We start from the raw sequence: 144179 nt of genomic DNA, 5'->3' as shown, positions 1-144179 counted from the left end.
TCCGGTTTAAAATCAGACGCAAAATCTTAAGGGGTGAATTTGATAAACGGGTAGTACTTTTATGTTAGCTAACATGTTTCATAATTCGTTTGTTATAGAAAAAGTGTTTTCTACTAAAAATCTTGTTTTTATTTGGTAAAAAAAGGTTAATTTTAGTGTTTTTACGCATTGCAATAACAAGTAAAACAATACCGGAAAAGGTTTCATTCCATAAGTAGGATTAAATTATCATATTATTTCGATGAATATTCATTCTTATTTAAAATCTTTTTATAACGAAACCTACAATACTTTCTCAATGGACAATTGCTGTAAATCGCGACACATTCAAATCATGATTTAATTTGTAATGATCACTTTTTAGAACAGGATATACAAATTGTAAATGGCAAAAGGTGGGTCACACCAAAAGCCATTCCAACTCTGGTTTGGTTTCCATAGAATTAAAACAAGTAAAAATAGACAAAATAATTTTTTTATTTAATTTAAAGAAATTACGTCCAGTGAAATAGAAAAAACCGGTGATGTTAACTTCTCACCTTTAAATTCTGACCAAGGATCATTTCGTGTAGGTTTAATTATGTTATTATAATTTGAGTAAGATCTCCTTGGTTTTTAGCCAATTTTGTTTAGTTGTTATGAAGAGATATTCCTCTCCCTATAAAAGAAATGTAGTCTAAGAACTAAAACTGTATTACAAAATATTGTTGGCATGGACCTCTTACCAGATCACCACGAACATGTTTGATGCTGAAGTTGGAATCGAACATCATCATTAAGAAAGTTATTAATCTATATTGCAAGCTCAGACTCCACAAATTAGCGAGGGACAAAAATCTAGAAATGTAGGGTCAAGCCATCAGACTTAAATTGTCAAAACTTGTTTTATTTCAAGGACAATAGCTACATACCTTTAGTAGAATCATTATTAATCCAAGGTAGAATCATCCATTTCATCAAAATTCCATTTACTTTTGTTTACAATTTAGAATCTCAGAATATTCCCATAACAAGCCATAACCACAACAAGCGGGATACTCGGATAGTAGTACAGGAGTTACTTAAGCCTTTGACAAAATATCATTTCGCAATTAGAATTATAATAAAAATGTATCTTATTTTAAATTCTCACAGGCAAAATATTCGCGAATCACGTCAGAGTACCTAAAAGATTACAAACACGAACATGTGTGACGTGTCACGTGATGATTTTTTATTTTCTCGCCTAATCGACAGGCGTCGCTTAAACGTGGTACCACAGGAATACGGAACAAATACCGGTTGTCTGCTAGCTATCGCTCCCGTATTAACCCTCCGTAGAATCTTGGGTCTATTTCTTTATTATGTCTATGCTTAAAACAGCACAAGTTAAGCCCTTTTAAGGCTCGATAACGCAGGTCGTCAGACTGAAAAGCTTGCTGCGAGTAATCAAGTTCTCTTATGAAGATCTAAAATCTCCCCCTCTCAAGTGTTCAGCAGCGACAGAGCGATTACCTTGATCATTTACCAGCGTCCGTCAATGTGGTCAGCGAAGCTGACCTTGTTTATATTTTTTGAAATAATGTTTAAATTAAGTCAAAAATGAGAACCGTTTTGCTTCTAAAAACTAAAAAACTTAAACCATTTCTGAGTGATGGTGTCTAATATCTTAAATAAAAACTATTGGGGAATGCCACTAGAAACGTTAAGAAAATAAAATGGCTAACCATTTGCAACTGAAAACTATTTTGCTAACGGATATTGTAAGAAAGGGCGTGTTTCCTGTTACAAAATTTCAATTTTGCCAACAGCTTAACCAAAATCGATCTGTGTCATACTTATGTTAATTATGTTACTGATTATGTTCAGGCAAGTGCAACCGGTGCAAAAGCACATGGCCTCGCGCCTATAGGGGCCTCGGTTATCTCTCCAATCTAATTGAAATTCACCAAATTAATCCGCTTTAGGTATATTGTTTTCGCACAATATAGTCCATTTTGAAAATTTCATTTCCTTTTAATTTATACTATGATGAAAATTATAAGGTCCAAACTTTATAATGCTAGGTAGTATTAATCGTAAGAATCTTTTCGTTTTCATAGCTTCGTGTACCATAGCTCACATAAAATGTACCCTGACTCAAACAAGGTTAATATTTGGTTTTGACTAAGAATTCAATCACGAGACAGCGACTTTTGAAGTAACGTAAATCCAATCAAATTATTGGTAGTAAAATATCGAAATATCTCGTGATATATAATATGAAAAAAATAAAATAAATACAACACTCGCTCGGCCGCTGGCACGGATTTAACACAAATTTCCACTCTATCGTTGCCCTTTGTATTTTGGACGGGTCTAAGTAACGAAGATGGCTATGAATGCTTAGATCGCCGGGAAGGTGCTTCCATCTAATTCGACTTTCTAAAACGTTTTGTTATTAATTTGAAACTAGACGATTACGTGTTCGCCGATAAGCCAATCCTTGCGAGGTTGACTGAGCTTATGTGATTATGAAAAGCCAATCAGAGGAAAGAGAACCTCGAGGCACCTACTTTGAGGGACTAATTTGATTGCTCAGCTTGTTTTGGTTTCGATGTTAGTGACATCTCTCGCCTGCCATGATACTTAAAATATGAGCTGAAACTTGCTTTAAACGCTGAATAAACACAGGTTTTGAAATTTAGAGGTCATACTGTACCATTGAAGGCCAAGCACCATCGGACAAGAAATTATGCGCGGTCAAAGACATTTCTTTTTAGGTATTAGCTTTCTCGTTATCGAATATAGTTGGTGATCTACAAAGCTATTTAAGTTTCAAGATGGGCGCCATTTTGAAATGGCGGCCATCTTAGATCTTAAAGGGAATAGCTTTATATATATTGTAGAACATGTGTGGAAAGTCCCGTGTTTGTATCACTAACAACGTAAGTGCAGTGTAATTTTGTACACCACCCGACAACAAAATTGCTAAATAGTCGTTACTAGCATTTTAAATCGTTGGTTTAATGAACTAAAACACAATTTATAGTGCTTAAACCTAAATATTCGTGATCAGCGTCTTCAGTTATAGTAGAAACGACACAAAATTCTGTGCCCCTAAGTATCTTCACGAAAATTCAGCGCAATTTCGGAAAACGCGCGTGCAATTCAATTTACTGGGTGGGGTGTTACAAAATTAGTCTTATACACCGTTTGCCCCCACTTATGTCGTAAGACTGATATGTTTCGGAAAGAACAAGTTCAGAGCTATCGAATGGTGCTTTTTTCAGCTTTGTACCTTATAGGTCGCTTATTAGTCGTTTTCGGTGATGACGTCATCAGTCTTATATGACGTATTCCCCCACTTTCTTTATAAGACTTGATGCTTTCTCCTTGTATACCCAAATGGCTAATAGATAGGCCAAGTTTTGATCGTGTACCTTATAGGTTGCTTAATGGGTCTCCGAATGTGACGTCACGTAGCTTATAATTCCCAAAAGCCCCCACTCCGGCCCGTAAGACTTGCAGATATTGGGTACACGTCAGAAGGGTTTTTCAAAAAAGTAATTACCCACCGTGTACCTTATCACTTGCTTATTTTGGCATGGGCTCTTGGACTAAAATTCATATGAAGTAATTGAAGATGGAGTCCAATTTTCGCGATTTACCGCTAAAACCCATTTTCCTAGTAATTCAGCATTTCTCAAAGGAAATCTTAGTGTAAAAAAAATATCTTATTCCGAGATTAACTATATAAAATATTTACTATAATATGAAATGATAATTTTATTTCTTTCCCAGATCTCTCTTTACAATGTGAAAAAGCGCAGTTTTTAACCATTTTTGCGGATATGCTTTTAGACGCAAAAATTTAAACACGAAAAGACCACCGCTGCGCACGACGTGATGCGCAATGGATCGCCTTTTTTTCCCTCTTCGAAATTCGCGTCGTAGCCATGGCGACAATGTTTAATGCGTTTGTCAGATGGCGCGTACATCGCGATTCCACAGTAATGTCAACCTTCTAGCTCGCCTGTTTCCCTTGGGATTGGCGGAAAGGGCAGTGCTTCTAGTCTCATTTCTATTTCTATGGTTGCGGCACGACCAACTTCGATCACACGCTGCCGCGATAGCGCGTGATCGAAGTTGGCCGTGGTTGCGGTAAGGCGCAAACCATGGAGCGAATTTTTTCTGAGTTCCGGCAGGAAGTGTGTAAACGCTATCGGCAACGCTCGAGAGAGTTATTTCGAATCTAGGGTACGAGTTTAAATTATCTTTGCTAAAATAATGGCCGTCGGTTTATCAGACGTAGAGCTAATGGACGCTTCAATAAAAGATACTCGGCTTCTACTCCCCTCTCCAAATTCATCTGGGAAGGAGCTATTTCCGGTCGGTCGGTTAAACGGTTAGAATGGCTAGCCAATTGGAGACGCGTTTTTGCCCTCATGAGAATTTTGCGTCAGATAAGAAATGCGTCGGCTCACGTGAATAAGGAACATACTAATGTTAATTGTCGATAATATATTTTAAGGTAAAATATATAATGTTACTAAAACTAAGTATAAGAAGATGATATTGTTATTATTATCATCCTCTTATCAAAAATATATATATAAACCATGGTTTTTAAATACTTTTTATATATATTTTCGCTCTTATGGTATAAATAATTAAAATTGATTGCGTTTTCAACGACCAAACGTTATTCTTATGTTTTCGACGTCGCTCTACATTTTTCTCATTGACAAAATGTGACGAGCTCCAATACATCAAAATTTATTTTTTCAAAATTTTAAAATATTATTTTAAAATCGATAAACATCATGTACAACAATGGCCCCCGGGAATGACAATTCACACAAAAAAAATGAAAAATTCTAACTACAACGGTTATTGAGAAAAATCACTTTTACGAATAAAAATGGACACCCTGTATATATTTTTAGTATAGTTGTACAGTGAATCTTTGAATAACAAAGGAAATGTTACTGAAGTTTGTATACTTTTCTAGATATTGGCTTATATACAAGCTCTTTTACTTTTTCATGCTTAGCAGAAATTGTGCGCGTTATGTTATCAATAACCGGAGGGACTATTTTCTGACAGACTATTCCTGCAATCATAGAGTATGGACGAGAAAGCAGGAAAAAAAATCGATTTTAAACGTCTTCATATTCACGGGGAGTTAGATGTAAACAAACCGCGGCCATTGTTAAGACGTGGTTCACCATGGACAGTATTATTGTAGTTATTTTTTACCATTTTGATGTTAAATTAAAAATTAAACTACGAGCGTAAATAATAAAAGGCCCATTTGTTTTGAACACTTAAACCTCGTTAAGAACCGCTAAAATTAGGTGACCGCCATTTTTTTTTGTTTACAACTAACTAGGGCTGCGTTCAACAACTAGGCCTATCAACGGAGAAAAACCGTTGAGTTATCGTTGAGTTCTTTTAATCAACGCTACGTCACAAAAATCTAAAGTTGTTGTACGATTTATATAGTTCGCTGACTTAACGAACAAAATATCGTCTGCTACCCCTCCCTTAACTTTGTCGAATGACGTCTAGACACCGATGAGCAACGGAAAAACCATCTCGCCCAGCCGATATTTCCGCTGAGTCTCCGATGATCAACGTGACGTCAAAACCGGAAGTCAAAAAACCGCTGACCGTTGAGCTCAGCGCTGAGCTATTTTAGAGTTGTTGAACGCAGCCCATAGCTCCTTATGTTTAGGTCGTTTTAGGTGATATATTCCAACAGAGGCCGCCAATACATAGTTTGCACCGAAGGGAGGGCCTATGGTCTCCAAGGAAACTGGGAGGGCGATCAAAAATTCAAACCATTTCGCGCGTAGCTACTAAATAGGTAGCCATTTTGTTGGTAATCTCGTCAAAGCTACAAAACGTATTAGATTTATGCTTTAAAATTTTAAATGGGCCCTAAACAAAGCCAGATAAGATTCTAAGGCCGGGTTATTTAAATAAAATATCAAATTACGACAGAAATATCTACGAAAAGAAGTTAACAAAGCTTATCAAAGTTAGGCCTTTGCGGTCATCCTTTTTACAATTACCTTCACTATCGAATAAAATAAACAATTTTCGCTCTCCCTTGGTAATTGAACTACTCGAACAATTTTTAACCAGGCAGATAACCATTTTTAACGTGAAAATAATTCCTTAATCATTTGAAAATAATTAAAATCCGCAAACAGACGATTGAAACTGTTAACCCTCCCGTTTTACTAAGAAATCTACACCTTCAAAATGGCGGCAAAGAACCGTTCATTCTTGCTCAAATTAAATATTTATTCTTGGTTCTTATATCTATACTTGGAACTGCGTCATTGATGACGTAGGGATGCAAACTCTGTATACACTTTCTCGTCCCTGTATCTACTGTCCTTGTTCTGGATCACAACTATGAAATAGTGGACAGAGCTCGTGCTTTGGCAAAATGCATTTCTTAAGTTCATCGTACACACCTTGAGACCCGAAAATGTAGGGGTATGCGCTTTGCACAAAGGTGACTATTCTTGATACAATTAAAACGAATGGACGACTTGGATATTTAAGATTTCCTCTATCTTGGTTTTTAATCAAATCCAATAGTGGAGAGCTGTGACATGGCTGGGAAATGTTTTCAACGCAGCAGCCACAAAATTCCTTCTTTTGCAATTATTTCAAAACATACCCAGCTAAGTATGCTACGCAGTCTAATTTTAAGGTAGAACATTGAGTTTCAGGAGTGATCAAAAGGGCATCTAAAATATTTTTACAGTCTTCAGGAATTTGATTGTCGGACGATTTAGAAGGTCTTGTATCACACCAAGGAGAAGGCTTTTGTAACTCCCGTTTCACCATCAATTTTTCCAAAGTATCTCTTCAGTGTCATCTTTGATGGGAGCTTGAGGAAACCATTTTTCCCTGAAAATTGCTAACCTTTAGGAGACGCAAAGTTCCAGATTGCACATAGCCGTACAGTGTTTGTTGAAAATGTGGGACGTTTACTTTTATAATTGCTTACTAAATCTAACAAGAATAAGGCTTCTTGGTTTTCTGCCTCAGCAGCATCTTCAATTATTCGTACTAGTTGCAGGTAAGGCTTTTGTTTAAATTCTAATGAGCTCTCTCTTAACGAGTCAACTATTTTTTGTTGCTGCTGTAATTTTTGGTTTTGACGCCAAATTTTTGATTGCAAGTTATTTATGGTGACTTTTATTGAGTTTTTATATTTCTACAATTTCTTTTTCGATTTCATCTTCAGCCACCTCAGAAATATTTTTTCCTAAAGAATTTGCACTAGCACTTTCAACACGACAGATAAATATTTTTTAAAATAAAGATACAAATCTGAAATATAATCGTCGTCCTTGAAATGTAGACTACATACTACCAGAAATACATGAACCGAAATTATCAGCGACCTATCCCGCTTATACTAAAGGCGTTTTCCCCGTCTCCCCCTCTCTTTACTCGGTTGTAGTCCCTCCCTCCGCGGAATGCAATCCTCTACGGGTCCGTGGGGAAGATTTGAATACTCACCCTGGTGGCCGCCGTGAGAAACTTTAAAAAAACACGGACTAAAAAAATACTTAAAAAGTACCTTTTTCAGTCAGTGTAAAGAATTACAGCTACCATTATATCAGATATCAATTTAGTTCAAATTAAAACGTCAAAATGTCAATTAAGGAGGCTTTTACCCAGTGCAATATGTTTCTAATTAACAAGCCTAAAGTGAAGGATAAATCGGTGGTTTGTAATTTGATTAAAAGTAATATAAATTCAAAATAATTTACAACATCACAAACTAAGACTGTTAAGCCTTTGACCATAATACGTTCGATAATTTGACCTTCGTTCAACTGGAACTATTTCATTTTTCACTCACTAGATGGCATAATACTCTACCCGGCATGCACTCAAAAATATACCTTGGCCGCGGGTGGGTTGAAATATTTGAATGCTTCCTTGTCACCCTCCCCTAGCGCTGTGGGAAAACGCCTCAGAATAAAAAAGCAGTCGCTGATAATTTCGGTTCATGTATTTCTGATACTACATCTTTACCATTTTCACTCATTTGAAAATCTTCTCGTTTAATGTTTTTCAACCATAATAACCGAAGATTTTCATTGCTTGGGAACTCGTGAAAAGACAAATCTTTTCTATTTCTATTGTAATATACGTTTTATTAATAATAAAAATCAAAAATTACCGAGACGTTTCTAAGCCCGATTTTCAAATAATGCTTTCAACAATGGCGCCTTGTATCTAGAGGCTTGCGCCGCCGCTAAACGCCGCCACCGCCGATAATTTTGAACGCGCCGATCGCGCCGCCGCCGATTGTTCGAAAATCGCTGTTCCTTTTTTTTCCTTATTCACTTTTTTTTGGTTTACATTTACGCGAAAATAACTACATTTGAACACGACGTCGAACGTCAAATTTTGGTTTTCGGATTTCGGTCGACGCAGATTAATAGCATTTTCACTTAGCGTCAATAGATTCCAGCATTGCTGTCTTTTTAAATTTAAATGTTGCTTGGTTTATCGATATGTTTTCTAAAATTGCATTATAAAAATCAGTGGCGGACTGAGTCTAATATTTTTTGGATGTCGTTTGACGTCAGGCCAGTGGTCTACCTTGGAAGGACCATGGACTAATTAATGCACTTCGCACATTAAAACATTAAAACAAAAGTTTTACAAATTGAGCCAGCCCCACGTGTTTTCCAGCTGCTGAGCTACATTTGTATTTTCCCTGCCCCCTTACCCCTTTTCCTTCTTCCCCTGTTATCATTAGTTAGTTAGTTCCTAACTCCGCCGCCAGAGCGCACATTTAACAATCGCCCGAAACAAATATTCGGGAACGGGGCGTCCCTGTGCGAAGTATACATTAATAAGTCCATGGAAGGACTAGTATGAGTTGGTATTTGCCTTTGCCCTTCTGGTCGCGTGTTTTTTAAACTGTCGCTACAAGAAATAGCTCTAAAATTTATACAAACGCCGGCGTGCGCCGCCGCCGCCGGTCATTTTGGCCACGCCGAAGACGCCGCCGCCGGTATATTTTGGGTCAAACGCCGCCGCCGACCAATATCAGATCGGCGCAGGCCTCTATAGTGCTCGGAATTACGAACAAGACGAATATAGATAAACCGTATAAATTTCGATAATTTGTTTATTGGATAAGCATCCATGAATAAAGTGCACCTACCTTTAACTTTGGATTATCAAACAAATGAATAACGGATAAACGCTTTATCCATTGTCGAAACAGATATTATCCAATTTATTCGTTTAGATAAGAGCTCATAACATTTTAAGAATGGATAAAATGACTACGGGGGGTTATCCACAGATATGTATTTACGTATAAAGAACGTGGCGTATAAATAATTTTTTTAACCAAAAACAATTCCAAGCTGCAAAATAACTTATCTATCAGATAAGTCTATTTTATTATTTATTCATATTTTTTATCTATTGAACATACAGTTTTGTACTTTTTTTAAGTTACTATCTATTAAATAATGTTTACTTCGTTGTTATTTATGGATATTGCAAGATTATCCACGGATAAAGAACAAAGGTTTCTCATTCTTCCATTTTTCGATTCAAGTTGCCAGTTGCAAAATTTTCCCGCCAGATTTGGCTAATTTAAAAGTATGACGCGAAAAATAAATTGTAGGTCCTTGGGCAAATAGGGCACTGCCCTAGGGCCCCAAGATTCTGGAGGGCCCCATTTTCAACTTTTGTAAGGTGAAAAAGATGAATCTTACAAATATTGTTTTTAACATTTTTTAAATTGTAGTATTGTCTATTTACATTTTACAAATTTTTAAACTATCTAAAACATGTCTTTTCGTGATATAGACGGTGTAGACCATCGCATTTTTTTATTTGAACCAATATTTGAAGATTAGGGCGACGATGGACTTTGCATTGGAGGTTAAAAGCCTAGTTTTTCTTCTGCCTGCCCCCCTTTAAATTAGGCCAACATGTTCAGCGGTTGGCCTACCACCGGGGTATTTGTGCTCCAATAAGTTAATTTAAAGGGGGACAGGCAGAAAAAAACCTAGGCCTTTAAGAAATTGTCTGGAATTATTAGGGGCCCCCAATCACGTAAAGAGATAAGAGACATAATTTTGGGGTATGGGGAATTGTAACTTTTGAAATTTAATTGTTCTTAAACTTTTTCAATAAGTTAATTACGAGTGTCATTGGGTGAGTTTTATTTCTCATGTGAAGCGAAGATTTACTACCCCTACGTAAAAACGTAGTCTGGTCCGTGACCCGTCGTCTCACCCGCACTCGTCTATGGTTAATGGTTGAGGACGGAACAAAACACGTTTTGACGGAGGGGAAATGAGTCTTAAAAATGACTTCTTAAGGGTAGGATTCCGAAGCGGGCTCGGGCCGGGTCGGGTAGGGTATAAAAAGCCCGATTCAATCGGGGGCCCGACTCGTCTCTATACCGTAGCTACGCCACTACATGTAGGCAATCGTGAAGTCAGGATTTTTAAGTGATTAAATCATTGTACAATTCTTTCCCTCGCCACTTGTCGTTGATAGGATCATTGAAGTGTTCCAGATGCTTCTTTCGAATGTGATATTTTAAATTCCCAGTGCTAAAGCCCGATTTTGCTCCCTGGCTATATGATATGACGTGCTTTGCTTGGTTAAAAAAAAGGTGTTTAGTTTTTCTCAATATATTACCACTTAGGAAAGTATTATCAAATGTTAATTATATTTATCACTCTTCTTATTGAAGAAATTAATTTACGCCGCTCAACTCTCGTCTCGAGGCAGATTTCAATAGGCCTAAGCCCACACGTGACCACCAACACTTTGGAAACATACACCGTGACACTTCACAGTTTAAAACGTTTTGCCTGTATTCTTTGGGGTTTATTCGTGGGCTTTGAGCGAGAATGCCATTTTAAGCGGGCCTCTAGTAGAGGCCCTATGGGCACAGTCTTTATTGCGTATCTTTAAAAATCTAACAAGATTTGCTGATGGTGTTTTCCATATTCCTATAGTTCAAAGTGTACGGTTTAGCCAATGCTTAAAATGTGGACCCCGGGAGTCAAGAATAATAAAGTTACTGCGTAGCTGCTACTATAGACACTGCTATAAAATACTAATTATGTGATTATTTACTTTTGTGTATATAGAGGCAAAAGGTTTGGACGGATTTTACACGAGTCAGGGAGGCTCAAAAAAGTTCATCTGGCAAATCTTCTAACCTAGTTCTTTAGCTATAATTGGTTAATTTTAGATTCAAATCCAACTCATTTTACGGTTTTATACAAACCATTGTAAATAGTGAATGAACTATATATCTTTGATTATATGAAAAGAGCAGTTAGAACTGGCTATATTTCGAAACACAATCTTCACGTGGGCTACCTCAGCTATACTTTGAAAATCGACTTTACGAGTGTTGAAAATATCAAGCCAATAAGACTGAGCATAAGCAGAATTTTTAAAACCAAAGAAGAAATGCATTTTAAGTTCACAAGTCCTACTGAAGTAGAGCTATGCTCTATTTGTGAAGTGATTGGTCTGTTTAGCAAGGAATTTATGTCGGTTGATGCCCAATTTTCCTTTAATTCAAAAGGTACGCGAGACAGCCAGTGCCCAAGTTATGGGACCCTTTGAGTCCAAATTGATAAATCAACAGCGAAAGAGCTATATGGTTATCCTTATGGATTGGGGAGGGGGGGGGGGAGAAGAATCCGTCCCGGGCGTCACTCCCTAGCGGGCACCAAAAACTGGATTGAGGCATCAGCTTCTATTTAATAACAAAAAAATATTTTAAGCAAGGTTAATACCATTTTTCCCCACCGTAATGTCTAAGGTCATTTTACAGCTTTGCGTCCGATATAAGCGGCCCGAAATAGAGCCCAAGCCGTAGTCGGGATCCCATCCATTCCCTTGGCATGCCAGTCTGAGTTTGTAGGGTTCCGGCCCGCATTGAAAACAGCCCGTGGGCCTAGTATCGTACACCGGAACATGTCTATTTATGTTTGTAAGGAACCTGTCCGCACCCACTGTTTCACTCTCTGATCGTGAAGGTATCATTCCTATTGGTAAAAATTGAAGACCTTAGCCGATACCTGCGCGCGTACTATCAACCCGCACTAACTAATATTCCGAAACTCATTTCGGAAAATCATGAATAACTAGCGAGGGGGGGACCCGAGCGTATATGTTGTGAGTACAAAACGTCAGCGTTTAAAATTATATTATTTTGCACAGGAACAGTGACACCGTTTCCAAACACTTTCGTCAGTTGATTGTTAAAATGCAAATTCTGGCGGTGAAGATAAAAAATAGCGAAAGTGAAACTAGGCACGTTTCCTTTTGTGGCGTTTTGACCCAAATTAAAATTTTGAAGGAAGGGCTCAAAAAGAGGTTCTATTCAGTGGCGTAGCACTGATTAGATTTTCCCGTGGCAAATATTTATTTTGGGCCCATATACGTAGGTACGACCCAATAGACCGCGACATTTTCCGCCCAGGCCACCCTTTTGCTACACCACTGTTGTATTTAATAACCATCTTTGAAAGTTCAACATGGATATCGGCCATTGCTATATCATTGTAGCTGGTTGTCCCTGTACGAAGCACTTTAATAAGATCATGGTCTCAGTTCAGAGCGATGTATACCATTCTCGTATGAATTGTATAATTTTACTTTTACTTAATCCGCGCAGTAGAGGCATTGAGCCACTTGGTATTTTGAACTACGGTCTTCGGACGATCTAAGCGACACTTTATGTTTCCACGCGTCACTTCGCAGTCTAGAAGTGCCTGCCATGCTTCCGTTTGCGAAAAGAAACCAAACCGTCCGTTTCGGAGTTGAGTTTACGAGTGAATTCATCCAAACTACGTGACCTCCCGCGTAACAAATAATCGGATAAAACCAATAGATTAACCGATTCAATATTCATTTGAAAAAACAAAGTACACATTACGAAACGAATTAGATAAAGTTTTTTTTTGTTTGAAACTGAAAGGATATGTCTACTTTATTTATTGGATAATTTATCCAACGAGCAATATTTTTTTAAGATAGACCTCCTAATTAGATAAGCTTAGTCGATGTTCATTTAGATTTATCCATGGATAATGGAACTGTGAACATACTCCACACTTTATTTATATTATTTGAACGTTTTATAGATAAGAGGGGCCAAAGGTTAAACGTATAAAATTACACGTTTCGATATAGGCTTCGTTTTTTCTGAATTAGTAGATAATAAGAATGTCTATTTTCTTCAAAATGGATACACCCATGAATATTAAAATAGACTTTATCTAATAGGTAAAAATTACACGAATTCCGAGCACTAAGAGTATATGACAAAAGTTTGGCCCGGGACGGGGAAGTCCGTCGTGCAAGGAAAGCAGCAAAAAAAAAAAAACCACCTGTTCGCCTCAGTGATAACTTAGCTCCAACCAACACAATAAACATAAGCTTAGTTTCTAGGAATTCTACAAAAGGGGGCATAAAGTGAGAAACTGGATTTCTTTAATACGACTTAAACCGGTGCAACGCTTAAACGAAGGGAAATCCCAGCGGAGCTGAAGTCGAAGCGTAAAGCATCGTACCAGTCACTACTTTGAATAGAGAGCGTCCTGGGGATTAGGGTTTTTTCTTTTTTACTCCTTGTCCCTTTTGCGAAATCACGTGATATCAGTGACCACTGATCGTAGAGAAAGGACCTAGACCTTCGGTGGTCGGACTTGTCCCAGATAACGCGCGTTTCTTCATTTCGTTTTCTGCTCCTGAACAAACAGGTAGTTCTCAATTTCGATTCTCTCCCAGTCAAATTTTTTCTAAGACTAACTTTGCCAATACAGCCTTTTTAAAGGCTATTTAGCTGTTTTAAGCTAATTTTTAAACAGCCTTTTTCAAGGCTAATTAGCTATTCTAGCTAAATTATTCAAAAAGCCCTTTTCAAGGCTAATTAGCTATTCTAGCTAAATTATTCAAAAAGTCTTTTTCAAGGCTAATTAGCTATTCTAGCTAAATTATTCAAAAAGCCTTTTTCAAGGCTAATTAGCTATTCTAGAAAAAATATTCAAACCGCTTTTTTCAGGGCTTTGATATAGCTGGTATTATTAAAAAGTCTGTTTGAAGACTACATAGCTTTAACTAAGCTTTATTTTCTTAAACCTTTTTAAGGTTATTTCGCTATTAGTATATAATAGTAGCATTTTCAAATATGAGTACCAGAAAATTTTTATCTGGGTCCCAAAAATGAGAAAAATGGAAAAGGGAAGATAGTTTCGTTAGTAATCAGAAAGGTGCAATGGCACGTTTTTTAAAATCGTCGGCGCAAAGCCATAACTATAGTTCCGAGAAAAACCTAGTCAAAAGAATTGGGAAAGGGTTTAGAATCCTTGGAGACTGATAACAGTCACTGTTTTAGTAATACTGCTGAAGTTCTTCCAAACGTCAGTACTGATATGGAAATGGAACTGACTCATGAAGGAGAAATTACAGAAGTAATTGCAAACCCCAACTCTAACCATGCACAAAATACATCAAACAACGTGTCCAATTCAAAATAAATGGGCTTACACGCGTTGAATAACTTGGATATTAGTCTAGATAAAGATTGCCTTCCAGTTCAGCCTAAACTAAATCCTTTTCCTAAAAGATTAATTGGCGGTAAAAATCGAGGTTTCAATTCTTCTTGGTATGACAAATATCAAATGATTGAATATTCAGTTGCAAAGGATGCAGTGAATTGTTTTTGTTGCCGTCATTTTTTAGGCAGTATAAACACTGCATTTCTAAAGGGATTTTCGGATTGGAAAAACATGGGGACACAATTCGAAGAACACTTCACTTCCAACAAATCTTCTCACCAACTAGACTACAAAATGTACTTAGACTACATGGAATCCAAATCCCGTGGATCAATAGTTTGCCAGGTTAACGACCACCATAGACTAGACGTTATTAGAAACAGAGAGGTCCTATCTACACACGTGGAAGTGATTATTTTATGTGCCCAACAAGATTTAGCACTTCAGGGGAACACTTACACATCCGCCGACAATATTGGGAATAGGGGAAACTTTATTGCAATATTAGATATTTTAAAAAAATGTCATGATTTAAAAGCAAGTTTAGTGAGAAAATTATTGTTCAAGAGGTCAACTACTATAGGGTAGTTTGGGCGCTTGCCCAACGTGTTTAGCTCCGGGGGTCCGAATTAAAACGTAATAATTAGATTACTTTGAAATTTAAAATTGTCAAAATTATTTTAAGCACTAAACAAGAGGCTGTTTTACACATCAATATTAATTTAATAAGTTAAAACACAACAATAAAACAGTTCAGCTTGAAATAGCGCGAAACTAGACAATGGCCACTGTAGTCTTCCCCCTTAACAATGGGGGAGACAAGCCTAAATAAGTAGTTGATGAATTTGGGTAAAGAGGTAATCGTAGTGTGGAATTCTTCGATTAAAAGTAAAGTTGGTAATATTTATTTGTAAACAATATACTTAATAATAAAAAATTTATTAATTTAATAATAATAAAACTTTTATTAATTTAATAATAATAACATTTTTATTAATTTAATAATGATAAAAATTTTATTAATTTAATAATGATAACATTTTTATTAATTTAATAATAATAAAATTTTTATTAATTTAATAATAATAAAAGTTTTATTGATTTAATAATAATAAAATTTTTAAATAATTATATACAATTTGGCTAGTTAAAGAACAACAAAAATTACAAAGGAGTTTTTTATGGGGGCCTCTTAATCACGCAGTGCCTACTCGCGAAAAAATCCTGGCGGGGCTACTGAATGTATATAAAGGTCTAGATAAATTTCGGGGCGTCTAAGCCTAACATAAAATACGGAATAGTTCTTTTTATAAAATAACCGTTTTCTCTCCCACTGAAGAGTTTATGAACTCATTCTTAGGCATTGGCTGAACTATTCCAGGGCAACATTTCAACAAGTTGGGCAAGCGTAAAGACATTTTATAAAATCAACTATTGACACCTAGCAGACACCGAGGAAGGCACGTGACCAGGAGCGCGAGGTCTCTTAGCATTTTACTACTAAGTGCTTGACCTTTCCGCAGGCCATAGTCTTTAGACACCATCTGTTGGTGACTTTTAGTATAATTTTTAAGTAGGAGACAATGGCTCTCGCAACGATAGCACAAGCTTTCATACCGATAGATAAGGATAGCCTGCAGAAATTACGCGTTCCTAGGAGGGGTTATACAATCACCGTGTCTGTCTGTCAGGCCTGCGAACGCGTTCGCATTTTCGGGGCAAAGGGTAATCACTGCGTACGCAGTTTCTTGGCTCACTGCGTTCGCAGTTTCTCGAAGGGTTGGCAAAACCACCGTGTGACGGTGAGCGTTAACGGATTGCTTTGCGGTTTGGTTTGGATGGTGTTTTTTCGCTCACCGTCGTAACGGTTTAGTGTATTACGTTTTTATAATGTTTATGCGTAGGTTGTGAATGTTGAGTTAGTGTTATGACGGTTGTGAGTGTTGAGTTTGTTGTGTTTGTGTTTTGATGGTTGTGCATGTTGAGTTCGTGTGATTATGGTTGTGGATGTTGAGTATGTTGTGTTTGTACGGGCGTTTTCTCTCCAGCTTCTACTTAATGACTTTGGTACGGACCGAATGCTGAGTGTTATGCAACCTCTCAACGTCCAATGGTAGGGTTTCCACCAATTGTTCACGGTATTCGTCGTAGTATCAATTTGCGATTTATTGGCGCCGGGTCTGCTTCGTGCAAGAGATAACTCTAACCACTCAGCCACCAACGCTTGTTAAGTTACGGTGTTTTTCTAAAAAACAGCTTTGGCGAATGTCATTTACAAAGTTATAACGTTAGGTACTATAATTTATTCTACATAATTTTAAATATTTATAAATTATATTAATCTTATATTTAATGAAATATTTATAAATTATATTAATCTTATATTTAATGAAATATTTATAAATTATATTAATCTTATATTTAATGAAATATTTATAAATTATATTAATCTTATATTTAATTAAATATTTATAAATTATATTAATCTTATATTTAATTAAATATTAATAAATTATATTAATCTTATATTTAATTAAATATTTATAAATTATATTAATATTATATTTAATTAAATGTCTGAGTACTTTAATTTATTTGATGGTGTTCAGGAATTGAACTCGGGTCGCAGCGTTACAATGCAGATAGTTTACCGCCGAGCCATTGACTTCCTTTAGGAAATTAAAAAGTAAAGAAACCATTATGATAAGGCGGGTTTTTTACCTTTTAATAACGCTTAGAAAAAGGATAATTATTCAAAACTCCCGCGGAAACTATAAAAAAGTAATAATATAGCGCCACCGAGTGGAGAACTATCAATCAAACCGGGTAAAAAATATAATCTCTTCAATTTTTCGAACTTTAGTCAAATCTCGAGGGGTAAAAAAAAAACACGAAATAAAGGTATATAAGGCCGTTGCCATCAATTTAGAAGATTTAGTCTTTCTTAGTTCTTGGCTGTCAGACGAAATACTACAGGACGGGGTCCTGGTGTCGGTCAAAAGTTATGAGGTAACTTTGCGGTTTTAATTGGTATGTTCGGTCTTTGGTCAAGAAAAGAGTTAAATTGTGTTTCGCGTTTGGAACGTGAGTGAATGGACTTAAGTGTATGAACAGTGCGTGCTTAAGACTGAAAGTGTTAAAGTAATTGTGAACTAACTCAAGTCAGCTGTAAGATAAAATTGATTGTTATCTTTTGAATTGGAATAACCTAATTATACCCTTGAAATTATCAACTCACCCTGTGAGGCTAATTAAGTAGATTGGAAGTAATTAGTAGCGAACAGGTCTCAGCTGTTAATTAAGACGGAGTTTATAGTTAGGTAGTTTGAATTTAGTTAAAATTACTCAGTATAATTTATAATATTTACTTAAGTGTAAGTGTGTTTTGGTTTATGTTTCAATCACGATGAACTAAGACAAATCTAGTTTAGACACTTAAGTACCAGTTCTGTACAATTACGTAGAAGGGATATATATTGTTGGGCTATTGATGAAAGTTAAATCAAGAACGTTCCGTAGACTGTTCTGAATAAAAATAAACATTTATAATTTTGCATAATTCTGGTTGCCATTTTATTTTCTAATCACTCGCCCACAACATTACAGTTCTGGCAATCCCGAATCAAATAAATTTTCGATATATCGGCGACGGGAAATTATCTCGTAAATTTATCGCGCGGCCTTAGGGAATATTCTTTTAACAAAATTTCGATAAACTATCGTTTAATTAAAATCAGCCCGATTCCGTTAAAATTATAAACCAAAAAGCGAACGGTCGTTATAATACCCTATGTAGATATTTCTTTCGTTAAAATTTGCTTCGTATTATACATGTATTCAACTTATAAACTTGTACTGTAAAAAAAGGGTTAAATTCAATTGTGCAGTGTTATAGTACGTCTAACTCACTGTTGTAACAACTAACTTATGATATTCTGAATAAATTAAAATTGGTCGTTTCGTCTCAATTATTTTAATTATAATTAAAATTTTATACCGGGCGGGATAGAACTGAGATAACATTTTTAACAAATTCATAGTTTGCACCGAAGGGAGGGGCCTATGGTCTCCAAGGAAACTGGGAGGGCGATTAAAAATTCAAACCATTTCGCGCGTAGCTTACTAAATAGGTAGCCATTTTGTTGGTAATATCGTCAAAGCTACAAAACGTATTAGATTTATGCTTTAAATTTTTAAATGGGCCCTAAACAAAGCCAGATAAGATTCTAAGGCCGGGTTATTTAAATAAAATATCAAATTACGACCGAAATATCTACGAAAAGAAGTTAACAAAGCTTATCAAAGTTAGGCCTTTGTGGTCATCCTTTTTACAATTACATTCACTATCGAATAAAATAAACAATTTTCGCTCTCCCTTGGTAATTGAACTACTCGAACAATTTTTAACCAGGCGGATAACCATTTTTAACGTGAAAATAATTCCTTAATCATTTGAAAATAATTAAAATCCGCAAACAGACGATTGAAACTGTTAACCCTCCCGTTTTACTAAGAAATCTACACCTTCAAAATGGCGGCAAAGAATCGTTCATTCTTGCTCAAATTAAATATTTATTCTTGGTTCTTATATCTATACTTGGAACTGCGTCATTGATGACGTAGGAATGCAAACTATGTATAACTCTAAATTGCGGAGATATATCTTAAAGGGAATAGAGCATCCAACGCGTTCTTTATGGAAGACCCCATCAATTTCCTTTATTCCCTTCACAATCAGCGATTATCAGCGCCGCCGGTGTGAAAAGCCATGGGAGGCAGCGGACGATATTGGAACCCTTGGAGGGCGACAGAAATACCAGAGGTTATATTCCCTTTAAAGAGTTATCTCGAGAAATTAATACCACTAGGGACTATTCTTCCGAGGAGAGGTATATTTTGGCTGGCCAACTTGTAGTAATTGTTATTTAGTTTCCCTATTTATCAGAGGTTATTTCGGAAAACCTACGGAAAAAGTGAACTACCTGAAACCACTCAATTTGACTTGACTAATACTGATGATAGTTTAAAAGACACTGAAACCAAGATTTTGAAATCTCATGTAGGCATATTTTAAACCACACTGAAATAATTAAAATTTAGTTAAACTATGATGATTTGTGGTATTTCAGACTTACAATGATTGCGTAAGGTTCACGTGTGACTTTAAGGGTGACACAGTAGATATAGTAGATTCTTGAGATTTTTATGATTTTCCTAAATCTGTTTAAATAACTTAATATAATGTCAGATAAATAAAAAAAGTTTTTAATACGTTGCCTACGATCTGTTTTATATTATTCCACGTGACCATATTTACTTATTTAGTTTCAATTGTTTCTATGAGATGGCACGACTATCGTGATTCCACTCTGATGGCAACCTTCTAGCTGGTACGCCCCACCCAATCCAATCGTGCTTCTAGTCTAATTTCTATTTCTATGGGTGTAAAGGAGTAAATCGGATTTTGTCGTCTGCTAGCCAGAATTTATCTGCTGAAAGCCTGAAAGGAAAAGCCTTCTAGTGTTGTGTAGCGCCATCTTCCGCATAGTTGAGGTAAAAACACTTCCTCACTATTGACAGTTTACTCCACAGTATGGCGTTTACAAAATTCATCACAAACAAAACGGCTAAACTATTACATTAAGAACAAGTAGTCTTCTAACGAAACTCCGGGCGGAAAAGTGTTTAACACCGAGGACGCAACTCTCTCAGAGAGTTGAGAGTTGCGAATGCCGTATTGCCGTTCAGGGAGAGAGTCTGTCTGCAACAATTATTAAAGGGACTTTCAAGGGGGGTGTGAAGGGTCGGAAGTCGATTCAAAAAACGTAACTGAAACGTCATCAGAGTGTAATTTTGTAAATGCGACGAACGGCGACCGAATGACGTATTTTAAATTAACCTCAACTTCCCCGCAGCCAGTGCCCCCGCCAGCAGTAGGCACAAGTAGGCACGTGCCTATGTTGTAAAATTTTAGGCCTATTTAAGGGGACTCTAAAAGTTTAAAAAAATACCCACTTTGTCCTCCAAATGTGACGGAAAATGATTTAATTTCTTTTTAAATTGGTCATCTAGCCCTCTAAAAAAGTAATCCCATTCAATTTCAATTTCCAATAGTCCTAAATGGCCCCTACAAAACGTTATCTTTTGAACCACCTATACTCGAAATCAATATTACCTGAGTACACTACCAAAGGCAAGTTTAGTGAGAAAAATTATTGTTCAAGAGGTCAATGAATCCGGTGGATTCCACTCTGTAAAAGCTGACGAAACTCGGCACAATGCGGGAGTAGATCAGTTAAGATTTGTATTCGATATACTCAAGCAGAAATAGGTGTCGTAGAACGATTTCTAGGGTTCACAGAATCACAGATTTACACAAGTTTGATTCTGAGAGTATCAGCTTGGCAGTTATAAATATTTTGAAAGAGGGTGGTTTCAAACTGGAGGATTGTGTTGCACAGACTTATGATGGGGCTAGTGCAATGAGTGGACACGTAGAAGGAGTGAGGGTGAAAGTAGAAGAAGCAGTAGGTGCCCATTGTCCGTACGTTCATTGCTACGCCCACCGTTTAAATTGAGTTTTGGTTGACTGTTGCTCCAAAATATCGACAATTAGGGAATTACTTGGTTTGGCTCAAGCCATTTACAACTTTCAAAGCAATTCGGTCATTAGAAGTGAATATTTTGAAAACTCCCAAATAGATCTAGGCTACGATATACTTAAAATGCCACACAGCTGCGACACTCGATGGTGGAACAAAAAAAGGGGATTCACTATTTTAGAAATAGACTCGATTCCGTAGTTTTAACCTTAGAGAATGAGATTGAAAACGGAAAACCCGACGAGGCTGCCGAGTGTCATAGGTATATATCCCAATTAGATAACTTAAAATTAGTCATTGCATTAGACGAAGTATTAGGTGTAACAAATTCCCTGTCGAAATATTTACAAAGTTACATAGTTATTTTTACGGAAGCCGTTGCCATTTGCCAAGCTTAACTGTCAAGACCTTAGAAGAGTGTAGAAACTCTGAACGCTTTGGTTCTATTTGGGAAGAAGCTACTAAATTCGCGGAATAGTCTTTATTTGCAGTACCTGACCGTAACAGCGAACCATTAGCTTTACGGAAACATAAATTTATCCCTAACAGAAGATTAAAACATATTGTGGTAACAAGTACAACGGCGACCAGGGAAACTGAAGCAAAAACCCTGATAGACCAGATGAGGTCCACCTATTTCGAATTAATAGACAAATTTATTTCTGTAATGAAAATACGATTATTAGCTAACTCTGGTCTATATAAAGGTATCATGGCGTGTGACCCTAACTCTGAGAACTTCCTAAACGAAATCGATATTATAACAAATTGTAACACATACGATAGGTTTCATTCCGACCTTTATTCCTTAAAAAGTCAAATTAAATTTGCGATAAATCTTATTATCTCCAAAAAATTTAACAGTGTAAGCGACTGCTTCCACTATTTAATGACCATGGAAGATGGCTTCACTGACCTTGTTGAGTACTACAAGGCTGTTTCATGCATTCCTGTGGCAAACACTATCTCAGAAAGAAGTTTTAGTTCCCTGAAAAGAATAGAAACACGTCTACGAACAACTATGGGATAATTTAGACTTTCAAATCTGGCTACGTCGTCCATTAATCGGAATTTGTCGAATTGTTTAAAAGAAAACCCTAATTTAGTGCTTGACGAATTTGGTAAAAGCTCTAATCGAAGAGTCTGCGACACTTTTTAAGTTTATATATAATAATGAACTTATAATTTGTGAAGTTGAGTTTAATTAAAATAAGTAGGGGAAGAGAAAGTTAAGAGTTAATTAGTTGTCTAGGGGATGAATTTGAAAAAAAAAAATTCTTTAAAATAGGACATTTCTAAATTAAAATATATAGATGGGGGGCCTCTAAATCAGACCGGGCCTGTGTATTATAAATTCCTGGCGGGGGTACTGCCCACAGCTCTCTCTTGAAAGTCCTTTAAGCATTAAGCCGAACGACGTAGCTCGCCGGATAAATTATTCTACGCTCCAAAAATTTTATCGAAACTATCGACGTGTACTATAATTATCATGTCTGGCAACGCTGTTATAGCACCCCGGTTAAAATAAACTCAGGGCTTGGAGTAGAAAAGTTGACTGGAGGGGAAAAAAGGGTGGGAAGTCTGTAAGCTCAACGTTACCCAGAGTCCTTTGCTCCGCGGTAGGGGCACCTTAGTGTCGCCCTCATTCGGGTTTTTATTGAAATAAAATTGTAAATATTCGCCATGCTTTAATTTTGAAGCTTGGAGTAGTTTAGAATGAATTTTTTATTTCCGATTGTATTAGTTCTTTTTTATAATGGATTGTTTTAGTTAAAATTTTTTGGATACCAACATGATCACACATATATCAAATTTTCAAAAATTATTAAAAAAAATGAAGGTAAATTTTGTTCTATTATCTAATATTGTAATATAAACCAAGGCCTAACAAGTTTTTTTCTCTTTTATAAATTAAAATTATTAATTGAATCACATTTGCAATTTTTATAACAGCAGTACTTTTTCATTATGAACAATTCTAACTGTCAATGGCTAAACTATATAATACCGTCTTTAAAACATGATTTTGATTGTTACAAATTTGTCATTCAAACCTTTAACGGTTTGTTCGGCCTTGGTTCTATAAAATCAAGATCAAATATTCACAACACCCTTGGAAATAATTATCTTTTTCGTCGCTAGAGTAAGGTAAATCGTGGGCCCCTACCAAAAACGCAGTGCATGCTGGGAGGGCTTAGGCCGAATTGATGGGGGAAGAGACTCAATGCTACCGATATGGGAATTTCCCCTCCAGTCAACTTTTCTACTCCAAACTCAGGGGGGGCCTCTGCTTTTAGCCGCTTTACTCATAAAGTAGGGGGGAGGCATATTCCACAACTTCCATTTGTTTCGGGCAGCCGGGAGTAGTGGCTCACTCCTGTAATCCCAGGCGTCCGGGAGGCAGAGTTTGTGGATGGCCGTGTGAGGACGACCACCAATCCCCCAACGGGTGGTCGGCGTACTTCCGCCACGGGTGTCCCCACCCCTGTCCCCACGTATCCCCCCGTTGGCGTGGCCGTTACACATATCTCGCCCTGATTAATCAGTTATTGTGTGCTGGTGTCTAAGGCCTTGGGTCGACACCGATGTGTGGATATCAAAAAAAAATAAAAAATTGTTTCGGGCGGCTCGGGCCAGGCAGACTGAGGCAGCTGGCGTTTCGTCAGTAAAAGCTACGGCTAAACTGCTAGTAGTTTGATGCGTACCCGTTAATTATTTAATTAAGCCAAAAAAAGTGGGTTATAAAGAAATAGTTTTAACGTGAAATTGGAATTATGTTTCTGAATTTTATTAGAATTTCTTAAGTTAGCAATGAAAATGGGCACGGAAACCAGATGCAATTCTTGTTCTCGTTCATAGCGGTCATCAAAGAAGAAAATTCAACCACATATACTACTCATTGGGATACTGTTGATATTTTATCATGGAAGAAAATGAAATGATTGAAATTGACGAGTCCTTAGTGATGTACTCGTTACTATATGGTACTGTTACAATAGTTTTCGGGTTCGGCTTATTATTTAAATTTTTAACATTTGAATTGAGACTTGGTTTTCGGTCCATTTTGAGTTTGGTGTTACTTTTTGTTGGTGAACCCTTTTGCCAGTTTGTAATCCGAGGACATTGGGGGTTTGCAAGTTTTGCATTAGGATGTGTTATTATATATTCTACATTACCAGGTAAATTTTGTCCTTAGCTTGTACATTATAAATTTCAAAGGGCTTTCTTATTAAAATATAAATTTTTGTAGCTAGCCATCTTGATGCTAAAGACAAGGCAGTTCTAATTACTGGTAAATAATTTTATATTGGTGATTTGATTTTGTTTTGTATATATTACTTGTATAAGTTCCGTCTCGCTAAAAAATGGGTTATCATATATGTTATACGAAGTTCATAACATAATTCTTAAGAAAGGTGACGGTCAATGTTTCAGGAAAACTTAGGAAAAACTTGGTCAAATTTCATAATCCCCATGCTAAAGGGTCAAAGCAGAGTTGGAATTTTGTTAGTTTCACTGCGCAACCTCTGAAAATGAAACTCCAAAAATCAAAATTTTTATTGAACGAGGTACGGAAGAGCCACTTGATTTTCAATAATGTTTTTAAATGCTGTTGTGGCCCTTTGAACAAAAATCTACCTTTTCTATTTTAGAGAATTTAAAAGTAAATCAAATATTATTTCGAGTATTGGTTGCAAGTTGCAACAAGTACAACCAGAAGCTTATAATAAATCTGCTTCAAGGGGAAATACCTAATTTAAAATGTAACATTGGTTTTATGGGAATGACTAAAAAATTTCTTCTTGAGCACAAAATTATTAATACTGGGCCGCCTATCTGCTTCTCTATTGTTATCTAAGTTATAGATTTTCTTATTGCGTACACTCTGAGAAAATTGAAATTGAGTGTTCACTGATGCACTATTTTTTGGATATTTGATATTACAAGGATACTTTCCCCCCAAAGGTGTCATATTATGAAATTGTGGTAAAACAGGTTTATTTAACAATTTTTTTGAAAATACACAATTTACTTAGATAAAATGACAATTATGTTTTTAGACTATTTATAGAAAGGGCAGTGGCAGACTGGATCTAATATTATTGGTTGCCTGGAGACAATAGGCCCCAGCCTTAACAACTATTACGCTATTATATTTAAGGGGGCCCACTTCACGAACGGTTCATAAGACCCACTTGCCATCGGGCCGGTTCACTCGATGGCCAGGGAGTCATTGCATCATTCAATTCATTGTTTCATAATTGTTTAATATATTTTTGTCCTCATTTTAGGGTGCGATTCGGGATTTGGCCAAGCACTGGCTAAACGTTTAGATGCATTTGGAATGAAAGTTTTTGCAACCTGCTTAAATTCAAATTCACCAGGTGCTTATGTGTTAAAATCTACATGCTCATCAAGGTTGCACATTATTGAAATGGATGTTACGTGTCCAAAACAAATTCAAGAAACTTTGATTTACGTTGAAGCTGAACTTGGGGAAGAAGGTGCGTAGAAAAACAATTTTACATTTACTTATTTAACTAAATCCTTTTCTAAGTTTTATCTTGTCTTCTCACAAAAATAATAGTGGTGTTGCATTGATTAGCACTCTCAGGCCATCAAATTGAATTTTTAATTAACAAACATAGGACACGTGAGGGATGGCAATTATTTTGTTGCCCATTAAATGTCCTTGTGCAGGTGCATTTTATACATATCCTTATTCGGTTGATCCCAAACCTTCTACGTAAATTGTTCTTATTCAGTATATCTAGACAGTTTGGTCTATTTCTACACTTTCCTTTATCAGAAGTGCATATGATTAATATGAAAGGAATTTTTTTGTCTGGCCCATCCTGATATGTACAACGGCTTTGTATAGTCAATTGGAACTTTCAATAAGTGCTTTCAAATTTGATAAACCTATTTGTGTAGATAGCTTAGTCACAACTCGCGAAGTAGCTTAAGTATCGCCTAATTCGCCTTATCTTAAAGTGTTAGTTGCATGAAATTTTAAAGTAATTACTAATGAACCAAAAAATTAGATAACAGCTTTTAACATAAGAGCTCTTGCACCTGAAAAATCAGGGAAATATTCATGGGAAAACCTGGATATATCAGGGAAATCGGGTTGCCAATAGCTGTATGAACCCTGCTTAAGCAACAAGGTTTCTGTAAAAGTATTAATTTTCGAAGTCTTCTAAAAATTATTTTTCTTAATGCAGATGTAGAAGCTATTTTTCTCCTAAAGCGCTCCTGTTTGTGTCCATTATTAGCACAAGCTAAATTTGTATTTTAATAAATAAATATCATATTAGAACTGTGTTGATTTTGGAAGCAAAACTTTTTAATTACTGTAGATAACTTAGCCAGTAATTCCTATTCTATATCACTTGTTCTTGGCAGCTACTTTAATTGGGATTTTGGGGGACAAAGTAGGTTAGTTTAAAAAAATAATACACTGGTAGAATTATAAAACGAAAGTTACATTTAGAAATTAAACTTTCAGGTCTTGAAAATAATTATATTCATTATGATTTATTTTTATCGGATTTTTGTGCAACTAACACTTTCAGAGATTAGTTTTGGAATTTGATCAATGTCAAGTATAATCAATATGCTCTATCTAATCTAAAATTGATTTTTTTATAGGTTTATGGGGACTTGTAAATAACGCTGGTATTTGGTACTGCGCTGAGGCAGATATGATGCCTTGGAAGCTATTTGACAAAGTGTTGAGTGTAAATCTTCAAGGGACAATTCATGTTACCAAAACATTTTTGCCTCTCATACAAAGAGGGCAGGGAAGAGTCGTTTTTATCTCCAGTGTTGTTGGTTAGTTAAAATGAATGGGTGTGTTTTTATCTGAAATTTTAATTGATTCCATTCGTTTTATATTAATATAGGAAGGTTTCCACTTCCCTATTTCTCTGCGTATAGCACTGCAATGGCTGGATTATGTTCATTCTCAGATGCTCTACGACATGAACTAAAAAAATGGGGTGTAAAAGTATCAGTTATTGAGCCCAACTGTTTTTACACAGGTGTTGTGTGTTTTTAATTCATATAATTCGATTGGCAATATTATTGAATGTTAATATTTAAAAATTATCAAGAATGGCTGAAAAACCTTAAGGGTGAGTTGGGGGTTTTTGGGTTTAGAATCCTTTAAAATTGAACTCGTTCAAGTCTCGAGTCTTGGAATCTGATTTAGTCGTTAATTTATCCCTAAGCCGTTTATTTAAAGTAAATATTAAAAAAATTATACAGAATGATAAGTTAAACAAAAATTTAAATTTAAATTATTGAAAAATAATTGGTTGAACTCCATCAGGGAAACCTTTATAGCTAAATTCTGAGTCCACTTCGAGTAATTTCTAGTCTTTGGCAAAGGACTCAGCTACACGTTAAGAGCTCGAGTACTTGCACAAGCCTTGATTAAAATTAACTTCAGTAGATAGACCTTTAAGGTGAGCAATTTGACTAGTCATTTAAGAAGGCTTCAGTCTAAAAATGTTGGAAACTAGGTAGAATGGGCCTATTGTTTGTGAAAATGGATAGCTGCAAGTAATTAACAGTGTCCTACCTGGTATAAATCCATTAAAGTAATTCCTTAGGTTTTAATTGATATTTATGATTTAACCCATCATGCTTATCTGAATAATATTCTACATGTGTAGGATAAACAACCAATATAAGACTTCTTGGTGGCTCTTGTTAGTAAAGAAAAATGGTTATCTAGCTCATTGCATTTTGATCATTCATTCATTCAATATTGCCAAACTGTAACAGGGTTTGTACAGAATTGGAAAACTGGGAAGTATCAAAGAATCAAGACTGTTGACAGTAAAGTTAGGCAAATTACCTTTTTTTTGTAAAAATGGGGGAAATTTTGCACTCTGAAGTACAAATTACTTCAATAAGTTTTCTTATTAAAGATAAGATTTGACTTTATTACTTCCCTTATATACAGTAAAGTGGAACCAACTTGGTTTCAATCTCAAACATGAAATGAGTAACCCTATATACCTCTTCTTGAAAAGATTGGTCAAGTTACTTACAAGGAGAGTACCCGAGATGTTTATGGCTAATTTTGTTCAAAGTCGGGCGTAATGAAGACCTATATGAAATTTCCCAAAAGGAGACGTTGCACTAACCATTCGATTTGCCATGGCAACCGAAAATGTTTTTCACCAATTAAAACAAAAAAATTTTTTTTCCTTATTTTACCCAAATATTGTTACCCCAAAAATGTTCCAATTTACCTAAACCATTTCGTGGTTTAAATTTTTTTTTTAAATTTTCATAGGTGAAACCAAGAAAATGCCATGTTTTTTTAAATGGAGATTTTTTTGTTTTAAGTGGTCAAAAACATTTTCTGTTGCCATGGCAAATCGAATGGGTAGTTCAACGCCTCCTTTTGGGAAATTTCATATCAACAATACGCCCGACTTTGAACAAAATCCTTGTTAGTGTAACTCTCTCCACGTCATTGCTAATGTTTGCAACATAAGGTCTTTTGAGGTTATCTTTCACCTAGGAAAACCGGGAAATATCAGGGAAATCAATTTGTAAATAGTTTTATGAACCCTGAGTAATATTTCCGTGATATAAATTTCTTACAATAATAAATCTTTAACAGAAGCAATAGCGCGAAGAGCAGAAGTATTTCAGTGTGTGTGGGACAATATGGATGAAGAGAATCGTTTGAAATATGGTCGTGACTACTTTGATGCAATATTTGCGACTTATGATAAATTAGCCTCTACATTTTCTCGTGATTTGACTCCAGTATTGAGAGCGACGAAAAGTGCCTTGCTGTCCTGCAGACCCAGGCCGAGATACGTAACCGATCGTTATGCAGAAATTTGTATTTGGCTTTATTCCAGCTTACCGTCTTGGTTTGGTGATAAACTTGTTGAAATGGTTGATGTCATTTCTCCTCTTAAAATCAAACCAGTAGCATTAAATGACCAACAGTAAATGTATATACATTTTTTTATATGTTAATTTATTTAAAATAACGATGTTTTGCAAATATTTGTATGTATATAGGAATAAATCTTTTAACTGCCATATTATATACGCATAATTTTTTTACAAGACTTAACTTTACTCCCAAGAGTTCAAAATAGTCAATTTAAGTAAAGGGGGAGGGGGATAGATAAAAATTAATCAGGATTAATTGAATGTAAAGATTGAAAATGTTTTGAAATATGCTATTTAAAACTTATAACCCATCCTTGGGTTGTGACCAAAGCATTTCAATCAAGATAAATCGTCATCTAACAACCATGACACTAAAATCAGGATTAATATAAATGTATAAGCGTAACGGGCCTGGCTAGAATAGTATTTTCCTACATCATTATCACGCTCGTGTGCAACTGTTTCTTATATTCAATTAGTGGTCAATTAAAAATTCTACGCAGGGCCATTACAGCCCAAAATAAAACCATTCAATGACAAAAGTGTGCAGAACCTTTACAATAATAATTTCTTCATAAACATTTTAGAACTTAATCTTTATTGATATATATATTTATATTTTTTCATTTATATATAATAGGTTTTCCACTCCATTTTCTAAGCATTTTAATATCTTAAATGACTACCGGTAACTTGTTTGCCTCGGGACTTTTATTTGTAAATGTTTTGGCAGTGCAAGTTTTTGTAGAATATTGGTTGTTTTTCATTTATAATTATTGTTTTCTTTTTAAATTAGTTCCGAGGCAAGGAAACATTATCACCAAACAGTTTTCTTACATCATCAATCTAAGTTACAGGAGGTTTCTTTTGCATTAGAGAAAAATTACTCTATTGTAAATCATTTTTTCTATACAGAGGATAAGACAAAGAAGTAAGAACGTATCCATTAAAAAAACACCAAGTGCAAGATAAAAAATTCAGATGTAGATTAATTTTAAACCAAATTTTCTTTAGGATCTGTCTAGTTAAGCTTCCTACTTTTTAAAATCACTAATAACCTACATTTGTCTCTTTTTTCCAACAATGAACAGATCCCCTAATAAACCTTTTCTTGTTATAAAACAATACAAATATCCACTCCTAATGGATGTCTCCACTATTTCGAGTGAAAGAGCGATGATGACATGTTTAAAACAAGAACAAGAGATTAAGGGAAGAAAACTTGTCTTTTGTTTAGTCACAGGTACTTTTTCTCATTTAAGTATACTTAATATTACAGTTTTGAAAAATTGAAATCACAGTAGTAAATGTGGCGAACATGCATTTGATGATGTTATGGGTTTATTTGCATAAAAAGTCTGCACACAGCCTGCATAAATAACATCTTCCCCCAACAACACCTAAATACACAACTCTATTAAAATTCTTCCGTTACTTTCGTGAGTACTGGGTTTATCATCAAAACAGTTAAACTATCCCATTTCTTAGTTTTCAACATTTAAAATTGCTCTTAACCAGTGCGGGAACTTTAAATTGGGGGAAATATTCTTACCATTGAGGTAACATTTCTTGTACTATGTGACTTTTTAATATTTTTAATAAACAAGAGAACAAGCCAATTGCAACTTTTCCTTAAATATTTTGATTAGAACGCAATTGCCGTTTTCATATTTAATAGAATGAATTTTTATCAATACTAATGAAAAATCTTAAACCAGAGGCCGTTAACTAGTTTTAACACCTATTATAGTTAATAATTTAAGGTAAAGGGCGAAAAACTAGTTTTGCGGTACCGGTAGTTAAATGACGAACCAAACATTGCGTTCACCGCAAATGTGTACAAAAATAAACTACCAAAAACTGAAGTGCTTTATTTTTGTTACTATATAACCCCAAATAATACGTCCTCCTTAACACTAAAATTTACACCTAACCAACAAACAACGTCTAAGTTCTTTGTTTTAAAAAAGTGTTTTCAACATTTTCTTAGTGCACTAAGAAACGTTAACATTGTTTTCTCACATATTAAAACATGAATTATCCTCACTATTTGAGGATATATAAATTGTAATTTGAATGGAGCCTGAAATTAAAGATAAAATGTGGGGGTGGGGATAAAAAATTCTTACTTTTTATATCATACGTAATTACACATTTTTAATAAATACAAAAAGAAAATGATGAGGTTGAAATAATTTTTTTAGGGAGTTTCACTACGTAAAAGAAAGAAAACTACACATGGTCCCCGCGAGAAATATTGAGATTCACTTATAACCAAAGTGTCTTTGTTCCATAAATTTTTGAACTTTTTCCCACTTGGATAACAGTTAATACAGCTGCATTTTTTTAACAACGTTATGTTTATCACTTTAAATCGCACAAGTTTACACTTTCCAGTCAGTTTTGTTCCCAGCGTAATGGCCCCCGTGCACATTTGCCATATTAATATATTACCGGGTATTTTGTTTTGTACCATCCACATAGCAACAACAATAGGGATGTGTCCTTTTATTCGAAGCCAATCGCATTGTTCTGGTATAGGCTGATATTAAATCTACGATTCATTTAATTATTATACTTAAAGAGATCATTTCCTTAAAATTTCATTTCTTTCACGTTGTCGTTGAGAGGAACCTGAAGTTTTAAGGGTGGTGGTCCCACTTTTGAAGATTAACGTATAAAGAACGAGATGAACAGCCGGTTATACTCTAAAAAAATTAATTTAGCTTCAATTATTATTTGCACTTATAAAAAAAAACTGTTTTTCGTGAAAACAGCAATGGTCATCACCAAGAAATATCGCATGGGAATTGCAATAACTTTACTAATCAAAATGAGAACACCAAACAACACTAACTGTTCAATAGCTTAAAAGGGAGCAAGCATATTAATAGCATTTTGGAGTGGCAATTCCATTACTCTCTACGTAACGCTCAATATAGTTCAAATTTAATTTAGCATTTAGAAACGTGCATCCAATTTTGGTTTGATAGTGACTGTCACAAATAAATAAAGGCTTAAAACTTTTGTAAATTGGGAACTGCTTTCCAACACCTCTTGCCCTTAGAATATTCTCAATAGCAGCTCATCATGCATCGGAATAACATTTCCCAGGTTTCCTATTTAAGTTCTAAGTGACAGCCAGCACTTAAATTTTCTCCCCCCCCCCCCTAAGATGACCTGAGTAGGTATAAAAAAAAACAAGCATGTTTTCTATCACAATTAGCAGCTAATTAAAGTTTTGACCAACATTCCAACAATATCTAATCTTGTAATCAATTTTGCCAGGAATAAATTTTGAAAGATAGTGGAGGCCTTACATGCTGATGAAATATGAGAAGGCAAAGTGAAAAAAGCGGTTAAAAGTCAAGCAAGCATAAATGCGTTTAAGTTTCCATCATCATTAATTTAGGAAAAAAAAGTCAAACATACTTGCTACTTAATGTAGTTAAGTTCCAGTCACTGGGGAATATCATCTTCACTTTTGGGAATATCGAAGATTTCTGCATAGAGAGGGGGGAGTTTAAGCCTGGTCCAATTCAACCTAAACCACTGTAAATGCTCCAAGTGTTTCAATCCTAGTGACCGCAGCTCGGGCAATTTTGCCATTAGGCTGGTGAAAAGATGTGGTTCGCTAGGATGATTGCGTCCAACTTGCAATTTTAGCGCTTCCATTAGCTTCTCTTGACCTTGTTCAATCGCTTTGTGATCGTAGATACCAGACCTCTCTAAAAAAATTAAAAGACAATTACAATAAGTCTTCAGAATCTTCACTTTGTACCATACCTGATGAGAGTAAAACCAATGCAGAAAAAAGTCCAATCTCTGTATCATTCATTTGTAAATTGTTGAATGTCACCACAAAATGAAATAATGACGATACAAATTCGTTCTGTAAAGTGAAAAAAAAATCAATATCACTTTGATTACAATTGCAACCTCGCTTAAGATAGACCTTGGAAAGGTTCGTTACACCTCCAATAAAAGCTGAATATACAGTAAACTACTTTTGAGTTCTATATCAGAGGTACCTGTATGATGAAATTAACACTAACACAGCAGTTTAGAGGGTTAAAGGGTGATAGCGTGGCCTTGACTAAAGTTAGTATAGGAGAGAAAACAAAAAGTGAAGGTCATAGATAAACAAAGGTACTGCATGGCTGTGGGTAAAAATAAATTTGCTCATATTTAATGCCTGGCAGGAGATAACATATGCTATGAAATATAGGAAATCATATAAACTAGGACTTTTATACTTAACTATTGGGCTAAATATATTATATTAACTAGAATGGTATATTCATATTATAGCAGTTACTAACAGTTGATTACTATTAATTAATAAGGGGAAGCCCACAAATTACTAGATAAATCCCATTTTTAAAATTGGTTATTCAGAAAACAGGAGTATTCAGTTGCCTTTACGCGATGCACAGACTTTTTAAAATGCATCCATAGGCAATTCCAAAATGAAAAACTGATTATGATTAAGTTGAAGATTTGTCAGGTAATCATATATTGACACATTTATATGTAAATTAACTATGTGGCAAACCTTCTGAAGTTGCGTCAATTTTAAATACTTTTTAGTTTTATGAACCGTAATTAAAATTAAATTTAGTGAGACAACCTATAGACACAACTGATAGAATATTACTAAGAATAACCCATTACAAAAGGTGCCCTGACTCTTCAGCATTCTGGATTAGCAATTTTCGGCAATGCATTTTAATTTTCCCTTGACCCCCTGACACCACAGAATCCATGCAGTCATAACAAAGTTTCAATTTCCAGTACCAAAAGTTTAATAATTCAAAACTACTCACATCAAACATGAGCTCCATTTGTTGACGCGTAATGTAACTACCATCGCTGAATGTCAAAGTATTATCCATTGTGTTGACCATTCGAGCAATATGTACCAGCCAAATTTCAAAGAAACCCAATTTAATGAGTATCAATTGGTCATCTTGGGTGAGGTCTAAGAATCCAGGAACTCTTTTCGCAAATTCAACCACTCGCTGGATGGAAGGGGTGACCAAAACGGCAAAATGCTGCCACATGACTATTTTCTGATGTTCCAAACTGTCAGCCGCCACCCCAACTGAACTGACATCGCCCCCATTTGGCGATGTCTGGAAATCATTTAAGCTCTAAGCGAGTTATTGAAAAACGAAAAAAAAAAGCATTAAGATTAGTTAATTTCCTCAACTTACTCTTAAAATAATATTTAAGGCACATCAGGTATTGGCAAGTTCAAGGTTATGGCAATGTTTAAGACTATTTTTACGTAATTATTTACTGTTTGTGGTAAAATAATGAAATTTAATGTATATAGGGAACCATTTTTGCACAGTCGTAACTATAATTTTAATTAATATAAAGAAAATTGTAATCAATTTTTTTTATCATACATTTTGGGTATACCAGTATGTGCCACTGAATGAATACATTTCTAACAGAATCCATTTAGTTAATGAAAATATAACCTTCAATATTCTTTACATAAGGCCCCAACAATTCCGGTTATTATATTCAATTTAGGAGCTATAAATTGACTTTTTAATCTAACCTATAAAAAAATTCTAGCCCCTGACTTAAAGTTTGATCACAATACAATGTCTAAATTGTTAAAAATACAGTATTTCAAAAAAAAAAAACACAGTTCATGATTTTGGATTTTTTTCAGGGTTTTTGTTAAAAATTAGATTTTAAAAATCCTAGTGAGATTTTTTCATGACTTTCTGCGAGCATGCAGGATTTTTTCCCAATGTCCAACCTCCCAGAATTAATTGGATGAGTAGATTTTATAAGGGTCCACATTTACATAGACATCACTAACTTAATCTTAAATTCAAAATTTAAACAATTGTCTATTTTACACTAACACATAAATAAAATAGTTTTTTTTAGTTCAATATAGTACTAAATATTTAAATAAGTGTAGTTGTTTAAAGTAAAAGTCCAAGGTTGGAAATATGTTTTCTTAAGTATTGTTAATTTTTAGTAATTAGGCTCGAATTATCAAACAAAATTGTTTTTCTACATCATTTAAACTTGTTGTAAAAGAGTAGACACATTCTTCACCGTGGATTTTCACTTTAAAGAGGACTTTAATTAACAAAATAAAAAGTAAAACCAAGGGGTAGCTTAACACCCCATTGCTCTTAACTTTTTCCAAACTCACAAAGATGGCTGGCTTCCTGACAAGACCTCTCGTTTTCTCCTCAGTGTAAGCGCAATTGGCATGATGAGCCTGTGATATTGTCAGTATTATGTCATACATGGCCAGTTGACGGTTTTCAAGTTCTCTCGCTGACTGATCGGCTTCAGCCTGAGTTACTCTCGTTTCTTCGCTACGTTCACGAGATCGTTTCGGAACTCTGCCATACCGTACAGCTAAATAATTTTGAATAAAAAACTATACAATAGTATCACATTTTTTCTTATCAAATATTGAATTGTTATCAAATAATATTGACTTCTGCGTAAGGTGAAGAAACTTAAACAGTCTAGGCCTATACAAAATATAAATATGCGTAATCTTATCCTTTATAATAGATATATAACTTTCAGTTCTTATAATAAAGTGAAAGCTAACTGTTAAAACCAACGCGTATCTGATAAACGTTTTTTTTTGTGGAAGTTATGGAGAGCAGCTCGGGTCAGTACTCCCTGGCCCCTGGATCCATATTATTGAGGGCAAACAACTCATGCTTGTAAAAGCATAAGCATATTTATCCATCAAGCTCTAGTCTATGCATGGCTGGAAATTCACCTGTTCTACAAAGGTAGAGTTAAAGCTCAGGTTTGACCTCATTTCCGAGGGGCCCCACACTGGAAATGGGAAGTTATAAAAATTCCACACCTTAGTGGGTGCTGAGAATTTAAAACAAACAAATCTTTGACAGGTAACCATATTGTACCAAGAAGAAAACTACCCTTTTCAAATATATAATTGAAGAGCTATTCTCAGTTTAAAATACACTTGATCAATATTTGTAAATTAAATTATGTCTGCAATAAACACAAAATGAAAAAAAAAAACCTAAATAAGTGCGGGATTCCCTAATAAAATAATTTTAGCAATTATTCACTGCCTTAGTTTCAAAACCAGTTATACCAATAATTTAATTATATTTAATCAAGAATGTATTTATTTATATTTAGGATAATAAATACATTCTTGATTTAATTTAATAAAAAAAATTATTTTTCTTTAGGTAAAAATATCAAATTTTAACCAATATGAAGACAGTTTAATTTTATTATGATTTAAATGTTTAATTAAAAAAATATGTAAAAATATTTTTTGGTTTTTGAAATACAATCGCGAATTGCATTCTTTCTAAATATAAATCTTTTATCAAGAAAGCAAAATTATTCTTAAAATATTAAAATTAATGTTGGAAATATTTACATCAATAAATTAAATTGTATTAAACCATGGTTTCTTTGTTAAGTATAGATTTAAAAAGGAGGAGCACTATTTGCCACTATTATTTATATACAAGCTAATTACAGTTATTGAAACTTAAAAAAGTTCCGTACCTTTGAAAAGGTGTATAATTGAGATTTACCCTGGATAAATTACGATGCAAGTTTAGGTAATTTTTTTTGAAAAAACCTACTATAAATAGTTTAAACTGGCCTGATAAAAAGTTAAAACCTTAGTTTCCGGTTAGCCATATTTCTAATGCAAAGTAGTGACTTTTTGAATCATAAAGATTAAGTTAAAAAACATGATACGTTCAAATTAAAATAACCCATAAAACTTAGCCTTTAAACTTTAAAGTATAAGTAAATTTAAATTATGGTAGATGTTTTCCTAGGGGAAAAAATTTCAGAGAACAGTCTAAAGGACAGTTTTAAAATTTAAAATAGTTGGCTCGAGTCCAAAAAAAGCCAAGCTACGAAGAGTTTCTTCCTTGCCTCTACACTGTAAATGCTTGGAAGCACAATACACAACGAATTCTCCAGTCATTTTCTTTATCTAATATGGTCAGTAAAAATTACCCAAATAATACTATCATCATACTATCTGCGGCTTTGAAACTCAAGGGGTTATATAAAAATAATGCTAATCCCATCTAGACCTTCCACAATGGTCATTACATTTACACTGATATCAATTTCTCACTCTCTATGAAGGGAAATTTGTACTTACAATCTCTGGACATGCCAACAGCTAGACATTTTTTGAAACGACAATACTGACAACGATTTCTATTGAGCCTGATCACTAGACACTTGCCATCTCTCAAGCATCGGTACTCTATTTGCTTTTGAATGCTTCTGCGAAAAAACCCCTGCAAAAATTAAAAAGAAAATTTAAGTACATTCAATGAACAAACATAGGAAAATTCACATTTGTCAAAAAAAAATGTAATAAGCCTAAACCAGGTTGACTAGCAATAACATAATTCGTCAGTAATTAATCTTTAAAGGAAAAAAATTTCAGATAACATTTTTAAACTTAAAAGTCAAATTTTAATAAATAATTTGGGAAATTAAAATTATTTTGTCTGCCCATAAAATTACCCGAAGGTAAAAGGTGTAGTCTTTGGTCAAAAAAAGTTTATAAATGAAACGCAAAAAGTTCATTGGCCCTTTTCAATAAAAGGAAAAACAACCCAAAATGTCCAAAAAGATAACTAAAAAATCCAGCCCTAGCTAGATCTTAATAAATGTAAATAGAAAAATAAATATATTACTTTGAGTATAAATTATAAAATTATTAGAGTTCAACATTATTTGCGATTGAATATACGCAAATAATAAAAATATGAACAAAATATGCCTTCTACGAGAAAAGTAACAAATGTCAGAATGAAAAAATGGGTCTCAACAAACAAAATTATCCTTATTTTAGATTGTTTCAGTGGTGTAAGTTTTTTTGGTGATATGGTGAGCCAATAATAACCAAAAACGTTTTAAAATAGTATTTTACATAGGTACAGCTAAGGAAAGAAGGAAATTTTTTTCAAAAAGGTCATTGACACAATACAAGACCATTGGAGGCGAAAGGAGTTTTTTCGCTTCTACTTTCTCTGGCTTTATCTTTGACTCCCTTTTGTGATTGAAAACACAAGCGAAAAGTTTGTTGTGAAACCAATCACAGACCTACATATTAAGATTAGAAAGGACCCAATTTTTGGCATTAGCCAATAGGCAGACTTCTGTTCGGGGCCTTGCACTGACTTTACAACACACCTTTTGTTAGAATTTATTTATACCTTTAATTAGGCTAGGACACATTCAGCATACACGCCTGTTATTGTGAAAAGATAAACAGTAATTGCACCTCAACTAAGACAATACCAGTAAAGAATATTTCACGCTGCGTGAACCTTCATATCAAAATGCAAATATTTGAATTTGTTTTTAAAAATAAGTGGTATTGATTAGTGTTATTTCTACATGGATAATTAAAAATTACATTTAAGGGATTTTTCACTTAGCGTTTTAATTTTAAAATAAGCCTTTACAATAATTTATAAAACCTTTAATCAAACCTTGAAAAAGTTTAATTTTACTGAGCAGCTTCGACAAAATGCACTTAACTGGCTTAAGAAGTACATTTTTTATTTTCAAGACACGATAATCCTGGAGCTCGTATGCATCGCCGTTTAAAATATTTAAGTTAGGCTTGCTCGCAAGCATATGAAAATAACTAATCACGCATAATTGATATTTTTGGGACATCAAAGATAAAAATTAGAAATCATGGGTCATAGAAATAGTTCAAAAAGCCTTTCATTTAGTTATGGCAAGTTAATGAGAGTTACCTTATTCACATCATTAAAAATAAGATAAAATACTTGTAGGGTAATTAACCTAGGTATCTTTTTGAATATAATAATAAACAATATTGAAACCAACTTATGTTAGAGTTGTGGTTATAGCCCTGTCACTAATGTTGTTACATTAATTATCGCTTTTAACTTCTGAAAGTTTTTATGGAAAAGTGAAAATACTAGGGGGAAGACTACTTTTAACACTCAGAGGAATACTTTCAAATTCTTCTAATTTTTGCTACTGTACCAAGAAGGAATGGTGGTTAGAACCCAAATAACTGGGAAAAAAATTTTAGATACAATTTTATAAAAATGTCGTTTAAATTATACACTCACAATGTCAGTAAAATTTTACTGCAAACAACAAATTTTCTGAGATTAAATGAACATTTTGAACGTTTTTGAGGATATGTTCTACAATTATTATAATTAACATACCAATATATCACCTGATTACAGAATAGAACTAAGCAAAATTGGGACTTTTGCCATTTACATTTCGCTCATAGACATCATGTTAAATTAAATCAGTTAGTAGTTAGATGGATAAAAGCAGTGGCGGACTGGCCATAGAGTGAACCTGCCTGATGGCAGGTGGGCCCCCACGGACCGTTCATGAAGTGGGCCCCTCAAACATGATAGCGTTATAGTTGTTAAAGCTGGGGCCCTTTATCTTCTGGCAGCCCAAAATATTAGACCCAGTCCGTCACTGGATAAAAGTGTGTAAGGTTTAATGCGGTGTCCACCGCAGGCCTAATAATAAAGTGAAGCTACTACACAGAAGCATACGTGGTGGGAGTCATACATTTATCGCACCAAATGATCGTGATAACCTTTCTGATAAAACTTACTTTCTATGGTTTGCTAGAACATTTTACATATAAAACACTTTTATAAATTGCACAAATATAAATATTAAATAAGATTAATATTAGGCATGTACCAAGCGTTTCAAATTAAAAATGAACCACCACACTAGCAGTCTCCCTAGATAGTTCAGTTGAAAAGTCAGATAGATGCCGAAATAAAATGAACTGCTTGCTACATAGGATTTTAGTGACTGAGCACCACTTTTTGTTTTAGGCCTTGTCAAGGCTATATAATTTTCGGCTGATCAACTAGCAGCTTTATATTAGTTTCATAGCTTGACAGTAATAGCCTAGGTGAAAGCTATTTGTACCATACAATTTATGTAAAGATAACTTTAAGTATGCAGTAATAGTGCAATAGAAAAGTACTCTTAATTGCAAATAATTTAGGTACCGATGTTTTCGACATTAAGTTACATTTGTAAATTTTGAATTAAGAAATGTTTATTATTTGTAGGTAATTTTATTTGCACTATGCCTTCATGGCTATAATTTTATTTATACCCCTATAACTTTATAAATAAATTTAAAGCTTATTTACACTCAAAGTCAGCACATGTATCTACCACATCTGGAATATCTTAGCCAATAATTTATGCTATAGCGTAGGGAAATGATTCGGAAATGTTTAAAGGTGTTTATTTTTGTCCCAGTGTAAAAAGGGTGTTTTTAAACTATTAGGAGAGTTGAATGACAAACTTAATTCCAAAAAAATTAGAATTGCAGACTATTTACAACTAGTTTATAATGCAACAAAACGGCTTTAAGAAGTTTCAAAGCCGTATATAGAAGTTTAAAAGTACAAAAAATTTTACAGATATTTTAATTAATGATTAAATAAATGGTTAATAACATTGGGAGCCAACTCAATATAGGCCCATATAATCATACAAGACCTTAGCCCCCCTCCGGGGCCCATGGTCCCAAGTTCTGATGTCGGCAAAACCCAACAAAAAATAATAGGTCAAAAGACACTTAAGTTTCCAAAAAACAGCATAATACTCATTATTACCAAGTTTAAATATAGTAGATTTGGGTGATTAAAATATCTAACTACGAACGGTCAGCACACGACACACGTACACTTCAACAAAAAAAACCCATCGCCGTTCGCACTGTGATTTTTAGGCCTAGACATCGGACGGAATGCTTCGAAACTATAAAATGAAAAAAACCTTACCGGTCTCGCTTATCCCGGCGCGGTGCATCAGTACTTCAAATAGTTTAAATTTTTCAGTTCGGACCCATAGACATTACTACATTTTCGTTTAATCCTTTCGTATCACCGAGTTTTAAACAATGAGACCCGAATAACATCCAAAGGCTCGCGTGAAAGTGACCATTGGGGATAATAAAGTTTCGTCTGGTGGCTCAAACTCTACGTAATACTTGATGCTCACCTAGCAACCAAAAGGGGGAGATAAACGGACAAAGGCTGCGGTGCTTTTCCCAGTTCTCAGAGAGTTACGACAGGCTGGGGAGGGAACATTTTTAGTCTACCCCATCGTCCTCCCCCCTTAACTTATTCCCCTCTCGACGGTTCATTCAACTTTTACGCCTACCACACGACGCTAGCGCCATACACCGTTCACCAGCGAAGCAACCCAAACCAGATTTCCTCCTATTGCTTCTAAATAGCTCGTTCTAAATCCTGTTAGTGGCTAGGAACTCTTCAAGAACTTCATTCCCATTCGATGGATATTTTAAATATCCAATAACGTTATTATCACATTAAACGCTTATTTAAATCAAATAATACCGAGACAGGAGAACCCAATAAAATAAGCTATAAATCCCAATTTGAAGCTTTATTTAACTGATGAATAGCATTCGTATAAATCGCGTTAAAAAATAATATAAGATTGAAATGATTGGATCGAAAAGTTTTGCGTCGCGTCAAAATTAAGTGGGAAAATAACGCTAACACGCTTATGACTATATAGCGATTTTATTTATTGTTTTGGCTGAATCAGAGGAAGTTATACGATACGAGGTCGTTGAACGCGACTCCCAAGTTTCCACCCCCGTAAATTTCCCCGCCCAAAACTTTTTGAGCTTCTCTAAATAAGACGCGATTAGGATAGGGCTAACAAAATAAAAATTGTTACGTTGTTTGTGACATTCCACTCTAGACTAGATCGTATAAAATTAAGGAAGTATTATCTGTTGGCTAAATGCGTTCGCGACAGTTTTTAATCAATCATAAAAAATAGTTGTAATAAATTGTTCCCTTTCCTAAAAAAATTCGGGGTACACGCTCGTGCCATATGTTACTTTAAATAAACGACAGGTAGGGCCAAACCAATTGGAACTCGAATAAATTAGCTGAAAACTATTCGTGAGTTCTGAACCGTTAAGAGAACGGCCTAGGACTGAGCTGTAACGTCACGCAAAAGTTCTGGATAGTTCAGAACTTTTGTACGAATAGTTGTGATTCGTACGATTTGACGTACGCAGCCCGATGTGCAGACGAATTTTAGAGATTTCAACCTTGAGTTCCGACCAGTACTTGCTCTTGAGCAGGTACCATTTAGAACGGTTCCGAACGGTTCAACAAGAGGTTCTTGTCTGCGAATAGTTTGCATTTGGGTAGTTCTAAATTTTTTTTACCGAATAGTGCGCATGGGGACTGGTTGAACGGTTCAGAACTCACGAATAGTTTTCAGCTACTGATTCCCCGGTACTAACTGTCACCCGAACAATAATTTGAAAATGTGATTACAGTATGGAACAAATAAAATGGAGGGGATTTTTCTAAACAAACTGTAACCGTTGGTTAGTAACAGTGGCGTAGCCAGGATTTTGTTTCGGGGGGGGGGGGGGCACACCATTGAAAAAAAATAAAAAAATAAAAATATTTGTACGTACGACCATACGTTTCGGGGGGGGGCATGTGCCCCCTGTGCCCCCCCTGGCTACGCCACTGGTTAGTAAGTGTAATGATTGAGCCCCACGCTCCAACCCTACACACTGTCTTCCATTAAAACACACACTACGAACACCTATTCCCAGATCATATTCTTTTCCATTATTACTCTACCGAGGGATATTAATCTTCCGTGCCGGTTGCCTCTACCAGCTGAAGGGAATTTTACCTAAAATTGCGGAAACACTATCGCCATCTATTTAATGAAAAAACAACTAAATATCAAATATTCAAAATTAATGAACAGTGTCGTATATAACTTTATAAATATTAATAAATTACTTCACGAAGAATTATTACTTATTCCACCAATTAAATTTTTATAAAGAATAAATTACGAGATACGTAAAAGCTAGCGCCATCTACCAGCGCTAAAAATAAATGCTTTTCTACGTGACCTTGAAACTCGCTACGCAGTGTACGATCAATGAAAACGGAACTGCCTTATAAATGGTACCCCGGTAGCTTGTTGCAAGGTCCGTAGAGAAAAATACACTATTGGGTAGATTGGACCGGTGCGTAGATTGGACACGTATATGATTATACAATTAGTGAGTTTCCAAAATTTATCACAGATGGCGGTAGCTCCAACAAAAACCTCAAATTGACCTATTTTCAAGGTTTCTTAAATAGAAACCTTGCTATTTTCAATGAATTTATAATTCCGAATCTTTTTTATGGCTGTTAATTCTTTTCGTATTGTAATCCAAATTAGAAACGGAAAACGAAAACCGATCCAAGAAAGAGTGCTGGTGTATTTTTGTCTATTGCGTTTCTTTCTATTGGCAGATTGTGTAGCAGAAAAGAATCAGTGAGAGTAATGAAATAAGAGTATCAGGCTGCGTGGTAGTATCAAAATAATAAATCAACTATCAAATCCATAAGTTAACATTCATAAACTACAAACAAATAAAACATTTAAGACCTAAAGTTCGAACAATTACCTCTAGAGAAGAAACCAGTTTTTTTTTGTAATAAATTTCATGATCGGCTTCATTAATTATAATAAATTTCATGATCGGCTTCAATAATTGATAAATATTTTGCCAAAGTAAAATTTTTGAAAGCTATCCTGAACCTTTCCCAGAATCCCAGTAATGAAATTTTCGTCTCCTCAACGTAACCTTCCATTATTCCATATGGGGGATGGCGAAGGGGATTTACCAGAATTGGTTACAATATCCGGCTACTTATTCCGCACCGTATTCGTCGGTCTAAACATTATTCAAAAACCCTGTGACGTAAATTATACTCAAATTGAAGTAATTTTGCATTTGCTACAATTTTTTTAAAGGTGGCGCTAGTAGTTGAGGGTTACGTTGAGAAGACGCGTTTTGGAGAGAGGGCGCTAGTAGTCTAGGGTTACGTTGAGAAGACGCGTTTTGGAGAGATGGCGCTAGTAGTCTAGGGTTACGTTGAGAAGACACATTTTGGAGAGATGGCGCTAGTAGTCTAGGGTTAGGTTGAGAAGACGCGTTTTGGAGAGGTGGCGCTAGTAGTCTAAGGTTACGTTGAGGAGATGTGTTTTGGAGAGGATAGCTGTCTTTTATTTGTCTACGGTTGCAATTTCTGCATGAAGAAAGGATGTAGTAAACCTCAATTTAACAGGAGTTACACATATGACTTAGAAAGCGTAAAATACTCGTTATGGATAAAAAAATTACGACAAAAACGGGGACATTTTTGGGGGTAACATGAAATATGTTTTTCCCTTTTAAAATCTTTTATGTGATAGCTATCAAAATGCTGAAATAATAAAGATGTTGTTGAGGACAATCAACTACAGGCTACGATATCGTGTTTTCCCTAATTTATGCGAAATTATGGGTCCTTGATTTTTTTCTGATAGTTTCAGCTTTGAGCGAGAGATGGCGCCACTACATCCGAGCCGCGCGTTGCCACTGCGGTAGATACGTAACACGTGATAGGTATCAATGTGGTCCTAGATAATAGTGGTTCGGCTAGTGCGTCCCAAATTCTACTCCTTTCGTTCTAATTCTTTCTAAAAAGTAATAACGCGTGTGTTTTCACTTATTCGCAGCCCTCTTTTCCGCCCTCCCTACCCCCGATTCGCCACTACCACTTTTCGCGTCCAACTTTCACTTTCGGCACGTGAAAATGTTGGCGGCGAAAAAACTCGGCTTGAAAACGGGGCCATTTCGCCCTGGCAACGAAATTCGCGTTCAAGCACGCGCGCCAGTCGAAAATAGGCCAACAACCAGGCGAATAATTTGAAACGGGCTCGCTGGGCTGCCAAGACCGGCCTCAAAGGGGGAGAGAAAGCTGCGTGGAGGGCTGTAAATAAGGGACGGTGAAAAAAATGTTGATTTAATGTCCGATCTCAATTTTAAGATAATTACTAAATCGAATCGCCTTTAACTTTCCGAGACTGGCTTGACAGTAAAATAAAACGTGCGTAATCAACTGACCATGGCACCCTCGCTCTTTGTTACAGAAAGTGTTCAATATTTAATTCGCTTTAATTTAGTTCCCCTTATCGAGAAAAAAACACTTAATACGGTTAAATCACTGGACTATATTAAAATAATTTTCGGCGTTTCGATGCCATATCTGACATTCAAAATTTTTTAAAAACAAAATATCGTGTCACACCGTTTCTGGCGCGTAAAATGAGGGACAGACAAATAAATAGGGTATACCCAGCCACTTTCGACAACAAAATGTCCACCAGACTTCTGATTAATAATCAGCTTGGCTAATACACAAGGCACCACCTTAGGCCTAAGTCATCAAGCGACTTTTAAAGCTATTAATTCAGTTGGCCGTTTTACAATACGTAGGAGGGTTGTGGAAAGCCCTTAATGCCACGCGAGCCAACAGCTCCCTACACTAGCTATTACCGTTAACTTCTACAAGTTTTTATGGAAAGGGAAAACCGAAGAACTCAGGGGTGGAACTCCATAAACCAGTGGGGAGAGAACTTGCAAACTCAACGCGGAAGAAGTTGTTCCAAATTTTCACCCAGTACCACAAAATGGGATCGAACCCGGCTCATCTTGCTGCGAGGCGAAAGTGCTAACCACTCCGCCACCCCACCTTTCCGAGACTTCTCAAATATTTATCCGAGACTTCTCAAATATTTATCCGAGACTTCTCAAATATTTATCCGAGACTTCTCAAATATTTATCCGAGACTTCTCAAATATTTATCCGAGACTTCTCAAATATTTATCCGAGACTTCTCAAATATTTATCCGAGACTTCTCAAATATTTATCCGAGACTTCTCAAATATTTATCCGAGACTTCTCAAATATTTATCCGAGACTTCTCAAATATTTATCCGAGACTTCTCAAATATTTATCCGAGACTTCTCAAATATTTATCCGAGACTTCTCAAATATTTATCCGAGACTTCTCAAATATTTATCCGAGACTTCTCAAATATTTATCCGAGACTTCTCAAATATTTATCCGAGACTTCTCAAATATTTATCCGAGACTTCTCAAATATTTATCCGAGACTTCTCAAATATTTATCCGAGACTTCTCAAATATTTATCCGAGACTTCTCAAATATTTATCCGAGACTTCTCAAATATTTATCCGAGACTTCTCAAATATTTATCCGAGACTTCTCAAATATTTATCCGAGACTTCTCAAATATTTATCCGAGACTTCTCAAATATTTATCCGAGACTTCTCAAATATTTATCCGAGACTTCTCAAATATTTATCCGAGACTTCTCAAATATTTATCCGAGACTTCTCAAATATTTATCCGAGACTTCTCAAATATTTATCCGAGACTTCTCAAATATTTATCCGAGACTTCTCAAATATTTATCCGAGACTTCTCAAATATTTATCCGAGACTTCTCAAATATTTATCCGAGACTTCTCAAATATTTATCCGAGACTTCTCAAATATTTATCCGAGACTTCTCAAATATTTATCCGAGACTTCTCAAATATTTATCCGAGACTTCTCAAATATTTATCCGAGACTTCTCAAATATTTATCCGAGACTTCTCAAATATTTATCCGAGACTTCTCAAATATTTATCCGAGACTTCTCAAATATTTATCCGAGACTTCTCAAATATTTATCCGAGACTTCTCAAATATTTATCCGAGACTTCTCAAATATTTATCCGAGACTTCTCAAATATTTATCCGAGACTTCTCAAATATTTATCCGAGACTTCTCAAATATTTATCCGAGACTTCTCAAATATTTATCCGAGACTTCTCAAATATTTATCCGAGACTTCTCAAATATTTATCCGAGACTTCTCAAATATTTATCCGAGACTTCTCAAATATTTATCCGAGACTTCTCAAATATTTATCCGAGACTTCTCAAATATTTATCCGAGACTTCTCAAATATTTATCCGAGACTTCTCAAATATTTATCCGAGACTTCTCAAATATTTATCCGAGACTTCTCAAATATTTATCCGAGACTTCTCAAATATTTATCCGAGACTTCTCAAATATTTATCCGAGACTTCTCAAATATTTATCCGAGACTTCTCAAATATTTATCCGAGACTTCTCAAATATTTATCCGAGACTTCTCAAATATTTATCCGAGACTTCTCAAATATTTATCCGAGACTTCTCAAATATTTATCCGAGACTTCTCAAATATTTATCCGAGACTTCTCAAATATTTATCCGAGACTTCTCAAATATTTATCCGAGACTTCTCAAATATTTATCCGAGACTTCTCAAATATTTATCCGAGACTTCTCAAATATTTATCCGAGACTTCTCAAATATTTATCCGAGACTTCTCAAATATTTATCCGAGACTTCTCAAATATTTATCCGAGACTTCTCAAATATTACCTCGGTTTTTCAGATATTTCTAAACCTTTTTGTTTTTAGTGGATTTAAAAATTTCCGGAAATAATGACGTCGATTTTTCCTACTTGTGAAGTGACTAACCCCTCAGTTTAAAGGTATCCGCTACTGTCAGCAGTTGATTGTCGTCAGTGTAAGAACAACTAAACTCCTTCCAAATCCGTTTGTACCTTATTTTATATTCCATGATGGAAAATATGGTACACAAATTTTCCCTCAACCTGTACACGCATTCTCTGAGAAATGACACCAACAAATGACTATGACACATTGAAAAACGATGCAGAGTTCCTTCATGACTTAGGATGATACGCTGCCGAGAAACTCTGGGCAAATAGGTCACCAAAGGTGTCGAAGAAAATCTCTGCAGCATCGTAAGCCTCTCCAAAACGGTTCTATTGTTAATCACGGCTATTAAATACTATTTAGTAAATAAAGTAAATAACCGGTATGGAAGATAAAACCACTTAAATGAACTTTTCGTTTATAAACAACGGTATACTGGGTATTTAAAATAATTCAGATAAATATCAACTCTGTTCTCTTCTCTTTGAACTACCACAACGAAATCGGGTACCAAATACTCGCCTAAGATTAAAGGTCCACAGAATCGTTTGAAATATTCGTAACTAATTTCGGTTAGCTCCTCCCCTTCCGTCACGTGACCCGGACATGCTTCTTTCGCTTCCCAAAACAAGTGATTATGTCAATCCAATTTTAAAATTAAAACGATTCTGTGGCTTTTTCATCACAAAACCTAAACATAGATGGCAGTACTTTGTGTGAAAGATTGTGAAGCAAAATCGAAAGCAGACGAACTTTCGCTACAAAGTATGCTAGGGTGAACATAACAATATTTGCAGTTCCTTATTCTTATAGATTCATGCCTCAATGCATTCTGGCCACAGCCTACTTCAGTCTGTGACTGTCACCTTGTCACAGTTTCTAAACGACCGGAACACACTCAAATGGCTAACGTGGTTCAGTAATGACGTCAAATGTGACGTAGCGATGAAAACCTCAGGTAGAAGACACTTATAACTTCTTCGAAAGATGGTAATTATTAAGGAAAAAACATTACCTTGCAGCCTTCACAGGATGTGACGCCGTAGTGGTAACCGGAAGCTTTATCTCCACAAACTTTACAAGGAACGAAGGATTTTGTGGGTGTCCCACTGTTAGAATCCGCCGCTGCGAAATTGTTTTGATCTGGAAAATAGAAAGACAAACATTTATTATTTACATATTGATACTATTTAATTGATTAAATTAATATAATTTAATTGATTAAATTAATATAATTTAATTGATTAAATTAATATAATTTAATCGATTAAATTAATATAATTTAATCAATTAAATTATATTAATTTAATCAATTAAATTATATTAATTTAATCAATTAAATTATATTAATTTAATCAATTAAATTAATATAATTTAATCAATTAAATTAATATAATTTAATTGATTAAATTAATATAATTTAATTGATTAAATTAATATAATTTAATTGATTAAATTAATATAATTTAATTGATTAAATTAATATAATTTAATTGATTAAATTAATATAATTTAATTGATTAAATTAATATAATTTAATTGATTAAATTAATATAATTTAATTGATTAAATTAATATAATTGATTAAATTAATATAATTGATTAAATTAATATAATTGATTAAATTAATATAATTGATTAAATTAATATAATTGATTAAATTAATATAATTTAATTGATTAAATTAATATAATTGATTAAATTAATATAATTGATTAAATTAATATAATTGATTAAATTAATATAATTGATTAAATTAATATAATTGATTAAATTAATATAATTGATTAAATTAATATAATTGATTAAATTAATATAATTGATTAAATTAATATAATTGATTAAATTAATATAATTGATTAAATTAATATAATTGATTAAATTAATATAATTGATTAAATTAATATAATTGATTAAATTAATATAATTGATTAAATTAATATAATTGATTAAATTAATATAATTGATTAAATTAATATAATTGATTAAATTAATATAATTGATTAAATTAATATAATTGATTAAATTAATATAATTGATTAAATTAATATAATTGATTAAATTAATATAATTGATTAAATTAATATAATTTAATTGATTAAATTAATATAATTTAATTGATTAAATTCAATCGACGAAATTAATCTTATTTAATCAATTAAATTAATATTATTAAAGCAATTAAATTAATATTATTAAAGCAATTAAATTAATATTATTTAATAAGTTAAATTAATACTATTTAATTGATTAAATTAAATTAATATTATTTAATCAAATAAATTAATACTATTTAATCAATTAAATTATTATTTAATCAATTAAATTAATACTATTTAATTGATTAAATTAATATTATTTAATCAATTAAATTAATATTATTTAATCAATTAAATTAATACTATTAAATTGATTAAATTAAATTAATATTATTTAATTCATTAAATTAAATTAATTTTATTTTATTTATTTAACGAAATTAATAGTATTTAATCGATGAAGTTAATATTATTTAATCGATGAAGTTAATATTATTTAATCGATGAAGTTAATATTATTTAATCGATGAAGTTAATATTATTTAATCGATGAAGCTAATATTATTTAATCGATGAAGTTAATATTATTTAATCGATGAAGTTAATATTATTTAATCGATGAAGTTAATATTATATTATTTAATCAATGAAGTTAATATTATATTATTTAATCAATGAAGTTAATATTATATTATATATTAAATTAATGAAGTTAATATTATATTATTTATTAAATTAATGAAGTTAATATTATATTATTTATTAAATTAATGAAGTTAATATTATATTATTTATTAAATTAATGAAGTTAATATTATATTATTTATTAAATTAATGAAGTTAATATTATATTATTTATTAAATTAATGATATTAATACTATGTAATTGATGAAAGTTATGAAATTGATTTTATTTGATTAATGACATAAATACTTAAGGTTTTATTCCATTTAAGAATGAAATAGATAAAATTTCTACGTATACTGTATGAAGTGTAAAACAAATATTTTAAGATCATTTTTTATTTTTTTAAATTACAGTTAACATTACGTTTTAATATATTTATAAATAGACTCTGAACGTGTTCTTGTTTGATATCTCCATAAATTTATAAATTAATCAATAAAAGATGGTCATGTGCATCGCAAATGTCAAAAGTATATGACATATATGCAAAAATTAATAAACCCTTTTCAATAGAGTTTTAATTTCGAAATTCAAAGGTCGAATATACACATTAATCGAATATTTTTCACGACAATTTTTTTTCACTTTTTAAAATATTTGGAATGGCACCCGGGGGACAAGGAGGGGGGGGGGTAGTCTGAGGGGAGGGCTACCGACCTTATAAAGCCCAAGTTACGCAACGCCAGGAAAACGTTCAATTTTTTTTGTACGCGAAGTGTGCTATAGGGTAAATTCGGCAAAGATAAACAGTAAACAGCAGTGGTAAATGGAATGGGTTTTCATGATGTTACAGATGGGGGCGAGAAGCGAAGACCTCATTCTTTCTACGTTATAGTAGTTTTCGTGTAGTCTCCCCCCCCCCCCCCCCCGTTAATTCTCGCTTAACGAGAGAAAACGAAGTTTTACTTTTCATTATTATCATCAGACCTATATTTTTGTCGAACTCTAAGAAAGAGAAAAAATTTCCTTCCAACTAACGGGCTTATGAACGGGGGGAAATATAAAAAAATAATGAAAAAAAATGAAAGGGAAAACTTTCGCTACTTTCATTTTCGTTCTCAATTTTTTCGAGGGCTCTCAAATCGAACAAGTTGTCGCGTTATGACGCAATTGTCAGCCAAGTCCAGCGCGCATTGGAAGTTTTTACAGACTACGATTAAAAAGGAAATTCTGGAATAATTGACTCTGTTACGTCTCAAGACGTGGGGTGGCGGAGTGGTTAGCCCTTTCGCCTTGCAGCAAGGAGAGCCGGGTTCAATCCCAACTTGTGGCACTGGGTGAAAACTCGGAACTACTCCTTCCGCGTAGGGTTAGCAAGTTCTCTCCCGCTGGTTTAAGGGGGTTTCCCCCCGAGTTCTTCGGTTTCCCCCTTCCATAAACACTTGTAGAGGTTAACGGTAACAGTTAGTGTAGGGAGCTGTTGGCTCGCGTGGCATGTAGGGCTTGCTACCAGCCTCCTACGCATTGTAACCCGGTCACCTGTTTAAAGGCATAATAAGTCGCTAGATGACTTGGGCCTAAGGTGGTGACTTGGGTATTAGCCTAGCCTAGCTGACGTCATCCACATTTTTATTTCTATATATAAAAAATTGCGTCCAAAATGGCGGCCATGACAAAAGTTACGGAGCGCTATTACTCTATATGGTCACGGTTCAGAGTTCAAAAAATATTCAACGCTTGTTCGATCGAACATTGAGATTTTCGTCGGGGTTTGCGAAAGCCCGTGGGCGCATCGGTTCCAATTCCGCGGAAATACGCTCCGTACAGACACCAAGTTCAAGTCCCATAAGCCCTTCAATCGGGTCGTGGAGCCGCTGAAAAAGCTATTGGCCTTAATTTGAGACAGTGAATCTAGGCTTTCCCCTCCTCCCAGCAGCGCCGAGATGTGGAGCGGCCGCCAAGCAATGACGACATACAAAACTTCTGGTACCCGTACACGACCATTCGAGCTTATACGCCATTCCTCGATTTGATGGCATTGTTCGAAGTCAATACGCGCGAGACCAAGTTCCCCCGGCGAGGAGAGATTCAATAAAAACGAGCGTTTCTTCGGCGGTGTCTGTTTGCAAAGACTAGACCTAAATTCGAAAGTAAAACAATGTTGAAAGGTCCATTGTGTGAAAGCTCGTTTACGCCCGATTACCTTTAAATATTGGTTGATTTTTAGGACCCAAGAACTTTTCTGGTCCGAGCGAAATGACCCCAAAAAAATACAAAAATTGTAAACGTTTTTTGGGCTTCTTTTTCCGATTACTACGTTACTTTACGTAGTGGGTGTTCGTTGGGCTCTTTGCTTACTTTAGTCAAAAGTCACGGAAGATTTATAAGTGTCACACTGCCTATTGTTTTAATGCTAATTTTCTTAACGTAACTTTTTCACTCTCACCGAACTCCGACCTGGACCTACAACCGAAATAAGTGGGATATTATCGTCCATAGTAGCATAAGTGTATAATATTTTACATAAGTGTGATTCTTCACACGCAACATTTTTACTGAAAGCTATTCACGAGACAGACTGCATAACGGGCTTCGTCGCCGTTTTGAGTCCGCTTGCTAACGCGTCACACGTAGCCTTTGACAGCGCCTCACTAGGCTAAGATTTTCTTCTTGAGATGACGTCCCTCCGTTACTATCTCTCAGTAAAACATTCCCCAAAGTGACAAACTTATGGAATCATAGCGAGTCTGTGTAGAACCAAACTTTAATTGAGCAATAACTCTAGAACTTAGTTCGGTTATAATGTTTGCTAATTGTTATACTTATTTCAATTATGTTACTTACATTATATATAAAGATATTTAATATCTTACAAAGGTTATAAAAGGGAACTTTAATTTTCAAATTAATGAATTAAAATTACTTGTCAAAACGTATCAGAAACGGAACACCCTGTATCAGTGCCGTTTTACGTGAATAAAAAAGTGGGCGTAGTCTGTTTTAGTTATTTTTTTAAACAACCATTGTTTAAGTTCAATCCGTTTTCCAGAGTCCCGAAAATAAGATTGATCGCTGAATTTTTAATTCAAAATTATTTAATATCAAGATTTTTTGGGGTTGCTCGAAAATATCGAGGTTTTTGGAATTAGGGTAATTTCTCAAATAAAGATAATTCGCGAAAGAGAAAATGTTGTTTGGGTGCTTATAACGATCCACAATTTTCGAAGCTTGATTTTCAGCTAGGCCAAAAACGTTTAACGGCCGTAACTTCAACGTTAAAAATGTAAAGGCTGGTTTTCACTAGGGCAAAAACGCGTCGTTAGGCCTAAGCGGGCCTAAGCAATATTTTGCGTCGACCCAAAAAATTGGTGGATCTTAAAACTAATTTTGCGCGTGAAAATATGCCGCCATGTTAGGGTATAAAGCCCCATTTTCATGCTCGCTGGTAGCGGGTAAAAATCAACAAAATCCGCTTCCACTACACACTTTTTCACTTTCCGCGTCGATCTGTTTCAAACAGATATTTTAGCTTTATTTTCACGCTTGCGAGTGGCGGATGCGAATTTTGATTATTTTTATCCGCTACCAGCGAGCATGAAAATGGGCCTTTAAAGCAGGTAAATATGCCTGCTACACCTCATGATGTAGTAGTATCGCCTGAAAAAAGGTAATTTTTAAGCCATATTTTTCGTTGACTCAAAAAATCGTCTACGCCTCTGGCCTAAGCAATATTTTGCGTCGATGCAAAAAATATCATTAGGCCTAATCAAGAATGTATTTATTTATACTCAGGGAGAATGAATATGTCGATACTATCGATGGACACGTTGAGGCCCTAACCCCGTCACGCTAAGGGGGGGGGGGAAGGAGGCGGTCTTATTTTTTGCGTCCTCGCAGCAGCGTTAATCGCGTCGAAAAACGTAATTTTTAAGAACCAATGAGATTTGCAGTATTATTTGATTTTATTAAAGCGGAGGAGCATACCGGGGGCCCCAACGGGTGGGATTGGAGAAACGCTAAAAATAATCTCGATATATTCATTCTCCCTGAGTATAAATAAATACCTTCTTGGCCTAATACACTACCTTGCATCGCCACCGCCAAAAATCATTGTTAAAATTAAGGCCGGTTTTCGCTAGGGCTAAAATGCCACGACGGTAAGCGTGGATTTAAAAATCCCCGTTGGACCTAATACAATATTTTGAGTCGACAAAACGCGTCGTCCGCTTAGAGGACCGTTAGCTTGGGCACGAACCTAGCGGGTAAGATCTTAGCTTATAGTTTAGCTTAGCTTAGCTTATCGTGCGCAGTTATTCAAAATATACCATCATAATAGTTATTCTTAAAACCGATAGATGGCGGTATTGAAACTTGCTAATTTGAATTTGAATAATGGGTGACATACAAAATTTACATCCAACAGATTTGGATCACGCTAGTCAGAAAGCATTTACATATGGTCAACATTATTTATTTTACGGGAATTTGATTTTTTTCCCTGTTCTATTATCTAATTAAACGGTCGAATACGTCAAATGACGTCATTAAACCACGTGATTGGATACGCTCTCAATTTTGAATCAGGTTCCCCTCCCGCCTACCCCGAGACAACCATTTCACTTTCACAGCTTTCAAGCAAGCTGTAATGGTAGCCTATTTTACAAACGGGTTATTCGAATGGTTATTTTTTTATTTTTTAAACAAATAAGTGGTTTTTTAAATAAATTAAAAAAGAGGTAATTTAAAACTACGCGCTGTTTCGAATAAAATATTTTTTCTTCAAAATTCTTGAAGTTGGTCGATATGCCAGAAAAATATTTCTTCCAGTGATGTCATAGAAAAATATTATTAATTTCGTTAAACTGAATATTAATGTGTTTAAAAATTTAGATATTTTTTTTACAAACTTTGGCTATAAATGTTTATATTTTTGTAATAATAATTTTTATATTTTTGTAATAACTATTTTTATATTTTTGTAATAATTATTATTATATATTTTTGTAATAATTATTATTATATTTTTTGTAATAATATTTTTTTTGTAATAATTATTATTATATTTTCATAATTTTGTAATAATTATTATTTTATTTTTGTATTTATTATTTTTATATTTTTTTAATAATTATTTTGATATTTTTGTAATAATTTTGATATTTTTATAATAATTATTTTGATATTTTTGTAATAATTATTTTGATATTTTTGTAATAATTATTTTGATATTTTTGTAATAATTATTTTGATATTCTTGTAATAATTTTGATATTTTTATAATAATTATTTTTCATATTTTTATAATAATTATTTTCATATTTTTGTAATAATTTTCTTGATATTTTTGAAATAATTATTTTTATATTATTGGAATAATTATTTTTATATTTTTTGTAATAATAATTTTTATATTTTTTGTAATAATAATTTTTATATTTCAATAATAACTTTTTATCATCAAAGTGTTTACGATTACAATTTATCTTACTAATAAAAAAATTGGAAATACGTTATGGACAATATCGAAAAAAAAGTTGGGGAAAACGTTCGATGAAGTCATTTAAAAGATGAAACGATGGAGGAGGCTCCGCGAAAGATTTCCCAAAAAATGAAAATGATCCTATTTTTTTGATCGTACATATATTACAGTATTTCCTTGGACATAATCTGCGGCTTTGAGGCGTTCGGTGTCCAAACAAGGACCGCAAAGGGCAGCTGCAGCCGCCACCAGGGGGCTCTTCTCTAAAGAGAACGAGTCTTTTTCAAATCCTCCGCGAAGTTTCCATTCAACACCGCCAGGGGTTCTAATGAGTTTCCGCAAGGTGAAAAGTTATCCTTCTATTAGCTCTTTGTGCGGCGACTCGATTACCGGCTAAAAAATGAGTTCCTATTAAACGGTTCTCCTATTTCTGACGGACGGGTCGGCCTCCGACGTCACTTCAACAATTGTCCCGAAGCCAAAGGTCAATGCCGCCCATTTTTATTGGCGATTCATTTTTCTCGCGGATTATATCGAGTTTTTCGTCTTTGGTTAAATAAAGGAATCGCTTTTCGACCCCGACGCATTACTCAATTTAAATTGCTTAGCCGCGATCAAATGCAGATCTTTCCAACGTTTCTTCGGAATAAAAAACACGATATTACAACGCGGATGTTGAAAGCTAAAAATAAACTCAGTTTCATTTTTATTTTAACTTCCAAGATATTTGATATTTGCCGGATATCTCACACGTGGGACGTGTTTTCTCCCAGCTCGAGCGAATTTAAAAAGCTTTCAAATACATTTTTAGAGTACGCGATATTTATTAATACCAAAATAAACGTAAGGATAATTTGACGTGGAAATTACTCAAAAAGTGGCGATAGAAATATACGAGTAGTAAAATTAATTGGTGGATCAGTGACTAAATTTTAAACATTCGTTTGATGAAATTTAATTTACGGTATGAGATCAAACGTCATAATTAAAGTTTTTATAATTAATAAATATTAAAAAAATTATAAATGGATAGTTAGAGAACTTCAAAGGCTCAAGAAAACTTAAATATTAATTCTTATAATAGAATATTATTACTTAATATTAAAATGAAATTGTTCCAACTTTTGACTTTAACTCTACATTTCTTTATCTTAATAAAGCAATTTTTTGTTACGAACATAACATACTTTAATATAAGCCTTACATAAATTACGCGTAAATAGTCTTAGTCGATAGCTGCGCCGCAAAATTTTCTTTTTGAAAACGAAAACATTTGAGAGAGTTGGCCAGTTCAACTATAGAAAAACAAGTTCAACTATAGAAAAACAAGTTCAACTATAGAAAAACAAGCTCAACTACAGAAAAATAAGTTCAACTATAGAAAAACCAGTTCAACTATAGAAAAATAAGCTTAACTACAGAAAAATAAGTTCAACTATAGAAAAATAAGCTCAACTACAGAAAAATAAGCTCAACTATAGAAAAACAAGTTCAACTATAGAAAAACAAGTTCAACTATAGAAAAACAAGTTCAACTATAGAAAAACAAGTTCAACTATAGAAAAACAAGTTCAACTATAGAAAAACAAGTTCAACTATAGAAAAACAAGTTCAACTATAGAAAAACAAGTTAAACTATAGAAAAATAAGTTCAACTATAGAAAAATAAGCTCAACTATAGAAAAATAAGCTCAACTATAGAAAAATAAGTTCAACTATAGAAAAATGCAAAATTAAATGTGTCTTGTAACTAAACGTATAAAGAAATGATGAAGATAATTATAATTATCTTTCGCCACTTTTTAACACTGCAGATGATTGAAAGAAAATAGATGATGGAAACGAAAAAGGTTTTTCAAATTTATGCTAGCGAAAATGACGCTTGACCGATAACGCTGGCTTTGCTTTGGTATAAAGAAAATAAAACAACCAAAACTGTTCGATAAAATAGGTTACCCTCGTTTAAACTATAATTAAAGGTTTGGTCCTAATAAATAAGTCAAAAAAATGTTGGTTTTTGTGACTGGACCTCAATCTTAAAAGCAGGCTCGTTTGAAGCTGCTGCTGATAGCGCTTAGGTCATTAACATTAATGAGAGACCAGCATCTTCGACCAATTGCCGTTATGCTAATACGCCAAAGTGCACCACGTTCTCTGGTCGACTTTCGCGTTTAGCAGAACCTCTTTCTTTTTTCAAAGACAACAAATATTATGAAATTTTATGGGTCAAATACGAGGGGTCGGACACTTGCCAATTTTGCGTACGGGATTTTGAATCTCCAAGTGATTTTTGAGAATTTAAAATACTATTTTCGTGTTAATTTCTGGGTTTTAAATTGGATTTCGTTTTGATTTCTGGGTTTTTAAGTCGATTTTGTGTTTATTTCTGGGTTTTAAAGCGGAATTAGTGTTGATTTCTGGGTTTTTAAGTCGATTTCGTGTTTATTTCTGGGTTTTTAAGCGGGTTTCGTGTCGATTTCTAGGTTTTTAAGTGGATTTCGTGTTTATTTCTGGGTTTTAAAGCGGAATTAGTGTTGATTTCTGGGTTTTTAAGTCGATTTCGTGTTTATTTCTGGGTTTTAAAGCGGAATTAGTGTTGATTACTGGGTTTTTAAGCCGATTTTGTGTTTATTTCTGGGTTAATAAGCGGAATTCGAGCTAATTTCTGCATTTTTAAGCGGATTTCGTGTTGATTTCTGGGTTTTAAATCTGATATTGGGTTGATTTCTGGGTTTTTAACCGGATTTCGTTTTGATTTCAGCGTTTTTAAGCTGATTTTGCGTTTATATTTGGGATTTTAAGCTGATTTCAAGTGTATTTCTGGGTTATTAAGCGGATTTCGTTTTGATTTCTGCGTTTTTAAGCTGATTTTGGGTTGATTTCTGGGTTTTTAACCGCATTTCGTTTTGATTTCTGCGTTTTTAAGCTGATTTCGCGTTTATTTTTGGGATTTTAAGCTGATTTCGAGGGGTTGATCACTACGCGTAATCGGAGTACAACCCTGTAGCTTTGACTGTACTGAATCGGTGTATAGAATTTACAGAAGTGGTTAGCCCCTCGGTTTATTATTTTAAACCAAATTTCGATATTTTAAAGTTGGTTTCAAGATTTAAAAAATAATTTTCTTTTCTTTAGGAAGATCTAATGGAGGTGTGGGCCTCCAAGTTTTAAATTGGCCTAAGCATTAGAAAGTTCTTGAAAATTAATTACAGAAACATAAGTTAAATTTTTCTTAAATGCTTCAAATCTGTACCCACTATCCCTCTCCAGAATTAACACAAAAGCTGACTTCACAATTCTTGTTGGTTACACACACAAGAAATAACTATAACCCTTTATGAAATAAGTAGATCCCGAAACCATGATTCTTCTGGCTTGATCATACTACTCCAATAGACTGATAAAAATATTCTCCTAAATCGCCACTTCTCCTATATACTCCCCCCCCCCTACACCTCGAAAAGAGTGGATCACTGGTTATTTTATCTTTTTGTTTATTCGGGAGTTGACGGCCACCTTTTTTTGTGGCGCGATTGGCCTTTATTTTATAGAATTGCCGGAATGGCGCAACGAACTCTTAGAAATCTGTTGTTTATAGCAGACGGGTTTCTGGTCTTGTCAAAGTGTAAATTATCAAAATGGATTCTCCAAGGGTCAAGGAAAGTTATGTAATAATAATTATTAATTAATTAAACCTTTGTTTCATTAAGTTTTAATTTCAGAAAAATAATAAAACCGAATTCAGGCTATTCAGCTGAATGTAACAAATCTGTTTTCCAATTACCAAGTGGGCCTTGGACCAAGGTACTACTAAAGTCTGTGCGAAACCTTTCTCTGCGCATTGTGCGCAACATAACTTATTCATCTCTATATTTAACCAATACACTTAAACTAACTCGTAAATAATTGTAAATCAACTTAAAAGTATAAAATGCAATCCGATTCGGGCCTAACAAAATGAGCTAATGAAAATTAAGCTGAACATTTTTTACTTAAATTCATTTAGATGGCGCTAGCAGCAACGAACACGTGACTAACAACCCCTTCTCCTCCCCCTTTTTAAAATTCCAGTTTGTAGGAGATAAGAAACATTTACACTAGATATTTTTTTCAGTCTATTGAGCTAGGTCGCCGAATTGTAATGGCGTAGATTCGTGATTCGTTTATATTATTAATTTAATTATGATGGCGAAACGCAAACAATTCATATTGAATGATTGCTATTTCAGTATTAATTACATTATATAACCTTAAATTATCAGATCAAATGATATTAATATATAACAATTCAAGTCGGATCCACCCATCCTACCAGTAAAATTTACTATTTCATTATCTTTACTTTGGAAAGATTAGTCTTGAGAAAGAAGAAATATTAATTTGACTACCTTGATGAAAATAAATCATATAATCATAGGTACCATACTAATCTTGTTAGGAATTAAATAAGTTCCAACGTTCAATTAATACCAATTAATTATTAATTCGAAACTAGACATTTGTTCGCGCATTAATGACATTAATTATCCTGACGGGAGATAATAACTGAAAAATATCGCAGGTGGAATATTGAATATTTCGTCCCGAAAACCAGTCTACCCGAAAAAGCAGGTGTGCTTCGAGTTGGTCTCGTACGAGGCAGCGAAAGATGCCCGCCGGTGCGCACCGAATAATAACGGTGCAGGACTGTACTCCTTCCAAAGGGTGGCGGCATGTTGTTTACTCTTTCTTAGACACGAAGGGGGGGGGGGCGAAAACTGGGAATAACGCGTCGGGGGGGGGGGGGGGATATCTTTGGGATGGCGAAAAAGCTTAAGGGCGGGTCGAAAGAAAATTTCTCAGACTGGTCTGCGAAAAACAGCCCATTTAAGTTGACACTGAACGTCAATAGGAGACCCTCCTAGTCGAGGAAATCATTATCGAAACCGAGTAAGAACCCCTTGACGGAATATTCAAGTTAACTTGCCGTCCGACGCCTTTCACGAGGCACGCGGATAAAATAACATTTCGAGATTATGAGCTGTTTCTCCTCTTCTTTATTTGACCAATAGACGGGTTCGGTCCCGACGAAAAAAAAACTATTTTTTGTTTGTTAGTATTTTTGTAGTTCGTCCGCTTCTGGCGAAATCCGCGATCTTGATAAGAAAGAAAGGGATTTTTTAACTGTAGTTTTCTTTCTAAACTTCTCCTTCTTCGGTTTGTTTCGCTGTCGTTTCAAACTCGTAAAAATAAGTGAAAATGCCCAAAATATTTGGTTTCAAGATAAACGTAACTTTGATAAGAAAGTACCTTTCAAAACTTAGACGAGACACCTGTACACAAAATAGTTGGAATTGTTCTAAATATTCATCTGATTTTGTAACGTAACTTTGGATTCTTCAAACGAGGCTTATTAAACAGGAATTAAACTCTGGTAGCTAGGAGCAACAAACGCAAGGAGAACGCAGCTAGCCTTTAAGCACGTTAACGCAGTGTTGTGTACAAATTTCATTGGACGAGCATTTACGATGAACGTTTTACGGTCAGGGGGGGGGGAAGACAATTTCCGAACTTTCCCCTTCCGACGGCAGCAGGCGCTAAAGCGTCTAACCAATGAAAAATGTACGCGTGAAAATACACGACTTTTGAAGGGTTGCGTTCACCTTGTGTGGGGTGCTGTGTTAGTTGCTCTTAGTGGCTGACGGTTTTTTTTTGACGTAACTACGTTAAAGGCCGACTACATATTTATTCGGTTTACTTGGTTTATCACTGGTAGTCGGCTGCTTGCATAGCACATGTGTCTTGCAGCGAGCCAGCTTCCAGTGAAAGACAGAGTAAACCGAATAACTATGTAGTCGACCTTTAACGTAGTTAACAAACAACAACGTGAGAGGGGAGCGCGCGCAGAGGGGATTTGTTCTCTCGTAGGCGGGGCCAAAGCCGTCAGAGTGATCTTACCATACGCGATACGGCAGGATAAGCATTCCAAGTAGAGGTATGGATTCCCGACTCTAGTTTATTCGTTTATATACCGAAATATATAAAAATATAATTTTGACTTACACCATCTCAATTGTGGTATTACAAATTCCGAGTTCCATTTTCTGTTTGAATGTAACGCATCCGATACCTACGCGCAAACCACATATTGCGACGCAACTACCAATAGTAAACAAACACGACAAAATTGAATTTCCGTGTTTTCAATTTTGTGAGAATCTCTAGCGTTGAAATTTTGCGGACTCAATCCAATATTCCGACAAAGAGGCAGGTTGTTTTCTCCCGAGCAAAAGTCGACTCCCATGATTTGAGCTGGGTTGTCGGGGACCCAAAAACACGACCCTTTTCTATTCAGAGCTGGATTTCGGTGCTTTTTCTCGGGGCAAAAGGGGCACCATCCCCGTGAGAAAAAAACCCTCCACGCGGAGCACCGTACGAGAAGTTTCTCCCAGAAATAAACAAGCTTCGGTGGGTGTTGTTTACTCTTTACTTTATTTACGCGCATGCTCTACGCCTCGTACGCCCTACAATAGGGCATTCCAAGGGCTGGCATCTGCTCTGTTCCTTTAAGATGCTCGAGAAAAACTTGGGTAACAGTTACGGTGAAATCTTTCACCTGCTTTCCTCCGCGTTCTAATATTCTTCTTCTAAGACGCGAAAAGTGACGTTTCCGGATGTACGTATACAATTGCGTCTTGGAAACAATGTTTATGCAAATTTCGTTAAAAAGAAAACCCAAAGTAAACTGGTGATTATGAACTACCACAAAAATAAGATCTGTTTATAATTCGCGCCACACGCCTTCGGTTTCACATTTACACCCAAAAATCGTTTTAAATCATCCATTTACGCAATTTAGTGCCTAAAATAGTTTTAGAGATTTTAAGTTGAGAGGTTTTTTGAGAAATGCTAAATGTTTTTGTTCTATTGGCGCATTAGTTGGAGCTCCGTTATTGGGTATCTTCCCATTGCGCCGAATGCGCCGCTCGACCGAATTCCCATTAGACCGAATTCCACCAATGTTTTTGATGAAATTAGCCCAAAGGCGGGTTTTGTATTTTTCTAATCGACCGACGCAATATTAAAAATTAAAAATTGCCTGGTTATGTTAGGTTAGGTTGGGTAACACTGCATGCTGTTCTGACAGATGCTGAAACGGATAAAACCGAATCCTAAACCCGGAGAAGTACGGGTTTTTCGGTCGAATGGGATTCGGCGCAATGGAACAGATTCCGTTATTGCTCAGAAACCATTTAAAACACACATTTGTATCTTCAAAATATATCATAATGATAAGGTAATGGATACCGTGTCAAATTGTATAATTGGTGAATCGAAAAGTAGAGTACATAATACTAAAACAATATTAACACAAACGTTGTAATCATGTAGATTATTTCTTCTGTCATAGCCGCAGTTTACGTTATAGATCTTTCCATAAAATGGTTTTCTTCCGTACTAATATTTTTTTTAAACGCCATTGAAAATCGTAAATTATCGTAACTGTTAAAGCGCTGGATTATAAATAATAGGTGAATATTAAAATTCATTTTGCGCGTGAAAATACGCCGCCGTGTTAGGGTATAAAAGCGAGTAAATAAGCCCGCTACACCTCATGATGTACACGCGCAAATACTTAATTTTGAAATCGGTCAATTCATATTTAAAAATTAGTTTTCCAACTGCCACGTTGAGTATAGTACCGAATTACGAGGGCTTAAGTGAGCATATTGGAAAATTCTTGGTGGAAAACATTTCATTCGTATCCATTCGGGCGATTCTTCAGGAGGGCCACGCGCAAAATCATATCTCCCGGTACCAATAACTGTCAAATTACGTCAAAATACGGTCCTAAATAGTTTCGAAAAGTAAGCGAAGCGAACATTTCGGACACTATACCGGCGGAGGCCAAAGTAATGGTATCCAGCAGATGCTCGTGTAACTTTAGCAGACCAAACAATGAATACATTAAGCTTTTAAATACTGACGCTCGGATCCCCGTTGTTAAGAAAGGACGAGAAAAAAGCGTTTAAGCTTTATGAGGTTTCGCCGGCTAAAAGGGCCCAGCCCTGGGGCAGAAGCGACACAAAGGTAGCGCGGTGAGACGGGGAAGGGCAAGGGCCCCCAAACACTGTTTCGCTTTAATTTGTGTATCCTCTTTTTGGGGGAAAAGAGACATTTACGAGAGTCGTGTCCAGCTAAATCCTCCAGTTTGACGTCGCAGTTTTGTCAAAATATATAAGAATGGACGCTGTTCGGCCCATTAAGCCAGCTTTCTACGCGCTGCCTGACCATTTCACGCTCTTCCGTGCATTACCCCGACCGTCTACGGGCACTTAGCAGTTCGTCGCAACTTCGATCCGTTATCCGTCTAGTTTTATACCGAGCCAAAAATACGCGGATGGTTCACGTTAAATAGTATAGTACAATAGGCAAGACGTCAAATTCAGAGGGGTATTCGCTAAATCTCTCTTCGCCTTGGAAGATGACAAGTATAGATTACGGAAGTGAAACTATCAGTTTCGGACACTAATAAGATATATTTAAATTTTTCGTTTAACATATTATGTGAAGAATTGCTACAAAGTACCGGAGCCCGTGTTTGAACCAACGATGTACTTTTATCCGAAAAAATATAGCTTTCTCCAGTAGTAACGGCTCTCTCGGGGCCCCGAACTTATATTTTACCGGGGCCCAGGCCCGCTTTGGGCAGCCCCGCTAGCTTCGGTATTTCACAATTCCACGAATTGACTGAAAATCGATTTGTAGGGGCAAACAAATTGCCAAGTAGACTGTCTTAGGTTAAAATATCCAATCATTGTTGTCAGTTGTAAAACGTTGAAGACCATTTTTGATATTTAGCTAAATATCTCTGAAGAAAACATTGGATCTCGTTTGGTAAAATCAGTTTCAATTCGTTGAACTGTATATTTCCAAAATCTTTAGCGAAGATCCCTAATTAAGTTAGTTGATAGTTTGATGTAATAACCGCGAGTGGAAACTTTCCCTCTCCCCGCCTTTCAATTGTAGTGCCCGGTAGCGGATGGGTTCCCTGGCAACAATTTGGAAACATAAAATATCAAAGGATAGAAAAAATTCGACAATGGCCGAGAACCGATTACCCTCCCCTGGATAGAAAAATGGCCGACTATAAAAAGTGGGGATAAGACTCCACCAAGTGGGCACCTGGGGAACTAAAAAAAATCCTCCTGGATACATTCCTCTATTGTAATGATAGCTCTTTTTTCCACCGAAATTTTTCGACCGAAAAAAAAGACTAGTCTCCCTTCGTAACAATATCAGCGAAGGTTTTTCTGGGGTAAAAAAACTGATATTTTAATATTTAAAAATCGAGGGTTATTTCAACTATTTTTCCATTTCTAGAAGTGCAAATGTCGCCTCTGGGAACCTGACAATTCGGACGGACGATTTTTCTTTGGCTTCTAAATGTTGAAAAGCGTGATATTTGTCGAGCTATTGTTGGTAGGGTGTCGAGATGCGCGCGACGAAATGATGTCGGAAGTTATCGTTATGTTAATTTCGACAGAGAGATACCTGATTTGCATTCATCTCTGCACTTTTGAATGCCTTCACTGTCAGTTCCGAAATTACAATACGTGGGAAACGTTTCTCGTTCATTATCATACGCAGCTGGGGAAGAACTGTATAAATAGATATAATTTCATCTTAAACCGTAAAAGTTGATAACGTACAATATTAAGCTAAAATTACTTTTAAATCAGGAAAAATGAAAAAATTGTCGCAAAAAATAATTTACGTTAAAAATATAACACTGATTTAATGCTAATATAAATTTCATTTTAATATAAATATAAAATATTAATCGCTACGTTAAAAAATCGATTAAATAGAGAAAAATAGTTTCCAAAGAACTCGTAATGTTTTTTATAATTATTATTTTTATATTAATTTTAATATTATTTTGACGCTGATTAATTAATTCATAATAAATATGATAAGCACATCAACGAATAATATTTCCTCGTCGACGGGGTAATAATAAACATACATATTAATCGCTACGTGAAAAAATCGACTGACATTGTGAGTAGCAAAATATCTTCCAAAGAACACGTAATACTTTTTAAATTATAAATTATTATTTTTATGTTAAATTTATTATTATTTTGGCACTGATTAATTAATTCAAGATATAATAAATATGATACGTACATCAACGAATAATATTTCCCCATCAATGGGGTAATTTAATAAACGTGATAAAGAAATATTTATAAAAAAATAGTGAATATCTAAAAATATCTACAAATTGAAAAATTCAAGAAAAAGGCCAAATAAACGTGGCTTGTTTACAGTTTCGCCGAGTTATCCAGTCCCGTTGGAGAGTACTTGGACGCTCCACTCCCCCCCGAGGGAGCAATTTGGAACAAACAAACTTCGTTCATACAGCGGTGGCATTCCAACTTCAACGCGATACGATGCGCCTCTTCTAAAAAGGATTCTTAATAGGGGCGGGCTCTATGGCGCTGCATCCACCAATCAGGGCCGAGAAACGCCGGTAATAGACAGCGGAATCGCGCTTCGACTAAAGAGCGTTCGATGACCTAACCCTGAAACGAAATCTTCCCAGCAGTGTTTTCCTCCATCGTCGTATTCAAGGCCAAGGGCGCCGCCAATATACAAAGGGATTCTCTCGAGGGGGTGCTACGAGAGCTACAATATCTAACAATATATTTATTTTCATCAATATCTGTACAAATAAATTATTTTCAATATCCATATTATTACTTTGGATTTAATTAGTTATTAATTAAGTCAATTATCTTTTTTCAACATTTTGTAAAAATTTCTGGAAAAATTATATTGTTGTGAATTTAGTTAACATAATAATATTCAAAATGTTATTAATCTAATAATAGATTAAGGCTATATTACAAACAGGGAATTTTAATATGGGTATAAAAATTTGGGAAAAGTCAGGAAATTTTAAAAATTATTTTAAAAATCCGGGAAATGCCAGGGAATTTAATTTCGGTTAAAAGTAGGAAACTTTTTATAAAATATAGGTTAAAAAAAATCTTGGCACAAAATAAGTCGATATCCGGAGAACGGAGATGGTCATGGAAAACCTGGAAAAGTCGGGGAATTCGATTGTGAAAAACTGTGGCAACCCTGTATAAAACTTCTCTAGGTAATATCAGAAGTAAATGAACCGAAGTTATCAGACTGCTATACTCCCCATGTTGGAGGCGTTTTTTTATGAAGTTATATTTTGACTTCAAATTTTAAATTTTGCTCGCTCCTAGGCCGAAAAAAAAAACGTTTTGGTTTTTATGAAACTATTTTTTATACATAGAAATAGCTATACCCACAATTCCCAAGTGCAATTTATCTCGTAAAAAGACGGGGATGGAAAATAGCTTTTATTTGACTCGATTTTCTCATCATTTTCATAAGGAAAACGCCCTCCGATTCTGAGCGCTATTTCGATAACTGCGGTTCATTTACTTCTAGTAATATGTAAGCGGAGTCCAATTTATAAAAATTTTGGTTTTTAAATTGTTAATATTTTTAAAATGATCTTAATTAGGTGATGAAATAATTTACCTAATCATTCTACGCGTTTACTCGACGAAAGATTTTAAGCCAGCGCTAGAGTACCTTTGGCTATGGCCGGCATGCTGGTAGGTTACGTAATATCTACGTCACGCTGCCAAGTCCCTACAAAGCTAAGTCCACAAGTCTACTCTAATCTATCTCGATTGTTGATATTTTTACTGGAGATTCACGAAAGACTAAAATCAATTAAGTCACCCAAAACAAAATAACAATGCGAGCAAAAAAATACAGCGCAGCAGGTATAAAAAGAGATTAAAACATTTCCTGTTAGAAAATCACTAAGCTTTCCCGAAAATCATCCGAATTACAACAAAAAACACGGAATTTAACAGTGGAAAATTGAAAAAAATATATATATATATATATATAATAAAAAATAGCAAACAAAAGAATTATTTCATTATCTATGTACCCTAAATAGGCGGAAGTGACTGAAAAAATATCAGAATAATGGAGTTCCCATGGTTACGAACCATCTTTCACCTTCCCATCTTTTCTACCCCCCCCCTGCTATTCTATTTATTGCCCCCCCCCCCCTCTTTATGTTAGCTTAGGGCGGAGAGAAGCGTTTACTAAGCGTACAATGCACTTTTTTTTTTAACTTACAAGTTCCGTTATGTACTTGATGATGACAAATGCGAAAGTAAGATTAGCGGGACCACTGTAGCCTGACTAACGCTAATGTTTTGTGATTACTAATTATTCGTAAACAAAATTGGGCTTTTTTGTTTTTCTTATTTCGTCAAGATTAAGAGCGTGCCGTAGATTCGTGCGTGAAATATTCAATATATTGATTAGATTAACTCTCGTACTATTAGATTTTGAGAGAAATTTGAAGGGAAAAAATAATTATGGTTTAATGTATACAATTTTCAAAAACAGTCCTTTTTTATAAATATCTTTTTTTTTAAGATAACAGGGCTCCCAGCGATTTTTTGTTAAATATTATAGGAATTATAGGAAATTTTATAGAAAATATAGGAATTTATAGGAACATTTTTAGCCAAAAAACTAGGAATTTATAGGAACATTTTTAGCCAAAAAATAGGAATTTATATGAACATTTTAGCTAAAAATAGGAACTTATACGAACAATTTTGAAAAAATAGGAAATTATAAGAGTATATTGAAATTATAGGAATTTATAGGAACTCTGGGAGCCCAACCGTTGATGTTTTCGGGAACACCGGAGCTAAGCTCTATTTAGAAGGCAAATTTTTCCCAAACGTTAAGGCTGTTTTCTAATACATTATTTTTAAAATTATAGGGATTTCTGGATATAGCTATAGAAAAACTAGAAAATTTCGAAAAAATAGGAATTTATAGGAACAATTTTGAGGAAATAGGAAATTATAGGAGCAGATTGAAATTATAGGAATTTATAGGAATTATAGGAACTCTGGGAGCCCTGAGATAATTTAAGGTAACAAAAACAATTTTTATACCATAAGAAATATTGATACTATTACTGTACCCAATATGAAATAATTTAAGAAAATTTTACCACTGATATAACTAACATTAAAGGAATTACTTAACGAATTTAACAGCAGGTTTAATTTCTTTAAGTATAAAGTCGTAATGCGTGTTAGCATAAGTTTATAATATTGTAACAATATTATACACTTATGGTGTTAGCAAACGATTTTTAGATTGAGATTAAAATACGTATTAACATAAGTTACATAGTCTAAATCAGTATGACAATTATCAAAAATTAAAACCGAGTTATTTAGATCAGCTCAGAGATTGCAAGCGTTTAAATATGGAAAATTTATTTTTTCTAAATTTTTTTATTTAAATTGTTTTTATTTTTTAGAACACAATGGGGCCCTTTGATTGAACGGGACCCTGGGCTGCAGCCCATAAAGACCATGCCTAAATAGGCCCCTGCCCAAAAACGATAATATACAACTCAGTTCTGTTGAGAATCCAAAACCGAGCTGGTCGAAAGTGTCAGTGTCGGAAAAAGGCTCGGTAAGAACATTAGCTCCAAACTGTAATACTTATGTGGATATGTTACTAATGGTAATAACAAGTTCAAAAAGCTACTTTGCTTAAAGCAATAGGAACTTACAAACTTATTGTCGGTATGCTACTAATGGTATTAACAAGTTTAAAAAGCTACTTTGCTTAAAGCAATAGGAACTTACAAACTTATTGTTGGTATGTTACTAATGGTAATAACAAGTTCAAAAAGCTACTTTGCTAAAAGCAATTGGAACTGAAATACTTATTGATGGTATGTTACTAATGGTAATAACAAGTTCAAAAAGCTACTTTGCTTAAAGCAATTGGAACTGAAATACTTATTGATGGTATGTTACTAATGGTAATAACAAGTTCAAAAAGCTACTTTGCTTAAAGCAATAGGAACTTACAAACTTATTGATGGTATGCTACTAATGGTAATAACAAGTTCAAAAAGCTACTTTGCTTAAAGCAATAGGAACTTACAAACTTATTGTTGGTATGCTACTAATGGTAATAACAAGTTCAAAAAGCTACTTTTCTTAAAGCAATAGGAACTTACAAACTTATTGTTGGTATGTTACTAATGGTAATAACAAGTTCAAAAAGCTACTTTGCTTAAAGCAATAGGAACTCACAAACTTATTGTTGGTATGTTACTAATGGTAATAACAAGTTCAAAAAGCTACTTTGCTTAAAGCAATTGGAACTGAAATACTTATTGATGGTATGTTACTAATGCTAATAACAAGTTCAAAAAGCTACTTTGCTTGAAGCAATTGGAACTGAAATACTTATTGATGGATAATGTTACTAATGGTAATAAGAAGTTCAAAAAGCTACTTTGCTTAAAGCAATAGGAACTTACAAACTTATTGTTGGTATGCTACTAATGGTAATAACAAGTTCAAAAAGCTACTTTGCTTAAAGCAATAGGAACTTACAAACTTATTGTTGGTATGCTACTAATGGTAATAACAAGTTCAAAAAGCTACTTTTCTTAAAGCAATAGGAACTTACAAAACTTATTGTTGGTATGTTACTAATGGTAATAACAAGTTCAAAAAGCTACTTTGCTTGAAGCAATTGGAACTGAAATACTTATTGATGGATAATGTTACTAATGGTAATAAGAAGTTCAAAAAGCTACTTTTCAAGCTTTTTTCTAATGTGAGGAATCGTCTTTTAAAATTGTTGTACTCGTATTTGCCTGGTTTTTGTATGTTAGTATTGGGCTTGTAGCAATATTGTATGTTACGGTATTTTTGTGAGGCTATTCTCAATGGTTTTTTATTGAGCTTGCATTCGCTAGTTATTATACGTCAAACGACTTTAAATTATTATAATTACCTACGTAATAGGCAGGTTAAAGCAGAGCTAGAATCCGTGTACGGAAAGTTTGTAAGCGTGCATGACGTAGTTTTATTGTGTACAAACAGTACAAACTACAGTCCAACACGTTTTGAAGGTCACTTAATTTGTCTAATATATATATTATTTTAATAAATAAATTACAAAATTATAAATTAAAAAATAACGAATAATATTAGTCAAATTGAGATCCAACGGGGTAAACTAAATAAAAGAACCATTTCTAGCATAATGGCGTCAATATTTATAAGCTTAACAAGACGACGCGTTAGGCATGTCGCCGTATCCACTTCCTCATCGCTGCGGAAAGAGAGAATCTGATGATCCGGAGAGGTCCAGGGAGCGTAACCATGGCAACGAAAGCGAGAAACTGAACGGGAGAGAGGGAGCTGGGGGGGGGGGGGGGCTGAAATCATTTTGATCTCTACCGGTGGGGGGAGGGGGGGGGGTTGGAGGTAGAGCCATCTCGATTAACATTTCCGAACTAAAGAAGATGGCTGGGGAGGGGGGGGGGGAGAAGTAACGGTGCGAGATTCGCTGCTCGCTCACGAAGAAAGTGGCCGAGGGTCAACGCTCGCTCTATAGAGAGGTTTTCTTACTCGCGGAATTATGGTAATGCCCTGAGAAGGGTGAGAGTTGTCCCTAGGGCGTCTTTCCCTTTAAGGATTTCTCCCCCCCCCCCCCGGTCGAGTGAATCTATTATTTTATGACAAATATATAATAAGTACTATTACTATTATTATGTTAAGATGGCTGCCAACGTTGGAAGGTACGGCGTCGGGTGTCTATTAGACCGATGACGTCACGCGGAGTCTCCTAACTCTGGAGTCGAACTGGATTTTAACGGGTGGTAATTAAAAACTGGCCTCGTTCGCGGGGATATTCGAAATATATTATGATTATAGATTTCATACGGTGCGAGTATAATTATAATATAATTATAAATAAATAATTATAATATTAATGTGTAAGATTATAAGATTTATTGTTATTTTCTAATTAGGGATACGGTAATCGAAACTCCCCCTGGCGGGTTTTCGAAGGGGAATTAAATTTGAGATACTATATGGGAGTGGAAACTATAATTCAATATTTTCAAAAACAAATATTTTGCTTAATTTACCAGGTAAAATTTTAAAATTACAGGAGAAAATTATACGTAATAATATAATAATTTACGTACGGTAAAAATGAAATTGGTTAACGGTAATACTAGGAATTTATATACTTGTGCAGTTGGAATGTTTGAGGCTTCATTGCCATCGTGCTGAGAACGCATCCGGAGAATTGGGCGGGGCTTGAGATACGTCGAATGTTACACGTTTTTTCTAGACATTCCTAATGTATATATACATAATTTCCCGGTAATACCGGTATGGGATTCTATTGTATTATCTACATTGACAATAAAAATAAAATATAAAAAATTAAAACAATAAGATGGTAATGAAATTAAATTTCACAGTAGGGGGCTTTATAATAATTTGGTTTTGATAATCAGAGAATAATCGTATAAGACCTTAGCTAATTGTAATAAAAAGTAGTTACATTCACATACACTACGAGTTTTAAAATTAAAATTTAATTTACAGGTTAAGCGATCCGTATAAAACGTGTACGGGGAACTGGTAGGCGTATCGTTATTCTGTACAATATCTACAAATTAATATAGTTAAAAAGCTAAATTAATACTTAAAACTAAACCAAATATAAAATACGTTTCAATACACGCAAAAACCAATAAATAAAATAACAATTCGACTCCCAATTAAAAGCTATTAAAAACACCAAATGTTCTTCCGCGATACGAAATAGTTCCCGCTGAAAAAGAAAATACTTCCGTACGATATAAAAGCAAAAAACACGGAAGAGACAAAAAACGACATTGAATAGATTTTCATTCCTGATTCTGTCTCGCGTATGAATAAGAATAAAAAAAAGGGGGGGGGGTGGGAACAGAGATTTCAATGTCTTTATTAGGCGGAGAGCGGTGCCCTAGACCCTGTATACCCACTTGCCAAGAGCTTCGGAAAATCTTCGGCTGAAGGCGAGAAAAGTTAAAGAGAAAACGTCTTTGGAGAAATCTGCGGAGGTCGACGAACTTCGGCGCTCGGAAAAAGCTATTTTCCGCTATGTATTTTATACTACAACTACAAGCAGCGGGGCCAGTACTGGCGGGGATTCCGTGAACTTGGCCTAGATTCGCGGCCGCTCACCCCGCCGCCTCGCCGTGATGAGTTCCGCGGAGGAAATACACGCTCGATCGACAAACGCGCTTTCCGACGTACTTCGCGTATACGTTCGAAGTTGGAACGGCGACGTTTGCGGATTGTCGACGGACGTCGGGGATGAGGGTCTCGTACGAGGCGACGCGAATTCGACTCGCCGAGAGTTTTATTCGCTATTGAAATATTTAAATGAAAGGAATCAACCTGTATTTTATATAAAAATATACTTTTTTTTATTTTGATAGAACTTGTGGTTTTTTTTTGAAGTGACGAAAAGTTAAATTTTTGGGATGAAATGTATTGCATTTTAATGATACGAATTTAAACTTTTCTGTTAAGTTAATTTATTTATTATTAATTTTTATTTATTATTAATTTTTATTTATTATTTAATCATATTTATTATTTATTATTTATGACTTTGGTATTAGATATTAGCTGATTATTATTATTTTTATTAATATTTATTTGCTATTTATAAATATTTATTTGTTATTTATAAATATTTATTTGTTATTTATTAATATTTATATGTTATTTATTAATATTTATATGTTATTTATTAATATTTATATGTTATTTATAAATATGTATTTGTTATTTATTAATATGTATTTGTTATTTATTAATATTTATTTATTTGTTATTTATTAATATTTATTTATTTGTTATTTATAAATATTTATTTATTTACTTGTTATTTATAAATATTTATTTGTTAATTATTAATATTTGTTTATTATTATTTAATATATTTAATTATACGAATAAAATCTTGCAAAATACAAGATTACGTAATAGAACCACGGAGTAAATGTTTTATTGTTAAGTGACACTTATTTTGACCTAAACAAAATTTTAGAAAATTACGCCCAGTAACTCAGTTTTATTGTAGAATCTATTGGTAATTAGTTATAAATTACGAATATTACTAAAACCTGTATATGATAATTTATAATAAATTAATAAAAAATGGCAGCTATTTCTTTTTTCCAAATAAAATAGGTTAAGTTTTTCATTAATAATATTATTTATCTTTAAAGTAGCATTTTGCTTTGCAAGATTATCTTAAGTTGAAGATATAGATTTCTGTTATCGTACATTTAATCATTTTTGTAAATAGTTTATTCTTATTATTATAAAATGAATACCAAACTACATTTCGCAATTAACTCAAAATGAGAACGCGCGTAGGTACAGATTATGCTCTAACCGATTATTTTGTCCCAATAAATAAATAAGTTTGGAGGTAGCAGGTATGAGAAAACCACAATTTTACGCGTACAGGCTGAAATTATATAACCGGCAAATCAAACTATACAATCAGTCACACCAGAAGTAAATGAACTGCTATATCAGACTGCTATACTCCCCATGTTTGAGGCGTTTCCCTTATGAAGTTACATTTTGACCTCGAATTTGAAATTTTGCGCGCTCCTAGGCCGATAGAAAAACGTTTTAATTTTTATGAAAGCATTTTTTATACATAGAAATAGATATACCCATAATTCCCAAGCGCAATTTATCCAAAATATCATAATAATCAACCGCGGGTAATTAAAAAATAACGACAAACTATATTAATTAATTCATCCTGGCGAATTCTCTCTCGAGAGAGACTTTTTCACACGCGAGTTGAACGACCTCCAAACCACAACAAACTTTTCTCTTCCAACACGTAACGCGGTAGTTCATCATTAACACTTAAAATTTAAAATAAAAAAATAAAAATATATAAAATAATAACTTTCTATCTTGAAATTAAAAAAAATTATCTGGGTGGAAATTATGTAAAATTGGGAATTTTGCTCAATTCTCCGTTTGATATAATCTTTTGATATTGAAATCGCGGAGGTAGAAAGCGGCAACAGGTTTCAATGTCAGCAGAAGGAAGCGTTTACGTTCACGGTCAACGAACTACCCCCTACGTGTTCGCCTTCTCCGAGCGCTTCGCGGTATTGTCGGCCAGTTCACCCACTTTCTCGAAGGGGGATAAAATTATCCAATCGTCATCGCGTCGCGCGCGCGGAATTTGAGGAGGGGAGGGGGGGGGATAAATGGTAATTTATGAATCGGAAAAAGCGACGGGCTGGTTTGAACGTGGCTCTCGGCAGGGACATTTATGACAGATTAGGATGATCGTTGAAGGCGCGAGAAAGGGTTGAAGAACTGTCGATTTCCCCCCGTCCCGGCTTTTCTACTCGCGCGCTAATGTCGACGAATTAGTCATTATAATTAAAGAAAGAAAAAGGTGGGATTCTGTATTTTTTACATTTTTTCTTCTGAGGAGTAACACCCACTTTGTAACTTATTGCGCCGGGGCGTTGCATTCGGATATTTTTCTGTATTTGGTTATTTCTATTACAAGTCAATGTTTTACGTAAGTTTACGTACTCTTTTAAATAAAATTTAAAATTTTTAAACAATTAATTTTTTCAAATGATTTGTTTTTAATTTATATTTTTATCTGGAAGCTTTTGAGAAGTCCCAGTAGAGAAAGCGACTCAAATTCTGGCGTTTGTGGGGGTTTGAACTATTATTGAATCAAAAAATGCCACTAATTTAATATTTTTTTGCTTTTTAGGAAATTTTTTCAACGAAATGTCACTAAATTTATAATAAATTTCAAGTTTAGTTCGTTTTTATTTCCATTAAAGAATTAGTAGCGCAGATTCGTCACGAGAGTCTGGGGTCAATTTTTGCTACATTGAGCATATTATATGTTAAATTAAGTTAATTTGTCATTTCAAACCGAGCAAACTTCATTTTAAAAACAAGTATTTTTTTTAAATAAAATACAATTTCAAATGCATTAGATAAAAAATTAAACTTTATAATTTTAATTTGTGTATTCATCGAATACTTTGATTATTTATTTATAATTTTAATTTAATCTTAACCGTAGTACGAGTTATAACGAAGAAAATAGATCGATTTATTTAATTATAACTTTAATTATTTATTTTAAAACATTTAATCTGAATTTTAGCGCTAGTTATAACGTAGAAAATCGCGATTTTTCGGGTGAGGTCACTGACCTCTAAAAACGTACGCTGAGAATTTGAAATTAAAGAATTAATTGTCGATAAACGAGCGGAAAGTATTGAGCAATAAACAATGTAAAGGAAGAGAGAATCTTGTAAAGATGAGGTTCTTCTAATTGAAAAGAAATGACTGGGCACGCTCGAGAGTAGTTAGCGATGTCGACTTCACGCGGGTTCAATGGAAGCCAGTCCGAGCCGGGAGAGACGAGTCGGATGCGATGTGTGCCAAAGAGAGTCAATGCCACCTGCGCGCCCGTGAAAACCACTTCGCAGGGGCTTCCGTGTCGAGAGAAAGTTCAATCACCCATATTCCGATTTACCCGGCTTCTTCAGCTACGCTCAAGCATTGACTTCAAATATTTATTTCATTCTTAATTTCCTTGATTCGCTGCTATTTATTATGCATTTTAACTTAAAAACAAATAATTTTAATAATAATTTTAATTAGTTTTCTATATTTTAGATTATTATTATGTTTATTAAGTTTATTGTATAAATATTGTATTAATGTGGCGTATAGGATTTTAATGTAAATTAATATTTTTTGGTAACTTGTGTAATAACTTTTGGTTTCCCGTAAACTGTTATATTGCGCAATAAACAACAATTATATTCCATACTATCTTTTATTATTTATTAATGAAATTATTTTTAATATTACTGGTATTGGATTTGATTGACTCAACTAGAAATAATGAAATTAATTTAGATTCGCTGTAGTAATACGTTTTAAAAATGAGATATCATAATTAAGATTTTTAACAAGTTACTAGGGAAACAATACCAATAACCAAAACAAATAAATATTTGACCTAAAATTCAAAAGGTTAATGACCTACTGTTAATTAAAAATACCGATAGTAAATTATTTCATAATTAATTTAATATTAATTAATCGTAATTAGAATTTTAAATGTCATTGATTTTCAAAATTGACATAATTACTTAAAAATTATAAAATTAAAGTATAAAATAAACAAATAATTTGAAAATTAATTTAAATTAAATGACCGATATATATTTAAAAAATAGATTGACAACGAATTTTTATCGTGCGTAAAAAGTTTATTCTAAAACCCTAAATGACCGAATTAAGTTAATTTAATTAGGCTAATGAAATAGTAAAATTTAAACAAAAGGTCAATGACCCTTATATTATTTTTGCCCAAAATAAATATTCAAAAAATATTAAACTAAATTAAATTAAAAATAAAATTTTTAATTTTTTTAATCGAGGTCATTGACTTTTTGAAATAACCCAATTAATCGATAATTAAATTAAATCTAAATTAAAACTAGTGATATTGGCAGATTAGTGAAATAAAGTGTTATTTTATCATAGTAAATGAAACTAAAACATATGAGAATTCTGTTGACAATGACATTCCTTCGATTTGAAGGTCGAGACGCAGTCGAACCAGCGGGAAAGTAAAAATGGCCGCGTTGTGTTGTCATTTTTAGCCATACCGGCGGAAAGTTCAACTACCTGTGGAGTTCCACGCGGTTCATCGTCACAGTCATGCTTTCCCGCAACGCACCACGTGTATCCAACCAACCAGCAGCCCGTTCTCGCCCCTCCCGCACCACCAACCAACGTACTCTCGAGTTCGAACAAAATTTCATCGCGTAAAACGACATTCGCAATACACGGAAAATTCCAACAGACTTGACTCATTATTTTATTATAATATATTTTTTTTACTTTTGATTTTTTACGTGGCCTATTGAAATATAATTTGTAATAGAAATTGGTATATTATTTTAGAATTAAAATTGTTAAAATTAGCAATACTATATTATTTTTGGTGTAAATATATCAGTAGTACAAATATTATTTTTACGCTTTCGATTTCTCACATTTCACTATTATTTTTACTAATATTATTTATTATATAAAATGAATAAATTAAGACTTACGATATTAAAAGTTTAATAATTAAAAATTAATGTTCAATGCCGATAAATTTAAATTGTAAATGAATCACTTAAAACTGCCACTTAAAAATTACCTATTACATGTTATGCAAAAATTACGATTTTAAATGTATACAAATTAAATTTTAATATTTAATACCGATAAATTAAAATCATTTATGAAAATTTATTAAATAAAACATACAGGTAGTACATTATTAGTACGTAAGGTCTAAGCCATGGACTATCAGTTCGGAGATGTAAATGACCTCCAAATATCAACATATAGAAATATCGCTGTAAAATTCGAATTTGAAGTTTAATTAAAATAAATATAGTAATTTACATATCTTTTCACCTTAATTTATATTTTAAAATTTAGATCATTATTAAGAAATTGAGTTTAACCAAAAAAAGGTATCTTACACGACTGTAATGACGAAATTAATTAAAAAACCACAAATTTCACAAAATAATTATATTTAAATAATAAATATTACGTTATTAAACTTCTATGTAATAATAAATTAGAATGAAATGCAAATGACGTACTCCGAAACATCTAAGCCTAAGCCAGTGACTCCGCGTGTTGTCGACTGGGTAAATGACCTCCAAATATCAACATCGAGGAACGAACCCAAAAATTCCGTAATTTAACCGCGAATATTTCTATAATTATTTTTAAATATATTTTATACGTGTCACCAGCTTAAGAAACTTAAATAATAACATTTAAATCACTCAAAATATCCAAATAAAATATTTCGCTTAAAAATTTAATTTTAGTAAGTTTAAAGGGGCTGTAAAATTATACATTAAAGCTAAATATATTTTAAAGTATATTAAATAAAGTTGAAACGAATTGAAATCGGAATGAATCAAAATCCGGCGAAATGTTTCGCGAGGAGTGTAATGACCTTCCCTGGCTGGGCGCTTCCCCGCGCGGCGCACCAACGTCGACGAACTAGTGGGTGTCATTTCGTCGGATTCCGGGGGACACTGGGAAGCTCGCGCGTCCGAATAGAAGCGGAAAAAATCACGATTTAAAACTTTCGCGTGATTGCGAAGCCCACTAAAGCTAATTTTTGATAGATTTTTCAGAGCATAAGGGATGAATGCCAGGACTTACCGTTGGGTTTTTTGATGGGAGGCGATCCTTTCATTATGTGCATTCCGACGGTGCTTTCGGGCAAGGGTGGGCCTAGTTTCTCGAAGGGGTGCATCATGGAGGAGCCGCCTTGCAAGATGCGGGGCGGGCTGGACAGAGTCCCGTTGGAGGACACGGTGGTGACCGGGCTGCAAGGCGACAGACTGCCCGGGGTCAAAGGCGCGTACCCGTTGGAAGTTTGCACGGAGGAATTGGGGCTGACGACGGAGCGTTCGGTGCCCGGATAGGGCGGCAGGCTGGTGAACTCCTTGGGCCCGCCGTAGGCCTGGTCACTCAGAGGGTCGAAGAAGGTCTTTTCCTCGTAACTCTCCTTCTTGACCAGCGAAGGGTCGTAGAACGTGATAAATTCGGGCACGGAGGGGTCGAAAGTCAATTCGGTCATTTTGGGGGCTTCCGACGAGTTCACCGTCGAAGTGACCGGCGGGGTCATCACGCCGCAATGCTCTTCCATCTTAAAAACGTCCATTCTGTCGCGAAATATAATTGGCCGACGAAAATCGGCTGCCGCTTTTGGAGAAACTAAACGCGAGGAATCGACCGATGCTTGGGAGCGTGACCTTCCCACATTTTGCGATTTTCCTCCGTTTCGACAAAAGCACCACTTCGAAGCTTCGATTAAAATTAGTTAGCGACCGATTAATAATAATCCGTCGATTCTTTGAACACGCCCGAAAATCCACCTGTAGAGGACACAATCTCGACGCGAGGGTGAAGCGGTTTCCTCTGGCGGGAAGCGGGACTCCTCTGGCGCGGAAGGGAGCGGACCACGACCGGAGCCACGGATTCCGATACGGGACGATTCGCGTATCGAAGGTACCCGCTACTTTCTCCGGCGACTTCGAAGGCGAGACTGGTTCCGGAATATGGCGAAACCAGCGAAGTCGTAAGCGGACCCCGTCGGAACCCGCGTGTTTACAGGTAGGTCGATGAACCAAATCCGCGCGCCTGCAAAAAGTTGGATTTTCGGGGGTTCCGACACTATCTCTCTCGCTCGCTGCGCCTTCGCGGTGGACTGCGCTGGTGTGACCACCCGAACAAAAAAAGGGGTCTACTTTCTACCCTCCCCGGGCTACCCCGCTCGTAAACGTTCCGGTGGCGGTCCGTCCCGTTTGACAGTGTACCGAAGAAACATCGAAATACCATCGACGAGTATCTCGTTATGGTCTAGTCTGTTTGGTACGACAGAGTTAACGCGAACAACGGGATTTTAGAACAGCGCGTTCATTTTTATACTTTCCGCTGGAGGTTTCATTTCGTTAAATAAATTTGGCGTTGTTATTTAAATCCCCAATTAATTTCAATTAATGTTAATTAGAGTACGCGTAGGTAATTTTCTAAAATAATTTTTACTTATTTATTTATACATTTATTCATTAATTAAGTAAAAATAATTATTCATATAAAAAATAAATATTTTTTTCCATAACATAACACATATTCATATAATAAATACATGGACATTTATTCATAAAATTACCACATTCATATAATAAATAAATATCAATTTATTCATAAAATTAACACATTCATATAATAAATAAATATCAATTTATTCATAAAATTAACACATTCATATAATAAATAAATATCAATTTATTCATAAAATTAACACATTCATATAATAAATAAATATCAATTTATTCATAAAATTAACACATTCATATAATAAATAAATATCAATTAATTCATAAAATTAACACATTCATATAATAAATAAATATCAATTTATTCATAAAATTAACACATTCATATAATAAATAAATATCAATTTATTCATAAAATTAACACATTCATATAATAAATATCCATTTATTCATAAAATGACAATATATTGATAGAATAAATAAATATCCATTTATTCATAAAACGACAATATATTGAAGGAATAAATAAATATCAATTTATTCATAAAATGACAATATATTGATAGAATAAATATACGTACGTTTATTCATAAAATGACAATATATTGATAGAATAAATATACCTACGTTTATTTATAATTTTAACACATTCAAAGAATAAAAAATATTCTTACGATATAAATACATTTATTAAATTTGATTTTTCGATTCGTTAATGTGAATTTGCGCTTTTAAACGCCCAACAAAAAAGGAAATTTTGAAAGCCAGCAGCAAATCGAACACTTTCCTCCAAAACATGAAAATTAATGATCCGAATTGATTTCGCTGTCAACGGCAGAAAATGTCACGTTGGAAAAAGACAAAGGCTTAGGAGTTGGACAATCTTGTTCAGTCTTACAGAACGACGGAAGAGATAGTGTCGCGTACAACACACGGCGAATGAAGTATATCAACCTAGAGGAGGAAGTACATCGTCCAAGAGCAAACTGTCTATCGAGTCTCTTTCTTCGAGACTCCCGTTTGCTTCATACTTTTCTTTCTTCATCGAGGAAGGAAATGAAAACTCAAGGCCAAGATCAATTCTAACCGCCAGGGAAATAACCACGCTCCAAAACAGCCAACAACGTTTCCTCGTTTTATCGGTGTGACCGTCGATATTGAAAATTATGATTTAATATGGAAGATATACGATTAACACATTTGAGGCAATTATTCCCGTAGTAATTTTAACCAACTGTACCTTTTCATTCTTAAAAAAAAAATTTAAAATCCCTCTAAAGATTTTAAATTCTGTTTGGGATTAAAAATTCAGTGACCAAACTTCAAAGAATTTATCGTTAATCTTTAAAACCTTAATACATAAATTCAACGAACATAGACACAATCTAATAAGGTAGAATTAAATTAAAATTAAATTAAAAATATATTCTAATTAATTGAATGAATCAAGGATGTATAAAAGTGTATAAAAATGGATATAAAAGTTAATCAGCTTATATAGAAATATTTTCTTTCAAGAATATGGTTCTTAAAAAAACAAATCATAACGGAAACCGAATCTTGGCGCAAGAAGTGGACAAAATATGGCAAAAAAGTGTCGTAAAACATACGCTTTAGGAAGAATTTGCTGGCCAGATTTACATCCGCCGCGCTGGAAAATATCCAGGAAAATCGAAAGTTTAAATGAAACAAGTTGTCCCTCCAAGAAACCCTAGTCCTTATAAATAAATATTTTGTCAGGCAAATACGATAAATGGTTTATTTCAAGATCATAATAGTACAAAAGACGTAGTATATAGTTTCCCTTGAAATGCTCGCGCAACAGAACGATTTTCAAATTGCTTACAGAGAAAAAATAATTCAGTTCAACAAGTCTTAAAAAGTTCGATTTAAGTGCTTTTGTTGATACTAGATGGCGTCAATTTCAGATTTTTGGCGGGAAAGGAATAAGTACTTACTGATTTATTACAAAAGAAATAACTTCTAAGAACATTTGATGTTTTATGTAAAAACTATGAGTATAAGCGTGAAAAGAATTCGTGGTTTTAAACGATTTAATAATTCTACATTTCAGACTGTTCGCGCCATCTGTTATGACTTCGAGTATTTACAAATCAATATCTAATGGCTTGGCTCCTGTCAAACGCTCTTCTGTCAAATGTGTATCGATCTATAGGTGATTAAATTTGGTACCGATCGGTTCAATTCGTGGTATAATTCAGTTCAGCCTACGTTTTTGTAAAGCTCCTAGGCTTAAAGGGGAAAGGTCAAGCTTTAACCAGTTAGATAGCCCTATAGCCCATTAAAAACTAAAATTTATGGCGAAAACCGCATCAAAAAATATTGAGTGGTTATTTTTTAATAAAATAAAGAAATTTCGGGAAATCGAAAAGCGCGCGTCCGCCGCGACACCTGGTGAGAAGTCGGTGAGACGGAAAAACAACGTAAAAGCGCGCGCTGCTGAAGACGCAAAAATTTATTTTGCACGCGCGGCGCGTTCCAGTTATAAGAGACCTAAGCCTAAATTGCGCGATTTTAAAAGTTAGGATAGTTCGCAAACCGCTCATACGGGGTTAGGGGCGCTGGCGGCAGCCCCTAAGATGGCGGCGAAAATTCAAACCCAAACACCTGGCGTTATTTTTCGTTTCAACTTTTTGGGCCAAAAGCTATTTTTTCAAGACAAAAACAGGTACGTGTTAGTATATTGAACGTCTTGTTAATCTTTTGATACGGAAATAAGGTCATATTTGGAAAAGCTTGGCCGTTCCCCTTTAAGCCTACTTAGCCTAATGGTTAATCAGCCACTGGTTACAGGGATAAAAATCACGATCAGTATAATCTTAAATTTTTAGTTCATAACGCGTTTTATGCAAATCATTGGAAGTCACCCCTATACAGTTGCATGGCGAATTCAACTAAAACCCTAATTAAGGACGTTTTCGATCTGATGATAAGCGGACAGTCGACGAGTCAACCGTCATGAACCATCTCCGAAAGAGGAGTGAAAGCGTTGCGACCTTAGATCGTAAAATGTTCGACTTGATGAAATAAAAGTGAAACAAGTACACTGGACGACAACGGGAAGGCGAAATGTTTCTGGAATCTTTTATTGCATATTTATTGCCATTTCTTCATTGCGAATCTAGCTCTCTCTCGGACAATCGATATAGTAGCGGCCCTATAAAAAACGCGTCATTGTGGCCGACGCGACGTTACGACTTGGGAAGGTCCTTTCCATAATGTCATCGCGATTGACCAGCAGCGCCACCAGCTCCGAATAATGAGAAGGGACATTCCAATACTGATACGTACTGAGTGTACGGGAAATCCGTTTCGTGTCCGACACAATGAAGAAGAGCCGTAAAATTTTAACAGCCAACGAGTGCAGATTGCGGAAAACCTTCGGAAATCAAATTCCAAATTCGCGAATCATAACTTGTTCTCACGCGTAAGTTTGCTAAGCCGCATTTAACGGTATAGTTTTTGCGAAACTTAAAACAGTGAATTTTATTAAACTTACCGTAAAATAATTTACTATGAAATCGAGTATGTACTGATTTCTTATTTACATCGTGATTTTAATAAGCTTGGCGCAAATTCAGCCACCTTAAGGCCCATTTTCATGCTCGCTGGTAGCGGATAAAAATCGTCAAAATTCGCATCCACCACTCGCAAGCGTGAAAATTAATCTAAAATATCTGTTTGAAACAGATCGACGCGGAAAGTGAAAAAGTGTGTAGCGGAAGCGGATTTTGTCGATTTTTACCCGCTACCAGCGAGCATGAAAATGGGGCTTTAGGCCCAAGTCATCTAGCGAATTTTAATTTAAAGTTCATAGGTGGCCGGGTTACAATGTGTAGGAGGGTAGTACTACGGCCAGCCCTTCATGCTACGTGGGGCAACAGTTCCCTATTACTCGACGTTCCGAGTTTTCACCCAGTGCCACAAGTGGGAATCGAATCCGGCTACTGTTGCTGCCACGCGAAAGTGCTAACCACTCCACCACTGCCCACATTGTTCGCGTTACTGAACGTACCCAACGTTTAATATTTTCTCATTCGTTACCGCAAGGTGAAGAATTTGCTTTACATTCTGATAGATTTAAAGTTAAAAAAGGTATAAAAATTGGAAACGTGGTTCAGCAGGCGTATCAATTTGAAAGTCAACGACACAATACCACCAGAAAGGGCGCCTTAAACGTATTCATGACTGAGATGGATGCTGTACATAATCGCCATGTTACGCTATTGTCATTTTAACACGCGATATGACCACCAGCAAAACCATATCTAAATTTAAATTTCAACGATTGAGAGCCCGATCGCTTTGCTACGAATATCCACTCGCGACGAAACCTGGACGGTGAAATCTAAGTTCGAACTTGGCTAAGTCCATGTAGTCGATTTTTTTTGGGGCGAGATAACTTTTTTTGGTCGAACATAACCCCCAGTGATAAATCACGAACGCAGAGGGGTAACAATTGATCATGGGACATTTTAATGCCTCGTATAACGACCGTAATGTTCAAAAACGATCACTCAAAAAAAACTTTATTTTAATTTCATCTTTATTGTGAAGATAAAAAAATGTCGCGAGACCAAAGAGAATTTTACATAAACTTAACCGCGCGGAAAAAGGGATGAGTTTTCGGGATAAATAACACGTTGAATGACGTGGAAACATATCGGAAATATATATATGCAATAGACAGTGGCGCACCCTATTTTACCCTAAAGGAATTACAAGCAACGGTTTTTGTCGTAAAGCTTACCTTTACGAATTCCAACACGGGAAAACTGCTGACAATTATCATACTTTGAATTATTTATCGGAAATTAACGTGCAAAATTCTATCTTATGGGGACTTGCGCTTTTTCAAGTATTGAAGGGTGATTTGATTGTATTTTCAGAAATGTCTAAAGCTTGTTTTCCACTAGCGCGCGCAACGACGCGTTTCTCAGCTTTGAAACGTTCAAACGTTTTTACGCGCGTAAAGAAAATAACATTATGACGCGCGCTAGTGGAAAACAAGCTTAAGAATTAAGATTTCGTTGTCCTTATCAAGAGTGTTTGTTTGTATATATGTCTGTCCGGTCCCTATAGAAATCTACAGTTTTCAACTTAGGTCGACCACATTTGGTATACTATAGGTCGGCAAAACCACTTTAATTAATTGAATTAATTTAATAATTAGGTATATCCGCTTTGTACAAGATACTACACTTTGATCTTAGCCAAAAGACCGAGTTTCGTCACTGGCGCTTTTTCCTTGGTTATATCAGTAGGCATATTTCCCCGGGAAATACCGGGTACCCCAGCTAGTAATTATATATTTATAAAAAAAATGTACTTTTTATTTTAAATATTTATATAAAATTAAAAATTTGAGATAGTGCTAGCGGTTATTGATGATACCCAAAATTAACATAATTATGCAAAAGTATTTAAAATTTATTTCAAATATATTAAATTAAATAATGAAGCTACGGTATCGTCTATTAAACCCCGCCCCTCCGCCTTAAAACGTGAATACATTATTGCTTATAGCATAAGTAACATAATGACATAAGTATGACACTTAACGATTTCAGATAATGATAGTCTGTCGTAGAGTTATTTCGTAATCGAAAGTCACGTAACCGGAAGTCGCGTAACCGGAAACTCAACCCTTCTTTCACTCTTTACTGACGAAATTACTCCCAAAGTATAGTTTGATGGCTATAAATATGAGTAAAAACGCATTCAAGTCTCAAATTGGTAAATAACCAACTAATATAATCGTGAATTAACTTGTCCATTGCTTTGCCACATAATGATTTATATGGTCATTGGCGAAACAGACTATCATTAAAGAACTTAGCGTTGTGAGAATAGGAAGTGTCATACTTATGTTTATTATGTTACTTATGCTTATAGTTATTAAAGAGTTGTGAAAATAGGTATAGTGTGAAATATTTTTAAATAATTTAAGAAATATATTAAATAATTACAGTTAGGAGGGATGCACGGATATATCGGTAGCGGCCAATTTAGGGCTATTTTTCTAATATCGGTATCGGCCAAATTAGGCCTATTTTTCTAACATCGGTATCGGCCAATTTAGGGCTATTTTTCTAATATCGGTATCGTCCAATTTAGGGCTATTTTTCTAATATCGGTATCGGCCAAATTAGGCCTATTTTTCTAACATCGGTATCGGCCAATTTAGAAATATTTTTATAATATCGGTATCGGCCAATTTAGAAATATTTTTCTAATATCGGTATCGGCCAATTTAGGCCTATTTTCTAATATCGGTATCGGCCAATTTAGAAATATGTTTCTAATATCGGTATCGGCCAATTTAGGGCTATTTTTCTAATATCGGTATCGGCCAATTTAGGGCTATTTTTCTAATATCGGTATCGGCCAATTTAGGGCTATTTTTCTAATATCGGTATCGGTCAATTTAGGGCTATTTTTCTAATATCGGTATCGGCCAATTTAGGGCTATTTTTCTAATATCGGTATCGGCCAATTTAGGGCTATTTTTCTAATATCGGTATCGGCCAATTTAGGGCTATTTTTCTAATATCGGTATCGGCCAATTTAGGGCTATTTTTCTAATATCGGTATCGGCCAATTTAGGGCTATTTTTCTAATATCGGTATCAGCCAATTTAGGCCTATTTTTCTAATATCGGTATCGGCCAATTTAGAAATATTTTTCTAATATCGGTATCGGCCAATTTAGGGCTATTTTTCTAATATCGGTATCGGCCAATTTAGGGCTATTTTTCTAATATCGGTATCGGCCAATTTAGGCCTATTTTTCTAATATCGGTATCGGCCAATTTAGGCCTATTTTTCTAATATCGGTATCGGCCAATTTAGAAATATTTTTCTAATATCGGTATCGGCCAATTTAGAAATATTTTTATAATATCGGTATCGGCCAATTTAGAAATATTTTTCTAATATCGGTATCGGCCAATTTAGGCCTATTTTCTAATATCGGTATCGGCCAATTTAGAAATATGTTTCTAATATCGGTATCGGCCAATTTAGGGCTATTTTTCTAATATCGGTATCGGCCAATTTAGGGCTATTTTTCTAATATCGGTATCGGCCAATTTAGGGCTATTTTTCTAATATCGGTATCGGTCAATTTAGGGCTATTTTTCTAATATCGGTATCGGCCAATTTAGGGCTATTTCTCTAATATCGGTATCGGCCAATTTAGGGCTATTTTTCTAATATCGGTATCGGCCAAATTGGGCCTATTTTTCTAATATCGGTATCGGCCAATTTAGAAATATTTTTCTAATATCGGTATCGGCCAATTTATAAATATTTTTCTAATATCGGTATCGGCCAATTTAGGCATATTTTTCTAATATCGGTATCGGCCAATATCGGCTTAAACACAGCCGATATTGGCCGATACCGGTATTAGAAAAATATTTTCAGGAAAACTAAATTTATCGATTAACAAACTATTGATAATATTTTATTTGATTAGCGGCGCCACGTTCGCCAGACTTCAGAAGCCAGATCATACGTTTTTTTAGACAGAGGGTTACGATCGAGTGTAAACAAATAAAAAACAACGATATTCGATTTGTGATAGAAAATATGTATCAAGTAAAATGAAAAGAAACATATTCGTATATGCTCTTGTAATATATTTTTAATGAAAAATTAGATTAAAATGGTATGACAGTGCACTGAACTTTCTTTTACAATGATTTTATAATATATGCTACGGTTATGATAGATAACTTTGTTAATATCGGTGCGTCCCTATTGTATGGTAAGCAGTCTGCGTGCATTAAAGCTACGTCTACGCTACAACACTTTCAACTTTCACATTTTCTAACTTATCTTAGAGGGCGACTTTTTATCGTTTAAAATACTGTCGAAAGTGTAATGTAATTTGCCTCTCACGAACTAGTGTTCGGCAGTCGATTAATTTTTATCCATGAATAAAATAAGCTCGGCTATATTTAAATAATATTTATTTAAATAACCAATAGTTGAATAAAATTTGTAAAATGTTTAAATAATCGAAGGTGAATAAACCTATTATTTTAATAAAACAAACAATTATTTAAATAAATACCACTTTTTTAAAAATTAATGCTTGGTTGCGTAAAAAACATAATTAAATAAGTTAAAATTATATTCTTTTTACCAACGTTTTTTAAATAAATCGGAAAATTTGTGGATATTGAATAAACAATTCCGAACACTATCACGAACTTATCCGACGCGAAGTTTGATTTGGAAACCTTTCTAGCGCGGATTACCCCATTTCCCTTCTTCTGGTCCCTTTCAAAGTTGTTTTGATATTGGGCCCGAGAAAGAGGCGAAGAAAATCTGATTCGCGAACGGACGGACGGACAGATCTGTCAATGCGAAATTAATGGCCGAAAAGTAGCAGAAAATGGGGAGAAAATGCCGTTTCCTCTAAAAACTCTTTTCTCTACATTAAAACGGGGTTCCGAGATGTAAAGACACGGTATAAGCCCATATTAGATAACGTTTTCTTGACCAATAAATCACGGTGGAAAAAAGGGCCAACTTCCACCGGGGTACCCGGGGGGAGGCGAAATTAAGGTTGAAACACTCGGGGAGCTTATGATTCGGGTGACGTTGTCTGTTATCGTATTGAATTTCAAGTATATGCAGTAGGATATCTATTCTAGTAGTTAATTTAGAACAGGAGCGGATCCAGGCCATCAAGTAAGGAGGGGTGATCATGGGCATTCAAAAGTCGTCTGCTTTTTCTTCACAAATTTAGTTGGCAGGTATTAAAGTAGATGGCGCTATCGTTTCTAAGCTCGAAGCCTATATGGAGCGTGAAAATGTAACGTGGAGCTCTCATTTTCGTTTGCTTAAACGAAGTAATTTCTACAACTAGAAAGTAATTGAGCGTTTTGCGAAGTCGGGAAATCACAAACTAGAATTTGTGTTATAAATTGTCTTTCACCAAATAAATATATTTCAACAACTTCAAAAATTGTTATGTTTTTTCATGTATTCTAAGGGGCGGCGATCGCCCCCATCGCCCCCCTATGGATCCGCCCCTGATTAAGAGTAATAACCAGAAGGTCTATTCCATTTATAGAGCTTTAGAATTGGATGAACAATGGTCCTGATTCAGTATACTTGTCAGAAAAAACTTTTCAAGATCTGGAAATCAACTGGATTTTAGAAAAATATCTGTGCCCTCGGATTAACCTCCAACGCATTCTTTGATAAATAATTTTGGCGATTACGTCAGTAATAAACCTCTAAGCAAAGCCGTCGATATCGCAACCTTTTTTATGGGGGGGGGGATACAGAAATGTTAGAGGTTATATTCCCTTTAAGTCGTAAGTTTTGATAAAACAGCGAAAAAATTACTTATCACAAAATACCGGTACTACTTCGAAATATTAATATTTTCGTTTGTTGTTTTTCAATCGTTAAAATTTATCGTCTGAAATATTTGGCCCTAACCCCCGTCATAAAAACAGCTTTCAACCTAAATATTGCGGGCAAATTTATCCGCGCTTGTAGCTTCATTATTACGTCTTTGCAAGACAATTCTTTTCGGGAAACTTCCAAACAAGTTATGGAGTTTGAAAACTTATTGCTTTATTTTGTTTGAAAGGTCTTTTGTCAAAATTTGCGAAACAAATGTTAATGGGGGCTTGGACGAACCAAGTGGAATTTTGGTAATCTTCAGCCACGATTATAAAACAATTTCAATAATCAGCGTCAAACAAGTTGGCAGTTAAATTAATATTAGCAACATAATCCGTAATCATTGTACAAGCCTGCAGCTTTGACTGTACTAAAGTGATTACGTAATCGATTACAGATTTAGCGCTACCAAAGGCTGTACTCGCTGTAATCGGTGTACAGAATTGGAAGTAGTTAGCCCCTCGGTGTAAAGTGAGGTAGTAAAAGTTGTGCCAAATTTGTCCGTAGTCAACTTAATAATCAGCTACGCCAATACCCAAGGCACCACCTTAGGCCCAAGTCATCGAGCGACTTTCAATGCCTTTAAACAGGTGGCCCGGTTGCAATGCGTAAGAGGGTGGTGGCAAGCCCTTCAAGCCACGCGAGCCAACAGCTCCCTACACACACTATTACCGTTAACGTCAACTGAAGAACTCGACGGTAAACCCCTTTAACTCAACGCAGAAGTAGTGGTTCCGAGTGTTCACCCAGTGCCACAAGCTGGGATCGAACCCGGCTCTTCTCGCTGCGAGGCGAAAGTGCTAACCACTCCGCCACTTGCGCATTTACGTTATTGCAACTGCGTAGCTTGTTGTTAATGGATGTAAAAGGTTTTAGCTGGTAAAATTTACAATAACCATATCAAAAAAACTTCGTAGGTAAGTTACGTCGGGCGTGAGGACTGTCCGTCGCTTTTCCGTAATGACGGTAATGTTCCTTCAAAATCGTTATACGAAAGAAGTTTTCATCCATTATTCATTTCAAAGCGAAAACGGATCGATGGAAAACTTGAAACAAAATGTTTTCGTAATTCGCTTTTTTTCCCACACTTTGGCGTCGAAAAAAATCGATCGGGAAATCAAATGAAAAGCGCGGCTTTTATTATTGAACGTGGCGTCTTGTTGCGGACGAATTTGTATCGCAGTGACCACCCTTAGCTTCTGTTTCGATCCGCTAGATGTCACTGCCGTGTTGGGGGTTCTCTTTACGGTAATAAATGAGAGGGCGTGAAATACGGCTCCTTTTAACATCTGCCCGACACCATTGTGTAACGTGATTCCGAGGAATGGGTTAGCGACGCTGTCTACATTGTCCCCAAAATTTCAGGTACTAGTCTGTGGCGTCTATTTCCGATCCTTCAGTATGCGTGGTCCCTCCCGCCTCTTCGTGTCTAGTTTCTTCTATTTTTTTGTAACGAGATACGTCACGGGAGTGCCGCGATGAATTATGTACCCGAGAAGGATAGAAATTAGGGTTAACAATGAGGCGGTAACGAGGGATATCTGCCACCATCAATGTCTATTATATGATTAGGCGATGGACGGCGCCCGATAACGTATCGATTAATCGAAGGATGTCCAAATTGAATGTCAAACCGCGTTCAAGTCGAGCTTAATTCGGATTATTTGATTACTTTTGATTCTTAATATTTAGTGATGTGCTAACAGTTCCCGAGTATTCGGTGAACAACTCTATACGTGAAACCATTAGTTAATAATTATTTTTCCAAATAAGTGTGGCAGTTCCATATTTTCCAGTCGTTAAATTTTACTGAAAAGTCATTTCTAGAATGACCGTGCAAAATTGGTGGAGATGCTTGCCTCTTCATTATAGCAAGTCGCGTATTTTACTCGCTACCCCAATGAACAGGTATTTTGCCTGTCAGGCAAAAGATTTTTAGTAACAGCAAATACTTCAATCGAATACCAAATCGAATAAAGCTTGCAAATGCGAATATTAGTTTTTGCTGATGAAGTAGACCGAAAATATTTGCTATCTCAAATATTTTTTTTATTTACACGCTATCAAACGGGGAACACGGATGAAATTTCCCAAATTTTTCTTCTTAAAATATACACTTCTTTATAGCGACCAGCGTGGTGTGGCGCTGCAATCGCCATTTCGCCATGATGGGAAACACCTATATTGTTACCCTTTTTAGCAAATCGAAAAACTATTTGGTATTCCAAATACTATTTGGTATTCCAAATACTATTTGGTATTCCAAATACTATTTGGTATTCCAAATACTATTTGGTATTCCAAATACTATTTGGTATTCCAAATACTATTTGGTATTCCAAATACTATTTGGTATTCCAAATACTATTTGGTATTCCAAATACTATTTGGTATTCGAGCATATAACAGTCCCTGTTTTTTCATTTAAAAATATTTGACCAGGCTATTTGACTTTTCAAATATTCGATTTGGAATTTGACGTGGTTTAAGAAAGCAAACGTTTAATAATTAACCTAAATTCTGAAAACGTCGTCTTGAAGAATTGTTTTTCTTGAAGGATATACCGTTTTCGGTTGAACCGTCGTATGCTTACAGAAGACTGGTACTCTTGATGATTTCGTTAAAATTTTCTCTAGGCGTCCGTTTTGGATATCAAAGCTAAATTTTATAAAAATCATTAAAATTCCGGAAACTAAAACGCGTGTTATTCGATATAGCGGTATTATGGAAAGCGGTATTGTGTAAAGCGAATCAATTGAAGCAAAGTACGGGTTCGCGAAATAAAATCAAATACGAGCCAAAGGGTCTAAGAAAACTACGCGAATAAAATATATTGGATCAAATATTCGTCGGACTAAATAGGGGTAATTTCGCAGTTAAAATGGCCATTGTGCGAAAGTGAATAAAGAGGTCGCTTCTCGCTAATCGCCGAGTGAAGCGGGTAAACAGGAAAGCGCCCTGGGAGGAAGATTTTAATGGGCGCCCGAAGGACGGCGTCGTCGCCTTTCAGCAAACGGACGGACGGGGAACCACGCCGGGCTCTTCGGAGTTTCGCTGCCAAGTGACCCGGGGCTTCGAGGACGGTGAAAGGAGACAATGGTTGGCGCTCGCTTGGTGGCGCCCGGGGTGAAGAGTTACTGGTGGGGAGGAGGCTAACTTTCTCATCTTTTCGCCATTAAATTTCAAGATCAATTTGCCAATGAAAAGACCACCCTTTTGGGAAACGTATCAATAGCAGCGTAGTACGTTCGTTCAAAGAGTTACGACTTCCTTCCCAAATTCGCGCGCCCGTGTAATTTCACTCCCAAATATATCACATCCGAAAGGCTATTTGAATTTTCCACGATTTAGAGAAATACGACGTGCAATTTTGAAACTGAGAAGTCTCGAACTTACAAATTGTTAGTAGGAGCATAAGTGTATAATATTTTAACATAAGTGTAACACTTTCTATTCTTCGCAAGAGAGACTGCATTACTGGCTTCGTTGTCGTTTTGAGTCCGCTCGCTCTCGGGTCACAAGTAGCCTTTGACAGCGCCTCGCTAGGGGGAGATTTTGTTCTTGTGATGACGTCACTCCGTTACTAGCTCTCAGCAGTGGCGTAGCCAGAAATTCATCAAGGGGGGGGTCGAAGTATGTGAATGTTAAGAGGGGGGGTCAAGAAGGGGCTGGAAATTTAGTACAGTCAAAGGTAGACCCAAGGGGGGGGGGTAGGTTTGGACACGGAAACCCCCCCTTGTCTACGCCACTGGCTCTCAGTAAAATATTCCCCAAGTGACAAACTTATGGCACAATAATATAGACTTATGGTACGAGTAAGGAAGCATGAACATTCACGTTACTGGTGGTTTAACAAATTTCACGTCTCTGCCACCAGGGTTAACAGAAGCTGGGTTGATTGGAGCTAGTTACGTTAAAAACAAGCCGTTCCGCGTTTGAACGTTTAATTCTTTTCCTTTCAATCAGTGGCGAATTAGTGGCTGAGTAGGCTTAAGCCTAAGGGCCCCGAAATTTCTAAACACAGATGATGCATATACCTATGTGTATCATTAACATCAACCAAAGCGTATTCGTTGTTTCGAAAAAACTAATTCCAATTATATAAATTAGCTAGAGCTAATACTAGAAGCCTTTAATAAGTGAAGCCTCTAGCTCGCCCAAAATCGTGATACGTCTCGTTTTCGAACTAGATGTATTCGGAGGGATACAGATTTGTTAAGGCGATATGTGGCCAGAAAATATAGTCCTCTAGATATATTCATACGGAAGGACTTCAGGTGTACAAATCTACAGTGAAATCACTTGAAATCACGTAAATTTAGTAGCTTTAATAACTTTTATCAATTAAATATTGAAATCCCTTGAAATCTGAAATAAGATGTACAAAATTTCTAACATTGGAATGATTGGATAGCCCTTGCCTCGATTCATATTACGCGAGCAGTAGCGGAGAAAACATTTGAAAAATGCGGACGATTCTTTACATTTTAACTCGTATAAGTCCCATAGGATTTTGCTGGGGATTTTAAGTTTTGATTGAACTTGGTAATTTCTACATTATAAAGGTAATAAATGTTAAAACTATTATTTGCTATCATAAATATACATACTAATGAACAATAATGGTGATTCTGAAGGCGATATCTCCGTATAATTTTCCCAATACGCTTTGAAAAACCTTAAGCCTTGCCCGCCTTTCGCGTTTAAAGTTTTAACCAAGGATGATCTATACCTACGTTTCAGATTTGCCAACCGACGTTTTGGAGAGCAAACTACTTTTTGGCTACAAAGACTAAATATAGCGCTCACTAGATTCGCTAGTCCTAGGCGCGTTCATTTCTTCTTTGCTCCGTGTCGAAAACAAGACGTTTCAAACGTTTTACGTTGGCGGTTAAATCAGCTAGAAGAGGCTAATACCCAAGGCACCACCCTAGGCCTAATTAGTCATCGAGCGACTTTTAAAGCCTTTAATTCAGGTAGCCGGGTTACAATGCGTAGGAGGGTGGTGGCAAGCCCTGCAAGCCACGCGAGCCAACAGCTCGCTACACTAACTATTACCGTTAACCTCAACAAGTTTTTATGGAAGGGGAAACCGAAGATCTCGCGGGAGTTAGAGGCTCCTCTTATTATAGGCTTCTGCTAATACCCAAGGCTCCACCTAAGAAACACGCGCATACCTTGATTATGAATAGTTCTTCTATTGCAGGGTTGCCACAAAATTTTGAGATTCAAATTCCCTGACTTTTCCCTGTTTTCCCTGATTATTTTAAGAGATTTTTCCTGACGTTTTAAGGCCAAATTTTGATTTTATATTTGACTTTTATCAGAAGTTAATAAATTTTAATGAACTTATATTTCAGTAAAAAGGTTATTGCAATGTTGAAAAAATTAGCCAAACTTTCAAGGAAATAAATGATAATCATAGAATTTGTCATAGATCTGGTCTAAAAAAAAACCTTAAAAAAGTGCCAAGATAAAATTTAATTCCTGACTTTTCCCTGACTTTTTACAAATTCTAAAAATTCCCTGACTTTTTAGGTCCATTCTTAAATTCCCCGACTTTTTCCTGATTTCCCTGTTTTCCCTGACGTGTGGCAACCCTGTATTGTATAATTGTTGCGCTTCAGTATCTATGGTGCCACTTGAACAACACTTCGAACGACCAACCGGAATTGCACTTCGAATTTTCGTTAACAATTAAAATATATCAATGGGTCTTACGAGAAGTTTTCCTCTCTCGTTATCTCTTAACGATCGTTTTAGAATCGAGAGTGCCTTCCGACGGATTGAAGCGGCGACTTCTTAATGGATTCCTATAAGACTGATTTCCGTCGTAAACATCCTTCTCTCGGGGTTCTCCGTGCGGGATCAGCCTCTTAAGAAATCACCCCCTGCTTAAGAAAAAAGCGCGATGTTTTTACAACAAAATAAAAAAAGCTTTTTTAGCAGCGACTCCTAATCCCGTTCGAGACTTTTTCTTACGAAGACGCAGTCAAAATAAAGGTTTCGCTCCCTTTTTGATCGTGGCTCTCTCCGTAACCGATACAATGGTTAAGAGCTCCGGCTAATGCCGTGTTTAGTCCGCCCCCTTCACAATAGCTTCGTTTCTGGCGGGCGAAGGGGTCGAGGGGGCATGACCCGCGGTACGTCACAAAGCGTCTATAGCGAGTTTGTTTTTTCCCGTCAAAAATGTCACGGGCCCGCATTGTGCTCCGCGCCGGGAGATCTCCGCGCGAAGAATCTTTCTGATCGAAACGCGGGGGCTCTTCCCAAATAAAAATGCCCGCTCTCCAAATATGATGGGAAAAGATTCGAATCCATGCCGATTTTTGCATCCTGTTGTTGACCCTTACCCTTTGCCGGGTTAACTCAAAGGGGACACCTTACCTTTTCCCAAGATACGCACCGTGCGCTTACAAAAGCACCTTCGCCATATATTACAAAATATAGCAGTTGCGATTTCAACCATGGCGTAGTTTCGATAGCGTTATTGAAAAACAAAACTACAATTTTCTTTAAAATAACGAAGTTGAACTCTTTATTTTAAAACGTAATGATAAAATACCGTCATTTTAGGGTTCTTTTGCACCTAACACTAAATTCTACTATGTTACGTTTAACACCCCACTCATCGCGTCGGCAAAATGGGCGCGTTCATCCGCCTATTGATTTATTTGTTTTTGGCACCAGGATATTCACTCTTAAAACGTTTGTACAACTGATTACTGATTTCTTTTTAAATATTGTGTGATATCTAGTGATTTCTCATAATTGTTTCTGTAATGTCCATCGATTTATTACTATTTTTCGATAGTTCCTAGCGAATTATCGCAATATTTCCGTGATTTTGAGCAATTTATCAAAATTTTTCGATGATTTCCACTGAATTCTTACCATGTATCGATGGTTTTCACTGAATTCTTACAATTTTTCGATGGTTTTCACTGAATTCTTACGATGTTTCGATGGTTTTCACTGAATTCTTACGATGTTTCGATGGTTTTCACTGAATTCTTACGATGTTTCGATGGTTTTCACTGAATTCTTACGATGTTTCGATGGTTTTCACTGAATTCTTACGATGTTTCGATGGTTTTCACTGAATTCTTATAATGTTTCGATGGTTTCCACTGAATTCTTACGATGTTTCGATGGTTTTCACTGAATTCTTACGATGTTTCGATGGTTTTCACTGAATTCTTACGATGTTTCGATGGTTTTCACTGAATTCTTACGATGTTTCGATGGTTTTCACTGAATTCTTACGATGTTTCGATGGTTTTCACTGAATTCTTACGATGTTTCGATGGTTTTCACTGAATTCTTACGATGTTTCGATGGTTTCCACTGAATTCTTATAATGTTTCGATGGTTTCCACTGAATTCTTATGTTTCGATGGTTTCCACTGAATTATTATGTTTCGATTGCTTCCATCGAATTCTTATAATGTTTCGATGGTTTTCACTAAATTCTCTTAATGTTTCGATTGCTTCCACTGAATTCTTATAATGTTTCGATGGTTTTCACTGAATTCTTACAATGTTTCGATTGCTTTCACCGAATTCTTACCATGTTTCGATGGATTTCGACGGATTTGTCACTGTTCTCAATGATTTTCTGTGGCGGATTAACCAATAGGCTGAGGCCGCTGAGTAGACTTTAGTTTTGGGGCCCCGAACTTGACAACAGTGACTGATTTCCAGTGATTTTTAACTTAATTTTCGTGTTTACCTATAACATTATATTTGTCATCATAACTTCCAGTATACGAATAATTTTCAGCTATCTTTACTAAACTATTGATAATTTTCTTCGTGAAAATTCTCGTGTTTTGAAAATAATTCTACAGTTAAATTCAATTATTTATCAATTTAATTTTAAAGATCCTGAAAATTTAAAACATTTTTAGACACAAATCGTATAAAAAACGAGAGTATTAATAATTGGTGAAAAAACATGGTTTTCTCCAGCCATGAAAGTTCAAAAAATACATTAAGGGGTTCACGCGAACCCTCGGGGGGGGGGGGATGCGAGGGAGAGGAAAACTATCAAGGGTCCTCCGAGGGTCCCCCCTCCCGGTAAGTCCTCTCCCTGAAGCCCTTTGGGAAAGGTCAACGTCCAATGCACCCCAAAGTACCAAGTTTCCCTCACGGTAAAAAAATAAAGGGGGTTGAGACCCCTTTTTGATTTTTTAAGAGTAAAAAAAATGTCGGGGGATGGCGAAGATCAACTGCCCCTTACTCTCGGTTGCTATGGCGCTGTCTGATCCCCCGGCGGCGGTCGTCTTGAAGATGCCAGAAGCGAGGAGACTTCCCCGCGCCTGGGCCAGGGCTAGATATACTGGCCATATTCATTTCCAATTTCTGTCATAAAAATAAGTGCCCGAGCCAATAGTCGCTCGTTAAAAGCTAAAAATAGCGCCAGTGGAATTTTGAAAATAACTATGTTATTTGATTGAAAGTGAAAAAAAATTGGTTAAGGTATAGTTGAAAGGATATGTAGTTCTTTAATAATAATTAAACAATTAATAGTAATGGCGTTAATCAAATATTTGGTGTACAATTCGTGGGTTATCACGGAAAATAGTTTAAGAAATTAACTGGAAATCACCGAGAGATTAGTGAAAAATATCCGAGGATAGCTTAAGAAACTCCCTAGAAATCACCGAGAAATTAGTGAAAAATACCCGAGAATCTCACTGAGAAAATAGTGAAAATAACCGAGTCTCACTGCAAAATTAGTGAAAAATTACCGAGTCTCACTGCGAAATTAGTCAAAAATAACCGAGTCTCACTGCGAAATTAGTGAAAAATAACCAAAAATCTCACTGATAATTAGTAAATAGTCACCAAGAATCTCACTAAGAAATTAGTGAAAAATAACCGAGAGTCTCACTGCGAAATTAGTGAAAAATAACCGAGAGTCTCACTGCGAAATAAGTGAAAAATAACCAAAAATCTCACTGATAATTAGTAAATAGTCACCAAGAATCTCACTAAGAAATTAGTGAAAAATCACCGAGAATCTCACTGAGAAATTAGTGAAAAATAACCAAAAATCTCACTGAGAAATTAGTGAAAAATAACCAAAAATCTCACTGAGAAATTAATAAAAAAAATTACCAAGAATCTCACTGATAAATTAGTGAAAAATAACCAAAAATCTCACTGAATAATTAATAAAAAATCACCGAGAATTTATATAAATCACTGGAAATCACATAGAATTTGGATAAATCATTGGAAATCAGAGAATTTAGATAAATCATTGGAAATCAGCCGATGTTTTAAATTAGGTGAATAAAGACTTAATCGGTAACTACCCCTTCGTAGGGTCATTAAATAAAATGAATTTTCGGATTTAAAATGATTACGAATAACTTTAGATTTTAGCTTTCAAATCTTACTCGTAATGATTTTAAAAAGTTGTTCGTCTTAAAACATTGAAGCCTAATGTGTCGATACCACTTAATAACATGTCGGCCTTAATGTCGACTGTTTTAGCTACTATTCGGAAGAAAGTTAGTATGATTTGTCTCTGGAAAGTGTCTTCCGTTGCGCTATGTTTAGAGCGATGACTGGCTTCAGTGGGATTTCGAGGTTTCGTCTACTTTGATTGTAGTTGGGCTTGGTTGATGGTCGAAACAATGTTAAAAAACCTCTTTGGCCGTGTTCATACGGACACGAAATGTTCCATTTTCCGCAGTTCGCGTCCTTCTGACAGCGCTGTAGAAGGCAGGGCGGAAAATGAAAAAAAAAACGGGAAAACACGCGTGCGAACCAGTCTATATATAGAGATACCGAAGCGACTCTATCAACTAAATCTACAAACAACTATTAAACGATTTATCCCTCTCATTCGACAAGAAATAGGATGGCTTTTACACTACAATACTTAAATCTCCCATCACGAGTCCCGCGTGATGGATAGTATCGTCTGAAAGGGGTCTAGACCCCCGAAGGAACTCGCGTACTTCGCCCCATTATTATCATCGACAACAATTCCAGCCGACTCACCTACTACCAGTTCCGAAGTCGAAGCTTTCCATCGTTCAATATTTCCAAGTGTACCAACAGACGCGAAGAAGGTGCCCAAAGGGTTGCCACGCGGAGTCCGGCGAAGTTGAATTTTAGGACAAAGAATCCATTGGCTTGGAAAAAAGGGTAGTGATTTGTCCAGGACGTTTCAAAGGACAGGGTGGGTACCCAAAAAAGTAAGTTTGTTTAAAAACAGGGCCGTACAATAAAAATCGTCAGAGCGGCGACTCGATGCCAAAAGCGTTTAGGAACGTTTAAACGCGAGAGTTCCATTCGTATTCAGCGGGGGATTCTTCGCATCTGGAACGGTTGAATGGAGAGTTTTTCGGAACAGTTGAAACTCTGAAAGGAAGGAGGAGCCACCACTTAATTTGAGACGGCTGCCGGGGTCATTCGCGACTGGCCGAGCGGAAGAGAGGTCGAACTGGACGAGGAGCGGGGCACTTTTATGGCGAAACTCGGACACACAGAGAGTCTATTCGAGCGTGTTTAAAAGATTTTTAAATGTTTTCGTTTCGGATCAAAGGGTTTGCGGTGTTGAGCTACGAACTGACATATGGGGATTATAAGGATGTTGACAATATTTTATGTCATAAATCTTCGTTAATACTAAATTACCGCCTGATTACTGAATACTGATTTTCCTAAACGTTTAGTGATTTCTTTCATTTACATTGATTTCTTACATCTTTATATAAATTTCCAGTTATTTAATTCATTTAATCACTTAATTACCTACGATGTACACAGCTAGTTACTGGGGTGACCAACTCCTCATAATAAACTAAAATCTTTAAAAATAAATCTTTCGAAATTTTTAATTCCATTTCGTGGAATTATTAGTAACGTACGAAAAGTTTGCATTTCAAAATCTTATTTTGTGGAAATATTAGTAACGTACGAAACGTTTACATTTTAAAAATCTTATATTGTGTAAATATTAGTAATGCACAAAAAGTTTGTATTTCAAAATCTTATTTTGTGGAAATATTAGTAATGCACAAAATGTTTGTATTTCAAAATCTTATTTTGTGGAAATATTAGTAATGCACAAAAAGTTTGTATTTCAAAATCTTATTTTGTGTAAATATTAGTAATGCACAAAAAGTTTGTATTTCAAAATCTTATTTTCTGAAAATATTAGTAGCGTATACGAAGTTTGAATTTCAAAATCTTATTTTGTGGAAATACTAGTAACAAAAGCAAAAATGAATACTTCGTGGCAAAAAATGCTTGTTGATTCTGGTCTTGAAGCTTGTGTAGAATTCTTCTAAGCGTTATAACTCCCCAGGCTACGATATCTCGGAGAAAAATATGCGCAATACAATATTTCCTTTTATATAGACCGCAGAACGCGCAGAACTCTGCATTGTCGAAATATCGAATACAATACATTCGTCAAGCCATTGGCGATAAAGCTGCACCGAAAAAACCCGAATTGGCGCGTTTTTAGTCGGTATAAATAGTTTCCTCGCACGCGGCAAGATTTACGAGGGTGTATAAAATTAAGGGATCAAGATACCAAAGGTCAAGCAACCGTTGACCGCGCCGCTGAATGGGTTCCAACCCGTTTTAAAACCCGGATTATCGAGTAAACCGAGCGGACAATGAGGTCTCGGACATTACAACTGGCGGTAAGGCGATACAGGCGGCTGACCAGTGACTATTCAAATATTGGAAGTTCCCTGACCGTGCCTAAATATTTGGTTACACTTTTTACTCGAAAGAACTACGATACAAAAAAGACATATTTCAATTTGCATTCGAGAAAGGGCACACTCCGAAGATTTATTTTCGGGGATTGCGGAGCGAAACCGCGTAGGGGCTCTTTGTGGCATCACCTACAGGTGCTGGGGCTTAAAATCAGCTACAGAACCTACAATATCCTAGCATAATCTGTAAAATTATATCTCGAAAATGCACAGGATTTCTCGTTTACTCTTTCCTTAACGCCCGTTCAAAACACGTCTGGCAATCTGCGTCTGTTACTATTTTTGCCAATTTTTATAGTGTTTGGTGCGTTAAAATAAGTTTAGATCAGGGTTTCGGCGCGTTTAAATAAGTTTGGATCAGGGTTTCGGCGCGTTTAAATAAGTTTGGATCAGGGTTTCGGCGCGTTTAAATAAGTTTGGATCAGGGTTTCGGCGCGTTTAAATAAGTTTGGATCAGGGTTTCGGTGCGTTTAAATAAGTTTGGATCAGGGTTTCGGCGCGTTTAAATAAGTTTGGATCAGTGTTTCGGCGCGTTTAAATAAGTTTGGATCAGTGTTTCGGCGCGTTTAAATAAGTTTGGATCAGTGTTTCGGCGCGTTTAAATAAGTTTGGATCAGTGTTTCGGCGCGTTTAAATAAGTTTGGATCAGGGATTCTGCGCATTAAAATAAGTTTAGATCAGTGTTTCGGAGCGTTTAAATAAGTTTGGATCAGGGTTTCGGCGCGTTTAAATAAGTTTGGATCGGTAATTCTGCGCATTAAAATAAGTTTGGATCAGGGATTCTGCGCATTAAAATAAGTTTGGATCAGTGTTTCGGCGCGTTTAAATAAGTTTGGAATCAGTGTTCCAAGGTGGAAAAATCCAGATGGAAAATAATGCATTTTCCCTTCTTGGACAATAAGGACCAATTTGACCAATAGTGGGCAATATATTTTTTTATTTAAAGAATATCGTAAAAATTATTTATCAGAGAGACTGCTTCAGATAAAACACATCGCATTCCAACTTTTTCGACTATTTTTTGGCTTATTATGAAGAAACTAACCTTTTGTTAACATTGGTTTGGATGGGTTACTTACGTAGAATATGTGAAAATGATCTACCCGCAGTTCGTTGCAAACACCATATATAGGTAAACCGGTTACATCACATACGAATAAAGTTGGGTATTGTCGACGCCACAGTGAGGACTGCATTTGCTGTCTCGGAATTAAGTTGATTTTGTAAGCACGATAATATATCGTTTATCTTGTAATAAATTTTAAAGTTTCAGGATGTTGAATAAAAGTCGATCTAAACTAATGAAAATGCAAACAAAGTTGACCCATTGTGCATTAAATACCCAAATTATTGCAGAAAATTATGATATAGTATAGTGTCATAAGTAACAAAATAAGCTAAGTACGACCCTTTCAATTCTCCAATCGCTAAATTTTATTTACGATAGTTAAAAGGAAAAGTCCAGGTTGGGTAAAACTTGGGTCTATTTGAAAGATCATGTTTAAATAAACTCAATAATATCAGTCGTAAAATTGTATCTGTTTTTAATGACGATAAATTAATTTTTAAACGAGCGAAATTTACCGCCAAGCAATCTGCCATTTTTTGTTTCGGGGTGACGTTTTAGGACTTTAATCACGTGCTGTTCGTGCTATAACAGCCCACTGTTCCCTGTGCGCGCTTGCTCCGCGTGCGGTCTGTCTGAGGGAAGACGAAAGAAAATGGCAGCTCGCTTGACGGGTAAATTTCGCTCGTTTAAAAATTAATTTATGGTCATTAAGAAAAGATACAATTTTACGACTGATATTTTTGAGTATATTTAAACATGATCTTTCAAATATACCCAAGTTTTACCCAAACCTGGACTTTTCTTTTAAATCTTTCTTATCCTGCTAATGTTATGATTCTCTTGATCCCTGTTATTCCCTTGAAACGTGTCCCTTTGATTTTTCAAAAAAAACGTTTGGGATGAAAACAATGCTAGTTTCTAGTACTATTACAGAGAGGAAGTTATTTAGTAATTAGTACACATTCCTATGCAGATTTACACATTTTACATGGTTACAAAAAGTAAATTTTGAGCAGTGATGAGATGTACGCATCCGCGATTTGGTGGTGAGTCCGCGAAGGTTTCATTTTGATAACCAAAATTATTATTATAAGCTTCTGGTAGTAATGGAAAAACACACCGAGACGGACAATCATTAACTGAAATCGTTCACTGTCATACTTACGGATGTTACCTTACCTAGGGTAATATAGAAAGAAGACGAACTTATGAATAAGGAATTGGTCATCTTAATTCATAACTCAGACACGAACAGTCAATTTAGCGGAGGATTCCACTCAAGCGAAAGTTCAATCGCCCTTAATTCGAATTCTGCAGAGACATCTAGCGGTCAGCCGAGCTAAATGCAATGAGTAGGCGGACCGATATTGAGATAAAGCGGCGGAGAACGAGATAAAATTTACAATCTAGCAGCCAGCATAACCGGAATACTCTCGGAGAAAAGGGGTCAACCATAAAAGGTAAATGGCTATTGGCGACTATTAAATCGTGAAAAAATAAAATCGCCGGTTTTGAGGTTGTACGCTTAAGGTTAAACAAGGTCGGATATCATTAATTAAGCGCAAAATAATTAACGATAAATTCCTATTTTCTAGGATAGACCTAAATCTACGGGTTGTTGTTAGCGGTAACGCTTTGATAATCGATTTAATAGGGAAGATTGACCGTGCCATCTGGCGACGAACTATGAACTTAAATTTTTATTTTACAGGACCACGAACGGTATGGGGTCAGTACGTGGTTCATTGACTATGTATGTCGCGTTAATTCTAACACGGACGATTCGTTGTACTTGTAGCGTGGCCTAAAGCGAGAACACCTTAAATCCAAATAGTTTTTTGAAGGTGGGATACCTTTCCTTTTGGTTGAACACGCTTGCGTTCTTGTTATGTTGATTAATCACACGTTGAATCTTTATCTACACTCGCTAGAGCCTAAGTGATCATACAACTCTGTTAAAGAGGGTCCTAGACAGCATATCTAGACTCGTACGAGCCCTAGACATCATATCTGGACTTGAATGGGTCCTAGACATCAGATCTAGACTCGTACGAGCCCTAGACATCATATCTGGACTTGAATGGGTCCTATAGACAGCAGATCTAGACTCGTACGAGCCCTAGACATCATATCTGGACTTGAATGGGTCCTATAGACAGCAGATCTAGACTCGTACGAGCCCTAGACATCATATCTGGACTTGAATTTGTCCTAGACATCATATCTGAACTCGCATGAAGGGCTTGCCACCACCCTCCTACGCATTGTAACCGTAACCCAGCCATCTGTTTAAAGGCATTATAAGTTGCTAGATAACTTGGGCCTAAGGTGGTGGCTTGGGCATTAGCCTAGCTGATTATTATTATTATTATTACTTGAACTCGTATGAGCCCTAGACGTCATATCTGGACGCTTATGGGTCCTAGACGTCATATCTGGACGCGTATGGGCCCTAGACGTCATATCTGGACGCGTATGGGCCCTAGACGTCATATCTGGACGCGTATGGGCCCTAGACGTCATATCTGGACGTGTATGGGCCCTAGACGTTATATCTGGACGCGTATGGGTCCTAGACGTCATATCTGGACGCGTATGGGCCATAGCCGTCATATAACCAGGGAATATTTTAGTGGGTGGTTCTTCCCTATTTGGGTAGTTCTAAAATTGAGTACTACCCAAAACTTTTCAGTTTTGAAGTCATTTTGGGTAGTGATAAATGTGACATACTTACCACTCTTAGCCTAATTTTGGTTTATTTTGGGCTTGATGACTTATGCCTAAAGTTGTCCCTTGGTATTAGACTAGCTGATTATTATTATTTTTTATTATTATATCCTTAATTAGGCACTGTTTACAACCAAGATGTATACTTATCTCCTATACACTTCTGGTAATAGTATCTAACGTTTCTTTAGAAAATTCATTTCGACGAAGATTTTTTTGACGCATTATGAACGACTTGATGAGGTAAAAAGGGAATAAAAAATAAACCTTTTTTACTTTAATTTGCATACAAAGAACCCGTAGTTTAGGAGAGACTGTAAATTCGTCAATGTTTCGAGCTCATTTGTATCGCGTTGTTGTGATTTCATTCGGGAAAACTAACGTGAAAACGACAAACAGGCGGCTAAACAAACTGTCAGCGTCCCCGCTGTAGGGGGCGGAGGGGGGGGGGTGACAAGGACTGGGTTGACAGACCCCAAAACACCATTTTTCTCGTGGGATTAATTACGCTAATTGTATATATGGGCTAATTGTTCGTCTCGTTGAATACGAAGAGAGTCGCTTTTTTTCCGCGGCGTCTGTGTTTTCAATGCTGTGTAATTAGAGACAGGCTTGAAATTAGCCCAGATTTAAACGGTTTTATACAAATAATTAAGAACCCATAGGAAGTATTTACTCCGATTTGATTCGCCGGATGAAATATACGGATTTTCTGTCAACCTCCGCGAAGACAAAATGTTGTTTCGTACATGAAAAGGTCGTGTAAATTAGAGAGACAATGGGATATTGTCGCGCAATGATATTGATATCATCCGGAATCCATACCTCTACTTGGAATGATTATCGCGGCAGATTTTCTTCTCGGTGTGGCTGGCGGTTTTTTGACGTCACTATAGCCACGTTCACACTAGAGCCTAAAACCAAGTTTAGGTCGGTTTGTATGCCAGTTTTGACCACTTACGATAATTCTTGGTTCACACGTGCGAAATCGCTTCACCCCGGTTCGCTTATAGCCAAGGCTTAACGTCATTTCAAATTATGACTAGAATTTTGAAAATACTAAAATGTATCCCAAAACAATTAGTTAATCATGTTTACTATTATTTGACATTATTTAGAATTTTATCCCCATTATTTTTGAAAGTACGAGTAATTTTACTTCCTCGCCTGGTCGTTTTGAAAGCGATTCTAAGCGAACTGACTTGGACAAGTTGCTTCCCGAACCACCACGAAGCGATTTCTCACGTTGGTTTTAAAAACCAGTTATCTAAACGAAGCGAATTTAAGGGTAAGTGTGAACGTAGCTTATGTTAACTTAACAAAGATCAACGTGAGAGGGGAGCGCGTGCAAAGGGGTGTTTTTATCTCGTAGGCGGGGCATTCCAAGTAGAGGTATGGATTCCTGATATCATTCAATCGCCAATAGTAGATATTGGTGGCGTAGGATCGGCGATGGAGACTGGGCTACAATTGTACCAAAAACGCCAGGGGGGTCAAATAGATGCGTTGGAAATTTTAGAAAAAAGTAATGTTTTGAATATTGATCATTATAATTAATAATTAATTATATCATATTAAAAAATGTTCTAACCCGAAAGAAATTGAAAGTTTTGTGAGAACTTGGTTAATTATAGATTAAAATGTTAAATAGCGACCCGCGCCATCTTGAAAAATGGCGGTCAAAGTCAGTAAAGGTACCCGTAACTGTTATCCTAATTCTCATGTTAACGCGTTTTATGACGCTAAATGATCAAAGATAAAATTTTATTTTATATAGTTTTTTTTATCGTATATCAAATTGGAAATTCACAGTCAGGCCCGGAAGCGAAGCCTAATTAAGAAAAACCTGTGGCAAATGTGTGGAAAAACGTAATCACAATTATAAAAGTGTATTTAGTTATAGATGCGAAGGGGCTGTGATCTCCCTTTCTTTCTCGGGTAAGAATAAGGCGCCATATTGGAAAATGGCGGTCAAAATTATTAAAATTGTTAATTGCATTTATTTATCATATAATTTGTAACCATAGTAATGGCGTAAAATATAGGTACGTTCATGACCAATAACATTTGTCGAAATAAGCGCAATTTATTTGCAATTGAGATACTAATTAACAAATATAGTATGAGGTATCGAATTATTATTAGGATGATATTATACTACCACATATAGTCTGAACTTTATGCATAAGTAACATAGTGATATAAGTATGAAAATTAACAAACATGATTATTCAATAATTTTTAAAATGATAAAGATTTAGTTCAACACAGAGCCCCCTAGCGTCTAAATATGCCCAAGGCGAAATATTATACTGCCAAATATGAAATATTGAAATACAAAGTAACAAAGATGCTTTGAGATATCCAATTATACTTTTGAGTTACCAAGTAAAAATTATGTTTTGAGATATCCAATTATACTTTTGAGTTACCAAGTAAAAATTATGTTTTGAGATATCCAATTATACTTTTGAGTTACCAAGTAAAAATTATGTTTTGAGATATCCAATTATACTTTTGAGTTACCAAGTAAAAATTATGTTTTGAGATATCCAATTATACTTTTGAGTTACCAAGTAAAAATTATGTTTTGAGATATCCAATTATACTTTTGAGTTACCAAGTAAAATTATGTTTTGAGATATCCAATTATACTTTTGAGTTACCAAGTAAAAATTATGTTTTGAGATATCCAATTATACTTTTGAGTTACCAAGTAAAAATTATGTTTTGAGATATCCAATTATACTTTTGAGTTACCAAGTAAAAATTATGTTTTGAGATATCCAATTATACTTTTGAGTTACCAAGTAAAAATTATGTTTTGAGATATCCAATTATACTTTTGAGTTACCAAGTAAAAATTATGTTTTGAGATATCCAATTATACTTTTGAGTTACCAAGTAAAAATTATGTTTTGAGATATCCAATTATACTTTTGAGTTACCAAGTAAAAATTATGTTTTGAGATATCCAATTATACTTTTGAGTTACCAAGTAAAAATTATGTTTTGAGATATCCAATTATACTTTTGAGTTACCAAGTAAAAATTATGTTTTGAGATATCAAATTATACTTTTGAGTTACCAAGTAAAAATTATGTTTTGAGATATCCAATTATACTTTTGAGTTACCAAGTAAAAATTATGTTTTGAGATATCCAATTATACTTTTGAGTTACCAAGTAAAAATTATGTTTTGAGATATCCAATTATACTTTTGAGTTACCAAGTAAAAATTATGTTTTGAGATATCCAATTATACTTTTGAGTTACCAAGTAAAAATTATGTTTTGAGATATCCAATTATACTTTTGAGTTACCAAGTAAAAATTATGTTTTGAGATATCCAATTATACTTTTGAGTTACCAAGTAAAAATTATGTTTTGAGATATCCAATTATACTTTTGAGTTACCAAGTAAAAATTATGTTTTGAGATATCCAATTATACTTTTGAGTTACCAAGTAAAAATTATGTTTTGAGATATCCAATTATACTTTTGAGTTACCAAGTAAAAATTATGTTTTGAGATATCCAATTATACTTTTGAGTTACCAAGTAAAAATTATGTTTTGAGATATCCAATTATACTTTTGAGTTACCAAGTAAAAATTATGTTTTGAGATAACCAATTATACTTTTGAGTTACCAAGTAAAAATTATGTTTTGAGATATCCAATTATACTTTTGAGTTACCAAGTAAAAATTATGTTTTGAGATATCCAATTATACTTTTGAGTTACCAAGTAAAAATTATGCTTTGAGATATCCAATTATAATTTTGAGTTACCAAGTAAAAATAATGTTTGGAGATATCCAATTATACGTTTTAGTTATCAAGTAATGCATAAATTATTTATTTAAAACGCTAGAAGGTTTTAAAATATATTAGGTTAGGTACCTAGCGTTTATGGATTAGGCACTTTGCCCTTAAATAATTATTTGTACCTTAACAATAACTTAATAAAATAATTGGATTCTATCGCGCAATTCGAGATTAAAAATAATAAATCAAGCAAGGCGAACAAATTATTTAATAATTCGATAAATCGTTATTCTTTTTCCCCTGTTTGAGTAATTGTATTTCTCGCATTGAATCTAGAAATTAAATGAGCGCGTGTCTACTGTCAAACGTTTAGTAGTAGCTAGTAACCTCATTCCATTATTGAACGCTCGTTCTACTACAAAGAGCGCCCCACATTTGGTTTCCACAACAAACAAAATGAAAAATGCCATCGAAACTAATGAGACAAACGAAAGCTAGAATGTTTCACCCTGTTGCTGGTAGGAAAGGCCTACAAATTGACAACCCGAATTCACGCGCGTGAATAATGAGTAGCTAATACACGCGCTTTTAGTAGGCAGAGGAGGGGGGAGGGGAGGAACCTACTTTTTATTTATCATCCAAAAATCGCCTTCGAAAGCACCCGGTGTTAAGGTGCCCTTAAAAAAATCAACTTTTCATATTTTTTTTTTACTTTTACAATCTTTGACGTGGCTCGAGCAGTATTACCTCTACGTGATTGGAACACGTTTAAAAGAGAGGGTTAGGTTCTAATAACAATTTTTTTTCTATAACTCGTGGAAAAAACGCGTCGATTAACTACTTCGAAACGCCGGCCCCTTTTCACTCCACTTTCGCTTTAAAAAAAAAACGTATTTTTTTCTTCCGTTTTTCTATACAATTAAGCTTGACTTCAATTCGTTCCGTTCGTTGGTCTAAAAAGGAGTACGCGTACTAATCTACCCGCCTCCCCCCCCCCCCCCCCCGAAGCGAATAGTTCCGATTCAATTGTATTTTTTAACATTGAATGTCACTATTTGACGAAGTGATCGATATTTGTGGAGTTGTAACATTAATATTGAACTCTTGAGAATTCTCGAGCAGACGGTAAAGCTACACTCAAGGAGAGTCTCACATGACGGACCAATACACCACTTCGCATATTACATGCAGGGAAACAAACCTTTAGAAACCGCCATCGAGTATAAAAATTTAATTTCGTATTTCTACACTAGATGACACCAGCGTGGATATTTTGGCGCAAAATTTGAAAAAATAAAATCAAATTTTTATATTTATTATATAATGTAAGTGCTATTTCAAGCTGAAAGTTTATATAAAATATTTTAGAAAATATAGTTATACAAAATTTCAGCTTTTAAATAACCACAATTTAAATTAGACTTTCGCGGATATTATAATTTTTGTTATTTCGGATTGTAAACTGATGGCGCCATCTAGTAACAAGTAGATTATTAAAAATGTACACACAATGGCGGTACCCCTGTAAAAGGGTCTTCTCATTTCTTATATGCGTATTTTTGTATTGCTTCCGAAACATTTCTTTATACGTGGCCTCGATGGCAGCGAAGTTGGACAGGGGAAATTTTTACATTTAATAGGACGGATCAAATTTATATTGATTAATATTAATGTAATTTAATTTATTATTTTAATCTGTAATTTTAATCTATTCTAATGTAATTTATTAATTAATATTGGTATAAAATCAATTTAGTCTATCATTTTAATCTATTATATTCTACTTTAATTTATTAATTATTATTAGTATCAATGCAATTTAATCTATTATTTTAATCCATAATTTTAATTTATTCTATTCAAATGTTATTTATTAATTAATATTAGTATCAATTCAATTTAATCTATCGTTTTAATCAATTATATTCTAATGCAATTTATTAATTAATATTAGTATCAATGCAATTTACTAATAATATTAGTATCAATGCAATTAACTAATAATATTAGTATCAATGCAATTAACTAATAATATTAGTATCAATGCAATTAACTAATAATATTAGTATCAATGCAATTAACTAATAATATTAGTATCAATGCAATTAACTAATAATATTAGTATCAATGCAATTAACTAATAATATTAGTATCAATGCAATTAACTAATAATATTAGTATCAATGCAATTAACTAATAATATTAGTATCAATGCAATTAACTAATAATATTAGTATCAATGCAATTAACTAATAATATTAGTATCAATGCAATTTCCTAATTGATATTATTGTTAATGCACTTACGTAATATCAATTCCAATGAAATGTAATGAATAATATCAATTCCAATGAAATGTAATGAATAATATCAATTCCAATGAAATGTAATGAATAATATCAATTCCAATGAAATGTAATGAATAATATCAATTCCAATGAAATGTAATGAATAATATCAATTCCAATGAAATGTAATGAATAATATCAATTCCAATGAAATGTAATGAATAATATCAATTCCAATGAAATGTAATGAATAATATCAATTCCAATGAAATGTAATGAATAATATCAATTCCAATGAAATGTAATGAATAATATCAATTCCAATGAAATGTAATGAATAATATCAATTCCAATGAAATGTAATGAATAATATCAATTCCAATGAAATGTAATGAATAATATCAATTCCAATGAAATGTAATGAATAATATCAATTCCAATGAAATGTAATGAATAATATCAATTCCAATGAAATGTAATGAATAATATCAATTCCAATGAAATGTAATGAATAATATCAATTCCAATGAAATGTAATGAATAATATCAATTCCAATGAAATGTAATGAATAATATCAATTCCAATGAAATGTAATGAATAATATCAATTCCAATGAAATGTAATGAATAATATCAATTCCAATGAAATGTAATGAATAATATCAATTCCAATGAAATGTAATGAATAATATCAATTCCAATGAAATGTAATGAATAATATCAATTCCAATGAAATGTAATGAATAATATCAATTCCAATGAAATGTAATGAATAATATCAATTCCAATGAAATGTAATGAATAATATCAATTCCAATGAAATGTAATGAATAATATCAATTCCAATGAAATGTAATGAATAATATCAATTCCAATGAAATGTAATGAATAATATCAATCCCAATGAAATGTAATGAATAATATCAATTCCAATGAAATGTAATGAATAATATCAATCCCAATGAAATGTAATGAATAATATCAATCCCAATGAAATGTAATGAATAATATTAACTCCAGTTAAATTTACTAATATTAACTCCAGTTAAATTTACTAATATTAACTCCAGTTAAATTTACTAATATTAACTCCAGTTAAATTTACTAATATTAACTCCAGTTAAATTTACTAATATTAACTCCAGTTAAATTTACTAATATTAACTCCAGTTAAATTTACTAATATTAACTCCAGTTAAATTTACTAATATTAACTCCAGTTAAATTTACTAATATTAACTCCAGTTAAATTTACTAATATTAACTCCAGTTAAATTTACTAATATTAACTCCAGTTAAATTTACTAATATTAACTCCAGTTAAATTTACTAATATTAACTCCAGTTAAATTTACTAATATTAACTCCAGTTAAATTTACTAATATTAACTCCAGTTAAATTTACTAATATTAACTCCAGTTAAATTTACTAATATTAACTCCAGTTAAATTTACTAATATTAACTCCAGTTAAATTTACTAATATTAACTCCAGTTAAATTTACTAATATTAACTCCAGTTAAATTTACTAATATTAACTCCAGTTAACTTTACTAATATTAACTCCAGTTAAATTTACTAATATTAACTCCAGTTAAATTTACTAATATTAACTCCAGTTAAATTTACTAATATTAACTCCAGTTAAATTTACTAATATTAACTCCAGTTAAATTTACTAATATTAACTCCAGTTAAATTTTACTAATATTAACTCCAGTTAAATTTTCTAATATTAACTCCAGTTAAATTTAAAAATGAATATAAATTCCAATTAAGTTTATTAATTAATATTAATTTCATTGAAATTTAAAATTAATATTAATTTAAATTGAGTTTTATTAATTCATATTAATTTCAATAAACTTTACTTATTAATTTCAACATCAATTAAATTTATTAACTAGTATTACTATTAAATTATTATATACATATAATAGAATGCAATGAAGAATGTAATATAATTTTGGTATACACATTTTTGTATCAATATTAAATAATTTTTTTGGTCAAAACTGTTATTTATCCGTATTTTACGGGTATCATAACATATTTCTAAAATTGGCCGAGCTTAGGCCACTTGAGACCGACATGCAGCAGCAGCTGCTGAATGAAACTTCTTTTATCGTTCGGAAACTGTGCCGCCCTCTGTCGAGGATATCGGGAATCTAAGCCGGAAAATGTTTAGAAAATATATTCCAAGGAACTTCGGTAGTACCAAAACATATATTGTGGTCTGGTTTAAAACCAATCTAGGTTAAACAGTTTATATTTAAATATCAGTATTTGTCTAAATATATACAAATATCATAAAGTAAATTTTATATAATTCATATATCTGGCAATAGTAATTTATAATGTGTTTGCAGTGAAGTCTGAAATTTGGTCGATAAAATAAACACAGATTAGCATAAATTTAAAGGAATAATACCCCAAAAAATAACTTGTTAAACTAAACCCACTTTTTCCTGGCTAAAATAAATTTAAATATATTTCTATTCGTTAAGATTTCTTATAACGGTTTCGCCATCTGGTCATTAATAATAATATTTGTTTGATAATAAAAATCGTATTGAATTTATGGTAGAAAAATACTCCGGAATTTAGATATTAAAATATAGGATAGTCTAATAACAATGGTCCAAAATAACCTTTTAACGGTAAACGTTAAATAATAAAAATAATGGTTGAAAGCGTTGAATACCAGATGGCATCAAATAGGGCGCACTACGCACGAACGCGGTAAATACGAAACCAACGGGGGTTTTATTTAAAATAATTACAAATTCTTTATTTTTAAATAATCAAGTTAATTCGTTTCGTTTTCACTTAATTAAGACTAATTAATTTTATAACAATGATTTGTTGACATTGTATTGGAACGAAAAATAAATTAACTCATGGCAAAAATTATAATAATTTAAAAATGAAAGTCAAATGTTTCATTTTCAATAAAACCATTTGAATTAATATTTGACTAAAGACAATTATTGATCCGAAATGAAACGCGAAACTAAATGCTAACGTCTTAATTATATGGAATTGTTGGGGTGAAAGTTACCATTTCTTTCGTAATCTTGAATTCTAGTCTAATTTCGGTATTTACACTCTCAAACTTGAATTCTAGTCTAGACTTTGCATCTACACCTTTCAAACTTGAATTCTAGTCTAGATTTTGCATTTATACTTTGCAAACTTGAATTCTAGTCTAGATTTTGCATTTACACTTTGCAAACTTGAATTCTAGTCTAATTTCGGTATTTACACTCTCAAACTTGAATTCTAGTCTAATTTAGGTATTTACACTCGCAAAATTGAATTCTAGTCTAGACTTTGCATTTACACTTTGCAAACTTGAATTCTAGTCTAGATTTTGCATTTACACTTTGCAAACTTGAATTCTAGTCTAGATTTTGCATTTACACTTTGCAAACTTGAATTCTAGTCTAGATTTTGCATTTACACTTTGCAAACTTGAATTCTAGTCTAATTTTGGAATTTACACTCGCAAACTTGAATTCTAGTCTAATTTTGGAATTTACACTCGCAAACTTGAATTCTAGTCTTATTTTGGTATTTACACTCGCAAACTTGAATTCTAGTCTAATTTTGGTATTTACTCTTGCAAACTTGAATTCTAGTCTAATTTTGGTATTTACTCTTGCAAACTTGAATTCTAGTCTAATTTTGGTATTTATACTCGCAAACTTGAATTTTAGATCACTTTTTCATTTACAGTCTCAATCTCGAATTCTAGTCCAATTTTTTCAGTGTAATAGTTATAATATACCATAGATAACGACTTCTTACGTATTCAAAATAAGTAAAAACCACTTTAGTTATGTAATACGAGTTTTAATTATTATTTATAATTAAAATCGATAAGTTGAAACGGTGACGATTGCCAATTGATCCAAAAAGCAAACTAGCGTTACTACAACTACGAAATCAATACTTTATAAAATACCCAGGAAAAACGGGGGACATTTAATTAACAACAAACACGCGGGAAGTTTCGTAACGAACGCTTGTTCTATATACAGGTAAGATAGTAAACTTAGACCGGCTTACCCAACAAGTATATAAGGATATTAATTAAAAGATAGTAAGATAGTAAGTAGTTGCGGGGCTCCACGCTTATTTTTAGTTTTAAAATATCTTACAAGGCTCCCGGATTTCCAGGCGCTTTGAGAATAAGTAAACACGCGGCCGGAGAGATTCTTCCCGGATAATCCTCGAACAAAGCGAGGGGAGATCGTTTCCATAGCAACGCCAACGGAAAGAGAAACCCACGATTATAATAATCCAAATTTCATTTTCCGGCGCTCAGTATTTCTCGTTGGGGCTGTTTCGTGTAAATCAATTTGATTTGTCCTTCGATTCAAGGTGGTCACGAAAGCCCAGTCCAATATTAGGTCATTTCTAAAACTCCCGTACACTGAAGATAAAATCCATTGAAAAACCCACCATTTTTTTAATACCAATTATTTGCGATTTCTTAAAAATCATTAAATTTAAATAAATTTATCCACGCATTAGTCATGGAATAGTTTTTAATTAATGTATTTTAAAAAACACAAAAATATATGGAGCTTCGTTTTCGATTTGCTATCTGTAGAATCTTACTTAGTTTTACAATAAATTAGTCATTTGCTTAATTAAGTATTTCGTAATTTTCTTCAATAGTAAAGCACTTGCTTGTTAGTAATTTAAAATTTTCTTCAATAGTAGAATTCAATTGGCAATGAACCTCCATAGTAAATTGGCAATTAACTTCCATAGTAAATTGGCCATTAACTTCCATAGTAAATTGGCCATTAACTTCAATAGTAAATTGGCCATTAACTTCAATAGTAAATTGGCCATTAACTTCAATAGTAAATTGGAAATTTACTTCAATAGTAAATTGGAAATTTACTTCAATAGTAAATTGGCAATTAACTTCAATAGTAAATTGGCCATTAACTTCAATAGTAAATTGGCAATTAACTTCAATAGTAAATTGGCAATTAACTTCAATAGTAAATTGGCCATTAACTTCAATAGTAAATTGGCCATTAACTTCAATAGTAAATTGGCCATTAACTTCAATAGTAAATTGGCCATTAACTTCAATAGTAAATTGGCAATTTACTTCAATAGTAAATTGGCCATTAACTTCAATAGTAAATTGGCCATTAACTTCAATAGTAAATTGGCAATTTACTTCAATAGTAAATTGGCAATTTACTTCAATAGTAAATTGGCAATTTACTTCAATAGTAAATTGGAAATTTACTTCAATAGTAAATTGGAAATTTACTTCAATAGTAAATTGGAAATTTACTTCAATAGTAAATTGGCAATTAACTTCAATAGTAAATTGGCAATTAACTTCAATAGTAAATTGGCCATTAACTTCAATAGTAAATTGGCCATTAACTTCAATAGTAAATTGGCCATTAACTTCAATAGTAAATTGGCCATTAACTTCAATAGTAAATTGGCCATTAACTTCAATAGTAAATTGGCCATTAACTTCAATAGTAAATTGGCCATTAACTTCAATAGTAAATTGGCCATTAACTTCAATAGTAAATTGGCCATTAACTTCAATAGTAAATTGGCCATTAACTTCAATAGTAAATTGGCCATTAACTTCAATAGTAAATTGGCCATTAACTTCAATAGTAAATTGGCCATTAACTTCAATAGTAAATTGGCCATTAACTTCAATAGTAAATTGGCCATTAACTTCAATAGTAAATTGGCCATTAACTTCAATAGTAAATTGGCAATTTACTTCAATAGTAAATTGGAAATTTACTTGTATAGTAAATTGGCAATTTACTTCAATAGTAAATTGGCAATTAACTTCAATAGTAAATTGGCAATTAACTTCAATAGTAAATTGGCAATTAACTTCAATAGTAAATTGGCAATTAACTTCAATAGTAAATTGGCAATTAACTTCAATAGTAAATTGGCAATTAACTTCAATAGTAAATTGGCAATTAACTTCAATAGTAAATTGGCAATTAACTTCAATAGTAAATTGGAAATTTACTTCAATAGTAAATTGGCAATTTACTTCAATAGTAAATTGGCAATTTACTTCAATAGTAAATTGGAAATTTACTTCAATAGTAAATTGGCAATTAACTTCAATAGTAAATTGGAAATTTACTTCAATAGTAAATTGGCAATTTACTTCAATAGTAAATTGGCAATTTACTTCAATAGTAAATTGGCAATTAACTTCAATAGTAAATTGGCAATTAACTTCAATAGTAAATTGGAAATTTACTTCAATAGTAAATTGGCAATTAACTTCAATAGTAAATTGGCAATTAACTTCAATAGTAAATTGGAAATTTACTTCAATAGTAAATTGGCAATTAACTTCAATAGTAAATTGGCAATTAACTTCAATAGTAAATTGGCCATTAACTTCAATAGTAAATTGGCCATTAACTTCAATAGTAAATTGGCAATTAACTTCAATAGTAAATTGGCAATTAACTTCAATAGTAAATTGGCAATTTAATTCAATAGTAAATTGGCAATTTAATTTAATAGTAAATTGACCATTATCTTCAATAGTAAATTGGCAAAAAAGTTCAATATTAAAATTAGTAATTTAATTAATTTGTAAATTAGCAAATTCGATATTAATAATTTCTAAACTTTGAAAAAATTAAATGCATTGAAAATTTAGAATAAACACTGAAATGAAGTCATTTCCAAGTGATACTAAGAATTTCTTACGCACTTTTATAACAGACTCTCGCATTTTAGAATTGGCCAGTTTTGCGTACACTATACGGCCTTGCAAACACTAAAACCGCTAATGCAAAATGCTAATTTTATTTATGTGGCAGCGGATTGCATTCAATCACTCCAAATTTGAAATTTCTTAACAACGCCCTTAAACCAGGGGAGGTATTCGAACCCGCAACCTGTGCAGGGAAGCGCCTCGGACCATTTACATCCCACGGGACACGTAACGCCCCACTAAAATGTTTTTACTACATTTCAGTGGCGCCATCATTTGTCGAATTATGTAAACTTTTAAGGTACTTTTAAAATATAATTATTATTATTATTATTATTATTATTATTCATTATAATGTTTAATGTTTAACATTTTAAAGCTCTTATTAATAATATAATAATAATAAAATATTTAATATTATAATTAAATTTTAAATTAATAAGAACATTTTTAAGCTCTTATTAATAATAAAATAATAATAAAATATTTAATATTTAAACTAAATATTAATTTACGAAGCACCTTCAAAGCTTATAGAAACGGAAAACAGATGTCGCATCAGTCGACTGCTAAAGAATTACGCGAGTGATTTGAGAATGAATTCGCCGCCATGACGTGAATGTATTAAGAAACAATAATCCTCTATGATTATCGAGCATGTCTTTCCAAATCCGGTGCCGCTCGAAGCGCCTTTGTTCCAGAATCCGGAGCTAAATATAAATCATTGATTTTTTGGAGCAGAGGGACGCGCCAAGTCGTCAGCAAACGGATTCAATTCGACTGCAGTTTGCCCATTAAGTCAACACTGACTTTCCTGTCACTTCGATTTGCTTTTATAATTTAAATTATTTACATTTTTGTTGTACGATACGAAAGTAGAGCCCGAGCGGATTTTTTTTAAATTAACGTAATCATAAATAACGGAAGAAAATAAGTATGATATTTAACAAAAATTATCACCGAACTTATTTCCAGAGTTATGGCACAATCAAGCTTTAGTTGAGCACATAGCCCCCTAGTGTCTAATATGTCTAAAGATAAATATACCAGAAACAAGGACAATCATATAATACTACATATAGTATTAAGTTTATACATAAGTAATATAATAATATAAGTACGACAATTAACAAACATTATCACGGGATTGATTTTCAGAGTTATCTAGCGCCATAGTCCAAGGATAAATATACTACTACCAGGGACGATAACATACTACTCATTTCTCTTATAGGCGATAGTGCCTCTTTTCTCCATGGTGCCAGTGTGCACATAAGGTTCGGTACAAAAAAAGTTGTGTCATACTTTTTTTATTATGTTACTTGTGATGTAATCTATTTTGGAATGGCCCGGCAGCGAAAACGATCGATAAATTAGATCTATTTACAAGTGCACAGAAAAAAAATAGTGCACGTGGGAGGGACTTTTGTTCTTTATTTACGTAAAAATTCCGGGAATAAATATGAAGGGGGGACAAAGTGGGGGACAAAGGGGGGCGGGAAGGGGAGGAAATAGGAAATGTCTTAGCCGTTGTTGTTGTACTCTCTAAATCGATCAGGGCCGCATCCTGCCCCCCCCCCTTGGTTCACCCCGCAGAGATGTTTATGCGGAAGGGGTGCATTAACGGGGCTGCCAACTAAAATTATCAGGAAATCCGCACACTAAAGAGATAAAAATCGCCCAATCGTTCCTATTAAGACGGATAAAAAAAATATTTAAAAATATCGTAAATTCGGCTATGTTATAACTAGAATTACGTTTGTTTTTGTAATATTATAATTAGAATTACGTTTGTTTTTGTAATATTATAATTAGAATTACGTTTGTTTTTGCAATATTATAACTAGAATTACGTTTGTTTTTGCAATATTATAACTAGAATTATGTTTGTTTTTGTAATATTATAACTAGAATTACGTTTGTTTTTGTAATATTATAATTAGAATTACGTTTGTTTTTGCAATATTATAACTAGAATTACGTTTGTTTTTGCAATATTATAACTAGAATTACGTTTGTTTTTGCAATATTATAACTAGAATTACGTTTGTTTTTGCAATATTATAACTAGGATTACGTTTGTTTTTCACTATAACTAGAATTACGTTTGTTTTTGTAATATTATAACTAAAATTACGTTTGTTTTTGCAAAATTATAACTATAATTGCGTTTGTTTTTGCACTATAACTAGAATCACGTTTGTTTTTGCAATATTATAACTAGAATTACGTTTGTTTTTGCACTATAACTAGAATTACGTTTGTTTTTGCAATATTATAACAACTAGAATTGCGTTTGTTTTTGCACTATAACTAGAATTACGTTTGTTTTTGTAATATTATAACTAAAATTACGTTTGTTTTTGCAATAGTATAACTAGAATTGCGTTTGTTTTTGCACTATAACTAGAATTACGTTTGTTTTTGTAATATTATAACTAAAATTACGTTTGTTTTGCAATATTATAACTAGAATTACGTTTGTTTTTGCAATATAACTAGAATTACGTTTGTTTTTGTAATATTATAACTAAAATTACGTTTGTTTTTGCAAAATTATAACTATAATTGCGTTTGTTTTTGCAAAATTATAACTATAATTGCGTTTGTTTTTGCACTATAACTAGAATCACGTTTGTTTTTGCAATATTATAACTAGAATTACGTTTGTTTTTGCACTATAACTAGAATTACGTTTGTTTTTGCAATATTATAACTAGAATTACGTTTGATTTGCAATAGTATAACTAGAATTACGTTTGATTTGCAATAGTATAACTAGAATTACGTTTGTTTTTGCACTATAACTAGAATTACGTTTGTTTTTGTAATATTATAACTAAAATTACGTTTGTTTTTGCAATATTATAACTAGAATTGCGTTTGTTTTTGCACTATAACTATAATTACGTTTGTTTTTGCACTATAACTAGAATTACGTTTGTTTTTGTAATATTATAACTAAAATTACGTTTGTTTTTGTAATATTATAACTAAAATTACGTTTGTTTTGCAATATTATAACTAGAATTGCGTTTGTTTTTGCAATATAACTAGAATTACGTTTGTATTTGCAATATTATAACTAGAATTACGTTGTTTTTTGCCATATTATAACTAGAATTAAGTTGGTTTTTGCCAAACTAAGGTAACGATAGTAACGTTTCGCTAGTATTTTGGCTCGCGGAGATACACGTTTTGAAAAGTGCGTAAAATTACCGAAAATATATTTCGTTGATAAATAGGCATTTCTTACGGTCTCAGAGTCAAAATTAATGAATAAAGTACGTTTTTTCAATGTCGACAAATACTATTACGGCCCGTATTGTTCTGTCCGTTTTTGTGAAGTTATTTCTTTAGTCATTGCCGTAAAAAAGATGTTAACATTTCAACGGTGACGTTCAAAGACACGAAAAAATAATCAAGACCAACAAAAAATGTATAACTCTAGCAATCAACTGGGAAGATTTCCACTTTAAAATCTACTTGACATATTATAAATTACGTTTCGAATAATGCTTATTAGTAATTATTGCTTTCAAACTACGCGAAAATGTAAGTCCGTCAACTTCTGGGGCGTAGACTAAGCTATTGATTAATAGTTTGCTTTTATTCGAGCTCCAGTGAAAATAATTAATTAATTAAAAATGTAATTAACAATACATTATTAGAGAAAGAGCTTAATACAGTTAGAAATAATCCAAAGTATTTCGAGGGTTAATCGACTTCTAGTTAAATCTATTTAATAAATGACTACGAATAACCAAAAAAAAATATTTATTATCGGAATAATGTTTTTCTCAATGGTGCTTACAAAAATGTCGGTGGATTTACCCGCACACAACGTTTGGAAATATCGCCCAAAAATGCGATTTGGGGCGGGGCGAGAGTGCGCGTGGGGGTGGGTAGGCGCCAGCTCTGACGTAATTAAATACGGAAGGATTCTATCCCCAAAGCGAAGGCTTCCTAGCGATGACGTCCCAGGGTTCAACGGCCGTCGTCAAGGCAACCGGAAAGCTTTCTCCTTCCGTAAACTCGGGGATGCGCGCGCACCCGGGTCTAAGCCTAAATAATCTAGGGCCCTCGCGAAAGCCTCGTTTTATACATTCCGCGGGCTTGCTGCTGGCGAAATCAAAGACACAGGAGAGCCAGTGTGTGTATATAGAACGGCGTATTAAGTTTCCTCCCGTTTTCGTTGTCAGGGTAACGTAGTCGCGGCTATTTTCTCCGCGTCCCGGATCGAGGCAACTCTGACGTCACGCCGACTTTGACCGTGGATGAATTAAAGGCCGATCCGAGGCAGGCGGGGAGGGGAGGGGGGAAATGGGGTCCGCATTCTCCCGCGAACCAGGAAGTGTTGGCGTCCTCGACGGAGTACAGTTACCATCGCGCGCAATACGCGGCGATCGTATAAAAAACGAGTTTTGTTTACTTCCCAATCGACTAACGGAGGGGTGGAGGGGATTATTTCCTAACTGCGCGTGGGGCAATCGCCCCCGGGTTGAGAAGGTGGTGGGGGGTGCTTGATGAAATTGACTTCCCCCCCTGGTATTGTTTGCGAAGGCGATCGGAGGCGAAATATGTCCGCAGCTCAAATATTTGCATAAAAAGGAATACTTGTCAACTTTAGTGTAAAAATAACAAATATGGCGCATGGCGAAAGAGCGATCAATCATTTTGAGTCGACTGACGCAATTGCGCTTTGCGCGACGCGTTTTTAAGAGAATAGACCTAGGTTTATGTCTAACATCATAATAGAGCCGATTTTTTCTCTGGCGCCGCAACGTCGCCGCCGATGAAATTAGATTTCGCCGCCGTCACCGATTTTTTCTCTGGCGCCGCAACGTCGCCGCCGATGAATTTAGATCCCGCCGCCGAAAAGGTTTTGACTTTTTCAAAAACATTTTGAACTTTTTTTTCTAAATTTTCAAATGTTTGCCCCTTTGCAGCGTCACCGAGGACTTTTGAAATAAATACTACAAATAAATAATTGCTATCATACTTGCTAATATTTGATAATAACGAAATAGTTTGGTCTTGCCCAACTTGTTAAAATGTTGCTCTTACGTCACAAGACACAGCTTTATTAGTATATTCTTCACACGATCTATTTGCACGCGCGCTAGAAAAAGCTATATTCCTGTAGCGCGCGCCCATAGACTTGTAAAAGCAGTGATGGGCACTCCCCTCTAACCGTGAGATCAGTGAGAGCAATTGAGAGGACGTGAGATGCTCTAAGCTTCCAATGGAGAGGAGCGTGAGATGAGTTTCCAAGCTATGAATTTAAGTGAGATGAGAGTGAGTTTAAATAAGATTTTTCAAAGAATGTATTTGGAGTGTGAGCGAGGTTAATTTAATTAGTGAAATGCGATGAGAGGAGAGCCGCTAAAAAGTTAGTTTGCGGTGTTGGGTGAGAGGAGGTGAGTTTGAGTTTAGATGTAAGAAAACCAAAACCACGGAAATATAAAAACATGACCTTATAATTATGTAACTTTGGCCAATAACAAAGCCCAAACGTACAATAACATAATATGCTGCCGTTAGAAGGCTATAAAGAAGTTAAAGACAGTAAATCTAATGTAGCCACCGGCCAGTGATGGTCGTTGTTCTACCCCTGTGAGAACAGTGTCAGAATCTGAGAGCAGGTGAGATGCGCAAAACTTCAAAAGGAGAGTAGTTTCACAAAGTACGCATTTCAGAGAGCGCGAGATGAGATAAGATTTTTCAACAAAACTAGCGGGAGTGTGCGCGAGGTTAGATTAATTAGCGAAATTCGATGAGAAGAGATGAGATAAAAAGTTAGTTTACGGTGGTTAAAGGAGATGAGTTTGAGTTTAAAATTTAAGAAACGCGAATGAGGTGGAGTGAGAGTTATCACAAAATTTTCAAAAATGCCCATCACTGTGTAACAGTCGCTTGATAACTTAGGACTAAGGTGGTGCCTTGGGTATTAGCCTAGCCAAGAATGTATTGAAGTTATTAAGAATATTTCAGCATAGTATTAACCCCTGGTACCATCCTCACAGCTTTTGTGGAGAAAGTTCGTCTGCATGTAAGAGGCATTCAAGGTCATACCATATAGCAAACTTGAATGGGAAAGCAGACGAATTTAAGCTACAAAGGCTGCGACGATGGGAATCAGAATCCTGTAGTCCAATATCCTTAGTAACTTCAATACTTTCTTGGCCGAGCTGATTATGATTATTATTAACAGCCACATTTAAACAAGAAGGCCACGTTACTTTATAAAAAGATATATTATTTGAAAAACATTTATTCTTGTAATAGTTAACTGACAAACCGTACAATTAAATATGTAACTATACCCATTGAGGTACGACTAAATCTGGCTAGCGCGGGACCGATTTCAGTCAATAAGGAGACTTTATCAACTTTATCGTTCTACCGTGGCGGCATCTGTCTCTAGTGGTGGAAACTATATTGCAATTGAATTTTTTCGCGAATCTGATCCGAAATTGAAATGTATGATTACTCGTATCAAACAAACCTTTGAAGTTGTTTAAAAATAATTTTATTCTGTCAACACGATCCTTTTTAACTCAAGCTACGGTGAGTTAGCTAATAATTATTTATTTTTTGCCATATAACTTTACAAAATATAGATGGCGCTACCGCCTAATTGTAAAGATGAATTTCGTACAGTCTTATCAGAACAGGTCCCGCGTAACCATGGCAACCGAAATCGTAATTGTAATTCTAGCAGTATTATTCCCAATTCAATGACTATACCCAGTTGCAGGTTAAGAAATGCAAAATATCTAGTACATTTGGCGGCAAGATACTAGCACGAGTTTTCGGTAAATCGTCGGCGGGAACGAAATCTTTTATTAACCCATGCGTGTGCTAGCAACACTTACTATCAACATGGCCTTTATATAAAGTGAAAACCCCTTTAACCAGTTGGAAAACACGCAAAGTTAGTGCAGTAGGGGTGTTTTCGAATTTTAACACACCACCATCAGTAGCGGCGCTAAGGGTGGGCTGAAGTGGGCTTTAGCCCCCCTGCATTTCTGAGAGGGGCCACATATTTATATTAAAAGGGCCACATATTTGAATTTATGAATTTTTTTATCTCTAGAAATTTGTATTATTGCTAAGAAACGTATTTCTGGAAAACAAATCTTTCAAAATCAATTTGTTTACTCAAGAAGATAGTAGACCATTAACAGACAGATTCGGGAGGAAGGGAGCGGAAATTGAGAGAAATTTGAATGTCCAATAGAAAGAAAAGAAAGCGGCTTAAGGGAATTTAGGGAAATACGCCGGGCGTGCACGTGTCCCCTCCAGGTCGGATACAAGGTCAGTAGGGGTCCAGTAAACGCTACGAGAGCCGCAACAATATAAAATGACCTTGCACTTCTCGCTTGCTGGAAAATATTGGGTTTTTTCGATTTCACCACTTTTGCGAAATATGGCCAACCCGAGGTTCCCGCTAAGGGCCACAAAATTCTTAGGGGCCACAAAATAATTATCCCACCTGTGGAAAAACCTTAGCGCCGCTACTGACCACCATTGTAACCCCGAGAGAGCGATCTGAAAACGTTTTTTCACTATTTACCGCGGTAATGGACGGGGGTCAAATTGATGTCGTATTTTCGGTTAGGGAATGGATGGGAAAAAGTAACAGATTTTCAATCTGGCCACGATACTTCGAATCGGGAATGGGCGGGAATCAGAAAATTATGGCGAATGGAATGGGAGTGGTTTGAAACCAAATATTTTAATTTCAATGGGTTGGGAATGGAATTTGGCTCTACGGAAATGGGAGGGAATAGTATTTTTCTACGGGAATGGGCGGAAATGGTATTTTATTCTACGGGAATGGGTGGAAATGGTATTTTTCTACGGGAATGGGCGGAAATGGTATTTTATTCTACGGGAATGGGCGGAAATGGTATTTTATTCTACGGGAATGGGTGGAAATGGTATTTTTCTACGGGAATGGGCGGAAATGGTATTTTATTCTACGGGAATGGGCGGAAATGGTATTTTTCTACGGGAATGGGCGGAAATGGTATTTTATTCTACGGGAATGGGCGGAAATGGTATTTTTCTACGGGAATGGGCGGAAATGGTATTTTACTACGGGAATGGGCGGAAATGGTATTTTACTACGGGAATGGGCGGAAATGGTATTTTATTCTACGGGAATGGTTGAGAATGGTAACAATTCTGCTTCAAACGAGGCTAAATAACCACTTCGCTTCCCCACGAAAAACCTCCCCATAGAAGCGACGCAAAATGTATGAGTTCTCGATAAATTAGTACGTTTCTAAAATTGTGCCACTATCTTTTTTTACGAATTTCTATTATTTATTATTATAATTATTTTTATTTCTGCAAAATGAATGAAGCGGTAAATTATTGTAACGACGGTTCGGCGGACAGACAGCAACTGTAGCGTAATGAACGCGCTCAAAAGGCGAATTAATGAACTCACGCCAACGTTTGAAAATGCCGAACTTTAAAAAAAAGAGCCCCCATTTCCGATAAAACTAAAACCGGAATTAACGTTGCTATTTTAACTCCGTGACGAATCGACACTACGGTGTAGTTAAACACACCGGAAATGGACTGCCTGGTGAAAGAAATCGCAAGTTTAATTTCAAAACTATTGATTGATTTGGAATATCTTTAGAGCGCATACAACGCGCGAGTTAATAAATCGGAGATCGCTTTAGGCCATATCTCAATTAACTCAAAGTAAGAAATATGACAAGGGCTCCGGAGACAAACACATCGCTCCTAATAGCCGCCGACGTTTGTTCTGTCGGGAAACCGAGTATTCGCTAAAAACTATCAGAATTTCGTATGAAGTTCGCAAAATATATAAAATTCATTATTAAATTGTACTCGAAAAATAAACAAAACCTATCATGATATCGTACTCGCAAAATAAACAAAAACCTATCATGATATCGTACTCACAAAATAAACAAAAATTCATTATTAAATTGTACTCGCAAAATAGACAAAACCTATCATAATATCGTACTCACAAAATAAACGAAAATCCATTATTAAATTGTACTAGCAAAAAACAAAAACCTATCATAATATCGTACTCACAAAATAGACAAAACCTATCATAATATCGTACTCACAAAATAAACAAAAATCCATTATTAAATTGTACTAGCAAAAAAAACAAACAAATTATCAGAAAAGCGAACTACCCAAGTAAACAAAAATCCATCAATATATCATTCTCACAAAATAAGTAAAATCGTACTGGTAACATAACAAAAACGTTTCACTAATAGGAATCGCGTAAAATATCTGATTTATATTTAACGGTATTTTTTTCAACTAATTGTTCTAAATTATGTTGTAATTGACAAAGAATACCACCCACTAGAGGTTGATTTAGGGTTAGTTTTCGCTTACATAACTTTAAATATTTTTGATTTTGGAATTAAAGAGAACAATATTAGAAATTACAAATAACAAAATAAGATTCGATTGATGAAATTGAATATTTGACAGACAGCAACTCAATCGCGTAAGCCCGTCGTAAAAAATCTCGCTAAATAACGGGCCCATTTAGAATTCTGTCATTATCGTTGCGTAAAAAAATATAAAAAAGAAAACAACGCGAGGAGTACGAAGGGGGGGGGCAGGGGGGTCGACACGAGTACGTGTAAAAAGCGCGAGGGGCCTTACAATACACCAGGAAAATGCGGGGAAGCGCCGTTTACGGGGGAAAGCTCGAAATAAAACACACACACAAGCGCAGTACAGCGGCGCGTAGCCATCGATTCGCTCTTCCGTCACCACCTTCACCCCCTTTTTAATCACGCGAAGCACGGAGCCCGGAACCAGCTGAAAAGTTTCTCTTCGATACCTAATAACCTTGTTACGTTGTCATAGATCCCCGGCCACTAAACGCGACAACACTGCAAAACAATATAGCGAAATTGCACTGTATATTCTATTAGATTTTGGCGGACCAATCGGGATGACTCTTAGATTCGTCAATCTTCGTGAATTGGCATTTTTTTTTTTAACTTCTACGATCGTTAAGAAATATCCCTCGATTTCTTTATGTTGTTGTTGTCTTAGGGCGTGGGGGGGAGAGGAATTGGGAATTATTTTACCCCATTGTCGTATCTTTATGTTGTGGTTTCCTTAGGGCGGGGGGGGGGGGGGATCGGGAATTATTTAACCCCCAATTTCGTATCTTTATGTTGTTGTTTTCTTAGGGCGGGGGGATTGGGAATTATTTTACCCCCATTTTCGTATCTTTGTTGTTATTGTCTTAGGGCGTGGGGGGGGAGAGGAATTGGGAATTATTTTACCCCATTTTCGTATCTTTATGTTATGGTTTCCTTAGGGTGGGGGGGATTGGGAATTATTTTACCCCCATTTTCGTATCTTTGTTGTTTTCTTAGGGCGGGGGGATTGGGAATTATTTTACCCCCATTTTCGTATCTTTGTTGTTATTGTCTTAGGGCGTGGGGGGGGGGGGGGGGGGAGAGGAATTGGGAATTATTTTACCCCATTTTCGTATCTTTATGTTGTGGTTTCCTTAGGGCGGGGGATCGGGAATTATTTTACCCCCATTTTCGTATCTTTGTTGTTTCCTTAGGGCGGGGGGGGGGGGGATCGGGAATTATTTAACCCCCAATTTCGTATCTTTATGTTGTTGTTTTCTTAGGGCGGGGGATTGGGAATTATTTTACCCCCATTTTCGTATCTTTGTTGTTTCCTTAGGGCGGGGGGATTGGGAATTATTTTACCCCCATTTTCGTATCTTTGTTGTTATTGTCTTAGGGCGTGGGGGGGGAGGAATTGGGAATTATTTTACCCCATTTTCGTATCTTTATGTTATGGTTTCCTTAGGGTGGGGGGGATTGGGAATTATTTTACCCCCATTTTCGTATCTTTGTTGTTTTCTTAGGGCGGGGGGATTGGGAATTATTTTACCCCCATTTTCGTATCTTTGTTGTTATTGTCTTAGGGCGTGGGGGGGGGGAGAGGAATTGGGAATTATTTTACCCCATTTTCGTATCTTTATGTTGTGGTTTCCTTAGGGCGGGGGGGGGATCGGGAATTATTTTACCCCCATTTTCGTATCTTTGTTGTTTTCTTAGGGCGGGGGGATTGGGAATTATTTTACCCCCATTTTCGTATCTTTGTTGTTATTGTCTTAGGGCGTGGGGGGGGGGGAGAGGAATTGGGAATTATTTTACCCCATTTTCGTATCTTTATGTTGTGGTTTCCTTAGGGCGGGGGGGGGATCGGGAATTATTTTACCCCCATTTTCGTATCTTTGTTGTTTCCTTAGGGCGGGGGGGGATCGGGAATTATTTAACCCCCAATTTCGTATCTTTATGTTGTTGTTTTCTTAGGGCGGGGGGATTGGGAATTATTTTACCCCCATTTTCGTATCTTTGTTGTTTCCTTAGGGCGGGGGGATTGGGAATTATTTTACCCCCATTTTCGTATCTTTGTTGTTATTGTCTTAGGGCGTGGGGGGGGGAGAGGAATTGGGAATTATTTTACCCCATTTTCGTATCTTTATGTTATGGTTTCCTTAGGGTGGGGGGGATTGGGAATTATTTTACCCCCATTTTCGTATCTTTGTTGTTTTCTTAGGGCGGGGGGATTGGGAATTATTTTACCCCCATTTTCGTATCTTTGTTGTTATTGTCTTAGGGCGTGGGGGGGGGGAGAGGAATTGGGAATTATTTTACCCCATTTTCGTATCTTTATGTTGTGGTTTCCTTAGGGCGGGGGGGGGGGGATCGGGAATTATTTAACCCCCAATTTCGTATCTTTATGTTGTTGTTTTCTTAGGGCGGGGGGATTGGGAATTATTTTACCCCCATTTTCGTATCTTTATGTAGTTGTTTCCTTAGGGCGGGGGGATTGGGAATTATTTTACCCCCAATTTCGTATCTTTATGTAGTTGTTTCCTTAGGGCGGGGGGATTGGGAATTATTTTACCCCCATTTTCGTATCTTTGTTGTTATTGTCTTAGGGCGTGGGGGGGGGAGAGGAATTGGGAATTATTTTACCCCATTTTCGTATCTTTGTTGTTTTCTTAGGGCGGGGGGATTGGGAATTATTTTACCCCCATTTTCGTATCTTTATGTAGTTGTTTTCTTAGGGCGGGGGGATTGGGAATTATTTTACCCCCATTTTCGTATCTTTATGTAGTTGTTTCCTTAGGGCGGGGGGATTGGGAATTATTTTACCCCCATTTTCGTATCTTTGTTGTTATTGTCTTAGGGCGTGGGGGGGGGGAGAGGAATTGGGAATTATTTTACCCCATTTTCGTATCTTTATGTTATGGTTTCCTTAGGGTGGGGGGGATTGGGAATTATTTTACCCCCATTTTCGTATCTTTGTTGTTTTCTTAGGGCGGGGGGATTGGGAATTATTTTACCCCCATTTTCGTATCTTTATGTAGTTGTTTCCTTAGGGCGGGGGGATTGGGAATTATTTTACCCCCATTTTCGTATCTTTGTTGTTATTGTCTTAGGGCGTGGGGGGGGAGAGGAATTGGGAATTATTTTACCCCATTTTCGTATCTTTATGTTGTGGTTTCCTTAGGGCGGGGGGGGGATCGGGAATTATTTAACCCCCAATTTCGTATCTTTATGTTGTTGTTTTCTTAGGGCGGGGGGATTGGGAATTATTTTACCCCCATTTTCGTATCTTTATGTAGTTGTTTCCTTAGGGCGGGGGGATTGGGAATTATTTTACCCCCAATTTCGTATCTTTGTTGTTATTGTCTTAGGGCGTGGGGGGGGGAGAGGAATTGGGAATTATTTTACCCCATTTTCGTATCTTTGTTGTTTTCTTAGGGCGGGGGGATTGGGAATTATTTTACCCCCATTTTCGTATCTTTGTTGTTTTCTTAGGGCGGGGGGATTGGGAATTATTTTACCCCCATTTTCGTATCTTTATGTAGTTGTTTTCTTAGGGCGGGGGGATTGGGAATTATTTTACCCCCATTTTCGTATCTTTGTTGTTATTGTCTTAGGGCGTGGGGGGGGGGAGAGGAATTGGGAATTATTTTACCCCATTTTCGTATCTTTATGTTGTGGTTTCCTTAGGGCGGGGGGGGGATCGGGAATTATTTAACCCCCAATTTCGTATCTTTATGTTGTTGTCTTCTTAGGGCGGGGGATTGGGAATTATTTTACCCCCATTTTCGTATCTTTATGTAGTTGTTTCCTTAGGGCGGGGGGATTGGGAATTATTTTACCCCCATTTTCGTATCTTTGTTGTTATTGTCTTAGGGCGTGGGGGGGGAGAGGAATTGGGAATTATTTTACCCCATTTTCGTATCTTTATGTTATGGTTTCCTTAGGGTGGGGGGGATTGGGAATTATTTTACCCCCATTTTCGTATCTTTGTTGTTTTCTTAGGGCGGGGGGATTGGGAATTATTTTACCCCCATTTTCGTATCTTTATGTAGTTGTTTCCTTAGGGCGGGGGGATTGGGAATTATTTTACCCCATTTTCGTATCTTTGTTGTTATTGTCTTAGGGCGTGGGGGGGGGGAGAGGAATTGGGAATTATTTTACCCCATTTTCGTATCTTTATGTTATGGTTTCCTTAGGGTGGGGGGGATTGGGAATTATTTTACCCCCATTTTCGTATCTTTGTTGTTTTCTTAGGGCGGGGGGATTGGGAATTATTTTACCCCCATTTTCGTATCTTTATGTAGTTGTTTCCTTAGGGCGGGGGGATTGGGAATTATTTTACCCCCATTTTCGTATCTTTGTTGTTATTGTCTTAGGGCGTGGGGGGGGGAGAGGAATTGGGAATTATTTTACCCCATTTTCGTATCTTTATGTTGTTGTTTTCTTAGGGCGGGGGGATTGGGAATTATTTTACCCCCATTTTCGTATCTTTATGTAGTTGTTTCCTTAGGGCGGGGGGATTGGGAATTATTTTACCCCCATTTTCGTATCTTTGTTGTTATTGTCGTAGGGCGTGGGGGGGGGAGAGGAATTGGGAATTATTTTACCCCATTTTCGTATCTTTATGTTGTTGTTTCTTTAGGGCGGGGGGGAATTGGGAATTATTTTACCCCATTTTCGTATCTTTATGTTGTTGTTTCCTTAGAGCGGGGGGGGGGGGGATTGGGAATTATTTTACCCCCATTTTCGTATCTTTATGTTGTCCGATAGTGTAATGGTTTGTTTGGAAGTTCGGTTTAGGTATTTGGTTGACCTGGTCGTAAATTTCAGTACATTAGACTTAATTAATATTAGTTTTACCTCCCACTGTAAACCCAAAAATTTGTATGCAATAAATTTTTTTTCTTTACTTTACCTGTGATTTAACTAAAGCACTATTAGACACCACCTATTTGGTGATACCTTTTCAAGCCTTCGTAGTTTTTATTAAGAATATTTAAAAAGTTCTGTAGAACCTTCTCTAACCACCCACTGTATGTAAATCATGCGACAAAATTTTAAGTTTAATAATAATAATAATTATCAGCTAGGCTAATAGTCATCAAGCGACTTTCAAAGACATTAAATTCAGGTGGCCGGATTACAATGCGTAGGAGGGTGGTGGCAAGCACTTCATGTCACGCTAGCCAACAGTTCCCTACACTCACTATAACCTCTACAAGCAACGGTACTATGCAGCTGACATCTGCCTGATCTAACAGCCATCAGGCTTTTGCGCAAGATCAACATTGCAAACAATATTTTTATTTTTTCTAAGAAAATAAAGTACGAATATCTGTAAATGATTTTACCATTATAAATTGTAATAAATAGTCTGACGATTGAAATGAAATTAACTTGATATTATCATTTTAAATTGTGATAGTCTTATGCGTGAAATTATTTTAAATGTGATATCACCATTATAAAATGCCATAAATAATCTAATGAACAAAATTAAATGTGATAGTACCATTATTAATTGTGATAAATATTCTTATGAATGAAATTAATTTAAACGTGATATTAACATTTTAAAATTCCATAAATAGTCTGATGAATTAAATTAAATTAAACCTTATTTTACCATTATAAATTGTGACGAATGAAATTAATTCAAACGTAATATTATAATGATAAATATTCTGTTAAATGAATTTAATTTAAGCGTGATATTACCATTATAAATTGTGATAAAGTCTGATGAATGAAATGAAATTAAACGTAATATCAAAATTATTAATTGTGATAAATGGTCTGTTAAATGAATTTAATTTAAACGTGATGTTATCGTTATAAAGTATGATAAATAGTATGATGAATGAAATGAAATTAAACGCTTTGATATTAGAAGTTAATATAAAAAATTTCTACAAGACCATTTTTCTGAATAAAAAATATTTACCTTTATTACCAGTAATTAAAAAAAAATGTATTAATAAACCCCGGCTCCATACAGTCGTTTTATTATTTTTAATATCAAAGGTAAAAAAGGAAAGTATTTTGTAAGAGAACCGCATCTGTAATCCTTTTCCAATGAAGTTTTATTGATTTGGACAAATCTTGGAGAACAGCGTGTCGCGTGGAACGAAGTAACGCTAACGAATAAAATTGTATCTTTAATATTTTTTATATTAACACGTTAATATAGTAAATGATGAAAACCATTAACGGGAAAAGGAAACACAATGAAGCCACTTATGAGTTGTTATATTAAGCATTTATCCGCAATTTAATATCGTTATACTGTTCACGGTTCAAATTACAAATTTTACGATAGCTTATCTAATCGAATTAGTGAAAAGTACATGTTTTATCAGTAATATAGAAATATTGTGTGTTGTAGCGTTGTATTCCGATAAAACATAGCGTCTACATTATTCACTATGAAGAAAATACCTCTTGGAAATTCGCATTAGCACGCCATACTCTTTTTAAAATTGAGCGAGTTTTTGCGCTGCGCCTGCGGTTAGGCAGGTGTTATTTTTGGCTAACAACCAATGTAGGCAAATAGATTGGGTTGCATGATGTGATATTTTTAATAGACTATGATCAGAAGTGCATTTACTCCCGGATAAGTATATTTAATTTAGGTATGTACGCTATTTCTGAGAGGAATTAGAAAAATACTCGCGTTGAGTTATTTATAATACGTAGTAGTAGTATAAGATTTGACGGTTCTAAGACACTGAAAGATCGGGGGTTGGGGTCGTGGAGCGTTTCTGGCAAAGCTCGAGTACGACGGTCGAGAAATAAAATCAACGAATGGGTCCACGCTGTTTACATTTCCGGAAACTCGCGTAAAGGTCGTCGAGCCCATCGGAGCTATTCGGGGCGAGAGAGCGGATCAACGTGTCAGTAGGTTAGAAGGGAGAGGGAATGTAGGTAGCGGCGCCAATAGTAAAAGTACGTAAACGTAGTAGACTTACCCCTTGACCCGACGGGCGGCGAAGGGGGTGACGAAACGGAGGCCTCTCCGTCTTCGGGGGTAGAAACGACGCTAAGGTCACTGGTTGACCCCAAATCGGAGGAAGAGACGACTTCGGTTTTGGGCGTAATCAGAGCTTCCAAACTGTTTCGCGAACTCTCGGGAGGTGGTTGGGGAGAAGCGCGCTTTTCATCTTCCATATCGAATCGGAAACAACATCGGCTCCCGCTAATCTCACCCGCCGAAGCGACTCTCGTCTTGAAGCGAACGCCGTCTTGGTTCCGTGGGACGCCGCTGAGCCTCCAGTCCCTGCACGGCCGCCTACGAGGGCCGCCCCGCGAGCCATGCTACGTTAGGGCAATCTCGGCAAGGCCTACACCTCATCTTCCGTCCAAGAACATGTTTGCCGACGCTAACGACGACCGCGTTGATTCGAGTCTCCCGGCGCTGCGGCGACCGTTTCGGCTGACTACGGCTGTCTTCGGCTACTCGGGACGCAATCGCGACAGCCTTCGTCGGCCACGCCAGTCATTTCGGCCCGGCGCGCGGACCGACACAGTACGAAATTTGATATTAATAAACACCGGCTGACGAATTGGTGGAATTAAGCGCTCCCCACTCGTTCTCTTTTCGAAGCCTCAAAAACTACGCGTCCTACGGAGAAGCCCGCGCTTCGTTGAAGTTTGTCGCCAACACTAGCAGCGCCACCCTTCAAATTCGATATCTTCGTCTACTATTTTTTTAACGTCATTTTAACGTCACGCTTCGATCCCGTCACGATAAAAAGCGGCTAAAGGTTAATTCGAGCCTCGAAACATCTCTCTTTCTCGGAGCCTCGGCTCGGAGATGAGATTTTTTTATTTCGCAACGAGCGCCTGAACAAGTGGAAGAATTGTTAGAGAAAACGGCACAGTACCGTTATCTCGAATTGATTTCGTCGCGTTCGTAGCGACATCGTTCGGCAGGAAGCGGAACCATTTTGCCTTTACATTTCCTTTTAAACGTAATTTGGTAGATAAATCGCGAATGTATAACGTAAAGTTTCCTTCATAATAATACGCGTTATATAACGCGTGAAATCTAGACTGTATTACTAAATCGCAAAATAATCTGTAACGAACATTACAAATAACAGCTGGAGCTACAGTTTGCCGGCGTATTTTTTTCGTTGGGAAAACGTCAATAAGCACAGCGCTCTTATTTATATATAGCTAGGCAAAATCCTATTCGAAGAGTATTGAGCCGGGAAATAACGTTCCCCATGCTACCGAAACCGGTTTTAATCGACATTTTTAATAGAATCTTTCTACCGAAACCGGTTTTAATCGACATTTTTAGTAGAATCTTTCTACCGAAACCGGTTTTAATCGACATTTTTAAAAGAATCTTTCTAGCGAAACCGGTTTTAATCGACATTTTTAAAAGAATCTTTCTAGCGAAACCGGTTTTAATTGACATTTTTAATAGAATCTTTCTACCGAAACCGGTTATAATCGCCAGTTTGACTTGAATATTTCTTTTAAACCGGTTTTAATTGACAGTTTGCACTTGAATCGTTCTATTAAAACCGGTTTATATTGGCAGTTTTACTAGAATCTTTCTACAAAAACAAGTTTGTATCGGCAGTTTGACTGGAATATTTTTAGACTGGGTTTAATCGACAGTTTGACTAAAAAATTTAAACCGCTTTTAATTTACTACAATCTTTCTATTTTTATTTGACAGTTCGACTAGAATCTTTCTACTGAAACCGTTTTAATCGAATATTTGACTTAAATCGTTTTACCGAAACCGGTTTAATCGAATATTTGACTAAAATCGTTTTACCGAAACCGGTTTAATCGAATATTCGACTAAAATCGATTTACCGAAACCGGTTTATATCGCCAGTCTGACTAGAATCTATTGAAACCGGTTTATATCGCAAGTCTGACTAGAATCTTTCTACCGAAACCGGTTTAATCGAATATTTGACTAAAATCGTTTTACCGAAACCGGTTTAATCGGATATTTGACTAAAATCGTTTTACCGAAACCGGTTTAATCGAATATTTGACTAAAATCGATTTACCGAAACCGGTTTATATCGCCAGTCTGACTAGAATCTATTGAAACCGGTTTATATCGCCAGTCTGACTAGAATCTTTCTACTGAAACCGGTTTAATCGAATATTTGACTAAAATCGATTTACCGAAACCGGTTTATATCGCCAGTCTGACTAGAATCTATTGAAACCGGTTTATATCGCCAGTCTGACTAGAATCTTTCTACTGAAACCGTTTTAATCGAATTTTTGACTAAAATCGTTTTACCGAAACCGGTTTAATCGAATATTTGACTAAAATCGATTTACCGAAACCGGTTTATATCGCCAGTCTGACTAGAATCTATTGAAACCGGTTTATATCGCCAGTCTGACTAGAATCTTTCTACTGAAACCGTTTGAATCGAATTTTTGACTTAAATCGTTTTACCGAAACCGGTTTAATCGAATATTTGACTAAAATCGTTTTACCGAAACCGGTTTAATCGAATATTTGACTAAAATCGTTTTACCGAAACCGGTTTAATCGAATATTTGACTAAAATCGATTTACCGAAACCGGTTTATATCGCCAGTCTGACTAGAATCTATTGAAACCGGTTTATATCGCCAGTCTGACTAGAATATTTCTACTGAAACCGTTTTAATCGAATATTTGACTTAAATCGTTTTACCGAAACCGGTTTAATCGAATATTTGACTAAAATCGTTTTACCGAAACCGGTTTAATCGAATATTTGACTAAAATCGATTATCGAAACCGGTTGATATCGCCAGTTATGACTATAATCGTGATTTAAACCCACTAGAAATTGTCTCGAATTACCAAATATAGCGTATTAAACTAAGCACCTTATTGTTGATTGTGTTTTATGGCACTTCCAGGTAAAGTGTGTACCAAAGAATTCTAATTTCGAATATCTTTAAGGATCTAATTACATTACGAGAGCAATCTGAGAGATATCTTGAATTAACCTAAAGTCCACATTTAGGCCTACAAACACGTTCACACGATCCACCAAACGTTGCGGTGATTTCACGCGTTAAAACTTACTTCCACTACTACATTACTAAAGTTATTAATATTAATATATTAATATTATAATTTAATTTCGCGAAATCAAAAGGATGTTTACGAAAACTATTAAATGTAAATATTTGGAGCTAAGCCTCGGTCACAAAACTTAGTCAACATTTTCATCAACTTTGTTAAAGAACACGGTATTCGACTCGAGTTAGTAAAACACGTTGTGTTAACGTTTAGTCGATAATTTACTACTAAAAATACATCAATTTACATTATTAAAGGTATTAATATTAATATTATCATTTAGTTTCGCGAAATCAAAAGGATGAGTAGTTTGAGTACGAAAATTATTTAAAATGTTTGATCACAAAACGGTCAACCAAAGCGTTAAATGTGGCCAACACGTTGTGCAAATATTTTATCAGTTAACGACTCGTGTTTTCCTACAATGTTTAACTGGAAAATGTTGTCTAGTGTGAGTAGGCCTTGGACTACGAGAAATTAATGATATATTTCATGACTTTTGATAGTTTATTTCGAGCGTACGTCGAATAAACGATAGAAAAATAGTTTAGATTTAATTTGTAGCCAATTGAGTGGCAAATCATCCAATTTCCGTCACGAGGATATCTCCAATCAATATAGTTACTATAGTAACCCTCCCAATAAAAAAAATAAAATAAAAGGCGGTGTTTTATAGGCCTATATTTCAGTCGATGAAAGAAAATGATTATAGGTCTGGCTCTCGACGTACACGCGGGATTATAATTGAAACGTGTATTTCAATGGGGAAAAGAACGGGAAAAAACATCATAGGATGAATATTTAATATCACGTCGCAGCCGTATACGCCCGACGTCCAGATCAAAAATTTAAAGGGACAGAGTCTGAATGTAAACATTATACAACAAAGAACGGCTCTGCAACATTGGCGTGATATCGCGGCTCCCCGTAAACGAACCTCATCACGCCATTGCCCAGCGAAAATATTCAACGCGTCCCGCTGATTAACGTTTTGGGAAAAGCTTATACTTTTAGTTGGAATATTCCAGAGAGGTTTGAAAGGCCTCATAAACCTAGTCGACACCTAAAAAAAAAATCGACCTGATTACCTAGTTCACGCGTACGCCGCCAGGGGTCTTAGTGCTGCGCGAAACATCCAGGTAACGACGGCGAGAAATCTCCGTCTAGAACTAATTTTTGCGTCAGACCAAGGCCTATTGAAAATTAAAGCCCTTTCGTAATGAAAACTGACGCTTGCTTCGGCTAAATTATTGAATCGGAACGTAAAATTTTATTGTTTCTGAAAGAAATTACTTCGAAATTTGACATGAAAAACGTGTTTTCACTATTATTTATCGCCGTCAATGTAGCCTAGTAGTCATTCTGTCAACAAAGAGAAATTAACTACTAGCTTTTCCTCTGTAGCTGAAGTATAGAGTTTTGTCTATAGTTTATAGAACCGTTAACTGAATTGTAGGTCTTCTATATAAACTATAAAGATGCCCTTAAAAGAAGGGCCTATTCAACATTTCTCAAACCACATTAACGCTTTTGTTGACTAAATTTTGAAAAACGGTTTTTCTGACCGAGGCTTAGAGCGAAATATTTGAATTGAATAATTTTCGTACTCATACTTTTGTCTGAATAAAACTTAATACAAATATTAATCTGGCCCACATTTAATAATGTAAATTGCAGAGTTGGCACATGTCCCGGCAAAAACCGGTTTTTGCCGGGACATGTGGGAAAAACTGGTAAAAACCGGGAAAAAGTGGAAAAGACTCTTTTCATGCTAAATTAATCATTGATATATCTATTAAGTGACTAATTTGGTCATTGCAAATAGGAGAGATGAAAAAAAGGCCAGAAGAAGAGTGAATAGAATAGAAGAATATACTGCTTTTATTATTTATTTTTTATTAAATTTTGCCACTAGAGGTGGAAAAAACCATGGAAGTACGATTTTCCACACGGTTTTTAACAGGAAAACAATATGTGGAAAAAACCGCGGAAAAATCTAGTTTTTTCCACCTGTTTTTTTTTCCTAGGAAAAACCGCGGTTTTTCCACCCTTGGCTAAATTGTGCCAACCCTGGTAAATTGACATATTTTGTAGAAGTAGAGTGATTTGTAAATGAATTACTAGTTTTGTTTTGTGGAATAGACTAGAAACCTATGGTTGCTAACAAAGTTGGGCAAAAAAATTGGCCGTTGTGAAGAGTCGTTCAGTCGGACATCAAATTATCATCGCATTAGTGTCTACCGTATAAATTATTCTGGTAAATATACCTTCGCAGGAATGAGGCAGTGTCGTAAAACACATAATGGCCCAAAATGTATCGGAAGTTTTACTCCATTTGCCGGTCTAAAATGTAAAAATGAAACGGCTTTTGGGACATTTACTTAACTTTATACCATATTTTACCGATGTAATAGTTCTAGAAAACTACCAAACTTCTATTTTTGGGTATTTGAGATCTACACTGATTGAGGATTTAACCGGTGTACATGGTTTGGGTTGAGTCTATCATTACCCAACGGCCAACTGATCAGGTTATTTGGGACACAATGTTCAGGTATCTGAAGGTAATCAGCGATAGATTTTAGTCGCGAATCTGGTTTTCATTTAGACCCATATCAACTGATTTGAAAAAATATGAGCGTAAATAATATGATATCTGATTTATCGGGTATCTTCCCATTGCGCCGAATCCCATCCGACCGAATTCCCATTAGACCGAATTCCACCAATGTTTTTGATGAAATTAGCCCAAAGGCGGGTTTTGTATTTTTCTAATCGACCGACGCAATATTAAAAATTACAAATTGCCTGGTTATGTTAGGTTAGGTTGGGTAACACTGCATGCTGTTCTGACAGATGCTGAAACGGATAAAACCGAATCCTAAACCCGGAGAAGTGGGGTTTTTTCGGTCGAATGGCACCCCCACACAAGGAGAACGCAACCCGTCAAAAGTCGTGCATTTTCTTGTGTACATTTTACATAGATTATAAAATACGCGAAAAAGTAGATTAGTCCATAATTCAAAGGGGATAATATAGCTAAACCCTAAACAAATTGATTAGACACTTTAGCGCCTGCTCCCGTCTTAAGGGGAAAATTCGGAAATTGTCTCCCCCCCCCCCCCCGCCTGTTAAACGTTCAGTGTAAAGGCTCGTCCAATGAAATTTGTACACACACTGCGTTAGTGTGTTTAAAGGCTAGCTGCGTTCTCCTTGTGTTTGTTGCTCCTAGCTCCCAATGACGGAAAAATGGATTTGGAAGGTGTAAAAAAATTGTAAAGAAAATGGAGGAGGTCAAGTTGCAATTTATTCACTTTTTTTATAAAATAATCACGATTATTATGAAAATTCACAGAGGTAGAGTATTTGATATTTACTAATTTGAAAATTAACAGATTTTATGGAAAATTAAGTTAATACATTATCAGATGAAGTATTAGGTATTGGATATATCTGGCCTTATCATTGGGGTAATATTACAAAAATTGCTATGCATTTAATTAAAATTTACCCAAAAATTGACCCCTTAATATTGCTCTGGTTCTCAACGGGAAAATCATAACGCGAAATAAATTAGTTGAGAGCAGTTTCAGAGCAGGCCTAAGTAAAACGTCATTGGTTGAATTGCAAACGCTCTATATGAAGGTGGTACGTAAGGATTTTCTACGCCTCCCAGCGGGCTCCCCTGTTTAAACTTAGCGGAAAAGAAGAGTTATATTTACCTTCCTTTAAACAAAACGCCTGAAGATGGCACTTGTATCTGTATAGGCTACGAGCTTAGGAAATATAACGCCATCTGCCTTAATATCCGTCAACTAAATATATGAAGAATTAGTAGATAACTTTTGAATATCAATGTTTTTCGGTTGAAACTTTCAATTGTTGAGCAGAGATAATTTTGAACGAGCAGACAGCTTTCATATATTCAATTTAAAACTCGGTCGGTAGGCGGCGATACTTGTTACCAAAATTTAAACTACGCACGAAGCCTATATAAGATCGGTTCTTTCCAGCGACCGCACTATGTACCCTAGAAATAACACTAATACAGCAATTCATCATAACAAGAGTTTTACTAACTTTAAATGAGTCAAATATTTACTAAAAAACAATGAATAAAATTTTATACCATGCTTTTCGAAGTGGTAACTTCGATTAATTTGAATAATTTACCTCGCGTGATGATTTTGATGCAATGTAAATATTTGAACTTATTAATTACCATGGTATAGTATACTAAAAAACACGGTATAATATTTTATAATAAATAAATAATTTGGGTGTAATTTATTTATTAATTTTACAACTAATCGCATAAATGCCAATTATTAATACGCGTTATAGTTTCGATAGCGGGAAAGAGATGGCGCTAGTGTCTTCGTGAAGGCGCTAACGGCGTAGAAAATCCATTCAATGAAATTAAGAGATATATACGGTAAACGACTGTTAAATCTTGAAACTCGCGAAATACTCTAGAAACATCGATTTATCATTTCTTATACCTTCCGATTGATTGGCGAAATGGGGGTTTTTCGCGCAGGGGGGGGGGGGGGGAGAAATGTTGGTGGGACCGAATTGGAGAATTGGCTCAATGTTTGCCGCTCTTAAAATCCATTAAAAGAACATTTACTTTCTCTTCCGGCGAAGATCAGAGAGCGAAACCTGGATCAGCTGAATCTCCGAGGAGTGGTGAGGTTAAGCGATTGACGTTATGAACGGGAATGTCTAGGCTTCCGCGGCGCTTCGACGACATTTCGTCCGGCTAACTTGGCAGGCCTGTCTTCAACGCGTCACGAAATTCGTACGGGAAATTTGCTTAATCTCTCTACTAACAAGAGAGGAGTGATTCCCAATGCTGAGTTGGCTAATTGATATCCGAGCTATAGTTGACTGAACAAATAAGAAAAATGCCGCGTCCACGCCCCTAATTCGATCAATGCGCCAAAGAAACGTCTCCCTGGAGACGCAACTTTTAAAATAGATTTTTTTCTGATCTATACACGCAGTTTGCTGTTCCGAAATAAATTCTCAAGGCATTCATTAAAGGGAGTATAACCCTACGTGTTTGGTAGGGTGCACTAAGCTTACTCAAAAATCCACACGAGGCGCTACGGTGAAATAGTAGGATGATTTCCAGATAAAACATCTATAGCACGCTGTAAATGACCTATACTTTATACTAGAAATCTACTTGTATATTTGGGATTAAGGTCATAACCCTACTGATCTCCCCGTTATATTTTTAAACAAAAGCATCGTAAGTAGTGAATTAACTATATCTCAATGATTACGTAAATAGTTAAGTCATAAACGTGCTATATTTTGAAATATATTTTCTTCTTGTAGTATTCCCTAACTATCTATTAAATATCGGCTTGATCCGCATTCAGTAAGAAAATTGGTGGTAAAAATTCCCAAATACTATTATGATTTTTTATCTTATGCGCCTGGTGGGAATGGAAAACTTTTCCCCCTAAATTCCGATAAAGGTTATACTCCCTTTAAATACGCCCACTGAAGTTTGCATTGCTTCAAATATTTTCCATTAATAAATAGAGTAAAATAATAAAGTAGTAAAAATTATGTGTGGTTGTTTACTTGGATGTAATAAAGAGACAAGTTATAAACTTAACTATATAATATATAGGCCTACATTTGTAAAAGATACATAAGTAAATACAACTGTAAGTCCCATAACAGTGGTATCAGTGTTGACTTTGTACTAGCGAGTCTTGTGTACAGTTTTCATTGGTTAGACGCTTTAGCGCCTGCTGCCGTCGGAAGGGGAAAATTCGGAAATTGTCTTCCCCCTTTCCGTAAAATGAAATTTGTGCGCAAGACTGCGTTTGCGTGTTTAAAGGCTAGCTGCGTTCTCCTTGTGTTTGTTGCTCCTAGCTGCCAGAGTTTAATTCCTGTTTAATAAGCAAGTACTATACTACTATATTTCGAAACCAGCATTGAACAACAATAGAACCGGAAAACCGCTACTGAGCCCGCGTAAAAACGGTTATCCGGTTCTAAACGTTGAAATGCAAATTTTAGTCAATACCAGAATACAACCGGTTATAGAGGTCGGGGATGGTTAACTTTTATTCAATAGATAAAGCTTTCAAAATTATTCGTAAAATGTTTTGATCAAGTAATTTATATATCTGTATTATCCGATTAATTTTTTGATAAATTTGTAAAATTAATCGGAAAAACGACGTTCTTAGTCCATAATTTGCATAAACTTTCATCAACTGGAAACTGATGAAATTATACATTGATATTCTTCTTAGATTCACAAAATGGAACACAACAAATTTTTGTGGTGGGCATTTTTGCCAATTAAAAATAGGCAATATTTTAAAACTTAAGTTTGAGAAATGTGAACTTAATTTAAAGAATAATAAAGGTATTTATTAAATAATATGAATAATATTGTGGTTATTTATTTAAAATTCTGATAAAAAATGCGAATACTGGTTTGAAAATTGTGAAAAACAAAAGAAACTTTGGTTAGGCTTAGCAATTAACTAATAAAACTCAATATA

At 35.0% G+C, this 144179-nt stretch overlaps 2 protein-coding genes across 3 annotated transcripts; one reads left to right on the top strand and one right to left on the bottom strand.

Moving 5' to 3' along the window:
• The first annotated feature begins 23765 nt into the window (after positions 1-23765).
• Positions 23766-29241, top strand: LOC149947841 (retinol dehydrogenase 16-like). Of its 2 annotated transcripts, XM_090172027.1 has the most exons (7): positions 23766-23900; positions 23961-24345; positions 24417-24458; positions 25459-25671; positions 26819-27001; positions 27073-27210; positions 28809-29241. In XM_090172027.1, exons 2-7 carry the CDS (start codon positions 24090-24092, stop codon positions 29147-29149), a joined length of 1173 nt encoding a protein of 390 aa, XP_090028153.1. In that variant the 5' UTR covers positions 23766-23900; positions 23961-24089; the 3' UTR covers positions 29150-29241. The 2 variants fall into 2 exon arrangements, with proteins under 2 accessions (XP_090028153.1, XP_090028152.1); XM_090172026.1 differs by having other exon boundaries at positions 23766-24345.
• Positions 29242-31234: 1993 nt separating this feature from the next.
• Eip78C (Ecdysone-induced protein 78C) lies at positions 31235-135390 on the bottom strand. Its single transcript, XM_090171760.1, has 8 exons — positions 134549-135390; positions 48604-48731; positions 37263-37404; positions 35283-35494; positions 33922-34248; positions 32882-32987; positions 32528-32823; positions 31235-31803 (listed from the first exon to the last, which is right to left on the bottom strand). The coding sequence occupies exons 1-7, from the start codon at positions 134745-134747 to the stop codon at positions 32555-32557; spliced, it is 1383 nt and encodes a 460-aa protein (XP_090027886.1). The 5' UTR covers positions 134748-135390; the 3' UTR covers positions 31235-31803; positions 32528-32554.
• Positions 135391-144179: the final 8789 nt, after the last annotated feature.

The sequence above is a fragment of the Leiobunum rupestre genome, chromosome 4 (genome assembly GCF_980474605.1).
Source record: "Leiobunum rupestre chromosome 4, qqLeiRupe1.1.hap1, whole genome shotgun sequence".
NCBI lineage: Eukaryota > Metazoa > Arthropoda > Arachnida > Opiliones > Sclerosomatidae > Leiobunum > Leiobunum rupestre.
This window is presented reverse-complemented; position numbering and strand designations above follow the sequence as displayed.

Bases quoted from the DNA above. Each gene is read 5' to 3' on its own strand.
- Eip78C (XM_090171760.1), bottom strand. From the start codon at position 134,747: ATGGAAGATGAAAAGCGCGCTTCTCCCCAACCACCTCCCGAGAGTTCG. The intron at 48,732-134,548 runs GTAAGTCTACTA...TCTATTTTCCAG, and splicing joins GCCGCCCGTCGGGTCAAGGG to ATCAAAACAATTTCGCAGCG. The intron at 32,824-32,881 runs GTATGGTACAAA...TAATTTTTTTAG, and splicing joins ATTGGTTTTACTCTCATCAG to AGAGGTCTGGTATCTACGAT.
- LOC149947841 (XM_090172027.1), top strand. From the start codon at position 24,090: ATGGAAGAAAATGAAATGATTGAAATTGACGAGTCCTTAGTGATGTAC. The intron at 24,346-24,416 runs GTAAATTTTGTC...AAATTTTTGTAG, and splicing joins TATATATTCTACATTACCAG to CTAGCCATCTTGATGCTAAA. The intron at 24,459-25,458 runs GTAAATAATTTT...TCCTCATTTTAG, and splicing joins CAAGGCAGTTCTAATTACTG to GGTGCGATTCGGGATTTGGC.